The 144,179-nt window shown below is 43.1% G+C and overlaps 3 protein-coding genes across 3 annotated transcripts in view; all 3 read left to right on the top strand.

Moving 5' to 3' along the window:
* LOC115144540 (ADP-ribosylation factor-like protein 4D) overlaps positions 1–3,597 on the top strand; it is a 4,737-nt gene extending 1,140 nt beyond the window's left edge. Inside the window, exons 1-2 of the mRNA XM_029685585.2 lie at positions 1–1,301; positions 2,314–3,597. The exon at positions 1–1,301 is cut by the window's left edge and continues 1,140 nt beyond it. Coding sequence (XP_029541445.1) covers positions 2,431–3,036 — 606 coding nt within the window. The 5' untranslated portion in view covers positions 1–1,301; positions 2,314–2,430 and the 3' untranslated portion in view covers positions 3,037–3,597. The remainder of the gene's footprint in view (positions 1,302–2,313) is intronic.
* A 32,098-nt stretch (positions 3,598–35,695) lies between these two features.
* On the top strand, positions 35,696–67,724 carry LOC115144385 (dual specificity protein phosphatase 3-like). Its single transcript, XM_029685389.2, has 3 exons — positions 35,696–36,023; positions 52,905–53,137; positions 59,743–67,724. The coding sequence occupies exons 1-3, from the start codon at positions 35,851–35,853 to the stop codon at positions 59,982–59,984; spliced, it is 648 nt and encodes a 215-aa protein (XP_029541249.2). The 5' UTR covers positions 35,696–35,850; the 3' UTR covers positions 59,985–67,724.
* An 18,311-nt stretch (positions 67,725–86,035) lies between these two features.
* Positions 86,036–91,819, top strand: LOC115143975 (sclerostin-like). Its single transcript, XM_029684484.2, has 2 exons — positions 86,036–86,488; positions 89,637–91,819. Exons 1-2 carry the CDS (start codon positions 86,248–86,250, stop codon positions 90,056–90,058), a joined length of 663 nt encoding a protein of 220 aa, XP_029540344.1. The 5' UTR covers positions 86,036–86,247; the 3' UTR covers positions 90,059–91,819.
* Positions 91,820–144,179: the final 52,360 nt, after the last annotated feature.

Below are 144,179 nucleotides of genomic sequence, written 5' to 3'. Positions count from 1 at the left end.
TTGTACCTGCCTGCCTTGACCACGAGCCTGTCTGCCACTCTGTACCTCCTGGACTCTGATCTGGTTTTGACCTTTTTGCCTGTCCACAACCATTCTCTTGTCTACCCCTTTGGATTATTCAACATTGTAAGACTCCAACCATCTGCCTCCTGTGTCTGTGTCTGTGTCTCGCCTTGTGCCTTGATAGTCTTAGTAATTCCAGGGAGTAAGCTATACTCTAAGGCCAAGGGAGAGGGGTGTTGACTGGGTAGGGAGAGTAGGTGTGGAGGCCTCGAGGTCTGTAGTTCCAGGGAGTAAGTTATAAACTCTCAGGCCCAGGGAGAGGGCGGGCAGGGAGTGTAGGCCTAGATGCCAGGAGTCAGAGGTCACCAGGTCAATGGGGGCCTGCCTGGAGGTCAGGAATGCCCCAGGGATAAGGCCCAAGTGAATACATGTAGGTGTGTGAGTAGGAAATGGACAAACAAAAGGGTGTGCAATGTGTAGACCCACTGAGTGTACATTCTGAACCTTGTTTGAGGCCAGTAGGTCACATGACCAAGGAGCTATTGAAATTCGAATGTAAAAAAAAGTTTGTACTTTGTTTATTCTCCCTAACTAATTCAACTAGGAATACAAAATGCTGCTCACATCTCCACGTGTTTATTAGCTTTGCAAAGCAAATGATTGTGCAAATGTTGTGTGCAATGTTTCCAACATCATAACACTTATTTGGAGTCTGTGGCTCAAGTGGTTTGAAAGCTGAATATCCTTCAAACATCCAACCGGAAACTGTCTATACCTCAGTCACGAGTTGTTGGAGCCCCTCTCAGTGGGAATGTCTAAAGAACATACTTACATTTTCTCATGCAATCTAATATGCAGGCATACAATTCAACACTGTTTAGGGATCACTATTTGTCTTTCCAAGCAGTTGTGTACTGTACTACTATAGGAGGGAGAGCACGATTTTAGAAATACTGTAGTTCACATTTGCTCTATCCTGCGACAATAAGGCTGCGTATCCTGACTCCTGCTACATTGTAGCTGCATGCCAGCATCTCACTTTATGCACACGGAACCATTGACCAACTAGACCAGCAGGGGGAGTATATTATTGAGTGACGTCACCTCGGGTTGTTGTTTTAGAGAGGAGGTCTTGTGCATGCTATTCCATTCCACACTGCTGCTCATTGCTCCATCGGTGCGCGGAGCAGACAGACAGATATTAGCACGCAGAGAAGCAATACTTGGATGTATGGATATGTGGATGTATTTTCTGCGCTAGGATGATGCCATTTATGTTAATTCAAGTGGTCTAGAAGGTAAATATATCACAATAGCTTTTTCAGGTTTAAGATTTTGCACAGATAGAAATATGGTATTTTACTGCAATGAAATCTGCGTTGTAATGCTATGCACAAGGCTGGTTATTATAGCAGTGTCATTCCAGTAAAATGTCTCACTCATAGATGGTTATGCATTTTATTTTTGTGCAAATCTGCAGTTTGATCACATATTTAATTCCTCAGAAGGATGCCAGAATTACATTACATAGGCTATATTGTTATATCGGGTGTTCTCATAATTACATAGTTGGGGTGACACTCATCGTTTTTTAACAGCCCATGGGGAAAATATGGGTTGTGTTTATAGTTGTCTTTTAAATTTTTATTTTATTTATTTTTTACAAAAGCCTCACTAAAACAATTGGATTATAATTAATCGCAATCCTATCCTGGGCATAAACTGCATTCAATGCGCAAACGAATAGATATTCTGTCATTTATATTAAACTTGGATCAATGTGCCCCAAGACAGCCATTGGGGTTTAACTGTCCTAAGAGGATTAGAAAAGACTTGGCAAAAGACAACGAGAACAACCAACCACCAATTACATGTTGTCAGGCATACCGCTTCATAAAGATTTAAACCCAAACCATAACTGATCTTATTCAATTCAAAATTGAATTGTGCTGTCTGGACATTTTCTATGACTGACAATTAAATTGCCTCGCCTTAGGCTATGACTGTTATGGTTGTGGATTTATTCCAACAAGGAACAACCAATTGCTCTCAATTGTGGCTTTACTATTTGCAATGCAAGTTCATTAGAAATTGCAGTAATTTATTGATCAGTCTGATTAGTAAAGCAATCGTGTCAGTGTACTAACCGTAGTAGCAATCATTAATGTGTTGTATCAAAGTGTCTGATCACATTTCTTATCTGTGTCATTTGTTTATTATTGTGTAAAAGCACCTCAAGTTGTAGTGATACCTTACAATCTCATTGTCTAGTCTTTAAATAGTACCTCATTGTGTTTGCTTTTTGATAAGGTCCCCAGTCCTGCAACCGTCCAGTCCTCCTTTGAAGAGGGTGCCAATGCACACCTATTAGAAAGGATTACTGAGCATCTGCCACCTCACCCAAGGAGGTGAGAACATCCCATCACCATGGGGAACCAGCTGACCGAGATAGCCCCCAACACCCCGTTCCTGCAAAACTTCCAGTCCTTGCACGTGGTAGTGATTGGCCTGGACGCGGCTGGCAAAACCTCTCTGCTCTACAGATTGAAGCTCAAGGAGTTTGTCAAGACCATTCCAACCAAGGGCTTTAACACGGAGAAGATCAAGGTAGCGGTGGGCAGCTCGCGGGCCATCACCTTCCAGGTGTGGGATGTAGGGGGCCAGGAGAAGCTGCGGCCCCTGTGGAAGTCGTACACGAGGCGGACCGATGGCATGGTGTTCGTGGTGGACTCCACCGAAACCGAACGTATGGAGGAGGCCAAGGTGGAGCTTCACAAGATCACCCGTACCTCGGAGAACCAGGGGGTGCCCGTCCTGGTGCTGGCCAACAAGCAGGACCTGGCCTCGGCTCTGTCTGTGAGCGAGGTGGAGAAGGTCCTGGCCGTCCATGAACTGAATGCCTCCACCTTGCACCACGTACAGAGCTGCAGCGCCGTGGATGGACAAGGCCTACAACCAGGCCTAGAGAAACTCTATGAGATGATCCTGAAGAGGAAGAAGATGGTGAAACACAACAAACATAGAAAGAGATGAGCCAGGGATTGTCCTGATTTAAAGGGCCATTTGTGACTCTTTGAGCGGCGGTCCTGTCCCTTTAAATAAAAGGGAAGGTGTTTTGCCAACAAAGGACCAATTCCAGATGGCACAGGGGTCAGGAGAAATGGATTTGGCCTTTATGTGACATGCAGTATTGATACACCGTCTTTCATACCTTGTATTAGCCACACAGCTGCCCTTTGTATGCAATGAATATGTGATAGCCACGAGAGGCTGTAGCTGCCTATGACATATTTTGTCCCACAAAGTTGGACTCACTTGTTTTACCCTACAACACAGTAGAAATGTGATACCGAACTTTGAACTCCTGTTGGATATGAACAAAGACACACATTTTATATGATATGAAGCTAAATCGTATTGATATCAAATGGAATACCATGGCGATTACAGTATTATTTTGGTCACTTTTGAAAGAACAATTCCAAGTGCATTCCCCTTATGCCACAGAGTTTCAGTTGGATTCGCAGACTGTTTTTACAAGTTGTACAATTTTTGTAACACTGAAGAATGAATAAATCAACCCACTGTATTAAATATGTTGCTTTCTTTTGAGACAATATCAAAGTGTAAAGTTAACACATTGTGCATTTTAAAGGGATCTTAGACATAGAAAGAGTTTAAAGAAGATGTTTTTATAAATTATTATTTGCCTTTCTTTTGCCATCCTTTAACAGCATAAAGTATCCTAATTTGATCCCTCAGCAGGAAATGAAAATTGTAGTGTATTCAAGGTTTTAAAAAGGCTTCTAAAGTTTGCACTTTCCACTTTAAAATGTAAGACTTCATTTATCCTAACAAAAAAATGGACCAACCCACACCAAATGTCCATGAATTAAAATCCACATACTAATTCACATGTCCTGTTACTCAGGATTATTTTCCTGTTGTGGTCAAACTGTTCAAATGAAGACAGCAGATCTGTAGGCCCTAGACATTTGAATGGGTGTCGTACGCTGCGGCAAAGATACCCTTTCAGCCATGAATCTAATTTGATTTATGCACAAAGCAGAGAGCTACAGTGTATGATGGATAGGTTATTCAAAACGCAAATCCTGCCCTGAGGTGATGTACTGAACTTGACTAGCTTTCCCTTCTGTACTATAGATAGACACAACACAGCTTCTGCTAATGAGAGTCTCACTGCCAGTGCCTGGGCAAAAATAATGTCCTACTGCAAATCAGCCACCACTGAAAGAGCAACGTTCACCATAATCCCATAGAAAGATGACCTAGTATTACATAAGATAACAAGAGTTACCGTTGTTTAAGTTGACCTATGCTTTCAAAGAAGACAATTAAAAACAACATGTACAGATAGTACTGAATATTAGCCCAGTGTTTGAGTGATGAAACAACCTACATGTGCTAGCTGTACAGAGCAGGTCTGGATGTGATACATTCATGTGGAATGGCAGCGCTCTCCAGTACGTTCGTCACATTTAGCGTTATATTCATAGTACCTCTTCCACTCTATTCATGGCTGAGTCAGCACATTGGCTATGGAGAGCAGCCTCGCCCCCCAGCCACCAAATCCATGTACTTTGATTTCCACCTCAGCTAGGCTGCCAGCTTGCTTGCAATTGTAAGTCAATCAATTAGTAGTGTGGTTGTGGGCAGAAACAAACATCTTCGGGGGAATAATAAAGATGGGATAGCCGTGGGCTTTGGTGACAATGGCAGAGCTACTTTAAGACACCTCTTGAGTCAGTAATGAATGTGATTGGTCATTCTATAGATCTGGCTCACCAATATGCATAGTAGGCAAGATTGCATACTTCAAGTATCGAATATTCAACGATTTGATCAGACATAAGGTGTTCACTTTAGCACCAGGAATATACATGATATTACTAGTGCTAAAGTGTACACTATTGTGAAACATTTGGATTTTGTGTATTCTCAATTATAAACAGAATAGTGAAAATGAATTATTGGGAGGACTTTAAGGATGATATGAGACAAAGCCATGTTGCTGTAGCAGTCCAGACAGGGATGGCATTTAGGTAGACTGAAACTGACCAGCTACTTGAATGTTTTCTCATAGTGGATAAGACCCAAGCCCCCTGTTTGAGAAGTCCAATTAAGAAGAGAAACTACTGTCCCTAAGACCTAGAGCAAACAAACATAAACACTCTTTCCCTTACTATACAGTGGAGATTGTAGTAGGTACAGATACATACTGACTGCCAAATAAATATGCTTTATTTTGAATCCAACTACAATTTTGGAATTAGTCCTTGATGAAAAAACAACTACAACATTTCATATTATTCAGTCCTCACTGTTGTGAAGTTGTTTTGTTGTGAGTGCGGTCGACTACAGAGAAATGTATATGGTTGAAGCTGTTGATTTCACAGAAGGTATTCTCAAGATAGAGATCAATAGAGGGAAATCCAGCAAACTCAACGATACTCCCATTTGAAAACTTCTGCTATTTTGGGACTTTTCTATCACCGTCCTCTCCTAAATTTACACTTAATTTTTTTTTTTTTTTTTTATCCATTTGTGTTTAAAAAAAAAATCCAGATACTAAGTTATGCAGTGACTAGAGCGTCCCATTGCGGCAGTTATGTGTTCCAGCTTCTATAGAACACTGTACATTAGTCTCTAATGAGATGACTGATAAGGTGTTCCATTTTGAACCATCCATTGATATACAGTAGGATACAACAACCTTGTAACAACCTTAGCTGATCATGTTTTGCGACGCAAAGGGACACGCCATTTGGCTGCCAAACAGTCCGGGCCTCTTCACGTTGACACAAACCATAACTGTAACCGGCATGATCTTACACACCAAGTTATTCACCACAATCTGTTCATGAAACATTCTGAGAGGTATTTGTGGATTCCTGACACAGCAGCTGGTAACTGGAATTCATTAGCCTATCCTCGGAAAGGAAGTTGCTAAACTGACATAACAGTATATTCCTTGTCTATGGGAACTTCAATGACTTCAAATGGCAAATATTTCAACGTTGAATGCATAGACATGAACAGCAGAAATGGAGAAATAGGAGAAATGCATGCCTCTTCAAAAAGGTAGCATCATGAGATGATGTCCTCATTGTTTGCATGTGTCTGTAAGTTGTTGTTTGTATGTATAAATTTGGTTTTGGACTGTAAACAATTTGGATATTTTTTCTATATATATATATATTTCTATATATATAGTACCAGTCAAAAGTTTGGACACATCAACTCATTCAAGGGTTTTTATTTATTTTTACTATTTGCAGATTTTTTATTTTTTTATTTCACCTTTATTTAACCAGGTAGGCTAGTTGAGAACAAGTTCTCATTTGCAACTGCGACCTGGCCAAGATAAAGCATAGCAGTGTGAACAGACAACACAGAGTTACACATGGAGTAAACAATTAACAAGTCAATAACACAGTAGAAAAAAAAATGGGCAGTCTATATACAATGTGTGCAAAAGGCATGAGGAGGTAGGCGAATAATACAATTTTGCAGATTAACACTGGAGTGATAAATGATCAGATGGTCATGTACAGGTAGAGATATTGGTGTGCAAAAGAGCAGAAAAGTAAATAAATAAAAAAAACAGTATAAAAACAGTATGGGAATGAGGTAGGTGAAAATGGGTGGGCTATTTACCAATAGACTATGTACAGCAAAACTATGAAATAACACATATGGAATCATGTAGTAACCATAAAAGTGTTAAACAAGTCAAAATGTATTTTAGATGTTAGATTCTTCAAAGTAGCCATCCTTTGCCTTGGTGACAGCTTTGCACACTCTTGGCATTCTTTCAACCAGCTTCACCTGGAATGCTTTTCCAACAGTCTTGAAGGTGTTCCCACATATGCTGAACACTTGTTGGCTGATTTTTCCTTCACTCTGCGGTCCAACTCAATTGGGTTGAGGTCGGGTGATTGTGGAGGCCAGATCATCTGATGCAGCACTCCATCACTCTCCTTCTTGATCAAATAGCCCTTACACAGCCTGGAGGTGTGTTGTGTCATTGTCCTGTTGAAAAACAATTAAGTGCAAACCAGATGGGATGGCATATCGCTGCAGAATGCTGTGGTAGCCATGCTGGTTAAGTGTGCCTTGATTTCCAAATAAATCACAGACAGTGTCACCAGCAAAGTACCCCCACACCATCACACATCCTCCTCCATGCTTCACGGTGGGAACCACACATGCCACACATGCCACACATGCAGAGATGCAGAGATGATGATTTGATTTGATTTGATTTGATCCATTCTTCTACTCTGCGTCTCACAAAGACATAATGGTTGGAACCAAATATCTCACATTTGGACTCATCAGACCAAAGGACAGATTTCCACTGGTCTAATATCCATTGTGCATGTTTCTTGGCCCAAGCAAGTCTCTTCTTCTTACTGATGTCCTTTGGTAGTGGTTTCTTTGCAGCAATTCAACTATGAAGGCCTGATTCACACAGTTGATTTTGAGATGTGTCTGTTACTTGAACACTGTGAAGCATTTATTTGGGCTGGTAACTCTAATGAACTTATCCTCTGCAGCAGAGGTAACTGGGCCTTCCTTTCCTGTGGCGGTCCTCATGAGAGCCAGTTTCCTCATAGCACTTAATAGTTTTTGCGACTGCACTTGAAGAAACCTTTTGAAATTTTCCGGATTAACTGACCATCATGTCTTAATGTAATGATGGACTGTCATTTCTCTTTGCTTATTTGAGCTGTTATTTTACCAAAATAGGGCTATCTTCTGTATTCCACCACTACCTTGTCACAACACAACTGATTGACTCAAACACATTAAAAAGGAAAGAAGTTCCACAAATTAACAAGGCACACCTGTTAATTGAAATGCTTTCTAGGTGACTGCCTCATGAAGCCAGTTGAGAGAATGCCAAGAGTGTGCAAAGCTGTCATCAATGCAAAGTGTTGCTACTTTGAAGAATCTCAAAAATATTTTGATTTGTTTAACACTTTTTTAGTTACCACATGAATTCATATGTGTTATTTCATAGTTTTGATGTCTTCACTGTTATTCTACAGTGTAGAAAATTAAGAAAAACCCTTGAATGAGTAGGTGTGTCCAAACCTTTGACTGGTACTATATTCATAAAGTAGTATCATTTCAATATTATACGCTTGGTTGGCTTAGTTAACGACAGTCGTGATGCCTCTAATGAGAAAGGGATCCTGCGCTGGATATAAATATGTTTTCTATCCTTCTACCTTCGTTCGCCAATGCTGGTTCGTTGACAGGAGAAACACAAGAGCGGGAGTTTGCGGGATTATGGGAGATTAAGCAGGGGCATCCTAAACTGACAGGTGCATCCCTGAAATCATGTCACGCGCTTCGAAGACCGGCTTATCCAATAACCAGAGGGTTCCCCGTGGTATTCCCCTTTTATCGCCCACCTCGGCTTTACTGTAGTCTCCCCTCGGGTTCCCTCGTCATTGTATTGTATTTGATACTGCATATGGACAGGGTTGTAGAAGTATCAGTATCTCAATGGGACTCCCCTGCGTAAATAACGAATAAACAAATATATTTTCAGGCACAAGGATATGCAGAGTTACTCAGCGCAACAAGTCCTGCTTCTAAGTGCAGTTTCCAGACAGCAGTATGTGTTTGGAGACAATATCACGTAAGCTTGAGCACCTCAATGGTATGCAGTATATTATTCAGGGTGTTGTATCAGACAAAGACTGCTGAAGTGCAGAGGAGCCCCTCTTTGGAATGGCAAGAAACTCCAACTGGCCCAGACGTAAGTATTTATCACCACGGCAACCGTGAGGTACTTACCAATTGATCGGTGACCTGAGAGGGCAGAGGCGGGGGTTTAAATTGCTTTTGTGGTTGGAAGTCCAAATTGTCAATTTCGGCTGTGGTTACCAAGGGGCCAACAGGATTTCAAAGAAGCTCCAATCAATACTTTAGACCCCTACTCCTTCAGCTTGGGATAACATTGCCTTAAATACCTCAGATTTCACTGATGTTGTGATTTAGAGAAAGCAAGCTGTCTTTGCAATGTGTCCAGGGTCAAGCTATCGAGAACTGGTGGTAAGACGACGGGGTCTTGCTTGTGTGTAGTGAAGGTATTTTCAGGGTTGAGAGGGGGACGCTCTCACTTATGGCTGACGTTAGAAGGCTGGATTAGTCCATCTATCCCCCCCCAAATACCTATAAAAGTGTCACCCTGGACTCAATGAGAGTAGAGACTAAAGCCAGTAGACTATTGTGAGTTTGGAAGGAGTGATAATAAAACAAAATAAAGTCCCAAAGGCGAATAGGATCTTGGGTCATAAATTCACTTTGAGTGTATTCACTATACGTTCTGTGTGGCTTGTTTTGCCTCAGTGTCTATAGAGGAAGGCAAGAGAAAGCAACCAAGCCCATATTTCTTGGTCTTGAAAAGGGAGCTTTAACACGGGACTGGAATTTCAATGTTTCACGAGAGATTTGATGTGTTTGCATCAAACCATTGCCTTTGCCTGCGGCAGAAGAAAATAGGTGACCCAGAGCCACAACATATGGATTAAATTGTCTCTTTCTCCATGTCCTTGGCCACAGGCTACAGACACTAATTATTTTCATATGAATAACTGATATTATTACTGGGAGTCAAAGCACAGATATTCATATTCATAAATACAACGTGCTTCTCTGCAGACTGTTGGCTGGGTGTGATGCATCGCTCAGGGGAGGTTTGAGGGATAATTGCTGGCATATTTACAGTCATTTAAACATTCACGCCCAAAGTTTTCCCATATTTCATATTTCAGCTACAGAGGGACTTAACATTATTTAATTAATAATGTTTACATGCAGAACCCTGCCAAATGGAGTCCAGTGGAAGGATTCAATCAGCATGCCACTGAGACGAGGCTCCACTTCACTTCTCTAAAACAAGCAGGGTAGACTTTGTGATCAATGCAAACGCATTAGATCACTAACAAGACTATTTAGGAGTAAAAATATATATATCCTACGTTCTAGAAATACAGTATATGATTTGAATCATGGTGGAACGTTCCCCTTCACTGTAATAATGAGCCCTTCTCATTTAGCTTTCTTACTCAGACAATGTTAACGTGGGTCTTATTTTTGTCTGGGTGAGGCTGCCCAGATTAAGGTTTTTGGGAGGTTTTGGGGGTTTATGATGTTTTTCAGCTTTGATTGCAATTAATCCATATCCAGCTGAGACCCACCAGAGGTCTCTTTATCTCCCCACGGCTGTATTACCCACAAACCCATCTGGAGCGTGCCCATCTGCCCTGCCTGGAAGAGCTGTAGGTTCTGATCCACAAGCTGATTGCTCTGGAATGCATGTGATCTGTTGCTATTTTTAGCTTGTTGTTGTTGGCATGGAAAGGTTTGGAAGTGTGCTGAATATGAGAGAAACAGATTATTTCATGCATTTAATGCAGCCCATGTCATATCTTACATAATGTATGTAGTTGCATGATATACACCTAAAATATGATATAAATTATAAATGAGTTGAGTCACATCATAGATTAATGTAGAATGTAGTTTACATGTAGTATACATACTGTACATATACTATATTATATTATACTCATGTAATATACTATTTCAGTGTACTGTATGAGCATTAAACTGATGAATTAAGTCAGTCACATGATGACATTGCAGCGAGACAAATGAATGTACTGTAATCCACTGCAGACTGCACCTGCCTTGGACTGCCCAGTGTCTGTCCATGTGGTGTTTGATTTCACTGCTCTCTGTACGAGAGTTCAGGCTCACCACAGCATCACGTGTTAGATCCCTCCCTTCCTCCGACTGTATTGTGTCTACCGTTCCAGACTAAAGGAATATGTGACCATTCCTCTCCCCTGGGAGCCTGTCACTCCAACTAGTGCTATAGCCTTGCTAGCTATGCAGACTGTAGTACTAGCTCACACGCCGCCTCTGCATGCTCCACCAGCCGTGAAAACCTCGTTGAGGTAGGGAGCGCACATGTGAAGGAGCGACCACGTGAGCCGAGGAGCTCGCGGGGCAACTCTGGCTGTCAGCAACTTTTCCCTGGGTAGAGTAAAGATATACTCAAACCTCCTACGGCCCAGGGCAAGATATATTTCTGACCTTCACTCTCCTCCAGCTGTGCTAAATGCACTACTAGCTGTAGAGCTTGGGGGCGTGTTAATTTTTTGCTCTTGTTATGAACAAATCAAATACAAAAACAGAAATATACAAACAAGAGTACATAAACCTAACAGACAGGGAGGAGTATTACATATCGAGATACATTTTTAATATGTCGAAAAGTTTTATGGTAGGTATTGCTTTTTTGTTTTTACACTTACTGAAACTAGTGGCTGTTCCAAGCTGTATGGGAAATCATTGGGCAGTGACATAGGGGATACTAGCCGTACGCATATGTTGCGATTTACTCAAATAGATCCAAGTGCAAACAGGAGATGGTGCAGAACTTTTGGTAGAAGCTTGTTAGAATTATTAACACTTTTTTAAACATCCCGATAGGCCAACAATAATGTCATCCTGTTTTATCCTCTTTGAAATGAGCTTTTCATCATTTGACACCAACACTGCTCATCAACATCCCCGAGTAACTCTTGAGTGTTTGAGTCAGGTGACGAACCAACCGTTCAGGTACAGTAGCTCTACATCGTGGGAGTGTAGCGTGTCAGGACTGGATTGGACTTTGGGAGAAAGAGCCAGGGTTCCTGGCCCAGACTGTAAAGGGGAATCCACGTGGAGAAGATCTGCTATCTAGGCCCTTGAAGAGACATCTACGGTGCTTATTTGGTTCATCACAATTAAGTTAAGTCTTTTATAGGCCATTACACTCTGTTTTGTCCCTCTTTTTGATTGTTCAATAAATAGTTGGCTTTTGGATCAGACTGCCAGGTCTGTCAGGCGAGCTGGTTCGGTTCAGAGACTGGACATCACGTTTTACCCCTAGACCGGAGAAGGACCGAACTCTTCTGTTTTTCAGGCTCCTGTTGAACGTGACCCATGCCAATGGAGTTCAATGGTTGGACCACGGAGTTAGCTTAGCACAGCTATTCCTAGACACTGCCGCTTCGGTGAACACCAACTCCAGAACAAACCAAACCATCAGTATGGATATAACACAAATGATGATCAACCAAACTCATTGTCTAATTATTCTGAAGAAAGGCCAGGCACAAATAAAATAGCGGAGGCAGATCCCACGACCTAATCGTCTGGCTGGGACACTTGATAATGAAAACGTAGACTGTGTACATCTTCAATTATTTTGAGTTGACTCCATTTGACATTGTGTCAGAGCCACTGCTGGTGCAGTGCTTTGACTGTGGCTTGCTAACCATGTAGTCCACTACATGTAAGAACATAAGTAAGGCTAAAATTCTAATATAATATAAGCCCATAAGAACACAGGCCAAAGGTATCATACAAACACATAAAGATAGGCCAAAGGAGACATGGACTCTGTAAATGTATGATTTGCCAAATGTATTATAAAAATCTCCCATTAGGCTATTACTATGGTCTCCTTTGTCTAGTCGTTACATGGTTACACTACACATTAAGCATTCTGAGTATGATTGGCATTTGACCTCTGTGTCCATGTGTGACATGTCCAAAGCACTCTCATCCGCCTTTATCCCTGTTATACTACACAGAGGAGTGTTGCCAGGCATCACTGATGTAAGAGCAGAGAGTCAAGGGTAAAAAATTATCATGAATCAGACATGGGCGCCAATAGATTGTGACCTCTCTAAGACTGTGCCAGGCAGTCCAAAGCTCTGGCCAAGATCAGAAAGATACTGTAGTACAAGACAAATGGGATCCAATTTCATGGGTGTATTTGTTGTTGGTATTGAATGATGCAGGAACAGCCATTTGTAGACATTAATCATATTGTAGTAAATTCAAATAGTAGACCCAACTGGGACTTGAAGCCCAATCCAACAATTGTCAACAGTGTTGCTAGGTGTCGGGTTAAGATCACTACAAATATGCAATTTCCTGAGAAGAAATGCACCATCATATTGTCTACTGCAGCCATTTCCCTATTACAGGATAGGAAAGAAAAATGACCAGAAACCATCTGGACATTCTGAGTAAATGATCCGAACATGTCCTTCTGCACACTTCTAAATGACCTCACGTGTAAAGGCCCAATGATCTGTCACCGTTAATGACAAGGTCAGTCTGAACTTTTCCCTTCTCTTTCTCATTAGGAGCTCATTACAGACCTGGGTGGAATATATCAAATAAATCAAATAGTCCCCAATCGCAACCATTGAAAGTCAGTGAGTACCCAGGCACACTGTCAAGGGCAGACCGCAGCTGTGTAAATCACTGGTGTGGAGTGTTCTGAAATACATGGCCTGCTTTGCCATGACAAGAACACATTTTTGCTACATTCAACGTAGCAGGAATAATAGCACTGTGGCAATAGCTTAAATAGGGTCTACACTGTACCTTTCACCATGATAACAGAGGAAAAAAACATGACTTGAAAAAACATTGAAATCACCCGAAAATTGCCTCTACTACAATCATACGCAGCAGCTGGATGGCTGAACAACAAAACACAAAGCAAGACTCTCTTTTCTCTTCTCGACTGTGGCCAGTACTGCTCACAATTCAGTTCAGTACGTGCCAGGGGAGCACTGCTCAAAATGTGAAGTCAAAGGACAAAGGACAGAGTGTATGATATTACTGTGGCTAGGGCAGAGCTGACAGGCAGAGGCCACAGATACCGGTGGCACTTACGCACACTTGACAGCTCCATACTCCACACTGCAACGCAGAGGAAGTGGACCACGCTATCACAGGTAACGAATTGATACAGAACCCCTACTGTTGGAGCATCTTAATGTAGCCTACAGTGAGCTCCAAAAGTATTGGGACAGTGACACATTTGTTGTTTTGGCTCTGTACTCCGAAGCACAAATATTACACCCCCAGGACATTCTAACCTCTTACCATTACAATAACAGGGGAGTTTTTTTTGTGGGGGGGGGGGGGGTATGAGATTTATGCCTCTGTCTCACTCATCATTATTCCACGATTCATTCAGGACTATCCGTAATCATGGTAGCATCCACATTAACGTAGAAGTGTTTAGAAACACATTCAAACCTTTTTTTGAATAAGTGAATCCAAAATGACACAATACATTATTTACCATTCAATTCATTTCAAAATCATCTGAAACACAACTAAAACAAACAGCAAATGCATCCAACACGTTTGTAGAGTCACAAGCTTGATGTAATAATTGTGTGCTAGGAATATGGGACCAAATATTAAACTTTAATCAGTGGTGGAAAAAGTACTCAATTTTCATACTTGAGTAAAAGTAAAGATACCTTAATAGAAAATGGCTCAAGTAAAAGTGAAAGTCACCAAGTAAAATACTACTTGAGTATTTGGTTTTAAATATCCTTAAGTATCAAAAGTGAAATTAAAAGTATACATAATTTCAAATTCCTTATATTAAACAAACCTGATAGCACCATTTTCTTATATATATATTTTATTTATTTCTGGATAGCCAGGGGCACACTCCAACACTCAGACATCATTACATACGAAGCATGTGTGTTTAGTGAGCCCTCCAGATCAGAGACAGTAGAGATAACAAGTGCGTGAATTGGACCATTGTTACGTCCGTCGTCGGAATGAGACCAAAGCGCAGCGTGGAAAGTGTACATCTTTCTTTATTTAAAATGAACACAAAAAAAAAAAAAAAAAGATATACAAACGTAAAGTTCTGCAGGGCTATACAGCTACTGTGCAAAAACAAGAACCCACAAACTCAGGTGGAAAACAGGCTGCCTAAGTATGATTCCCAATCAGAGACAACAATAGACAGCTGCCTCTGATTGGGAACCATACCCGGCCAACAAAGAAATAGAAAACTAGAATGCCCACCCAAATCACACCCTGACCTAACCAAATAGAGAAATAAACAGGCTCTCTAAGGTCAGGGCGTGACAGCACTTCCGTGGAACCGGACCGTGGATCGTCGCCGCAGGAACAGGAACGTGGATCGTCGCCAGAGGCTCCGGACCGTGGATTGTCGCCAGAGGCTCTGGACCGCCGACCGTTGCCGGAGGCTCTGGACTGCCGATGGACTGCACGCCGGAAGCTCTGGACTGTGGAAGCGCACTGGAGGCCTGATGCGTGAGACCGGTATAGGTGGCACCGGGCTGATGACATGCACCACAGGGCGAGTGCGGGGAGGAGGAACAGGACGTACTGGACTGTGGAGGCGCACTGGAGGCCTGGAGCGTAGAGCTGGCACAACCCGTCCTTGCTGGATGCTCACTTTAGCTGGTACAGGACGCACTGGGTGGAGACACGGTGCGTAGAACCGCATAACATGGTGCCTGAACGGTGACACACACCCCATGGAAAGTGCGTGGAGGAGACACAGGACGCACCGGACTGGGGAGGCGCACCGAAGGCCAGATGCGTGAATGACACGGACTGGTGTCATGCTCCTCAGCACACCCGCTCTGCAGCGCTCTCGATGCCAGCACCTCTCTCCGGAATCTTGCATCGAGCTCCTCACTCGACTCCCTGACTGGTTCTGGTTCACCCCTCGGCTCTGCCGCCCACTCCGTGTGCCCACCCCCCAAAAATATTTTTGGGGGCTGCCTCTCGTGCTTGCATTGTTGACTTAACTCCTCGTATTGTCGCCGTTCCTCTCTCGTTGCCTCCATCTGCTCCCTTGAACGGTGATACTCTCCGGCCTGCGTCCAGGGTCCTTCTCCATCCAGGATGTCCTCCCATGCCCACTCCTCCTGGCCACGCTACTTGGTCCATTTTTGGTGGGATCTTGTGTTATGTCCATCGTCGGAATGAGACGGAGATTCCTCAAAAATGAGATACCTCAAAAAATGACTTAAGTAAGCACTTTTTACTAAAGTACTTTACACCACTGTAAAGTACCATTTGTCCCCATACCTTTGGTCCCCTTAAAATGGGGGGGGGGCTATGTACAAAAAGTGCTATTGATAGAAATACCCTCATATTAAAGCTGACAGTCTGCACTTTAAAACCTCATAGTCATTGCGTCATTTCAAAATCCAAAGTGCTGGATTACAGAGCCAAAACAACAAGAATGTGTCACTGTCCCAATACTTTTGGAGCTCACTTTATATCGTCAAAACGAAAATAACCCTGCAGCGACAGCATTTGAAAATGTTGTCCATGTCATTTGATCGGTGGTTAAGCTATTAGCTGGCCAAAAGTAGGCTACATGAAAAGTGCAACACTGTTATATAACCGTGTGTCAGTGTGGGTTTTCAGTGAATTTATGTCAATCACCATGCTCAGCTGCATTTCATGTGGTGCAGGAAGAATTCTCAACAATAAATGAAGATCCTACATCTGTATCGCATTCTTTCCTGTGAGCTCTGATAGACAATTCTACACCTACATACATGACTGAAACGTAAAAGGTCCCAACAGTGAAAATCATGTTTTCCTTCAAATTGGATGATATTTGGATGAAACCATTTCAATGTAGAATGATCCAATTATGACAAATAACTGTAGCTGGTACATTGATAAAGTTTGATCATAAAGTTACTGGTCCTCCCCCCCTGTGTAAAACACTTGGATTCAGGGAGCAGGCATTACCAAGGATTTACTTCTGCCTTTAGTGTAGTTTTATCAGCTGAACTAATTTAAATATGTACCGCCTAAAACTATCCTGACATGTTTATAAACCGTAAACTAGCTAGCTCAAGCAGAACATACGACCAAAGATACTGGTAAACTTTCATCAGTGGTGTGACTGTTGGCTAACAGGCGACTTAGCAGCATGCCGGCAAAAGCACATTGTGTTGTGACGAGATGCCATCAAGTACATTTAACGGTACACTATTTTACGTAGAATGAAAAGCTTGACAGCAGTGGCTGCTTTTCATTTTGGGTGGACAGGCTGCACCGAAAATAATGATCATGTCACACGTGTGCAGTATCACATTTCGAGCAAAGTAGCTCTATCTACTCAGGAGAGCATGCGAAGGTTCTTGTCAGGATGCTAATCCTGAATACGGATGCTGTGCCAACATTGACAATGGATCTCGCAAGCGATGACCTTAATGTAAGTATCAGAAGTTTGGTAGCCAACATTTTTTGGAGGATCGGGGGGGCTAATGTTAGATAATGCAACTGTGGCTGCTTTGACTTGTGAACGGTTTATTTTCTGTAACACACCTGATAGTCACTATATAGTTTTTGATCTTCCATCCAAGCCCCCTACATTGGGTGGCAGCACACCAACAAGGTAGATTGGGTGTCAATGTAAGCTCCCATTATCAACAAATGATGTTGCAAAACCAGTCAGTATTATCAACAAATGATGTTGCTTACCAGTCAGTATTATCAACAAATGATGTTGCTTACCAGTCAGTATTATCAACAAATGTTGTTGCTTACCAGTCAGTATTATCAACAAATGTTGTTGCTTACCAGTCAGTATTACCAACAAATGTTGTTGCTTACCAGTCAGTATTACCAACAAATGTTGTTGCTTACCAGTCAGTATTACCAACAAATGTTGTTGCTTACCAGTCAGTATTACCATGTTGTTGCTTACAAATTACCAACAAATGTTGTTGCTTACCAGTCAGTATTACCAACAAATGTTGTTGCTTACCAGTCAGTATTACCAACAAATGTTGTTGCTTACCAGTCAGTATTACCAACAAATGATGTTACTTACCAGTCAGTCTTACCAACAAATGTTGTTGCTTACCAGTCAGTATTACCAACAAATGATGTTACTTACCAGTCAGTATTACCAACAAATGTTGTTGCTTACCAGTCAGTCTTACCAACAAATGATGTTACTTACCAGTCAGTCTTACCAACAAATGTTGTTGCTTACCAGTCAGTATTACCAACAAATGATGTTACTTACCAGTCAGTATTACCAACAAATGTTGTTGCCTACCAGTCAGTATTACCAACAAATGATGTTACTTACCAGTCAGTATTACCAACAAATGTTGTTGCTTACCAGTCAGTATTACCAACAAATGATGTTACTTACCAGTCAGTCTTACCAACAAATGTTGTTGCTTACCAGTCAGTATTACCAACAAATGATGTTACTTACCAGTCAGTCTTACCAACAAATGATGTTGCTTACCAGTCAGTCTTACCAACAAATGTTGTTGCTTACCAGTCAGTCTTACCAACAAATGTTGTTGCTTACCAGTCAGTATTACCAACAAATGTTGTTGCTTACCAGTCAGTATTACCAACAAATGTTGTTGCTTACCAGTCAGTCTTACCAACAAATGTTGTTACTTACCAGTCATTATTACCAACAAATGATGTTACTTACCAGTCAGTATTACAGACAAATTATGTTGCTTACCAGTCAGTATTACAGACAAATTATGTTGCTTACCAGTCAGTATTACAGACAAATTATGTTGCTTACCAGTCAATATTACCAACAAATGATGTTGCTTACCAGTGAGTATTACCAACAAATGATGTTGCTTGCCAGACAAATCCTCCCCATAGGAATATGAGAACTACCAGCACACAGCTGGCACGGAGTAATGTTGTCCCCAAAAGGAGTCGCTGTGTGTAAGTATTTGTAATTTACCCCTGAAAATCACATTTTGCCATTCCATTGTGAGGGTTGTTGTCTTACAGTTGATGTAGCTTGTGTCATTGGGGTTAATCATCATGATTAGGGGGGGGTATTACTTTTTCAGATGTTTCTCTTTTGTCTTTCCACTATCGTCAAGCTGTAATGATAGACATTTTTGAAAATTCAACATTTACTCTGTCTGCACAGCTTCCCAGGCAACCACATCCACCAAAACTGTTGGTGTCGGCACCACCATGCTCGAGTCACCTGTCAAAGACAGAACATCCCAGCCTGCACCTGCAAAACGGTCACGGATGGCGTCCTGTTTGGATGAAAGTGACACTGCAAACACATGCCCTGAGGATGAATATGAGGACCCCTCACACCATCCATTTACATTACATTTAAGTCATTTAGCAGACGCTCTTATCCAGAGCGACTTACAAATTGGTGCTTTCACCTTATGACATCCAGTGGAACAGCCACTTTACAATAGTGCATCTAGGTCTTTTAAGGGGGGGGGAGGGGGGGAGAAGGATTACTTTATCCTATCCTAGGTATTCCTTAAAGAGGTGGGGTTTCAGGTGTCTCCGGAAGGTGGTGATTGACTCCGCTGTCCTGGCGTCGTGAGGGAGTTTGTTCCACCATTGGGGGGCCAGAGCAGCGAACAGTTTTGACTGGGCTGAGCGGGAACTGTACTTCCTCAGTGGTAGGGAGGCGAGCAGGCCAGAGGTGGATGAACGCAGTGCCCTTGTTTGGGTGTAGGGCCTGATCAGAGCCTGGAGGTACTGAGGTGCCGTTCCCCTCACAGCTCCGTAGGCAAGCACCATGGTCTTGTAGCGGATGCGAGCTTCAACTGGAAGCCAGTGGAGAGAGCGGAGGAGCGGGGTGACGTGAGAGAACTTGGGAAGGTTGAACACCAGACGGGCACATCCAAGTGTCTCAGGCTTGGATTAATCTCCAATCAAACTGTAAGCTACTCTAGATCTTTATGGATCTATAGATCTTCTCCATTATACTCTACCATGGCCTTGGTATTAGAAGGTGAACTGCCAGTCCCAATCCCTCCCCTTCCCCTTGTCCCTAACACTTCAATGTTTACAGATGTCAATAGTGTGTATAGTTATAAGTACTAGTGGAGCTTCTATCAACTTGTTAAGTGCTAAGTGGAAGTGTTAGGGAGTGAATTGGGACTGGTTGTGACACTGCTCTGAATGTCTCTACACCTCACTTCACTAGATATAAAATACATACTTACTCTCATCCATGTGTCCTCAACTCCTCATCTCAATATCATTGCTCCTTGGAGGAGGAGATCTAAGTGGATAGATTTGATCCTCTCCCCCATCATGCTTGGAGAGGTTGTCCATAAAAGGGACCACAGTGATGGGAGAGAGTTACTCTAATCATTTCTGATATGACCTTTGATCCTCTCCTCCATCATGCTTGGACCACCACAGTGATGGGAGAGAGTTACTCTAATCATTTCTGATATGACCTTTGATCCTCTCCTCCATCATGCTTGGAGAGGTTGTCCATAAAAGGGACCACAGTGACGGGAGAGAGTTACTCTAATCATTTCTGATATGACCTTTTTCTGCGGGGCTGTTTTCTGCACTCATACTGTCAGAATGTAGATTCATCCACAGAACATTATTTCCGTGATTGATAACTGGGATAAAGTAGCCTAAATATGATCATCATTTGAAATGGATTTTGAGTCTGGATACTTTTTGAGTGTTGGGAGATTTATTGAGTCATAGCATCCCAGCAGGAAACTTCCACCTCTCTGCTGCCATATACCTCACTGGGTCATCTTTTATCCAGACAAAGAAGGCAAGTTAAAGGCACATACTGTTCAATTGCCATTCCGGTTCCAAACCATGTTCTCAACCATAATGTCTTTACAGAAGCTGACAGCTGTGGGCGTGAGGATGATTTGCAGCTACCATCATTTGTATTTATCACACAGAGCAGGCATAGCTGATTCGCTCCATGCCACAGAGGGAGGGAGGAGTTGCCACTGAAGTAGACATGAGGGCGGAATCCCTAGTCCTCTCGGGTAGGGTATGCATAACCCCAAGATTGCTCTTCGTCTTATGGTGATTTACTGTGGCTAGCAATGTTTCAACTAGTAGGTGTGTCTGGTGGTGGTTGTGAAAACATGACCAAAGTTTGGGTCATACTCTGTGATGGACCTTGAAACTTCCAAGATTGTGGATGTCCAGCTTGTACAAGTTAGTCTTTATCATGTGTTGATGATCGGTTTGATAATTTGTCTGGTGGCTGATGGTCTGGAACAAATGCCTTGCGTTGACAACACCCATCCTAATATAGTGAAGTTGCCCACCCCTGTCACAGGTATTTGTTATCTGACCAGGTGTTCTTTATCACAAACACTCACTTGAATTTCCCTTTTAAAAAGAGCAATAAGATTGTCCAATGGGAGAATCGCATCTATGATCACGGATCGGTATCCCCAGATCCATAAATTCCTCAGAAAGGTGTACCCTGGGATCATCCACTTCTATGATCCCTTGTATGCAACAGAAGGTAAGAAGTCATATAAAAGATTGGTTTAGCTAGACTGGTACAATGGCAATCATTCCAAAAGTGCCAAGTCTGCTCACCCATCGAACTCAAGCAAGCCTACCCCAAAAACATAAAAGAAACATGATTTTATATTTGATCAAATCAATACTTCCTTTGTATTTTTATTGTGAATTCTACATTATCAGGTAGCTCAGGGAAAGTGGAGGTCGTAGCCAAGGACAAGGAATGTCTGAAGGTGGAAAAAATGGGTGCAGAGCATCACCAACCACCTCTACTGGTCGGCGAGTCCTGGAGCAAGTGAGGAAGAGAGGTTGGCCAGGTGGACATCGCTTTTCAGTCACCTGCAGAATGTCCACACACGTGACAATCCTCTCTTCCCGGAGTGCCTCCAGGCTCCAGAAGAACCAACAAATGGCTGATACAGTATGTACCGTAATATAAGAAAAGATCATCAACTCTGCGTGACTTTTTCAGATATTTAATACTTCTCACTTCTATTCTAGCAACCAAACCAGTGTACAAGCTGGGGAAGCAGCTGCTCAACAAGCATTTACTGAAGGATGTTGCCAAACGGAGCCCTGTACACCAGACTTCTGCCCTGGAAAGTTTTTTTTATTTTTTCCTGCGTTGGAATGCTGTGCAGGTATATTACGTCGCAAAAAACGTGTTTTTCATCATCTGTATTGCGCAGTGACTACAGTAGTATCATTTCCCCTAAACAAACCCTTATAATTTTAGGCTACACCTAGCATCTATGCGTTTCAACGAGAACACCAACCGCAGGCAAGCAACCACCGCAGCGGGAATGCGGCGATACAAAATGAGCTTACCCAAGGTTGTGAAGCCAGACCCAACATAATGGAAGTCATAGTTATTCATTTCAAATATGCATCAAGTGAGCATTTCAAGGACACAAAAATGTCAAGTACCAACATTGAGGAGTTTCACATACAAACAAGTACACAACCAAATATTGCATATTTCAAATTGAGTACTTATGAAACACCAGAAAAACACATTGTAGATCACTAAGAATTGTTAGCATCATAACTCAGAACAGTAAATAAAATGAAATAAAATGTTCCACCCCTTTAACAAACATTTCCCGTTTCAAAAACATTACATGCTACGTAGACAGGGTCCTGGATCTCCTCTTCAACGAGGTCCCCCTTGAGCCACGGCTGTATGTGGGGAAGCTGTGTGTGCGGTCCTTCCCAGGACCCGTGTCTGCCCGGTGTGAGAGGCCTGACAAGGAGGAGGCCATAGCTGGATTTGTCTCCCACTTCAATCTTGGAGATGACTGAAGCCAAGTGGGTGACTGAAGCCTACTTGATTGAACCGGGTTACACGGGTCCCGCTCCTCTCTCGCTCCCCTCGCCATCAATCTTTGTAGTTGGTTGCATTTCCTAAAGCCTAAGCAATTCACTTTTATGTGATATGATATTACATTTTGTTACTTTGTATCGTTTTATTCAAGCATTCGGATGGGAGATGAGTGCTACAAATTGTACGAATCAGTGGGTCCTAGACTAGGCTTATGGATCTAATTATTATGCCAAATGATGTCTCCCCATTATTTCTCACCTTTATTTAACATGAATGTTCATGTTGATCGATACATCAAATTCAGATCATACTGTTATTTACAATGCTAATGCAGAGGCACCATTACATTGTCCAGTACACTTATTGCATGCTGTTTTCATGTACATTCCCTTATAGGGCGGCATACAATTGGCCCAGTGACGTCCGGGTTAGGGTATGGCCGGGTTAGGCCTTCATTGTAAATAGGAATTTGTTCTTAACTGACTTGCCTAGTTAAATAAAGGTTCAATAAAATAAATGTCTAAGCTTCCAAGGTAACTCAGGCTTTACTAATTCGCTACATATTCGTCACCAGACCCACTGGCTCCAGGTCATCTACAAGTCCATGCTAGGTAAAGCTCCGCCTTATCTCAGTTCATTGGTCACGATGGCAACACCCACCTGTAGCACGCGCTCCAGCAGGTGTATCTCACTGATCATCCCTAAAGCCAACACCTCATTTGGCTGCCTTTCGTTCCAGTTCTTTGCTGCCTGTGACTGGAACGAATTGCAAAAATCGCTGAAGTTGGAGACTTTTGTCTCCCTCACCAATTTCAAACATCTGCTATCTTGAGCAGCTAACCGATCGCTGCAGCTGTACATAGTCTATCGGTAAATAGCCCACCCAATTTTACCTACCTCATCCCCATACTGTTTTTATTTATTTACTTTTCTGCTCTTTTGCACACCAATATCTCTACCTGTACATGACCATCTGATCATTTATCACTCCAGTGTTAATCTGCAAAATTGTAATTATTTGCCTACCTCCTCATGCCTTTTGTACACAATGTATATAGACTCTCTTTTTTTTCTACTGTGTTATTGTTAATTGTGTTATTGTTAATTGTTTACTCCATGTGTAACTCTGTGTTGTCTGTTCACACTGCTATGCTTTATCTTGGCCAGGTCGCAGTTGCAAATGAGAACTTGTTCTCAACTAGCCTACCTGGTTAAATAAAGGTGAAATAAAAAAATAAAAAATAAAATAAAAATAATTAGTGTGAAGTGTGTCAGTGACCTGTATTCTGTAATTAGTTGCAAAACAATAGATATTCAATTGTGTATTGCTGCTGTTCCAACAGTCCATGATCAGCTCTGTTGACCATGAGAGCATTTTGCTGACAAAATGGGTTGAGGCACACTATTTAGGATTGGAATGACATGGCCCATTGTTTACCTTGTTACCTGGCAATCCCCACAAGGGCGTTTCAAAGAGCTGTCAGTCAAGGCGAGCTCATGAATATAAGCTCCCCGCCCACTTAGCCTGTTCTTTTAGGCTTCCTGATAGTTAGAGATGAGAGAAAAGGGAACATTTCTTCAAGTCTGAGCATTTTAATAGTGTAAAAATACCACGAGGGATGTTTTGGTCATTCGATGGCTATTTTTACTTGGGAAATCGGGTGACTGTGCGGGACCTTTAAACAAGGGACTAAATAGTTATTGGGTCATTCTCACATCAGGAATGGATATCGTGCTTTGCTCTTTGTGACTACTTATATCCAAATGGATGTCAAAGTCTATACATTACATGAAAAAAAAAGTTATGTAGCTCAGGGGAATGTCATGCTACCCACTGGGGAAAAAATGGTTGAATCAACGTTGCTTCCACATCATTTCAATTGAATTTGCAAAATGTCATCAATGTAGGGGAATTTATAACCTAAATCCAATGACATGGTGAATGTTTTAGTTGATTTCATGTTGAATTCACATTAGTTGACAATTCAACAGAATGTAAATAAAAAATAGATGTTGAACTGACATCTGTGCCCAGTGGGTAAACTCATTCTGTAACACACATTCTGATAACCATCTGAAATACTGTACTTACTGTATATCATACAGTCAGGTCTGAACCGAGAAAGGGGGACATGGGAAATTAATCAGCTTACCCATATACAGATGCTGTATCGTAATTTGAATCAGCTTGCTACAGCAGGAACATAATCCTGCAGCAACAGGAAATATGAATTGTTATGTGGATTATAATTCATGAACATTTTGTTTTAGTTAGGGCAAATCAAGACAGACATTTTGAAGTTAAAATGACCAACTTTAGAAGCTTTAAAAAAAACTTTGAGCACACTACATGTTTGGATTTCATGCCGTGCAGGAGTGATCAAATTAAGATTGTACATCTGCACCTCAGATTCTTCTTGCAGAGACCTCAATAGATGCCTGAAAGGAAGCCACTTAGGTGCAGCCTACCAATGATAAGGCTTCATGGCATCTGACCTAACATTGTAACCCTGGCTCTGTTACACCTCTCTCTAAAACGTGGCTGGGGTGCACGACCCGGTTATACCCTCAATCCCCCGTTGGTACACCTGCACAGACGTATTACACAGATCAATATGAGTGAGCAAGCTATTCATGGACTAGACGAGGGTAAAAAATGTTCTTCAAAGACCTTGATTCAACTTGTCTTGCATACAAGAACCAATGGAATAGTCACAAAAGGGCAAAGTAACCATGTCACCCACAGTGAGCCAGTAAGCTAAATCACAGGCATTATTCTAGTCTATGTTTAGTTACAGCAAATATATTCAGGCTGTAGGATAAAGCTCTTGCAGGCAATCCCTTTGGCATCACACAGCATACTATCAGCCAGAAGATATAGAGGTCCCAGCATTCTGCATTCCACACCCTCACCACTGCTCGTGTGAAACAAATGTATTCAGCATGTGCAGAGCCAGTGGATACTTCAGTGTACAGTATATCCTCTGCCCAGGCCTGACAGATGCCGGCTGGCAGGAATCAAGGCCAGCGAGTGCGAGTGACGTTTATTTCACTCTGCATCAAAAACAAACATGTGGCACGTGTTTTCCCACATAAGTGTTTTTTTTTCTGCTAATCTGCCCGGTAACAGTTCAGTCTTGTTTGCAGTGAGTGAGTGATGTGGGCTAAAGGGAGAAGAGATGGAGCAGGAGGAGTAGAGGAGGAAGAGGCCAGTAGAAAACCATCTACAAAAGCTAAAGATAGCACATGCGCTCCCGGACACTCCGAGCATGTGTTCTCTCAAGGTTACAGTATGCACACACGCACACACATGCACACACACACACACACATACATGCACGCACACACATGCACACACACACGCACACTCACATGCACATACGCACACACAAACACACATACATGCACGCACACACATGCACACACACACGTACACACAGGCACAGAGGCACAAAGGCACAGAGGGAGAGGAGCAGGTACCTGAGCAAACAGAACAGAGTTTCTACAGAACGAGGGCCCTCATTGAATGGCTGGTGTAGAACTACTGCTGGGCTGAGAGTAGGCTTCACATAATGAATGTACATGGTTGACTGATATTGGCTATGAGGAATATTACATAATCGAGTATAGAAGTATGCATTCATCATTTGTTCTATGCAGTGAAGGACAGCTTCTTTGGTTAATTGGTTATTTTCTCTCAACTAAGAATAGGCTACATTGCACGTCTTGTAGTAATTTACTTTGTACTTTACTACTTTGCAGTGGCTACAACCCTCCAGGAAATGACAGGCCCTGAGACTTCGTCTCCTGATCTTTCCCTGGTAAACAGAATTGAATCTGAACTGAGCCTTAATCTCAAGACACCAAATCCTCAGTCCAATTTTTTGTTGCGTATTTTCTTCCAATTGCCTAGGATGAGAGGGTTTATATGAATATTTTCGCCAATCCGCCAAAAGTGTGACCCATTCATGTCGCTTCTGGCCCAAGAGCGGCTGTTAGCATTGAATATGTGTCACCACACCAGAGCCCTACTTCAGATAGACCTACTGATAGTTATGGTCAGACTTGGCACATCAGCCCCATCGCACAGTGTTATGGACGGAATTAGCAGGAAATCACACCAGGCTCAGTGATCCACTTTCTGTTCAGGCTCCCATTTTGATCTTGCCAATCCTGCTTGTGATTAACTTGCTGAGCTATAGATAGAACTGGCACTGAACCATTCCAAAATAGGGCTATGGTAGTAAACCTCCTTGAGTCGGTCTGAGACGCCTGCCTGGCCCTGGGGCTGCTGTTGATGATGTGGGTGCTTCTGAGGTGTGTGGTGGTGTGGTGTTTTGGCCAGGTAGCCTAATCTTTCTTTAAAACCATTAAGCCACACGCACTCAGAACCCTTGTCTGAGCTAGCTGTCTAGCTGTCTCTCTTTCCCTTTGACCCACTCCAGTCTTATTCTTAGTCACAGCGATGGTGTGATGGCCTATATTTAACACACCCAATCCTACTGCATAGACCAGAGGGTACTGTGAAATGAATGCCTAGAGGTCACAGATGGAGATCACGAATGAAAAAGGGAAACAAAACAACGTATTGCAGCTTTGCTCCTAGTCGGTCCAGTGTTCAAATGTGAGTCCAGTGGATCATAGAACTTTGCAACATGACCGGCTTATTTTCAGAATGACTGACAATCGCAATGGAACTTACATGGAAAGAGTGAAAACGTCATTAAACCCTATGAATTATTTTGGATGTGACAATCACTTTGTCCAAGATAAAATGCTTATGGGAGTTAGAAAAGCTAGGGGGACACCATGCAATGCCTTTTACACCACTCTGTTGCACAAGTAGACATACAACAAATAGAACAACAAGCATTAGGCTCGTATAAAAGCAAAGGAAAATGTTAATGGAAAGGAAAAAGAGGATACCTAGTCAGTTGTACAACTGAATGCCTTAAATTTAAATGTGTCTTTCATATTTAACCCAACCCCTCTCAATCAATGGACAGCTGAGGATAAATTCATTCGAGTCAACTGAACCTCAGATTACAGTCCAAATAGATGCTTCACAGAGTTCAAGTAACAGACACATCTCAAAAGAAACCACTACTAAAGGACACCAATAATACGAAGAGACTTGCTTGGGCCAAGAAGCACAAGCAATGGACATTCATTTGGTGGAATTATGTTCTTTGTTCTGATGAGTCCAAATTTGAGACCATCGTGTCTTTGTAAGACGCAGAATAGGTGAATTGATGATCTCCCCATGTGTGGTTCTCACCGTGAAGCATGGAGGAGGAGGTGTGATGTGTGAGGGTGCTTTGCTGGTGACACTGTCTGTGATTTATATAGAATTCAAGGAACACTTAACCAGCATGGCTACCATAGCATTCTGCTGTGATACGCCATCCCATTTGGTTTGCGCTTAGTGGGACTATCATTTGTTTTTCTACAGGACAATGACCCAACACACCTCCAGGCTGTGTAAGGGCTATTTGACCAAGAAGGAGAGTGATGGAGTGCTGCATCAGATGACCTGGCCTCCACAATCACCCGACCTCAACCCAATTGAGATGGTTTGGGATGAGTTGGACCGCAGAGTGAAGTAAAAGCAACTAACAAGTGCTCAGCATATGTGGGAACTCCTTCAAGACTGTTGGAAAAGCATTCCAGGTGAAGATGGTTGAGAGACTGCCAAGAGTGTGAAAAGCTGTCATCAAGGCAAAGGGTGGCTACTTTGAAGAATCTAAAATCAAATTTGGATTTGTTTAACACTTTTATGGTTACTACATGATTCCATATGTGTTATTTCATAGTTTTGATGTCTTCATTATTATTCTACAATGTAGAAAATAGTAAAAATAAAGAAAAACCCTTGAATGAATGTGTGTCCAAACTTTTGACTGTATGCCTGCATGACATTATTTAAATCCACTCCCCTATCCTAGGAGTTGACAGCAACCCATTGTCAGCTTAGATAAAGAGTTTGCCTTGTTACTACCCACACTCCGACATACACTTTTGCTGGGGTCAATATTTGATTACTCACAAACAGAGACTACTTGGCAACACTGGGCTGCTGTGATAATCACCTGATGGTTGAAATAACATTAGAACTAGTCAGGGGTGGAAAACAGGGCCATTGTTCAGCCACGTTGACAAAGGGGTAGTAAATCGCATTGCAGAAAATGCTAGAAACCCTTTCCACAAACAAGCCGGTTTGCTGATGCCATTTATGTACTTTGTTGCCTAGCGAACGCTGTAACTCCATCCAAATGTCAATGTCAAATGCCACAAAAACCGTGTTCCATATTATAAAACAATGAAAATCTACCCTATAAAAGAGAAGCAGTTAACTCAATATGCGATGTCTGACTAATATAGATGGTATTAAATAAAAACATGTTTTGCCTGGACTTGTAATGTTAATAATTTAGCTTTAGTGCAGGGAATAAGGCTAGGAGCAATATGATCCTCATTCGACTCTCAGTCGTGTGGGTGGACATTAACAACCAGAACAATTCCTCTCTTATAGAAACAAAAGTCAATAACTGGAGGCCAATATTCCTCCTGCGTATGTAGTACAACACACCATTGATTACTCTTTATGATTCTAGGAGCCACTTGTGGTGAACTGATATGAACCACTGGCAAAGGCACGAGCAGGTCCCAGCAGGTTTCTGCATGCGACATTTTGAATGGTCTGAATAATAGTAGACCGTCATCTCCCGTTGCTGTGACGTCACTCTCTGATCGTCCCCACCCTATTTACACGATACGCATGCTGTGTTGATTCAACCGTTTTCCCCCTCTTTTTCTATTTTTGTGGGCCGTTATATAAGGCTGTCACGTTCTGACCTTAGTTCCTTTGTTTTGTCTTTGTTTTAGTATGGTCAGAGCGTGAGTTGGGTGGGTTGTCTATGTTAGTTTTTCTAGGATTTTCTATTTCTGTGTTTGGCCTGGTATGGTTCTCAATCAGAGGCAGCTGTCAATCGTTGTCCCTGATTGAGAACCATATTTAGGTAGCCTGTTTTCAATTGTGTTTTGTGGGTGGTTGTTTTCAGTCTTTGTGTGTTTGCACCAGACAGAACTGTTTCGGTTGTTTCTTTGTTGTTCAGTTTGAGTATTATTAAAATCCATGAACACTTACCACGCTGCACCTTGGTCCTCACCTTCTTCCACCGACGACAGCCGTTACAAAGGCTTATAATGAAGGAACCACTTTTTCTTTTGAAATGACTGGTGGCCTATCTGTAAAAGTCTTTGATATGTCTTGGAACAATAAAAAGACAATTGAAAGAGTAAACCAATCTTTGACCGAATAAAAAAAACGTACACCTGTGTCTGAACAAGAAAAGGTCCATCGTTTTTTGCCACCTAACCAACAGACAACAGACACAATGGGTCTGTTGGTCAGGGGGCAGAAAACAAAATGGTGAGCAGACCCTTCAAACAGAGTAGCACACACACACACAGGAGGGGTACTTTCATCATGCATTTTACACATGCTTTGCAAAATGTGTACTATTATACATAACCTTACATAGTTTCAAAGCATTCATAGCAGTAAGCTAATTCTATAGTCATGTGTGATCAAGGTGCCTATACAGGCTGATGGTTGTATATTAATCATGGATCACCATTATTGGGCCTTCCCTTTGGAATTGGGTATTGTTGAGAAGCAAGATGAAATGATGGACCACTGTGACGAAGAGAAAGGCAATGGTTTCTTATTCATTGGGATGCACTGATTTTGATATGAATGGGGGATAGGCAAAACAATCACCCCATACTTATATATGCATGACAACCGGATAAACATATAAAGAGGATGCATATAATGATAGAGTACAGCACTGAGCGTCTGGATGATTGTACAATATCTATGGTCTCCAGAATGAAGTGGTACTGTAGTTTGGGTTGTTGTTTTTGTTCTTTTGCATAGGGGAGAGTGACCCCTACTGGTTCGTCAATGTCTGGGCCTGAAGTGATGAGAATTTAGTTTGGAGTGTACACAAAAACAGTTTTAGACTCACCTGTACCACATTTACTATATGCCTTACAACAGATACTCTTGTATCTCAGAGGGTGGTGAATACAGCCCAGTACATCACTGGGGCCGAGCTCCCTGCCACCTCTATACCAGGGCCGTGTTAGAGGAAGGCCCAAAAAAGTGTCAAAGTCTCCATCCACCCAAGCCATACCCACTGGGCACACACCTTTATTCCAATCAAACCAAATTTTATTAGTCACATGTGCCGAATACAACAGGTGAATCCAACAATGCAGTTAAAAAACAAAAAATACAGATAAGAATAAGAGATAAAAGTAACAAGTAATTAAAGAGTAGTAGTGAAATAACAATAGTGAGACTATATACAGGGGGGTACCGATACAGAGTCAATGTGCGGGGACACCGGTTATTTGAGGTAGTATGTACGTACAGTTGAAGTCGGAAGTTTACATACACTTAGGTCAGAGTCATTAAAACTAGTTTTTCAACCACTCCACAAATGTATTGTAAAACAAACTATAGTTTTGGCAAGTCGGTTAGGACATCTACTTTGTGCATGACACAAGTAATTTTCCCAACAATTGTTTACAGACAGATTATTTAACGTATAATTAATTGTATCACAATTCCAGTGGGTCAGAAGTTTACATACCCTAAGTTGACAGCTTGGAACATTTCAGAAGATTATGTCATGGCTTTAGAAACTTCTGATAGGCTAATTGACATAATTTGAGTCAATTGGAGGTGTACCTGTGGATATATTTCATTGCCTACCTTCAAACTCAGTGCCTCTTTGCTTGACATCATGGGAAAATCAAAAGAAATTAACCAAGACCTCAGAAAAGATGGTTTATCCTTGGGAGCAAATTCCAAACGCCTGAAGGCACCATGTTCATCTGTACAAACAATAGTACGCAAGTATAAACACTATGGGACCACACAGCCGCCATACAGCTCAGGAAGGAGACGTGTTCTGTCTCCTACAGATGAACGTGCTTTGGTGCGAAAAGTGTAAATCAATCCCAGAACAACAGCAAAGGACTTATTATCTATATCCACAGTAAAACGATTCCTATATCGACATAACCTGAAATGCAAGGAAGAAGCCACTGCTCCAAAACCGCCATAAAAAAGCCAGACTACGGTTTCTAACTGCACATGGGGACAAAGATCGGACTTTTTGGAGATATGTCCTCTGGTCTGATGAAACAAAAATAGAACTGTTTGGCCATAATGACCATTTTTATGTTTGGAGGAAAAAGGGGGATGCTTTGCAAGCCGAAGAACACCATCTCAACCGTGAAGCACAGGGGTGGCAAGCATCATGTTGTGGGAGTGCTTTGCTGCAGGAGGGACTGGGGCACTTCACAAAATAGAAAATGATGTGGATATATTGAAGCAACATCTCAAGACATCAGTCAGGACGTTAAAGCTTGGTCGCAAATGGGTCTTCCAAATGGACAATGACCCCAAGCATACTTCCAAAGTTGTGGCAAAATGGCTTAAGCACAACAAAGTCAAGGTATTGGAATGGCCATCACAAAGCCCTGACCTCAATCCCATAGAAAACTTGTTGGCAGAACTGAAAAGCGTGTGCGAGCAAGGATGCCTACAAACCTGAATCAGTTACACCAGCTCTGTCAGGAGGATTGGGAATGTGATGAAAGAAATAAAAGCTGAAATAAATCCTTCTCTCTACTATTATTCTGACATTTCACATTCTTAAAATAAAGTTGTGATCCTAATTGACCTACAACAGGGAATTTTTACTCAATGTCAGGAATTGAGACAAACTGAGTTTAAATGTATTTGGCAAAGCTGTATGTAAACTTCCGACTTCAACTGTAGGTAGAGTTATTAAAGTGACTATGCATAGATGACAACAGAGAGTACCAGTGGTGTAAAAAGGGGGTGAGAGGGGGTGTTAGGGAGGTCACTGCAAATGGTGTGGGTAGCCATTTGACTAGATGTTCAGGAGTCTTATGGCTTGGGGGTAGAAGCTGTTTAGAAGCCTCTTGGACCTAGACTTGGCACTCCGGTACCGCTTGCTGTGTGGTAGCAGAGTGAACAGTCTATGACTAGGGTGGCTGGACTCTTTGACAATTTTTAGGTCTTCCTCTGACACCGCCTTGTATAGCGGTCCTGGATGCTTGGCCCCAGTGATGTATTGGGCCATTTGCACTACCATCTGTAGTGCTGGAGGCCGAGCAGTTGCCATACCAGGCGGTGATGCAACCAGCCATTTGATAATCTATTTAGCAGTCTTGTTTAGAAGTCTTGGGGGTAGAAGCTGTTCAGGGTCCTTTTGGTTCCAGACTTGATGCACTGGTACCGCTTGCTGTGCGGTAGCAGAGACAACAGTCTACCCACTGGGCACACACTGGTTGAATCAAAATTGTTTCCACATCCTTTCAATTAGAAACACAGGGGCCCCTCAGGGGGGCGTGCTCAGTCACCTTCTGTACTCCCTGTTCACTTATGACTGCACGGCCAGGCATGACTCCAACACCATCATTAAATTTGCCGAATACACAACAGTGGTAGGCCTGGTCACCGACAACGATGATACAGCCTATAGGGAGGAGGTCAGAGACCAAGCACGCCCTCATTCTCATCGACGGGGCTGCAGTGGAGCAGGTTGAGAGCTTCAAGTGCCTTGGTGTCCACATCACCAACAAACTAACATGGTCGAAGCACACCAAGACAGTAGTGAAGAGGGCACGACAAAACCTAATTCCCCTCAGGAGACTGAAAAGATTTGGCATGGGTCCCCAGATCCTCAAGAAGTTCTACAGCTGCACCATCGAGAGCATCCTGATGGGTTGCATCACCGCCTGGTATGGCAACTGCTTGGCATCTGGCCGTAAGGCACTACAGAGGGTAATGTGTATGGCCCAGTACATCACTGGGGCCAAGCTACCTGTCATCCAGGACCTCTATACTAGGTGGTGTCAGAGGAAGGCACAAAAGAATTGTCAAAGACTCTAGTCACCCAAGTCATACTGTTCTCTCTGCTACCGCACGGCAAGTGGTACCGGAGCGACAAGTCTAGGTCCAAAAGGCTCCTTAACAGCCTCTACCCCCAAGCCATAAGTCTGCTGAACAATTAATCAAATGGCCACCTGGACTATTTACATTGACACTACCTCCCTTTGTTTTTACACTGCTGCTACTCGCTGCTTATTATCTATGCATAATCAATAGTTACCTCGACTAACCTGTACCCCCGCACATTGACTCGGTACCGGTACCCCCTGTATATAGCCTTGTTATTGTCATGTAATTTTCTTGTGTTACTTTATTTTTATATTTATTTAGTAAATATTTTCTCAACTTCTTGAATGGGAATTGTTGGTTAAGGGCTTGAATAAGTAAGCAATCAAGGTCTACACCTGTTATATTTTGCGCAAGTGACAAATACAATTTTATTTGTATAACTAACCTTGTGGGGACACTAAATCCATTCCAAATCCTATTTTCCTTAACCTAACCCTTACCCCAAAACTTAACCACAGCTCCTAACCCTAACCCTAATACTAATTCTAACCTTAACCCTAATCCTCCTAGAAATAGCATTTGACCATGAAGTGACTAACAAAATGTCCCCAGTTGGTCAAATGTTGGTTTGTTTACTATTCTTGTGGGGACAAGTATAGTTAAACATGGTCACACACACACCACATGTATAGAGCCCTGCACAGGCAATAATGTTAAGCCCAAGCCCTACCCATGCCCATGCCGTTCAGGCCCTACCCAGGCCCATGACGTTCAGGCCCTACCCATGCTCATGCCGTTCAGGCCCTACCCATGCCCATGACGTTCAGGCCCTACCCAGGCCCATGACGTTCAGGGCCCTACCCAGGCCCATGACGTTCAGGCCCTACCCAGGCCCATGACGTTCAGGCCCTACCCATGCCCATGACGTTCAGGCCCTACCCAGGCCCATGACGTTCAGGCCCTACCCAGGCCCATGACGTTCAGGCCCTACCCATGCCCATGACGTTCAGGCCCTACCCATGCCCATGACGTTCAGACCCTACCCATGCCCATGACGTTCAGGCCCTACCCATGCCCATGACGTTCAGGCCCTACCCAGGCCCATGACGTTCAGGCCCTACCCATGCCCATGACGTTCAGGCCCTACCCAGGCCCATGACGTTCAGGCCCTACCCATGCCCATGACGTTCAGGCCCTACCCAGGCCCATGACGTTCAGGCCCTACCCATACCCATGACGTTCAGGCCCTACCCATGCCCATGACATTCAGGCCCTACCCAGGCCCATGACGTTCAGGCCCTACCCATGCCCATGACGTTCAGGCCCTACCCATGCCCATGCCGTTCAGGCCCTACCCATGCCCATGACGTTCAGGCCCTACCCATGCCCATGACGTTCAGGCCCTACCCATGCCCACGACGTTCAGGCCCTACCCAGGCCTGATTATTTCTGCCAAATATAAGTTCCTTCCCTACCCGAAATAACTTCCTCGGTTAGTAAATCCATTAGCTGCTCCTCTCTGGATACATATAGAACTTCAACAGAATCAGGCCCATATGTGAAAGTGTGTGTGCGCTCAATGCACACATGCTTGCGAGAAAGAGAGGGATGACGGCATTTGATGGAATGATAACATTGCAACTCCAATATGCATAAAGTGGCCAAAAGCCACAACTACAGCCAGATCCAGAACAGTCTGGAAGCCATGATATCGAACACACAAAGTATTTTGAGGGACCTGCTGTCACGATCGTCGTAGTGAGGAGACCAAAGCGCCTACATTTTAGAGACATGTCTTCCACTCTTTGATTAGTACAAGCTATGATGTAATATGAGTTGGTATGGAGTGTTTAAATGTTTTTTAAGAAAAAAAGAAAGAAAAAAGGTTTTTAAGATGCTTTAGACATATTTGCATATTTCATTATAGTCAATGGCAAGTGATGACTTGCCAAAATGTGACATACCAATTTTCTCTGTAATTAAACTAAATATATATATATATAAAAAAATATTTGGCGGGGAATCAACTAGCACAGAAAGAAGGAAAATAAGGCCACATGTAAAAATGGGTTTACTTTCCCTTTAATGGTGCCCTCTCTGCCTTATTTTCCGGTAGCCACTCTTGTGTTGTCAACCAATTCCTAACCCGCGGTGGGCGAGTTGGGGTGTGTCTGCGAACGAAGAGAGCGTACGTTTCAGACACCGTGTAGGTTACACAACATAACTTAACGGAGAATACAATTCTGCAAAATCATAAATTGACACGACTTAAGAGTCTGACACGTGTTTGCTCGCCAGTTCGGAGAGAGAGCCTGGAACCATGAAAAAATCGAGCCCGGCAAAGCAGCAACTACCACCAGCTGAAGTCGCGGTGCCAGGGGACGAGGTTACCGTGCAACAACTAAACGAGCTTTTGTCAAACAGCAGCGGATTTTACAGTTTACCAACACAGCATTTCAACGAGGTCTTCCCTAGAATATACGTTGGTAACGCGTAAGTTATTTTTATTTGACCGAATTCTGAGGAATGTGTGCGTTAGTTGTGCCGAACATGTAATGTATAACAATTGTATAGAACAGGACTCTCCAACCCTGTTCCTGGTGAGCTACATTTGGTGTAGGTTTGGGCTCCAACCCGAGGTTGTAATTTAAATTATTGTTAACGAGCTAATTATTAGAATTAGGTGCGCTATATTAGGTTTGGAGTGAACCTACAGAACAGTAACTATCCAGGAACTGGGTTGGAAAGCCCTAGTATAGAATTTCATCACCAATAATTAAAACCCTAATTGTAAACGAATATTTTCCAAATCAAACCATTCCAAAAACATCGTCAAGACAAGGTGTCTCCGGATTCAATTGCCTTGAACTAACCTTGTCAAGTAATGTATTTTATGCCTTAGGCGAATGCAATCTCTTCATAATATTTGCCACGAGCATGGGAGGAGGTAGCCCAATATTGGGTTAAAGGAGTCTAAAGTTACTCCTTAGTCCAAGAATCTTACATGTTGTTTTTAAAGGTGCAATATGCAGAAATCACTGCCATTTCCTGGTTGCAAAAATTCTAAGTTAGCCTAATTTCAGTTTGTGACAGAACAAGCAACCATTGCAGAATCATTGTACCATCTAAACCGCAGTGTAATATCTTTTCCATAACCCAAAGTATTGTATTTACAGCTGTGTGAATCTGGTGTACAAAGCCTAAAGTAAACAAAAGGTAAGAATGGGAAGCATAGAAATGGTGCACAGAACAGATCTGCTGCTTAGACTTGCTTACAATGAGTGACAGATCAATAACACACATTTCTATGTGAATTTGGTCAGTTGCCCAAAAAGTTACTTATTGCAGCTTTTTAAGGGTGAATTGGCTCAAAGCCAAAACAGCCAAATACTCCATCCAAATGTGACCCGGTTGCGGTACGGTTCTAGAAACATAAATCCCAGTACTTTAATCACATCACTGATAATTTGACCAGTAAAATGTCTTTCATTTCAGAGAAGCAGATAGAGTGAACTACTTGTGCTTATTAGCTGTCTTTCCCCTGATTTCCTTAAATGCTGTAACATGGCCGTGTGGGAACCCTAACCCTATAAAGGTGTATCAATTGAACCTTTTTTTGTTTTTTGAAAATAATTTCTTGCAGGTATGAAAAAGTCCTTGTGCTTTCAAAACCGTACCTCAAGCGATGTGTTTAAAGTTCAGACCGAGCATTGCGGCTCTTAACAATTACTTCCCCCTACAGAAGACGGCTTCGTCCGATGACTCTTATATGTAATGGAACTGAGTCAGGATCTAGGGAGGAGGTTGCTCTCTTGTTCTGAAGGAAATTGTGAATTTTCTACAGACTCATGCACACTCTTGAACGTTCGTGTTTGTATTTCAAGGGCGATACGAAGCCCTATTTTTATTAAATTAAACAATTCCATATTGTTTGACGATATTGAGACACTTTTTCATTGGCATCACCCCCTTACTCACCTCCCTTTGTCTCACTTACCTTTTACACACACACACACACACACACACACACAAAGGGGGATGGAGGGTTAGACCAGTCTGTCATGGTATTTCGCAGGCTTTAAATCCATTGTGGTTGGTTGACTGGGTACTTAAGGCGATGTATGTGCCGACTCCCTACAATTGATAGCCTGCCATTCCACTTAGGTCAGTTCTTAGGCATCCTTTATGCTGATTGTGTGTGCAGGAGGTGTGGGGGTCCCAATGTAAATGCAAAGTCCAGCTCACAAACACAGCATATACCTAGTCTATACACAGAGTAAGGTGTGAAAAAAAATATATATATATTATAATTCTCAAAGCATATAAGGTATGTTTACATGTATTGGGTGAAAAAAATCCACATTGAGTACATGTGCATTAACAAAAAATGTAAATGTTATTATATAGAATACGTCAATCTAGTAGATTGTATAACTTTACTTTCCCTTTACCCATATAAAGGGCCATGTACAGGGCCATGTACAGGAAGCCCATGCTGTAGAATAAGTCTCTATTGCACAGTCGTGGCCAAAAATTGAGAATGACACAAATATTAATTTTCACAAAGTTTGCTGCTTCAGTGTCTTCAGATATTTTTGACAGATGTAATTATACTTCAGTATTCCATAGTAACACTGATGTATAATTACAAGCATTTCATAAGTGTCAAAGGCTTTTATTGACAATTACATGAAGTTGATGCAGAGAGTCACTATTTGCAGTGTTGACCCTTTTTCAAGACCTCTGCAATCCGCCCTGGCATGCTGTTAATTAACTTCTGGGCCAGATCCTGACTGATGGCAGCCCATTCTTGCATAATCGATGCTTGGAGTTTGTCAGAATTTGTGGGTTTTTGTTTGTCCACCTGCCTCTCGATGATTGACCACAAGTTCTCAATGGGATTAAGGTCTGGGGAGATTCCTGGCCATGGACCCAAAATATCGATGTTTTGTTCCCTGAGCCACTTAGTTATCACTTTTGCCTTATGGCAAGGTGCTCCATCATGCTGGAAAAGGCATTGTTCATCACCAAACTGTTCCTGGATGGTTGGGGGAAGTTGCTCTCTGAGGATGTGTTGGTACCATTCTTCATTCATGGCTGTGTTCTTAGGCAAAATTGTGAGTGAGCCCACTCCCTTGGCTGAGAAGCAGCCCCACACATGAATGGTCTCAGGATGCTTTACTGTTGGCATGACACAGGACTGATGGTAGCGCTCACCTTGTCTTCTCCGGACAAGCTTTTTTCCAGATGCCCCAAACAATCGGAAAGGGGATTCATCAGAGGAAATGACTTTACCCCAGTCCTCAGCAGTCCAATCCCTGTACCTTTTGCAGAATATCAGTCTGTCCCTGATGTTTTTCCTGGAAAGAAGTGTCTTTGCTGCCACCAGGCCATCCTCCAAAAGTCTTTGCCTCACTGTGCGTGCAGATGCACTCACACCTGCCTGCTTCCATTCCTGAGCAAGCTCTGTACTGGTGGTGCCCCGATCCCGCAGCTGAGTCAACTTAAGGAGACGGTCCTGGCGCTTGCTGGACTTTCTTGGGCACCCTGAAGCCTTCACAACAATTGAACTGCTCTCCTTGAAATTCTTGATGATCCGATAAATGGTTGATTTAGGTGCAATCTTACTGGCAGCAATATCCTTGCCTGTGAAGCCCTTTATGTACAAAGCAATGATGATGCCATGTGTTTCCTTGCAGGTAACCATGGTTGACAGAGGAAGAACAAGGATTTCAAGCACCACCCTCCTTTTGAAGCTTCCAGTCTGTTATTCAAACTCAATCAGCATGACAGAGTGATCTCCAGCCTTGTCTTCGTCAACACTCACACCTGTGTTAACGAGAGAATCACTGACATGTCAGCTGGTCCTTTTGTGGCAGGGCTGAAATGCAGTGGAAATGTTTTTTGGGGTTTCAGTTCATTTGTATGGCAAAGAGGGACTTTGCAATTAATTGCAATTCATCTGAACACTCTTCATAACATTCTGGAGTATATGCAAATTGCCATCATACAAACTGAGGCAGTAGACTTTGTGAAAATTAATACTTGTGTCATTCTCATCTTTTGGCCACGACCTGTATAATGATATCATCACTTGGCTCCAGTCATTGCCTAGAGAGCAGCAAGAGGGTGAGTAGGACAGAAAGCAAGCACATTCCCTCTGTTACAACAAAATCATTTTGAATATGCCTCCAGGGCCAAGAGCCAGCTAACACGTTGACGAGACGTCTTGACTATTGTATAAACTTAGAGGAAGACATTTTTTTAATTTTTTTAATTTCACCTTTATTTAACCAGGTAAGCAAGTTGAGAACAAGTTCTCATTTACAATTGCGACCTGGCCAAGATAAAGCAAAGCAGTTCGACACATACAACGACACAGAGTTACACATGGAGTAAAACAAACATACAGTCAATAATACAGTAAAAAAAAACAAGTCTATATACAATGTGAGCAAATTAGGTGAGAAGGGAGGTAAAGGCAAAAAAGGCCATGGTGGCAAAGTAAATACAATATAGCAAGTAAAACACTGGAATGGTAGTTTTGCAATGGAAGAATGTGCAAAGTAGAAATAAAAATAATGGGGTGCAAAGGAGCAAAATAAATAAATAAATTAAATACAGTTGGGAAAGAGGTAGTTGTTTGGGCTAAATTATAGGTGGGCTATGTACAGGATCAGTAATCTGTAAGATGCTCTGACAGTTGGTGCTTAAAGCTAGTGAGGGAGATAAGTGTTTCCAATTTAAGAGATTTTTGTAGTTCGTTCCAGTCATTGGCAGCAGAGAACTGGAAGGAGAGGCGGCCAAAGAAAGAATTGGTTTTGGGGGTGACTAGAGAGATATACCTGCTGGAGCGTGTGCTACAGGTGGGAGATGCTATGGTGACCAGCGAGCTGAGATAAGGGGGGACTTTACCTAGCAGGGTCTTGTAGATGACATGGAGCCAGTGGGTTTGGCGACGAGTATGAAGCGAGGGCCAGCCAACGAGAGCGTACAGGTCGCAATGGTGGGTAGTATATGGGGCTTTGGTGACAAAACGGATTGCACTGTGATAGACTGCATCCAATTTGTTGAGTAGGGTATTGGAGGCTATTTTGTAAATGACATCGCCAAAGTCGAGGATTGGTAGGATGGTCAATTTTACAAGGGTATGTTTGGCAGCATGAGTGAAGGATGCTTTGTTGCGAAATAGGAAGCCAATTCTAGATTTAACTTTGGATTGGAGATGTTTGATATGGGTCTGGAAGGAGAGTTTACAGTCTAACCAGACACCTAAGTATTTGTAGTTGTCCACGTATTCTAAGTCAGAGCCGTCCAGAGTAGTGATGTTGGACAGGCGGGTAGGTGCAGGTAGCGATCGGTTGAAGAGCATTCATTTAGTTTTACTTGTATTTAAGAGCAATTGGAGGCCACGGAAGGAGAGTTGTATGGCATTGAAGCTTGCCTGGAGGGTTGTTAACACAGTGTCCAAGAAGGGCCGGAAGTATACAGAATGGTGTCGTCTGCGTAGAGGTGGATCAGAGACTCACCAGCAGCAAGAGCGACCTCATTGATGTATACAGAGAAGAGAGTCGGTCCAAGAATTGAACCCTGTGGCACCCCCATAGAGACTGCCAGAGGTCCGGACAGCAGACCCTCCGATTTGACACACTGAACTCTATCAGAGAAGTAGTTGGTGAACCAGGCGAGGCAATCATTTGAGAAACCAAGGCTGTCGAGTCTGCCGATGAGGATGTGGTGGTTGACAGAGTCGAAAGCCTTGGCCAGATCAATGAATACGGCTGCACAGTAATGTTTCTTATCGATGGCGGTTAAGATATCGTTTAGGACCTTGAGCGTGGCTGAGGTGCACCCATGACCAGCTCTGAAACCAGATTGCATAGCAGAGAAGGTATGGTGAGATTCGAAATGGTCGGTAATCTGTTTGTTGACTTGGCTTTCGAAGACCTTAGAAAGGCATGGTAGGATAGATATAGGTCTGTAGCAGTTTGGGTCAAGAGTGTCCCCCCTTTGAAGAGGGGATGACCGCAGCTGCTTTCCAATCTTTGGGAATCTCAGATGACACGAAAGAGAGGTTGAACAGGCTAGTAATAGGGGTGGCAACAATTTCGGCAGATAATTTTAGAAAGAAAGGGTCCAGATTGTCTAGCCCGGCTGATTTGTAGGGGTCAGATTTTCAGCTCTTTCAGAACTTCAGCTGAATGGATTTGGGAGAAGGAGAAATGGGGAAGGCTTGGGCGAGTTGCTGTTGGGGGTGCAGTGCTGTTGACCGGGGTAGGAGTTGCCAGGTGGAAAGCATGGCCAGCCGTAGAAAAATGCTTATTGAAATTCTCAATTATGGTGGATTTATCAGTGGTGACAGTGTTTCCTATCTTCAGTGCAGTGGGCAGCTGGGAGGAGGTGTTCTTATTCTCCATGGACTTTACAGTGTCCCAGAACTTTTTAGAGTTAGTGTTGCAGGAAGCAAATTTCTGCTTGAAAAAGCTAGCCTTGGCTTTTCTAACTGCCTGTGTATAACGGTTTCTAGCTTCCCTGAACAGCTGCATATCACGGGGGCTGTTCGATGCTAATGCAGAACGCCATAGGATGTTTTTGTGTTGGTTAAGGGCAGTCAGGTCTGGGGAGAACCAAGGGCTATATCTGTTCCTGGTTCTAATTTTCTTGAATGGGGCATGTTTATTTAAGATTGTTAGGAAGGCATTTAAAAAAAATATCCAGGCATCCTCTACTGACGGGATGAGATCAATATCCTTCCAGGACACCCCGGCCAGGTCGATTAGAAAGGCCTGCTCGCTGAAGTGTTTCAGGGAGCGTTTTACAGTGATGAGTGGAGGTCGTTTGACCGCTGACCCATTACGGATGCAGGCAATGAGGCAGTGATCGCTGAGATCTTGGTTGAAGACAGCAGAGGTGTATTTAGAGGGGAAGTTGGTTAGGATGATATCTATGAGGGTGCCCGTGTTTAAGGCTTTGGGGGGGTACCTGGTAGGTTCATTGATAATTTGTGTGAGATTGAGGGCATCAAGTTTAGATTGTAGGATGGCTGGGGTGTTAAGCATGTTCCAGTTTAGGTCGCCTAGCAGCACGAGCTCTGAAGATAGATGAGTGGCTGCTGCCAACACACTGTCATTGACACTGACCCAACTCCAGGCACTTTAATAATGGGAATTGATGGGAAATGATGTAAATATATCACTAGCCACTTTAAACAATGCTACCTTATATAATGTTACTTACCCTACATTATTCATCTCATATGCATATGTATATACTGTACTCTAGATCATCGACTGCATTCTTATGTCACTAGCCACTTTAACTATGCCACTTTGTTTACTTTGTCTACATACTCATCTCATATGTATATACTGTACTCGATACCATCTACTGTATGCTGCTCTGTACCATCACTCATTCATATATCCTTATGTACATATTCCTTATCCCCTTACACTGTGTATCAGACAGTAGTTTTGGAATTGTTAGTTAGATTACTTGTTGGTTATCACTGCATTGTCGGAACTAGAAGCACAAGCATTTCGCTACACTCGCATTAACATCTGCTAACCATGTGTATGTGACAAATAAAATTTGATTTGATTTTAGATGGGGGGCAATCAGTTCACATATGGTGTCCAGAGCACAGCTGGGGGCAGAGGGTGGTCTATAGCAGGTGGCAACGGTGAGAGACTTGTTTTTAGAGAGGTGGATTTTTAAAAGTAGAAGTTCAAATTGTTTGGGTACAGACCTGGATAGTAGGACAGAACTCTGCAGGCTATCTTTGCAGTAGATTGCAACACCGCCCCCTTTGGCAGTTCTATCTTGTCTGAAAATGTTGTAGTTTGGAATTAAAATTTCTGAATTTTTGGTGGTCTTCCTAAGCCAGGATTCAGACACAGCTAGAACATCCGGGTTGGCAGAGTGTGCTAAAGCAGTGAAAAGAACAAACTTAGGGAGGAGGCTTCTAATGTTAACATGCATGAAACCAAGGCTATTACGGTTACAGAAGTCATCAAAAGAGAGCGCCTGGGGAATAGGAGTGGAGCTAGGCACTGCAGGGCCTGGATTCACCTCTACATCGCCAGAGGAACATAGGAGGAGAAGAATAAGGGTACGGCTAAAAGCAATAAGAATTGGTCGTCTAGAACGTCTGGAACAGAGAGTAAAAGGAGGTTTCTGGGGGCGATAAAATAGCATCAAGGTATAATGTACAGACAAAGGTATGGTAGGATGTGAATACAGTGGAGGTAAACCTAGGTATTGAGTGATGAAGAGAGATATTGTCTCTAGAAACATCATTGAAACCAGGAGATGTCATTGCATGTGTGGGTGATGGAACTAATAAGTTGGATAAGGTATAGTGAGCAGGACTAGAGGCTCTACAGTGAAATAAGCCAATAAACACTAACCAGAACCGCAATGGACAAGACATATTGACATTAAGGAGAGGCATCCTTAGTCGAGTGATCAAAAGGGTCCAGGGAGTGGAGAGGTTGGTTTGGGGGTCACGGCGATTTAGACAGCTAGCCAGGACATCGGTAGCAAGCTAGCATAGGATGGAGGTCTGTTGTTAGCCACCTCTTGCGTTCCGTCAGTAGATTAGTGGAGTTCCGTGTTGTAGAGGGGATTAGTCCAAATCACACAACAACAAAAAAATAAAAACAATAGATATAGTTATAGAGGCCCAAGAAGAAACATAATAATAATAAAAATAAATAAATTGTCCGATTGTCTATTCTGAGAGCAGCCGGTAAGACAGCTAACGGTTAGCAGGCCGCAGATGGGCGTTCAGGTAACGTCGCGACGGAGGAGCCAGCCGGATCTCCTTCGGGTAGATAACGTCGGCAGTCCAGTTGTGAAGGCCCGGTGGGGCTCCGCGTAAGGCAGTAAAACGGGTCCGGATAGGTGACTGCAGCCCAGGAGTGATTGACGGAGCTCAGGAGTGATTGACGGAGCTGGCTAGCTCCGGAGTAATTGATGTTTGCTCCGGAATCGACGAAAGCAGATAGACACACGGATAGCAGCCAGCTAGCTGTGAGATCCGGGAGTGAATGTCCAGAGAGCAGTTGAAATCCAGGGACACGGAGAGAAAAATCGGTCTGGTATGTTCCGTTCCGAGCCGCGCTGCGCCGTACAAAACTGGCGATAGATTTTCGAGTTAAAGGATAGCTGATGACCACAAACCGTGGTTCGCTGAATACTAACGAGTTGCCAGTAAAGAAGCTAACTAGCTTCTGATTAGCTTCTGGCTAGCTTCTTGGAGTTTCTGGCTAGCTTCTGGCTAGCTTCTTGGAGGATTGCAGATTTGAGGTAAATAATACGTATTTATACATATCAATTGGTGAGGCAGGTTGCAGGAGAGTGTATTGAAGATGAGTTGATGGAAAATAAAAATAAAATGTATGTGAAAAAAGTTGTAAATATATATATATATACACGACACGACAAGACGAGGACAAAAGACGTCTGAACTGCTATGCCATCTCGGGCAAGCTATAACAATGCTCTAGGGCACGTGTCAAACTCGTTCCAGGGATGGCCAAGTGTCTGCTGGTTTTCGATCCTCCCTTTTTCTTGATTCTGGTCGCTAATTAGTAATTAACTCCCGACACCTGGTTGGCTAGGGCTTAATTGAAAGGGAAAAACCTGCTGACACTGATTTTGACACCCCTGGGTTAAGGGGGTGAGATGTCTGTGCAAAAGGCTGTTTTTGCCTTGTTTTTAAAATGTGTAAAGTAGGCCCGTTAGATATTTGAGACGGCACAGTATATATGTGCAAGTAGGTGAACCGGTCGCATCCGCGCTTCGGTCTGCAGGCTGTATAACTTTTTCATTACATTTCATTATAGTACAACGGTCTGATTTGTCTAATCTTAGCAATTTCTTCTTAGCTAGCTACATAGTCGTCGTTGTATCAAAGATAATTGCGTAATTATCGTATTTCGTCGTCTCCTATCTGCCCAACACGTTCACCGTCTACCGTAGCACTGTAGTAACTATCACACTCAACTGAACGACTTGATTAGTGTAGTATTAGCTAGCTACATAGTTGTCTTTGCTGTCTTCGTATCCAAGATAATTGTGTAGTTTAGAGTGTGTAGTCTTAGAGTGATTATCTTAATTCACCGAGGTTAGCTAGCCAGCTATTTTGTCGTCCTTAACGTAGGAGACACTCCTAGCTAGCCAATAGCCAGCCAACGTCTACTGAATAGAACTTTCGCATTCCGGTCGCATTCCGCTTCGCTCCACAGGTAGTATCACATTTTCATTTCATTTCATTACAGTCCCAACGGTGTGATTTGTTTGATCGTAGCTAGCTACATAGCTAGCTACATAGCCGTCTTTGTTTCAAAGATAATTGTGTAGTCTAGAGCGATTTTCTAGGTTAGCTAGCCAGCTATTGTCGTTCTCCTAACGCAACGTAACGTAACCAACACTGCTAGCTAGCCAGCTAGCTCCCGAAAAGCAGCATTGTAGAAACTTCACACTCAACGGTACGACTTGATTAGGGTAGTGTCAACAACGCAGCTAGCCTACCCCAGCAGTACTGTATCATTTTAATCATTTTAGTCAATTAGATTCTTGCTACGTAAGCTTAACTTTCTGAACATTCGAGACGTGTAGTCCACTTGTCATTCAATCTCCTCTGCATTAGCGTAGCCTCTTCTCTAGCCTGTCAACTATGTGTCTGTCTATCCCTGTTCTCTCCTCTCTGCACAGACCATACAAACGCTCCCACACCGCATGGCCGCGGCCACCCTAATCTGGTGGTCCCAGCGCGCACGACCCACGTGGAGTTCCAGGTCTCCGGTAGCCTCTGGAACTGCCGATCTGCGGCCAACAAGGCAGAGTTCATCTCAGCCTATGCCTCCCTCCAGTCCCTCGACTTCTTGGCTCTGACGGAAACATGGATCACCACAGACAACACCGCTACTCCTACTGCTCTCTCTTCGTCCGCCCACGTGCTCTCGCACACCCCGAGAGCTTCTGGTCAGCGGGGTGGTGGCACCGGGATCCTCATCTCTCCCAAGTGGTCATTCTCTCTTTCTCCCCTTACCCATCTGTCTATCGCCTCCTTTGAATTCCATGCTGTCACAGTTACCAGCCCTTTCAAGCTTAACATCCTTATCATTTATCGCCCTCCAGGTTCCCTCGGAGAGTTCATCAATGAGCTTGATGCCTTGATAAGCTCCTTTCCTGAGGACGGCTCACCTCTCACAGTTCTGGGCGACTTTAACCTCCCCACGTCTACCTTTGACTCATTCCTCTCTGCCTCCTTCTTTCCACTCCTCTCCTCTTTTGACCTCACCCTCTCACCTTCCCCCCCTACTCACAAGGCAGGCAATACGCTCGACCTCATCTTTACTAGATGCTGTTCCTCCACTAACCTCATTGCAACTCCCCTCCAAGTCTCCGACCACTACCTTGTATCCTTTTCCCTCTCGCTCTCATCCAACACTTCCCACACTGCCCCTACTCGGATGGTATCGCGCCGTCCCAACCTTCGCTCTCTCTCCCCCGCTACTCTCTCCTCTTCCATCCTATCATCTCTTCCCTCTGCTCAAACCTTCTCCAACCTATCTCCTGATTCTGCCTCCTCAACCCTCCTCTCCTCCCTTTCTGCATCCTTTGACTCTCTATGTGCCCTATCCTCCAGGCCGGCTCGGTCCTCCCCTCCCGCTCCGTGGCTCGACGACTCATTGCGAGCTCACAGAACAGGGCTCCGGGCAGCCGAGCGGAAATGGAGGAAAACTCGCCTCCCTGCGGACCTGGCATCCTTTCACTCCCTCCTCTCTACATTTTCCTCCTCTGTCTCTGCTGCTAAAGCCACTTTCTACCACTCTAAATTCCAAGCATCTGCCTCTAACCCTAGGAAGCTCTTTGCCACCTTCTCCTCCCTCTTGAATCCTCCTCCCCCCCCCCTCCTCCCTCTCTGCAGATGACTTCGTCAACCATTTTGAAAAGAAGGTCGACGACATCCGATCCTCGTTTGCTAAGTCAAACGACACCGCTGGTTCTGCTCACACTGCCCTACCCTGTGCTCTGACCTCTTTCTCCCCTCTCTCTCCAGATGACATCTCGCGTCTTGTGACGGCCGGCCGCCCAACAACCTGCCCGCTTGACCCTATCCCCTCCTCTCTTCTCCAGACCATCTCCGGTGACCTTCTCCCTTACCTCACCTCGCTCATCAACTCATCCCTGACCGCTGGCTACGTCCCTCCCGTCTTCAAGAGAGCGAGAGTTGCACCCCTTCTGAAAAAACCTACACTCGATCCCTCCGATGTCAACAACTACAGACCAGTATCCCTTCTTTCTTTTCTCTCCAAAACTCTTGAACGTGCCGTCCTTGGCCAGCTCTCCCGCTATCTCTCTCAGAATGACCTTCTTGATCCAAATAAGTCAGGTTTCAAGACTAGTCATTCAACTGAGACTGCTCTTCTCTGTATCACGGAGGCGCTCCGCACTGCTAAAGCTAACTCTCTCTCCTCTGCTCTCATCCTTCTAGACCTATCGGCTGCCTTCGATACTGTGAACCATCAGATCCTCCTCTCCACCCTCTCCGAGTTGGGCATCTCCCGCGCGGCCCACGCTTGGATTGCGTCCTACCTGACAGGTCGCTCCTACCAGGTGGCGTGGCGAGAATCCGTCTCCTCACCACGTGCTCTCACCACTGGTGTCCCCCAGGGCTCTGTTCTAGGCCCTCTCCTATTCTCGCTATACACCAAGTCACTTGGCTCTGTCATAACCTCACATGGTCTCTCCTATCATTGCTATGCAGACGACACACAATTAATCTTCTCCTTTCCCCTTCTGACGACCAGGTGGCGAATCGCATCTCTGCATGTCTGGCAGACATATCAGTGTGGATGACGGATCATCACCTCAAGCTGAACCTCGGCAAGACGGAGCTGCTCTTCCTCCCGGGAAGGACTGCCCGTTCCATGATCTCGCCATCACGGTTGACAACTCCATTGTGTCCTCGTCCCAGAGCGCTAAGAACCTTGGCGTGATCCTGGACAACACCCTGTCGTTCTCAAATAACATCAAGGCGGTGGCCCGTTCCTGTAGGTTCATGCTCTACAACATCCGCAGAGTACGACCCTGCCTCACACAGGAAGCGGCGCAGGTCCTAATCCAGGCACTTGTCATCTCCCGTCTGGATTACTGCAACTCGCTGTTGGCTGGGCTCCCTGCCTGTGCCATTAAACCCCTACAACTCATCCAGAACGCCGCAGCCCGTCTGGTGTTCAACCTTCCCAAGTTCTCTCACGTCACCCCGCTCCTCCGCTCTCTCCACTGGCTTCCAGTTGAAGCTCGCATCCGCTACAAGGCCATGGTGCCTTTACCAAGATTAGAAACCTCTGTACTCTTTCCAAGACGTTTGGAGTGGACAGGTAGTTGTTGATGCAGAGAGAAGAATAAGATCGAGGTTGAGGGATATCTGGGACAGAAGACCTAGAAGTGGTGGACCTAAAAAAAAAATGTAAAGAAATGAGGGACACGAAGATGACTATTGGGAGACAACTCATGCACTTTTTGGGTGGGGGAATTGTCATCTTGTCGTCTTTCTTTCATCCAGGTGATCCTGTTTTTTGGTCCCCCACCTGTTCCTTTTGTAATACAATAGTTTCAAACCTCCTGCTCTACTATCTTCAGCTAGGCTTTAGGAAGTGCTATTACTTCCCTGATGAATAGTAATGATCTGTTTCTTTTAATAACTGTAGGGGAGATTAATATAATTATTCTTACAGAAATGAGGGCAGTATGCGTCAGACATGTCTAAACTTACTGTATGTTTGTCCTGGCTGCTATCATGGTGGAACACTCCCTGAATGATACGTTCACCGCGCATCTCAGTGACTGGATTCAAGACAAGCTCATTACACAAACTTGAGGCGTGAGTCGCTCTCAAACGACACCATCCATGGAGCCAAAAGTCAATGGAAGGTGCACTAAAATGCTTTTATCGACACCCGCTCAGTCTTTAATATAAAAGTGCTGGGCAGCCCCTGGTTGACGGCACACTATGGTTCTTTGTAAGGGCTTGTTTTAATAATGCATGGTCTGGGGCTGCACAGAGGAGTACTGAGTGGAGGACAGGGCAGGTAAATGGAGGGCGTGAAGGCGTTAGCCATGCACTGAGTTCAGCCTGTGCATGCACCTATATGCGCGCACACATACAAAAATAAGCGGGTATGCATACACTTGGGTAGGCACTGGTGTACGACACATTCAGACGCGTAGATGCTTTATTTGTACACTTCGGTGCTTACAGGCACATCCTCTGAAACATGTACTGTACACATGCTCAAAGTTACACATTCATCCTCACCCTTTTACACATAGGCTTTGTCTTTATAAGAGAAATGTTACTGGATTCGTGAGAATAGACTGAGCCTCCGAGGGAATAGTGAGAGAGCAAAGTAGATGGCAGTGAGATGGAGAAGGGTAGACACAGGAGAGAAAGGAAGGAGCGCGAAGGGTAGCTATATCGGGTTATGTGAGCAGATCTGAGCGGCTGAGCCTCATGTACTCAAGCCATCGCTCCATCACCTCAGAGTAGCCTTGGCCTGCAAACAGGCCAGACAGATGGGCAACTTCATCCCCTAGTCATAAACTAAGATGGTGGCAGACTGGCTCTTTATTAGTTAGCCCTGCAGTGGGAGGCAGTGCAGGCATGTTCACCCTCTGTCCCAGGGGAACCATCCAGGGTCACTCAGCCTCTCCACACCTCCGCCTGGAGCCTGATGATATGCTCATCCAACTGCAGAGCACTATGGGATGGGATAAAGCCCCCAGATCATATTAAATACAGTAAACGGGACCTGCATTCAATGAAAGAGCTCCGAGACAGGATTAGTCGAGGCACAGATCTGGGGAAGGGTACCAAAAAATGTCTGCAGCGCTGAAGGTCCCCAAGAACACATTGGCCTCCAACATTCTTAAGTGGAAAAAGTTTGGAACCACCAAGACTCCTTCTAGAGCTGGCCGCCTGGCCAAACTGAGCAATCTGGGGAGAAGGGTCTTGGTTAGTGAGGTGACCAATAACCCGATGGTCACTCTGACAGAGCTCCAGAGTTCCTCTGTGGAGATGGGAGAACCTTCCAGAAGTACAACCATATCTGCAGCACTCTACCAATCAGACCTTTTATGGTAGTGACCAAATGGAAGCCACTCCTCAGTAAAGAGCACATGATGGCCCGCTTGGAGTTTGCCAACAGGCACCTGAATGATTTTCAGACCATGAGAAACTAGATTCTCTGGTCTGATGACCAAGATTGAACTCTTTGGCCTGAAAGGCAAGTGTCATGTCTGGAGGAAACCTGGCACCATCCCTATGGTGATGCATGGTGGTGGCAGCATCATGCTTTTGAAAACCTGCTCCAGAGCGCTCAGGACCTCAGACTGGGGCAAAGATTCACCTTCCAACAGGATGACGCAGGAGTGGCTTCGGGACAAGAGCCTGGACTTGAACCCGATCGAACATCTCTGGAGAAACCTGAAAATAGCTGTGCAACTATGCTCCCCATTCAGCCTGACAGTGCTTGACAGGATCTGCAGAGAATAATGGGAGAAATTCCCCAAATACAGGTGTGCCAAGCTCGTAGCATCATAACCAATAAGACTTGAGGCTGTAATCATTGTCAATGGTGCTTCAACAAAGCAGTGAGTAAAGGATCTGAATACTTCAGTAAATGTGATATTTCATATTTATTTTAAGTACATTTGCTGAAACTTCTGAATATGTTTTTGCTTTGTCATCATGGGGGTATTGTTTGCAGATTAGGGGGGGGGGAGACTATTGAATCCTGTTGTGGAATTATTGTAATCAAAGAACTTAAAAAAAAAAAATGTGTTTCTTCAAAACAAGTGAACTTTTTTTTAATACCTGCAGTAATGAAGCTTGTCAACGAGCCCCCCGTAGGTGATTTGTTGAGCACACCGACAAAAGATACCATGGCCTTATAGCAAAGATACTTTCTTCAGTGTACATGACAAACAATTTCCAAACTATGTTTCCTGCTATTTAAAAAAAATAAAAAAATAATATTGTGATATTCCTGGCTAGGCCTCTACTTTTCGCTGACAGTTGCAACTCAGCAAGTATCTATTTTGTATTTGCAGCGTGCTCTGCCTTTCCGAATGTAGGCAATACAATAAAAATATATATTTCTAAAGGCTAGGGAAGCTAATCAACTTCTGGCCAAATCATGCTTTAGCTGCCTATTTTGAATGATATTATTTCTGTGTAGGCTAATTAGGCCATCTAATTTTGGCAATAGAATTCAAGCCTTATGGACGCTCTGAGCCAATCTACTATCCCCCATAGTAAAGTTTGGTGGAGCCACTTTCAGACAGTGGATATGTCTGCCTATGTTAGTGGTCCCCCAGGGGACGGGAGTGTTCAGAGCCCAGTGCCATGCAGACCAGCGTTTCCATTAGTCTGTAATAGCGTGCTTTTGGCCATCATTTCTGTTGTTGAAAAGCTAATTAAATAAATTTGCCACCGGCCAATTGTCAGGCAGAAGAAAAGGATTCATTGCTATAAAAAAATATATATATATGTATGTAGCCTATTCGTATGAAATTACCTGTTGGGCTCTATCGTCCCAGAGTCTGGGCTATTTCTTTCTCAACAAGCTGACATTTCCACTTCACAATAACAGCACTAATAGTTCACCGGGGCAACTCTGTTAGCGCAGAAATTTGACATACTGACTTGTTGGCAAGGTGGCATCCTATGACGGTGCCACGTTGAAAGTCACGGAGCTCTTCAGTAAGGCCATTTTACTGCCAATATTTGTCTATGGAAATTGCATGGCTGTGTGCTTGATTACGGGTGTGGCTGAAATGGGCGTCACCTCTAATTTGAAGGGCTGTCCACATACTTTTGTGTATATACAGTGTAGGTTTAAGACTGGGCAAGATGGAGTAGCCTAGGTTTGATGCGATAATCGACAAGCAGGAAGTGCATCCAACACATCACATTTTCACAATGATGCTCTGAGAGTGCATTGGCTACTCAGAACATTTAGGGTGACCAGCAGGAGAGGCTTTGAGACGGTGTTATGACAATGGCTTGAATAGCATGTCTGGGACAACTTTGTCAGAACTGCTAGAACCTGGTATTGTTGAACCATGTACAGTGTGTTTTTACTTTGGCAGCCACTGTAAAGTAGGTCTAGCATTTGCTTATTTGCTGTATCTACCCCTTGAGTAGCAACTCAACAAAGCTGATAAGAGTGATTATGGAAGTCTTCAATATAACTTTATTGAAGTGTTCCAAAGCAATGCACTCGGGTCTGCCCCGTGCCTAATCAATGTCTGACGTCTACCTCATAAACCATAGAATTATCTACTTCTATCGCACAGGTTCGTGGGCCAGAATCTGATGCGTCTGCAGAAGCTGGGCGTGACCCACATCCTGAATGCGGCGGAAGGCAACTCCTTTATGCACGTCAACACCAATGCAGATTTTTACGCTGGCTCGGGCATCACCTACCATGGCATCCAGGCCAATGACAAGCCGCAGTTCAACCTCAGTAACTTTTTTGAGGAGGGGGCGGACTTTATTGAGAAGGCTCTGGCACACAACAATGGCAAAGGTGAGTCTGCCTGAATTCAGGCTGTATTAAATACATCTCACCCATCTACACACAGTACCCCATAATGACAAATCGGGAACATGTTTTATGTTTTTTTTTGCAAATGTATTGAAAGTTAAATACAGATCTAATTTACATAAGTGTTCAATACTGTATAATAACTAGTGATGCACCGATATGACATTTTTGGCTGATACCGATATTTTCCTTGCCAAAAAAAAACCAATACCGATAACTGATATTTACCATTTTTGCGACCTTCTAAGCATTCTAGTACAGTTAAATAGTTAACACCCATACGGACGCAGTGGTCTAATAAACTGCATCTCTGTTTGCTGACTTTTTTTGTACAGTGCTACTGTATCTTTTATGACACGCAAAGACCCAAACGGCGTTCCATAGTACGTATGTTGTGAAGCTGATCGCAGTGGCGCTATTACTGTGTAACTCTGGTAGGGCTACATCTGAAAAATAGCGCACCGGTGCCCGACCAGTCGGCAAAAGCCAAAATCACCCATGACAAGCGGATGATTGTCAAGGGCGATGAGTTCTATCTTGGCTTTAATGGATTTCACCTTTGAGTTGTCTCGCTGAAATGTTCTTACTCTTTCAAATGACTGCTTGACTTGTTGACTGCTCGATCCACACAGCAGACATTGTGGGCTAGGTTAGGAATTCTGTGTTACACGTGTAGCGTAACATTTTACGTGGCGTCATTACGTCGTGTACCTATGTTTATATAGGTAGCTTTGACATCGTTTCTCCCCAATTTCGTGGTATCCAATTGTTTTTAGTAGCTACTATTTTGTCTCATCGTTACAACTCCCATACGGGCTCAGGAGAGACTAAGGTTGAAAGTCATGCGTCCTCCGATACACAACCCAACCAAGCCGCACTGCTTCTTAACCTCTTACCTCTACCTGGGACGCTTGCGTCCCAACTAGAGCTCTGGAAATGCAAATGTGCTACGCTAAATGCTAATAGTATTAGTTAAAACTCAAAAGTTCATTAAAATACACACGCAGGGTATCAAATTAAAGCTACACTCGTTGTGAATCCAGGCAACAAGTCAGATTTTTAAAATGCTTTTCGGCGACAGCATGAGAAGCTATTATCTGATAGCATGCACCAATACACTACAACAGAAAAGCACAGCAGGGGACGTAAACAAAATAATTAGCATTTCGGCGTTACACAAACCGCACAATAAAATAGAAAACAGTCATTACCTTTCACCATCTTCTTTGTTGGCACTCCTAGATGTCCCATAAACACTATTGGGTCTTTATTTCGATTAAATCGGGCCATATAAAGCCAAGATATCGTTATATGTAGACTGTGTGATAAACGAAAAAAACAGCGATTTCACAACGTAACGTCATTTTTTAAAATTCAAAAAGTAGACGATAAACTTTCACAAAACACTTCGAAATACGTTTGTAATGCTACTTTAGGTATTAGTAAACGTTAATAAGCGATAAAATTCATCCGTAGGCGATGTACATATCATTAGCTGTCGTCTTGGAAAAAATTTCAGGAGAGAGCTCTTCCGGAATGATCTGGGCGGAGACCGGAGGTACGTCGTGCCCCTCTTTCGGTTCAACCAAGAATCAAAGAGGATTAAATTCACAAGATACTCGACTACATGGGGATGCTGTGGGAGTTGAATGCTCGGTCTTATCTAATTCGGCTCACTGTTAACAATTGCTGGAAGTGGCGCAAGGATATTTATTTCCATTTTCTGTGATCAGGTTTTCCTGCGCTGTCCGATGTAACGCACGTTATGTAATAGCCACAGTCGTGATTTAACCAGTTTTAAAAACGTCCGAGGGTTTCCTATACACACATTCTAACCATATGAACGTACTATATTCCTGGCATGAGTAGCAGGGCGCTGAAATGTTGCGCGATTTTTAACAAAATGTTCAAAAAAGTAGAGGGTAGGAGCAAGAAGTTAACACAGCGCGCATCCAACCCGGAAGCCAGCCGCACCAATGTGTTGGAGGAAACACCGTGCACCTGGCAACCTTGGTTAGCGCGCACTGTGCCCGGCCCGCCACAGGAGTCGCTGGTGAGACAAGGACATCCCTACCGGCCAAGCCCTCCCTAACCCGGACGACGCTAGGCCAATTGTGCGTCGCCCCACGGACCTCCCGGTCGCGGCCGGTTACGACAGAGCCTGGCGCTGCAGTACAGCGCCCTTAACCACTGCGCCACCCGGGAGGCCCGACATCGGTTTTTAACATCGGCGTTAAACTAGACGTCTGGCCGATACCGATGTTGGCATTGTTAGCTAATATCAGCCGATTCCGATTATATCGTGCATCCCTAATAATAACCTTTTGCAGTGATTGCAGCTGTGAGTCTTTCTGGGTAAGTCTAAGAGCTTTGCACACCTGGATTACACAATATTTTCAAAATTCCAAGTTTGTTGTTGATCATTGTTAGACAAACATTTTCATGTCTTTTTGGTAATCAACTTCAATGTAGATTTGGCCTTGTGTGTTCTGTTATTAGTCTGCTTTTCACCAGACGCTGGGAGATTAAGGCAGGTTTTCCTCAAGGATTTTGTGTGGAAAATTTCCCCAGTCCTTAATGATTACAAGCATACCCATAACATGATGCAACCACTATGCTTTGAAAAACTGGATAGTGGTACTCCGTAAGTGGCATCTAGTGGGCAAAGCTTGGTACTTTCTCACAAATGTTATGGTAAATAATGCATGTGACTTCAAATGGCAAATTTCTCTGAACAGAGGAAAAAAACATCACCAGATTCACAGGAAATGCATTACAAAGGATGAAGCTGCAATACTCCATGCAGCAGCTCCATACTACTTGTCAAACATGGAGAACTGGTACTGGTTGGTTGAGGGGTTCGTGAGTGGCTTTTGACCATTTTATTGGATTCCTCATCTGAGATGATGGGTGTCAGTCCTCTTTCTTGTGCTTTTTGAGGTTGTAATATCCTCTGCTATCAATAGTTTGTTCCCCTTGGTAAAAAACTGTAAACAGACCTTTGTTTCTCCAAGTCCAAGTTATGAGAAGAGGAGTAACAGCAACTGTCCTTCAGGGCACAGGATCTAACACGTTTAATGATGGAATAGACACGGCGTATACAAAATGTCACTGGTTACAGGATGTTTAAGCCTCGACAATTGAGACATGGATTGTGTTGTGTGCCATTCATAGGGTGAATGGGCAAGAAAAAGATTTGAAGTGCTTTTGACCGGGGTATGGTGGTAGTTGCGAGGCGTGCCGGTTTGTGTCTATAACTGCCACGGTGCTGGGTTTTTCATTCTCAACAGTTTCCCGTGAGTGTCAAGAATGGTCCACCACCCAAAAGACATCCAGCCAATTTTGACAACTCTGGGAAGTATTGCAGTCAACATGGACCAGCATCCCTGTGGAACGCCTTTGACACCTCGTAGAGTCCATGCCCAGACAAATTGAGTCTGTTCCGAGGGTAATGGGGAGTGCACATCAATATTAGGAAGGTGTTCCTAATGTTTTGTTTAATCTGTGTACGTCATCAGTCCTCCGGCGTAACAAAGTGGAGATGGATACACCTGTAAACTGTTTCTCAGACTAGTCCTATTCCACATTTCTGTATCAGCTGATGTTTCGGTCAGTTACATTTGAACATTCTTCTGTTGTACCAAACCCCACACATTTTTCCATAGAGAGTAAACAGACACCACTTTGCCACAAGTTATTTTTCCTTTCCTCTGTGTTCCAAAGGTAAAAAATGCTTACAAGATGCTACTTAAAGAGGACCATTTGTTGTACAGTACCAGGACAGTGAGACGCATTGCGTTGAACAGCACATTGATTTGCGTTTGGTAGTACTTTAAGACGTACTCTTTGAAATATGTCAGATTTGTATCCGAGCACCAACACAAAACAAATGGAAATCTATCAAGGAAGCAAACAAGAAGAGATCAAAGGAGTCCCATCACTTCAACCAAAACTCTCTAATTCATAACAGCCATCTGTAGACGGAAAGAACAAGAACAGCCATCTATCGCTGACCACACCTCTGGCTCCTTTCTCCTCTCCCAAATGTTACTGGTGTGTTGACATACCCTGGGGGCCCATTTCATTGGAGCCCTGAACACTGTTTTGTGGCGTGGATTTAATGGAAGCCCTGACACAGCGGCACAATTATAACTCATCTTAATTCTCAGCCAATTAGGCGGCAGCTGCGTCGACACCCCAGTAAATCAGTGTACGACAGTAGAGGAGGTTGAAGAGAAAGAGGTGGTGGACACATCTTTCCAACGAGACACACGATGCCGTAACACCAGCCCCTTCCTGATGGGTAAAGTGTCCTGATGTAACCCACCGAGGCTTGATCAGTGACATTTTGTGACCACCGTGCAGAGCTGTGGAAATGTCAGCGTTGGAGCATGTGACTCGTCAGCCGGGCTGCTCAAGTGGAAGAGTGTGTGTTGCCAGCCAGGTTGCATGTTCTATTGACTGAGCGTGTGTTTTTATATATATATATATATATATATATATATATATACACACACACAGTGGGGCAAAAAAGTATTTAGTCAGCCACCAATTGTGCAAGTTCTCCCACTTAAAAAGATGAGAGAGGCCTGTGATTTTCACCATAGGTACACTACAACTATGACAGACAAAATGAGGGGGAAAAAATCCAGAAAATCACATTGTAGGATTTTTTATTTATTTGCAAATTATGGTGGAAAATAAGTATTTGGTCAATAACAAAAGTTTATCTCAATACTTTGTTATATTCCCTTTGTTGGCAATGACAGAGGTCAAACGTTTTCTGTAAGTCTTCACAAGGTTTTCACACACTGTTGCTGGTATTTTGGCCCATTCCTCCATGCAGATCTCCTCTAGAGCAGTGATGTTTTGGGGCTGTTGCTGGGCAACACGGACTTTCAACTCCCTCCAAAGATTTTCTATGGGGTTGAGATCTGGAGACTGGCTAGGCCACTCCAGGACCTTGAAATGCTTCTTACGAAGCCACTCCTTCATTGCCCGGGCGGTGTGTTTGGGATCATTGTCATTCTGAAAGACCCAGCCACGTTTCATCTTCAATGCCTTTGCCGATGGAGGTTTTCACTCAAAATCTCATGATACATGGCCCCATTCATTCTTTCCTTTACACGGATCAGTCGTCCTGGTCTCTTTGCAGAAAAACAGCCCCAAAGCATGATGTTTCCACCCCCATGCTTCACAGTAGGTATGGTGTTCTTTGGATGCAACTCAGCATTCTTTGTCCTCCAAACACGACGAGTTGAGTTTTTACCAAAATGTTCTATTTTGGTTTCATCTGACCATATGACATTCTCCCAATCATCTTCTTCTGGATAATCCAAATGCTCTCTAGCAAACTTCAGACGGGCCTGGACATGTACTGGCTTAAGCAGGGGGACGCATCTGGCACTGCAGGATTTGAGTCCTGGTGGCGTAGTGTGTTACTGATGGTAGGCTTTGTTACTTTGGTCCCAGCTCTCTGCAGGTCATTCACTAGGTCCCCCCGTGTGGTTCTGGGATTTTTGCTCACCGTTCTTGTGATCATTTTGACCCCACGGGGTGAGATCTTGCGTGGCGCCCCAGATCGAGGGAGGTCTTGTATGTCTTCCATTTCCTAATAATTGCTCCCACAGTTGATTTCTTCAAACCAAGCTGCTTCCCAGTCTGGTGCAGGTCAACAATTTTGTTTCTGGTGTCCTTTGACAGCTCTTTGGTCTTGGCCATAGTGGAGTTTGGAGTGTGACTGTTTGAGGTTGTGTACAGGTGTCTTTTATACTGATAACAAGTTCAAACAGGTGCCATTAATAAAGGTAACGAGTGAAGGACAGAGGAGCCTCTTAAAGAAGAAGTTACAGGTCTGTGAGAGCCAGAAATCTTGCTTGTTTGTAGGTGACCAAATTATTATTTTCCACCATAATTTGCAAATTCATTAAAAATCCTACAATGTGATTTTCTGGATTTTTTTTCTTCTCATCTTGTCTGTCATAGTTGAAGTGTACCTATAATGATAAATTACAGGCCTCTCATATTTTTAAGTGGGATAACTTGCACAATTGGTGGCTGACTAAATACTTTTTTGCCCCACTATATATATATATATATGATGCAAATCTAGGGCCTGACCTCTGCGGCAGACAAGTCAATGTCAACCATCTTCACTGCACCTAACCACTTCCCATAGCCTCATCAGATCAGTGTGCGCACCTGGATATGTAGGCTATGCGTATCATCCTCAACACACACGAACGTGTGGGTCAGGCCCTAGATTCGCATCTCCCTGGCTGAGATGCTTCGCCAGGCAAGGTTATATTTGGAGCATCTGTTCCCTCACCTCCTGTCATCACTGTACCTCAGTCTTCCCTCTCTTTCCTTTTACTTCAGTCGCCGTCTTCGTCAGAATCCTAATGCCTTAAACGCTCTCCTTTTTTTGTTTGTATTCCTTTTAAGACCACAGATCTGACAGGATTTGATGGTTGCGAGCAGTATAGTGAAACCCTATCCAGTCCTCTCAACTGTCAGTGTTCATGAAGGAAAGGAGTTGCTTAAAGAGAATTGGGACGTAGCCCTAAGTGTCTGTCTCTGTCCATCAGGGAAGGTGTATGTCCACTGCCGAGAGGGCTACAGCCGCTCGCCCACCATTGTGATCGCTTACCTCATGCTGCGCCACAAGCTGGACGTCCGGGTGGCGGTCGCCACAGTGAGGCTCAAGAGAGCGATCGGCCCCAATGACGGCTTTCTGCGCCAGCTGTGTCAACTCAACGAGACGCTGGCGAAAGAGGGCAAGTTGAATGAGGTGATGCCAGTCAAGGTGGCCAAGTTGAAGACCAAATAAGAGAGCGTGACTTAACGCCTTTGAAAGGCCTGTGCTTCCCTAAGAGCCAACCGGACTCAATCCACCCCGGTCAGCAACACATCATTCAGACACACATGCACACACGTACATCCACAACCTGTAACATGCATGCATATACATATAGTGCTGTGAAAGTATTTGCCCCCTTTCTAATTTTCTCAACTTTTGTTTATTTTATTTTTTTATACGGAATGTTAGCAGAGCTTCAACCTAAGATTAGATAAAGGGAACCGGAGTGAACAAAGTTATACAACACCCAATGCCCCTGTTTGGGGGGAAAAGTAATTGCCCCCTTTCCGCCTAGGACTTACCCTCTGCAGGTACTGCCTGCTCGGGCTTACCTTCCGTGACTTACCAAATATCCTAAATCTACGATCGGTCGTGATACAATGAGACTACTGAATAAGCTCAGGCTTTCTAGGTCCGACTCCTATAATTGGTTCAGCCTATGACTCATCTCCACAAGATGTCAGAATGAGTGACAACGGGTATAGGAACTGTGCCTACCTTGTTTTTGGTGCCGGCTCCTGATTCACTGATTTCACGGACTCTCTATTTAGACTGTACATTAAGGTTGACCCTGCTTGCAGCGCCAGCTGTTAGGCTCTACAATAGAGTAAAGCTCACAGATGACTAGTAAAGCTCAAACCAAGTTTATTCACCCACTGGGTCACACAGCTGCATAAGACGGTAGTGTTTCCTCCAGCACAAGTATTTCTATCCTCCCCTTTAGGACGGAGTCTCCTTTTCCCTAAACATCGTTGTTGGGCGGGAAAGTAAGTGATCTGGGTAATAAACGGTTCCTTCTCACTTCATGTGACCTGACCTTGGCCCCCATTTTCCCTCTAATCCACAGCTAGCCACCCTTATCAGTGACCGCAACTATGCGATTGCCTTTTCCCTCACTTAGTAACATTCCAAGCTCCTGGCTCTTATCCAACCTCCATTGACCCTACCATGTCCATTCCTCCTACATATACCCATTAACTTCTGGCGTAGCTTTAACAGACGGATGACCTGACGTTCTCCTGTAGAACCTCATGCCAACGGGTGAAGCGTGGCGGTGGTAATGTGATGGTTTAGGGATGCTTTGCTGCCTCAGGACCTGGACGACTTGCCTTTTTTTTTTTTAAATAGAGGGAACCATGATTTCTACTTGAATGTCAGGCCAGCCGGTCTGTAAGCTGAAGCACAGCTGGGTCAAGCAACAAGACCATGATCCAAAACGCACAAAGTGTCTAAAAAGCGGCATCTAAACTTTAGGAATGAATGGCCTAGCCAACGTCCACACCTAATCCCAATTTGAGACGACGTGACAGGACTTGAAATGAGCAATTCATGCTTGAACTCCCAAATGTCTCTGAGTTAAGGCAGTTCTGCATGCAAGAGTGGGTCAAAATTCCTCCACAGCGATATGAGAGACTGATCAACAACTACAGGAAGCATTTGGTTGCGCACATACGCTATAGGTGGCACAATCAGTTATTGAGTGTAAGGGAATTTTTTTTTTTTTAACATTTAAAAAAAAAAATTGTATAATTTATTAGTATACTCACGTATTAGGTTTTGAAGATCTGATAACGTTCTGTATCAAAAATAGGCAAACGTTTTGAAAATCAAAAAGGGGTTTTCACGGCACTACATGCATGCATGTTGACAGTCACACACACTAACTCTCTCTCTGACACAAACTGTATCTGTCACGCTTCTGTCCTCTCTGCCGGTATCCTTGGGTACATCTGTCCCAACAGCGGGGGAGTTATGTTAGGCAGAGGAGAGATGGAAGCCTTCTAACCATGGCTCAGTGATTTAACGTATATTCTGCTAGTACATACAGCCCCAAAGTTCTCCTAGTGTGAGGTTTTGACCTGACCAATGAAGCATTCCCTAGACCATAGGTTTAGAACACTGGACAGCTCTCCCTGTGTGCCACTTTTGGAGCTCTGAGGTACAAATAATAGATTATAGCACAATATTTTCATAGTATCCCACTGCCAGGGCTGTCTGACTACAATGATGTCATGACACCAACAAAATGATCCCTGACCAGTCTGGAATGTTTTGACATTTGGTCTAGTCCAGTGGTTCACAAACCTTTTATAGTCCCGTACCCCTTCAAATGTTCAACCTCCAGCTGCGTACCCCCTCTAGCACCAGGGTCAGCGCACTCTCAAATGTAGTTTTTTTGTTGTTGCCATCATTGTAAGCCTGCCACACACTATACGATTTATTAAACACAAGAATGAGTGAGTTTTTGTCACAACTCGACTCGTGGGAAGTGACAAAGCTCTTAAAGGACCAGGGCAATAATAATAATTAATAATAATAATTTTGCTCTTTAACATCTTACATATAAAACCATTTTTTATTGTATTTATTTATTTTAATGTTACCCCTTTTTCTCCCCATTTCGTGGTATCCAATTGTTTAGAATCTACTATCTATTATAAAACCATATTTGTTCATTGAAAATTGTGAATAACTCACCACAGGTTAATGAGAAGGGTGTGCTTGAAAGGATGCACTTAACTCTGCAATGTTGGGTTGTATTGGAGAGAGTCTGTCTTAAATCCTTTTCCACACAGTCTGTATTTAGTTTTCATGCTAGTAAGGGCTGAGAATACACTCTCACATAGGTACGTGGTTGCATAGGGCATCAGTGTCTTAACAGTGTGATTTGCCAAGGCAGGATACTCTGAGCGCAGCCCAATCTAGAAATCTGGCAGTGGCTTCTGATTTTAAATTACATTTTCACAACCACTTGTTGCAATTTTGAGGCTCTCTTGTTCAGATATCTGTAAGTGGACTGGAGGCAGGGCATGAAAGGGATAAACTGGATTCGATATCAGTTTCGGGAAAGTACCTGCGTAAATGAGCACCCAACTGAGGTGCTTTGCTATATCACATTTGACATTGTCCGTAGCTTGAGTTCATTTGCACACAGAAAATCATACAATGATGTAAAGACCTGTGTGTTGTCCTTGTTAATGCAGACAGAGAAGAGCTCCAACTTCTTAATCATGGCCTTGATTTTTGTCCCACACATTGAATAAAGTTGCGGAGTGTCCCTGTAATCCTAGATTGAGGCGAGGGGGTGGGGGAATCGTCCAGATAGGCCAGTCTTGAGAAACTTGTCATCATGCAAGCGGTCAGACAAGTGAAAATTATGGTCAGTTAATTTTAAGCTCTTCTCTCAATTTAAAAAAAAATGTGTCAATACTTTGCCCCTGATAACCAGCACACTTCTGTATGTTGTAAAAGTGTAACATGGTCGCTACCCATATCATTGCATAGTGCAGAAAATACACGAGAGTTCAGGGTCCTTGCTTTAACAAAGTTAGCCATTTTCACTGTAGTGTCCAAAACGTCTTTCAAGATGTCAGGCATTCCTTTAGCAGCAAGAGCCTCTTGGTGGATGCTGCAGTGAACCCAAGTGGCGTCAGGAGCAACTGCTTGCACACGCGTTACCACTCCACTATGTCTCCCTGTCTTGGTTTTTGCGCCATCCGTACAGATACCAACACATCTTTACCACACGTCCATTTGATGTAACAAAACTGTCCAGTACTTAAAAAATATCCTCTCCTGTTGTCCTGGTTTCCAGTGGTTTGCAGAAGAGGATGTCTTCTTTAATTGACCCCCCCCCCCCCATAAATGTAACAGACTTATACCAGGAGCTGTGCCAGGCCTGCCACATCTGACTCATCCAGCTGTAACTCACAGAATTTACTGGCTTGTATGCGAAGCAGCAATTGTTTCAAAACATCTCCTGCCATGTCACTGATGCGTCGTGAAACAGTGTTTGATGAAGGCATTGACTGTATAGTTCTTTGGGGGGGCCTTTTCCCCAGCATTATCCCAGCCATATCCGTGGCAGCAGGAAGAATTAAGTCCTCCACAATAGTATGGGGCTTGCCTGTCCCAGCCACTCAGTAGCTCACCATATAGGACGCTTCTAGCCCCTTCTTATTAATGGTATATGTTGCTTTTTATACATGTCTTACTACTCAAGTCATCTTAATTCTTGCTCCAAAAACTCCTGTAGCTTACTTTTAAAATTGGCATGTTTTTTTTGTTTCTAAATGTCTGCGCAAGAGTAAAGGTTTCATTGAGTTGTGAGAGTACTTTTGCACATATAACACACTGTCTGAGGAAAGGCACTACTCCCAATATTAGTGAACCCCAAATCAATGTAGTTCTCATCGATGGTCCAACATCCCTGTCTGTTCGGTGCTTTCCCGGAGAAGGGGGCAGTAGCTCTTCGGCTGCATCAGAATTACAACTGTCAGTGTCCATGCTAGCTGGACTACAACATGTAGAATTATTGATGCTAGCTTTGGATTTGCTCGTGGAAGCAGAACAACTTGTGTTGTCGACAGGTGCAGGTGTAGTACTGCTGGAAGTAGCAGTACTACCAGTAGAGCTGGTATGTGTCTCTATGGACACTGGTCTTTACATTTATTTTTTTACCCCCTTTTCTCCCCAATTTCGTGGTATCCAATTGTTAGTAGTTACTATATTGTCTCATTGCTACAACTCCCGTACGGGCTCGGGAGAGAATTGGAATTCCCTCAACGGTTAATTATTTGACTAGGCTACCTGTATTTGACTTTGTTATTTCGGTGGTTTAATTAGATTTTTATGGCTGCGTTGGAAAATATAAATATACTTTTTTAATGTGAATCACATTTTTATTTGGCGTACCCTCGACGGCATTACGCGTACGTACCTCTGGGGGTACATGTACCCCAGTTTGGGAATACCTGGTCTAGACTTCCTGATTGCACAAAAAAAAAAAAAATCTGAATGGTGACATTTGCGCGAAAGGTTTTCTATCGCTCATTTGCATGTCACGTCAATGATATCATGTCACGGTGTGGGACTGTGGGTCAATTAACCTTATCGGAGTGGGCGCCCTCATGCTAGTTTGTGAGCTAGGCAGGCTACAGCCTGGGAAGGTCTCCCACTCAGAAGTACGAGTTGGGGCGAGGTAGGTTGACCTTAGGTCTCTCCACTGGAAGCCTGAGGTAGGGCGAGCGGGGGAATCTATCAAATAGCGCACCTCTAACTTTGTACAGTACTAATGCAATTAGTTGTGCAATTTAGTTTGTGTTTCTTGTTTGAAGTGCAATAGTGTAATAATCAGGTTATCTTCTTTATAAGTGTGTTATTCTATTTGTGTGATACAGGATTTGTGCAATTTAGTTTTATTTGTGTTTTTTGTTAGCAAAACACCTGAAACCCCACCTCCTTTAAGGAATACCTAGGATAGGATAAAGTAATCCTTCTCACCCCCCCCCCCCCCCTTAAAAGATTTAGATGCACTATTGTAAAGTGGCTGCTCCACTGGATGTCATAAGGTGAACGCACCAATTTGTAAGTCGCTCTGGATAAGAGCGTCTGCTAAATGACTTAAATGTAAATGTAAATGATTGGGTGTGACAGCGAAGCACCTTGCCATCACACCAGGAAGGGACAAATTTAGTGTTGGTTGATATTTGGTATATCAACAAATCATTCCATAGAGACCTGAATGGTCTGGTATCAGACCATGGTATCAGCTAAAGGAATACGCACTTACTGTGCCAGAGTTACCGCCTATTAATTCCATAGTACACATCCGTTCTGTCCGTCCCATAGATCTACATTTCCGCTGTCGATCAACGTCACTCACAGAAATTCCAATTGGCCCTTACATGTTCACTGCCTTGCACCAAAATATGTGTATGCTAATGTTATGCCTCTTTTGGCTTAAATATCTCAATGCCCTACCATCCTATTAAAGTATATTGTATGATCGAATCCAAGATATAAACGTCACCCCTCAGATATCCGGTGTTGCCTTTTGACTTGACGTCATCTTAAAAAGTGAAAGACAGACATTGGATCAAGACATCGAGTCCTAATGACCAGCATCACTCCATTTTGGACATGATGCACTAAAGAGGGTTCTAGAACCGTTTTGTTCACCCTGTTCGTCCCATATGTCAAATCGGATAACGCTCACCATAGAGGGCTACTGACTTATTGGTGCGTCCACGGATGGAAGGAATAGAAGTGGGATTAGTTCTAGGTTGCGTCATCTCACACAGCACTATCTATTCCTCCTTTTTTTAATATAAATATGAATCATGTATATACATATTTAAGCAATGTGTCTATAATGTGTAGGTATCATTTAGTACATGTGTTTAATTGTTATACTGTATCATTACTGTAGCTCTATAAATGAATTTCCCCATAAATTCAACATTTACACACTTAGTTTCTGTCCAATGTTGGATCACTCAATCCTCCCACCACTAACTCCTCTACATTTCCCTTATATTCCAATATCTGTATTTTAAGATGCTTTCGTGCGATTTTCTATCTGTTTTGTTGAGGATATAAAGATGGAGTGATTTTGTAGATCTATTTTGATTAGTATCGATTCTGTGACTCCCATGGTGCTAACTAATAGGATGTTCTCTAACTCTGATGCTCTGACCCCAAGTTGCCTCGTAACACCAACCATCATTCACGCATCACACACTACCATTCATAACCACCATCACGCCAACACCACAAACTTTTTGTTTTTCCCTAATGAATCCATTTTAAAACAAAGTGATAGTCCAGACATGTCTAACATTCCTGTATGATCTGAAGACCTAGGATTTATACAACCTAACCTACTGTAGTTACTGAGACCCTTTTTGCCATCAACACAAACATACAGTGTGCCAAGATGTTCTGTTCCAAGCAACCTACAGAAGCTGGTTACAATGTAAATGACTGGCTTGGTAACGTGAAAGGAGTGTTGTCTATCTTGTTCTAATAGGCCTCTTTCTATCAGGTCCATACGTCTGTTTTCCTACTGAACAACGATGGGCACTACAATGGACACATCTAATAGTGTCTATTGTAGAGCCTACCATTTTTTTCCCAAACCGTATTGATTACCATTTTTAAAGGTTCAGTTATTCAACCCATTGGGAGAATTTCTGGCTATTGGTCTAAGATGAGGGTAAAAAAAAAAAAAAAAAAATCAGCATTAACTGCCTGCCTACAGTTTACAGATTGAGTACCCATTTTTACCACAAATTAGGTAAAATGGTTAACTTTATAACAAACAAGGGGTTGTAAAAATACATTGAACCAGCTCCAAAGGTCAGCATCAAACACACCCTTCTGTTAGTGTTGAAGGATAAACACTGCCCCCTGCTGTTTAAAATGATTCCAGTGTTTTTTTGCACAATTTATTCAGTTATTGAATGCCATTAAGCTGACACTTTTTTATTTATTTGCAAATTATCATTAGTCCTGGTTTTCTGTCTATTATACAGTTGTACATGTTGTGAAACATGGACTGACCTGGGAGTATTTTTCTTGTCTGTTTTGAATAACGTGTGCCATTAAATGTAATTTATGTGCTGTATATTCACTCTTGAATATAATATACAATTGAAAGATTAATGTAACATCTCTGTGCTTATGGTTTTGCTATGTGATGTGTTAAGAATGTGATATTACTCTACTGTATTTTACGATATGAGAGAGATCTAAGTTACAGTAATTGCGCTCTGGCTATTGTGAGTCACTGTATTTTACAATCACAAAAGGTATTTAATCAGCCCTATAGTAATATATCATTGTGTACCAGTATGCTGTTTCTAGTTATTTCTCTGTACTAATAAATGCTGCTGTTTTTATTATTCTTAAACACTTCATATTCCAGCACCCAGCCTCCCTAAGTCATCCTTAACTTTCACTGAAGGTCTTTTATGTTTCCAGCCCAAACTGATTTACCTTGGGTTTAAGACAGACCTAAATGTCACTTGACTTTTTCCTACTCCATGTTGCCATCGGTGACATCCGTGCCCCCTCCATTCCTTTCAGGGATTATGGAGTAGTTGGAGATTTGGCACAAATAACCCCCACACTGCCTGGCTTCCACACCCCAGTTATCCTCTCACGTTCTCACAACGTCACATTCGTGTAGTATTGGTTTGTTGGGTTAATTTTCTTTTCATACTAGCGGTTAGCGGGCACTGCCTGTAGAAGGAACAGGAAATTCATCACAGGAATTGTATCATGACGGTAATGACACCGACTCCCACCCAAAAGCCTTACACTGAAGATGTGCTTTCTTCACACCGTTTGGAAGGACAGCACCTTTGCAGATGGAGATCTTAAAGTGTGTTTTCTGCAAGTTATTAAGAATATGATTTAACAACCATGACTACAGAATTCACAATGGATTTAAGAAACTTTAAAAACCAAAGGAAAGGTGGGTTTTTGACACTGTCCATAATTAGCCTTAAAATAAAGTGATCTATGTCACATGTAAATATATGGGTCATGACAGTGTTATGACCATATTATGACCTGTTTGTCAGCTGTTCTGACACTAGGTGTCAAGTAGTGTTACCATATTGTTTTCTCCAAACTAATCTCCGTCATTTAGCTTGATCTGTGACAGTTACAGCGCATATTTAGATATTCCATGTCTCATGTTTTGCTCTGTTGTGTTTGACATTGGCCCCATCAATTACACTGTAAACATGGTAGAACATCATTGGGAAAATACTCTCATAATTCCACGATTTCCTGGTAAAGCGCATCCAAGTAGATCCATGCATGAGAAGGACACATGTTTTATGTGGAGTGGTGTTGCTCGCATGACAAGATTCTATTACTATCTTATGCTGCAAGCTATCCCTTCCCTTGTCTTGATGGGCCGTTGATTACCACAGAGGAGAAGAATGCATTTAGGAAAAACCGGCACACAATAGTCCCAAATCACGAGTACACAGAAGAGAAGGCCATTGACCATCCACGGTCAAAGGCCTGCCTGGCCTGAACAGAGACTTCAAGCAATACAAACTTGAAGGCCATGTGAAAATACTGTTCAAATCAAGTGATACGAGATTTTGGAGGACATGAGAGAATGTTGAAAGAAGTGCTTACCTGAGAGCTACTTCAGAATATTTTATGTCTTTAGCCTTAAAACAGAAAGCGGATTCTTTCCGCTGGGCAGCACACTGTCTTGTCTCATAGATAAAAAGCCACAAGTTGAATTTCCAATGTGGTTTCACTATGCATTCAACCATCTTAAAGCACAACCAAATTCCAATAGAAAAACAAAGTCACATTTTTGGTTTAGTTGTCACCCAAATGTATATCACTAAGCTTTCAACCATTTAAAAGTACAGCCAAGTTCAAATGGGAATAGAATGTCCGATATTTAGAATAATATGTTATCACTGTGCTGTGTTAACATCTAAAAGCAGAACCAAATGACCATGGATTGCAGTTGAGATTACATTAAAAGTACATGGTGCAAATTATCAATGCCGTTCGAGATTCTGCACCTTTGCTAGAGTGAGTAAAACAGTCAGTGAGGTGTTCACTCATTTGTGTCTTGAAGTAGCTAGCAAGCTAGCCAACTTTAGCCAGTTAGCTTGAGTGCTTGACTGCTGTTGTGGGGTCAGAACGCTTGGATCAACCCTACACCCTCCGCCAGACGTCCAGTCTGCGCTCTGAACGCTCAGAGAGAGCGAAGCGCTGTCCATTTACGAACGGACCATCTGAATTTGCGAAACACCCATAGCGCACTCTGGCAATCCAGTTTGACTGTATGAACACATCCTATAAGTCAGTGGCACAGTTGGAACTATCCAAGCAGAAGATGCATCTCCTTAAAATGTTTATATTTGCTTGCGTTGACAACCAAACACAATTCAATATCACTAAATATCATTACATTTGAAATCAACCAGAGCTTGAAACCCTAGGCCTATTTGTAGTGTCTCTATTATTGGATTCTGGCTTGAATTGAAACAATAGCCATTGATGACTTTGCACATTCTATATAGGCCTGAGTGATAAACTAGGGTCACATTTCATTTGTTCTGTTAAACCTACCATTTGGAATGACTTTGATAGCAACAGTGGATCTATTTCGTATTTAAGTGGAGATATCATAGCTGGGCTTGGTAAAAAACCTGGATGGGAGACTAAATGAAAGCTATAGATAGATCCATTTCTCCAGTAGGAGTTGCTGCCCAACCTATTTACATTTTTGGGGGATAGTGGACACGTGCTGTCATATCAAAGGTACAAATTCAACATATTTTTTTGAAAAGGTTTGTCAATGTTGAAATTTGGTTTCCATGATGACATAATCCTTGTGGTCGAAATTTCACCCTCAAAACAACAGTTGATTACTTTTTTCAAATCCAATCTATTTTCTACTTCTACAATACGTTGACAAAATACATTGACCAAATATGTTGAAAAAAAAACATTGATTCAGCCAGTTTGTGCCCGGTGGGCTCACTCTAAACCTGTCTATATCTGCAGTAATGTAGTGATACTTATCAGCCTTCTATCTCTGACACATTTGACAGGAGGAATACTACCATAATGCATTACTGTACTCGCTCAGTCTGCACTCCACGCTTCAGCACAATGAACTTTTGACTGGCATTGAAAACAATTGGGCTATATTTCACCGTTGCAACAGCTGCGATACAGATTTCTATTGGGGAGTCCTTTTGTGATCATCTCCCTGTCAATCAAATCCTCAAAGGTGACACAAACACAGCTCCCCACATTGGTCACGTCAGATTTACCTGGCTACCCCCCTCCACATCGCTCCGGCCAACTGATGTTTCTTTTCCACGATGAGTCTGGATTCTCCTCCCTCCCCGACGATTTCTAGAATGAGAACTCATTCTGACAGTTCTGATTGGTCCCAGAAACAGATGGGTTGAGCCAGAGCCAGCCTTCATGATGACGTTGTCATCTTTGATATTCTGATTGGTTAGATTTGTTAATTAGACAATCCAACCGCTGATGAATTTGTTTTGTACAATGCCCCTTATTTTGAGGTCATGCAAACGACTTCTAGGATGGAATTTTCAGACTGAATGTATGTAGCAATCAATAGAGCAGTGGAATGAAATTCATGGTGAGTCGTCAGGCAAGCGTCAGATAAGGCTGGTGGGTGAGGTGACACCATAGAGATGGATAGAGATCTTTACTTGGAAAAAACATTTTTTTTGCGTGGACAGTGCAATTGAGACTTTCCACCATTCAACTGGGTGGGACTTCGGATGGGTTAAGGAAGGATGGAGATGGCCTCAATGACACTGCCCGTGCTCTCAAAGACGCCACAATGGGACAAATACAAAGATTAGTCGTCTAACTAAGTCTATGGGTGACACTAATCCAATGTCACATCCTCTCTGTATTCTATCTCCTGAATGGCATTGTATCACCTGACCATTAGATGGAGACAAACTCCTCTGGAGAGCCCTGTTGAAATCTATCTCTTGCTCTCTCTCTCTCTCTCTCTCTCATTTTCACACATCGAACCAGCAGCCACGTCTCCCTGATTTGATCGAAATGCTCTTTTAGGTTTTACAACTTTGAAGTGGCACACACCTGGCTCGGGGATGGACCCTCTCAAACAGCATGTGTCCACGAGGACTATTGGAAAGGCCCGATACTGATTCTGCATTGACTCCCCGCTCTCACCACGGCCCCTTGCACTTTGCAATTACTGTAGCCCAGCTGTAACGCTCCCCAGGGGCACCCGAGATCCAGGGGTCTCCTCCCTGCTTTGTCATATCCAGGGCCCCTGCCGGAGAAGTGGGCGGGGGAGCAGAGGTAAAGTGGAAGGATTATGTGTTGGATGTAGCAGGCTATGGGTCCCTAGATCTCTGCGGCTCAGTGTTAATCCAGGATCGCTGTATCCGGAATCTCATCAATAATCGAGCTAGGCTTAGCATGATGACGTGTAATTTACTTCAGCTATCTGCAGCTAGTGGGATTCTCCGATAGGAAGTGTCTATGCTGTGTTGTGGGGATGGCAGAGGATTCAAGGCGGACGTCTTGCAAAGGGATATGTAGCACAGTTGGAAGTGAGAATGGCCTCATTCCTTCGCTATATTAGGGAAACAGTCAGATACTCTGAGGATGTGTCAGAATGCTGGAAGAGAGAGACTTGTCTTCCTGTAATCTGTGATGTCAACAGAACCATTCTCTCTTACAGAGCTGTAATTACATCAGCGACAACACAGTGCATAATCCAGCATGTGTTGAAACTAGCACTCAAATTTTATGTGAATATTTATTAGCTTTGGAAGGAGATGCTTCAGTGGTGTAGTGTACTAGTCATATGTAAAGCAGATATTATCGGTTTAATAATGCTAGTCGACTAATTTATCCCTTTTCCCTCAGGGTTTATAATGTCAAAATACCAGAAGGCAAATTTTTTAATTCAAAATTAACTCTGCGTTCTGGGTGAAATCAATATGTTTGGGTTCATCCAACATCGAGCGGCTCGGATCTGAATTCCATCTCTGCAGCGATATTGTAGGTTATTTTGCAATTCTTTACATGTCTTTTTAATGTAGGCCTTTCCGCTTTCATCTTTGTCCTCTTTTTAATGACTTTATCAAATTAAAAGCACATGATGCTCCCCTTAACTCCTTGTCCTAATACTCCACCGCGCTCATTTCACAAAAAAAAAAAAAAAACAGGGCGGTGAGGTGGAATAGAGGGAGGGAAGAGGGGGAACATCTGTGGCGCAGCGCTAATTATTGGGAAATATCAGATAGAATGGGGTTTGGAATGGATGGCCCTCAGATCCTCTTCCAAGCGCCTGTGCCCGTGGTGGTGTTGCTCTTTTCATCTCCTCCTGCTCTGTTGTTTTACAGTGCTGTGGAGCCGAGCCAAGCACGCATTTCTGATGTTTATTAAGGAGAAAGAAGAAACTGTCATGTCATGCTTGACACAAGATGGCCGCCAAGCTCTTTAGAACTACCCATCCCTTTAAGAGTTGGCGGTGAGAGCATAACATATTTAATGCCCCCCCCCACCACGCACAAAAAAAAAGAACAAAAAAAAAACATTTTCATTTTTCTGACCTTTGAGGGAAAGCGATGGGGAGTGTATAACTCCAGCTTGCCTGCTGTGGAATGTCTGTTATTCTTTCCGAAGGTTTTCATTTGAGTTGGGAAACATGCAGAATAATAGTAATAATAGTGTCAGACAGTAATAATGATGGATTTATTTAATAAGGGACCAGTTCATCATTGGTTTTATCCTCATCCTGTATCGCAGATATTTTATCTCCCTTTATCTCCCTCACTATAGGACAGCCTGAGATCCTCTGCCTGGGCACTGTTTGCCAATCCAAAGTGTAGGTTGAAAACAAAAGGAGACCGGGCATTTGCCATTAGGGCCCCTAGACTTTGAAATGATCTGCCAGATGAGATCAGACTTGCAGATTCAGTGCCTCTTTTTAAATCCCCGCTGAACACACTTTGAAAAAATATACTATTAATGTATGATTTCAATGTATAATTAGCTATCTTTTTTTTCTTTCTCCATCCTCCTGTCTTTGTTTATTTGTTTATACTTTAATTGTATTATTTTGTGATGTGAATCACCTTGTTACCTGTAGGGGAGGGTGTGGTAAGTTGTTCCAAATGGGTAAGTCGAGCCAAGGTAGCGCGTCTGGTGAACAGGTCAGGTTCCCTAGCTGAAACTGGAGCAGCAGCACGACCAGGTGGACTGGGGACAGGCAGGAGTCATCAGGCCACATAGTCCTAAAGCATGATTGTAGGGCTCGGGGAGGGGAGGGAGGGAGAATTAGAGGGAGCATACTTAGATTCACACAAGGACACCAGATAAGACAGACTGACCCTAGCCTCCCTAGAATAGATACTGGAAACTGTCGGGGGGGGTCTCTGTAAACTTCAATATGATGTCCTAAACCTAGCAGGAAAGTGCATTCTTGTACTGTAGGTGTAATGCAAGGTATTTTCGCTGGGATATGAGGTAACAGCAGGGCTTGGACTTTGTTAAAATTGTTTAATAAAGTACAAAGTGTTTGTGAGGTGTTAAGCCTTAAAAGATGCATACAATTACAGATATTTGTCGGTGGCTTAACTTACCCTGTCCAGCGGCTCCAGTTACCCCATACCAGCGGTAAGTTGTGCCACTTTTTCTGGACTATGTTTTCAAAACTGTAATGTTTACTTGAATTCTGATATGTTTCAGGATGTTGTGTATCCCTGGAAATAATGTTGATATCTTTATTAGAAAGAAAACTATATTTCCCTTGACTGAGTGATGTTGAATGTAAAAAATAATAATCTCAATTTACCCCACTCTCCCCAATTGAAAAGCATTATTATTATTATTATTAATATTGCGGAATGTGAAACATAATGTGGTCAAATTATCCACAGGCCTAACATCCGCATGAAACGCTTGCTAAGGTATAGTAATAACAAGTCATAACAGAGGAAACTGGGGTGATATTGGTGACGCTCCACATAGGGCTTATATGTCCTCCTGCCAAGGTTAGCCTTAAATAGCATGTGTTTTGGATATCAATTGTGCAACGTGATATTGAGTGCTACTTACTTTCATTTACTCTGGATGGCTTTGTGTGACAGTGTACCACCCACATAACAACCTGGATTCAAAGGTACTGTAGCTTGACAGGAACATTTTGTTAGCGCCATACACAGTACATCTGAAAGAAAATGACCAAATATACTTCAGGGTATATAAAATAAATATGGCCTGTATATGCACCCTATTATTGCCACTGGCTGTGGAAAACGACCACCCAGAACTACATGGCAACAGGCAAAATTCTTGCAAGAAATACAGTATCAATATTCATAGCATGAACAGGGAGACATTTTTATTTATTTATACATGTACTATTTTACCATGACCATATCTATCTTATCAATCTCTTATCACATAGCCAACCCATGAACGCCCACATTGCTGAATGAAAACCCCCAAGTGTGGAGGTAAACACAGGGATATACCATCTAACTTAGGAATTTAGGGTTCATCTGTTTCTCTCCGCAACAGGTTTGTTTTCACACTACTGTCAGCAATGGATAGGCAGTGTTCGAGTTTTGGGAGATGGGTAGTGTTTTCTGGAAGCTAGCAGGCTGGGTGGCCAAAGGGAATGGCTACTTATCTGCGACGCTCAACAGCTACCTTTATGAGACAATCTCTGCTTATAATTGGTCTTTATTGCATTAGATGCCAGAGCTGGAGATTATTTTCACGTTTCGTACCTTGTTTTGTTAGTCCTGAACGGCTCTAAGAATGTTTTTACACCCTGTGTGTGGATGTCAATTCTTGTCTGTTCAGCAGCTGAAGGTTGTTTATACTTTCATGGCTAATTAGAACACCTCACTCGGTATTCTGGGAGATTATCACACTCCATTGGAATGTGTTGCCTTTCTCTGGGTTCTCATTCATCAATATGGTTCAAGCTTCCTATAGTTTAGATTTGGGTGGGCCATGCTGCTAGTACTTATGTTTTCTCAAGTTGGGTTTGGGCGTGTTTCCTGACAGGTTGACGCGGGCAAGGAATATCAAAAGCTTTAAAAAACACAGTCAGGGAATATTTGGTAGGATAAGAAATACCCAGGATATACCACTACATCATACATTGGACCAGGTTCCATATCAAAATGCCCTGAATCGTGTTAGTGTAGAAATGCAGGATCTCTGTTCATGTATGTGGTGTGAGTGTGACCTCCACAGCCATACCACTATATGGACACACACACAGAGACAGCGAGAGAGGGCTCCATTAACAAACCATATGGCCACAATCCCACAAGCAGACCTCTCCTCCTGGCCCAATCGGGTTTCACATGCAGGCAGCCCCGTTGGAGCTTCCCCATTCTAAGAGGTTAAATAAACGCTGTGCACATAATTTATGGCCAATGTATAATACAGTCTTGTAAACCTACAAGGTTTCCAATCGAATGAATAGCATCGACATTGAACATCAAATGGCAAACCTAGGTCACAGAGAAGACTGACAATGCCAAACCAATTAAGAGGTCATTTTAAGGTATGGGAAAAATGCTCTGTTGAATCTCTGTTGGCAATCCTGGCCCCCATTTGATAAAAGCATTTCAAAAGTAGCAATCTGGATTATAACAAAGTGGAGCAGCGACCAAAGACAATCAGGAGAAACATGCCGGCCTGCAGAGAAAAGAAAGGGAGGGTGGACAGACAGTTGATATTGGATGTTTTTTGGGAAAAGGACCATAACGTTTGGTTTTCATAACCACTAATGTTGTGTGCAAAACCCCCTGCTCTCCTCCAAAATATCCCATCAGAGATTTCTCCTTCTGGCGTCAGCCATGTGTATTTGGTGAGAGGTCAGTCAAGGAGAGGAGAAAGAAGCTAGAATTTTGTTCCCTTGCCTCGTAATCTACCGCTATGTTAGAGCTTCTTGTAAAACGCTCCAGAGAAAGCCTTCACGTTGGCAGTGAATAATTTGATTTGTAGGGTAATTACTTTGGCAGCTAAGAATAGCACCTGCGGCAGGCGGCATGGTGAGCGGCATGCTGGGTAGCGCAACTGGTTAGCACATGGTTCAGGCTCCCCAGTCAAGCCGCAGTCGAGGTTCCCACAGTTCCCACCACATGGCTCATGCCTGCTTTGGTGTACGAAGCAGATTTAGATGAAGGCTCAGTTTGGAAAGCATTGGGACAAGAGATAAAGAATGTTATGTGGTCCTGCTGGTGTCCACTTAGCCTTGTTTGCCAGGGCATAGAATGAGACTACCGTCTACCTACGAGAATATGCAGCATTAGGTTTTAGGCCTAGTAGAGGATAGAGCTGAGAGATACACAACACACGTGTGTGTGTGTTTGCTAAGGTGTGGAGAATCAGAGCAGGTGGTCTGTCCAGTTAAAGTGTTGAACAGTCTAATGCTTGTAAATAGAAACTGTCTTTGAACCTGTTGTTATCCGACCTAATGCTCCGATACAAACTGCCCCACAGTAAGGGAGTGAACACTTCGTGGCTAGGGTGTGTGGGCACCTTGATGATGCTGCAGGCCTTCCACAGGCAACATTTTGAGTAAATGTCCTGGATGGATGGGAGCATGGTCCCAGTGATGTACTGGTCCATCTTCACCACCCACTGGAGGGCCTTGCAGTCATCGACGAAGCAATTCCCATACCAGGCCGTGATGCAACCGGTAAGGGCGCTCTCGATGGTGCTGCGGTATTATTTGGAAAGGACCCGGGGTGGCATGCCAGGTAACATCAGCCACCTTAGGAAGTAGAGTCGGTGATGCACCCTCTTGATAAGAGTGGTGTTGATGTTCGACCATGTCAAGTCCTCTGTGATATGGACGCCAAGGAACATAAAACTGCTGACTCTCTACTCTAGTCCCGTTGATGTGGATCGGGCCATGTTCCCTCCTCTGCTTCCTGAAGTCAACAACCAACTCTTTTGTTTTGCTGATGTTGAGGGAGAGGTAAGTGAACTGGCACCACAATGCCAGTTCACTTACCACCTCCCTATAGGCTGGCTCGTCGTTGTTGGTTATCAGGCCTACAACCGTGGTTTTGTCTGCAAACTTTATGGTGGAGCTGGTGTCGTGCAAAGCCATGCAGTCATTGGTGAACAGGGAGTACAGCAGAGGCCTGAGGACACACCCCTGTGTCAAGAGTCACTGTGGAGGGGGTGTTGTTGCCAATCCTAATAGCCTGTGGTCTGCCAGTCAGGAAGTCCAGGATCCAGTTGCAGAGGGTGGTGTCCAGACACAGGCCTCTGAGCTTGATGGGAACAATAGTGTTGAATGCTGCTGTAGTCAATGAACAGGATTCTCACAGGTGTTCCTCTTGTCTAGATGTGTTACGTCTGTGTGAATAGCGATGAAAATGGGATCTTCTGTGGATCTGTTGGTCCACAGTGGTAGGCAAATTGGAGTGGGTCCAGTGTGCCTGGCATGCTGGCCTTGATTCCCAAACCAGAAACCGTGGATTGATGGCAGCATTCGCGTGAAACTGAAAGCGCGAACCACTGCTTTTAATCAGGGCAAGGTGTCTGGTAATATGTCCGAATATAAACAATGCAGCTATTCCCTCCGCAAGGCTATTAAACAAGCTAAGCGTCAGTACAGAGACAAAGTGGAATCTCAATTCAATGGCTCAGACACAAGAGGCATGTGGCAGGGTCTACAGTCAATCACGGACTACAAGAAGAAACCCAGCCCAGTCACGGACCAGGATGTCTTGCTCCCAGGCAGACTAAATCACTTTTTTGCCCGCTTTGAGGACAATACAGTGCCACTGACACTGCCTGCAACGAAAACATGCAGTCTCTCCTTCACTGCAGCCGAGGTGAGTAAGACATTTAAACGTGTTAACCCTCGCAAGGCTGCAGGCCCAGACGGCATCCCCAGCCGCGCCCTCAGAGCATGCGCAGACCAGCTGGCCGGTGTGTTTACGGACATATTCAATCAATCCCTATACCAGTCTGCTGTTCCCACATGCTTCAAGAGGGCCACCATTGTTCCTGTTCCCAAGAAAGCTAAGGTAACTGAGCTAAACGACTACCGCCCCGTAGCACTCACTTCCGTCATCATGAAGTGCTTTGAGAGACTAGTCAAGGACCATATCACCTCCACCCTACCTGACACCCTAGACCCACTCCAATTTGCTTACCGCCCAAATAGGTCCACAGACGATGCAATCTCAACCACACTGCACACTGCCCTAACCCACCTGGACAAGAGGAATACCTATGTGAGAATGCTGTTCATCGACTACAGCTCGGCATTCAATACCATAGTACCCTCCAAGCTCGTCATCAAGCTCGAGACCCTGGGTCTCGACCCCGCCCTGTGCAACTGGGTACTGGACTTCCTGACGGGCCGCCCACAGGTGGTGAGGGTAGGCAACAACATCTCCTCCCCGCTGATCCTCAGGGGGCCCCACAAGGTGCGTTCTGAGCCCTCTCCTGTACTCCCTGTTCACCCACGACTGCGTGGCCATGCACGCCTCCAACTCAATCATCAAGTTTGCGGACGACACAACAGTGGTAGGCTTGATTACCAACAACGACGAGACGGCCTACAGGGAGGAGGTGAGGGCCCTCGGAGTGTGGTGTCAGGAAAATAACCTCACACTCAACGTCAACAAAACTAAGGAGATGATTGTGGACTTCAGGAAACAGCAGAGGGAACACCCCTATCCACATCGATGGATCAGTAGTGGAGAGGGTAGCAAGTTTTAAGTTCCTCGGCATACACATCACAGACAAACTGAATTGGTCCACTCACACTGACAGCGTCGTGAAGAAGGCGCAGCAGCGCCTCTTCAACCTCAGGAGGCTGAAGAAATTCGGCTTGTCACCAAAAGCACTCACAAACTTCTACAGATGCACATCGGAGCATCCTGGCGGGCTGTATCACCGCCTGGTACGGCAACTGCTCCGCCCTCAACCGTAAGGCTCTCCAGAGGGTAGTGAGGTCTGCACAACGCATCACCGGGGCAAACTACCTGCCTCCAGGACACCTACACCACCCGATGTTACAGGAGGCCATAAAGATCATCAAGGACATCAACCACCCAAACCACTGCCTGTTCACCCCGCTATCATCCAGAAGGCGAGGTCAGTACAGGTGCATCAAAGCTGGGACCGAGAGACTGAAAAACAGCTTCTATCTCAAGGCCATCAGACTGTTAAACAGCAATCACTAACATTGAGTGGCTGCTGCCAACACACTGTCATTGACACTGACCCAACTCCAGCCACTTTAATAATGGGAATTGATGGGAAATGATGTAAATATATCACTAGCCACTTTAAACAATGCTACCTTATATAATGTTACTTACCCTACACTATTCATCTCATATGCATATGTATATACTGTACTCTAGATCATCGACTGCATTCTTATGTCACTAGCCACTTTAACTATGCCACTTTGTTTACTTTGTCTACATACTCATCTCATATGTATATACTGTACTCGATACCATCTACTGTATGCTGCTCTGTACCATCACTCATTCATATATCCTTATGTACATATTCCTTATCCCCTTACACTGTGTATAAGACAGTAGTTTTGGAATTGTTAGTTAGATTACTTGTTGGTTATCACTGCATTGTCGGAACTAGAAGCACAAGCATTTCGCTACACTCGCATTAACATCTGCTAACCATGTGTATGTGACAAATAAAATTTGATAAAAATTTGATTTGATGTAGACCACAACCAGCCTCTCTTAGCACTTTATGATGACCAAGGTGAGTTTGATGGGGCGATAGTCATTTGGGCACCTTGGTTTTCTTGGGCAATGGGATGATGGTGGTCTCCTTGAAGCAAGTGGGGACTACAGCCTGGGACAGGATGAAGATGTCTGAAGACACCCGACAGCTGGTCAGCATACACTCTGAGGACGCAGCCAGGGATGCCATCTGGGCCAGCGGCTTTTGAGAGTTTTCCTCACGTCAGCCTAGGAGAGCGAAAGCACCTAGTCGCCCAGAGCAGAGAGAGTCTTCCTGGATGGCTTGGTATTGTCTGCCTCGAGGTGAGCATAGAATGTGTTAAACTCGTCTGGGAGGGAGGCTTCGGTGGGAACCACACAGCTGGATTTGCCTTGTAGTCCTTGATAGTCTATTAGTCCTTGTCACATGCGTCATGCGTCGCGAGTAAATGGGAGATGGGTGGCGTAAAGCTCAACAATTCCTGTCATGACAAATGGTTGATATTCTAGCTTCGCCGTTGAAATAGCAGAGGATTTTCACACAGTTAGTTTAGCTTCAGCTATAGAGGCAGGGTGAAAATGTATATCATAAAGCATTTCCTAGATAGAAAATGTCCTGTGTTCTGTTTTGTGGAGAGTGCAACATTATAATGTATGTTGATCAATCTTTATCATTGTGTGACAATGTGCAGAAGCAGTTTAGACTGAATTGTGTTTATATGAATGGATAATAAATCAAGTGCCTGGACTGTTTGAAAGCAAAGCAAAGCATTCCTGCCCTGTAAAATATACACTGTGATACAGTGCAGAACACCTGCCAATAATGCATTGCTTTTAAACATGCAGGGATTGATAATCTTTCCCCAAGTAGCTTAGCTAATACACATTGTTAAATGTTTCCATGTATCCAATATCTCCTCTCCAAAGCAACTGAAAAAAATATTTCACTCGGCAAGTCAGTTAAGAACAAATTCTCATTGTCAATGACGGCCTATACCGGCCAAACCCGGACAACGCTGAGCCAATAGCACGCCGCCCTATGGGACTCCTAATCACAGCTGTTTGTGATACAGCCTGGATTCGAACCAGGGTGTCTGTAGTGATGCCTCTAGCACTGAGATGCAGTGCCTTAGACCGCTGCACCACTCAGGAGTCCCCAACTATAGACAGATTCCTACAATATCTCTTTCAATTTGTGGTTATCAGGGTCCCTCCATTAAATTGAGTAGATTTAGTGCACTCTTCTTGTCTTTTGAGTTGCTTGGACACTCCCGTCCTCAAGTACAGTCCTATGCAGTTGTCATATTATGTGAACAGAGGGACATGAATGCATGGTGATACAGTATACAGTATATTGTTCCATCAACATGTTTGCCTGCATTTTATGTCCTTTCCATTTTGCACTCTATATGACCCTCTCCAATGGAAACTATTAAGATAGATATCACGCCAGCAGGGTGTATTTAGGGGAAGATGCCAGATATGAGAGGTTTTGTTGATACTCTGCAGAACTACAGACTGACTTAAACAATGACGAAAAATGTAAACAATTAAGAATTTGGGCAAAATGAATTGCAAAACAGACATTTACGATTTCACGCACCATTTACAACTATTTTCACCCATTATACTGCATCTGAAATAAACATCTTTTTCAAACATGTGTGGTCAAGTAGTCAGCATCTTGAATCACTGTTTCCCAACACCCAGTCCTCCAGTCCTGGCTGCTGCAACCTGGTTTCATAGCATTTCGTATTAATCTGTATCCAAATCCGAGACACTACGTTTCATATGGTATGCATTCATTTGTGGATGTCCATCACCCATTTCGTATGGTATGTTACGAATGACAATTCATATTATATGTTGCGAATTTGCAAATGTACTATATGTTACGAATTTCAGCTAGGTGGCTAACATTAGCTATGTGGCTAACGTTAGTTAGGGTTAAGATTAGGAGTTAACTCCTAAACTTAACCCTTTAATTTAAGTTAAAGGGTTAAAGTTAAGGTTAGCTAAAAGGGTTAAGGTTAGGGTTAGAGGAAGGGTTGAGTAACATGCTAAGTAGTTGAAAAGTAGCTGAAAATTAGTAAATAGTTGAAAAGTTGCTAATTAGCTAAAATGCTAAAGTTGTCTGTAATGAGATTCGAACTCGCAACCTTATACGTCCACCCCGACCAACCACCCTACTTTCGTTTTTTTGTCTTAAGTAACCTTCTGTCTTATGTAACCATACCAAACATAGCATACTAATTTGAGTGTCCTGGATTTACGTTTACTATGTTATGTCTAGTCTATGAGACCAGGTTGAGTCCTGAGCAGCTAAATGTTTTCTTTATGTGGCTCAGACATGGTTTGTTCGTCTCCTATAAAATAAAATATCCACCCATCCTTTCTCGCTGCTGGCAGCCCACAATCTGGAGAGCATCTGATTGTTATTCAGGTCCTCGGCTGCTATCGATAAACCAGTAAAAAAGCACTGGAGCCCGGGTGTTCTATTCAGAAAGCCAGAAAGATCTAAATGAGGACTGTGAGCGGCAGGGACGGAGGCAAGGTAGTAATCAGAGTTGGCTCTGGGGTGAACACGGGACCATTCTTCGCCAGCGTGACGACAGAAGGGAAGGCATGGAAACACATGGACAGAGTCTTCTGGAGAGTGGTGTCCAGTCCACTAAATCACTGTGCCAAAGTTAGAAGTTCATCAACAACGATAATGATCTCTCTTTTTGACAGGTTTTAGGCTGTTTGTTTGTTGTGGCCCCTGAAAGGAGCATTTCAACAATAATGAATCATCTTCATCCTTGATCGTTATTGGCATGGTTTTGAAGCCGGTTGGATGGCTCCCTTTATTCCAACCCTGATTTAGGGTTTCAATAGGCCTGAAGCTAGAAGGAAACCATCAAACATCTCATTATGACCATTGCTCAGTTCCCAAAATGAGTAAGAGAGGAGACAATGTGTCATGAACAGTACTATTTTATGAATGTGTGTAAAAGTATAATTTTTCATGCAACACACCCTGGTTGGCCTGTCTGTGCATGTCTGCTGTGTTCTTAAAATGACTCCAATAGGAGAACATTTCAGTTTGATCAGAGGGCAGTCATAATCCTATCTGCTTCCTCTGAACAGTTTATTTGTTTATTGTCCCTCAAGAGGGCAGTATTTGTACAATTGAGCCTCCGACTCCAATCAGGGTCGTCATGCACCCATTATTCTGCCTTAGGAGTTTAGTACAACTGCCACATATAGTATAACCCAAGAATTAAAGCAATTTTAGTACTTTCGAAAGCAGGCATGCCAGCTAAGATAGTAAGACAAACTACACCAGCTTGATTGATAGCCTGAAATGTCTTGGTAGCGAGTTATGAGGTTGGGAGATTGGGAACTGATCTAGCTGGCTAGCTAAAGCCAACTTAACAAAAATTGCCAGGTGGCTAGTATTATAACCTATAAGTCTCTAAGCATTTTATATTATTCTATACATACTGTAAATCCGAGACACTCCATTTAGTATGATATGTTACGTTTGGTATGGTTACATAAGACAGATGGTTAATTGGTCAGGGTGGATGGGTGGGCATATAACGCAATAGTCTAGCAACCCAAAGGTTACGAGTTTGAATCTCATCATAGACAACTTGAGCATTTTAACTCATTCGCAACTTTTCAACTACTTACTACATTTGAGCTACATTACAACTACTTAGCATGTTAGCTAACCCTTCAACTAACCCTAATCTCAACCCTTTTAGCTAACCCATCCCCTAACCTTAACCCTTTAACCTGACTCATAAATTGAAACCTACTTTAACCATAACCCCTAGCCTAGCTAACGTTAGCCAGCTAGCTAACGTTAGCCACCTAGCTACCCAGCTAGAATTCGTAACATATATGTTTTTGCAAATTTGTAATATATTGTACACTTTTCAAATTTGTAACATTTTGTACATTTAAAGAATGTGTAACATATAATACAATTGTAATTCGTAACATATCATACGAAATGGGTGATGGACATCCACAAATTGATAGATACCATACCAAACGTGTCTCGAATGTACATATTAAATAATACATAATGCTCTGAGACCAGGTTGAGTATTACAGAAAAACAACAAAACATTTTTGCTGTATTTATTCTTAAAGAAGGAATTAGTAGGCTACATACACTATACATGTGGACAAGCATGTGGACAGCCCTTCAAATGACCCATTGCTGACAGGTGTATAAAATCGAGCACAAAGCCATGCAATCTCCATAGACAAACATTGGCAGTAGAATGGTCTTACTGATGACTTTTAACTTGGTACTGTCATAAGATACCACATTCCAAAAAGTCAGTTTGTCAAATTTCTGCCCTGCTAGAGCTGCCCCAGTCAACTGTATGTGCTGTTATTGTGAAGTGGAAACGTCTAGGAGCAACAATGGCTCAGTCGCAAAGTGGTAGCCCACACAAGCTCGCAGAACGGTACCGGTGAGTGCTGAAGTGCGTAATGTGGAAAAATTGTCCGTCCTCGGTTGCAACACTCACTACCGAGTTCCAAACTGCCTCTGGAAGCAACATCAGCACAAGAACTGTTCGTCTGGAGCTTCTTGAAATGGGTTTCTATGGCCGAGCAGCCGCACACAAGCCTAAGATCACCATACGCAATACCTAGCGTCGGCTGGAGTAAAGCTTGCTGCCAGTGAAAACGCATTCTCTAGAGTGATGAATCACGCTTTACCATCTGGCAGTCCTACGGACAAATCTGGGTTTGGCAGATGCCAGGAGAACGCTACCTGCCCCAATGCATAGTGCCAACTGTAAAGTTTGGTGGAGGCTGTTATAGCAGCAAAAGGGGGAGCAACTCCATATTAATACCCAAGATGTTGGAATGAGAAGTTCGACGAGCAGGTGTCCATATACTTTTGGTCATGTAATGTAGCTTGATCAAATTAATTTACAAGCATTGAGTCTTGCCTATCACCCGCAGCTAACATCAAATCAAATGCTGTGTGTGTGTGTGTCACTCTCTCCGCAAGCATTAGAGTGTCCTCCTTAACATATCTTTGCTCCATGGTGCATCTTGGAAAGAACCATTTACTAGGGAGAATAGGGGGTTACTCTTTGCCTGGTCCAGGTAGTGTGCCCCCTCTGCAAAACACCACTGACAGATCTTTTATTATATATATAAATCATTATGATAAAATGTGGTCTTAAAAATGAAGTTAAGTAAATAATTTAACATCTGAAAAATGTATTTAAAAAAATAAAAATAAATAAATACAGGCTATATATTATTTTTAATTACATAAACAAACAAAATATCAAGCAGCAGGTGCCCTTGTGCCCCATATGGGCATGACACCTCTGCAAATCCAAAGGCTGTGATTTTCAAGGATGCCAAGAATTTTCTGGGTCCATTTTTTTCCATCCTAATGATCTTATTGAAACCAGGATGGGACTCCATGTGTCATTCTCAGTTAATAAAAAAAATAGTGAAAATGAATTAATGAGATTGTTTGATGATGAATGGTGTTACATTTCTATAGATACTTTTTCAGTGGTCTATGACTGTAATAAATGTTTGAAGTTAGTCAATAGTCGAACTCAAAAGCAGATACACGAGCATACAATAAACGACAATTAAAATAAATACTTTAAAACAAACAAGTAATATTGCAAATAGACTGCTGCGATCTGTCAACGTGTACGAATTTCACAATTTTGCATATTTCTTTTACAACACAAAATTGCGCCAGCTATCAAACACATTGTCTATGATGGAGAAGGAACCAGCCTTGCCATGAAACATCACTCAATGGTCATCGAGACTGCGCCCTGTATCACTCCAAACAAAACCACATCAAAACAAATGGCATATTTTAGAGACACGTACATATTGCATGAATCACGAAGGAAAAATGTGGCAATACTGGAACTAGATGCGCTGTCTCCCTCAAACCAACGAACCCCAAACCCGCACGCACCTCACTTGGCGCGCACACATGCACCTCTCCAGTTTCAATGAATTTGCCTGGGGCAGGACCCCTCCCACTTCGTGTAAGCACTTAATTGTCAGTTTTGACGAACGCTGGGGTACTTAAATAGCGTCAAAGTTTCTTGTATGGGTGGAATTGGTCAACTTGCCACAGAGCGCATGTTAACCATAGTTTATTCCAGCTCCGCAGATCGATAAGCATGCAGGTGTCTCTCGCGCTCCTTGTCTCCAGCACCGTGCTGCTGCTGCTACAGGGATGTTGTACCTTCGTGCAAGGATGGAGGGTGCTAAAAAACGATGCTACAGAGATCGTACCAGAATATACTGAAAACATACAGCCTCCCGAGGAACCAATACCACTGGCTTCTAATAATAACAATAATACAATGAATCGACCAAAACACGGGGGAAGGAGATCATCAGCAAACACAGCCTCCTATAGTGAGTATTTATTTTTACGTTATCTGGTAGCCGACATAGCTAGAAGGAATATAGGATGTCCATATTCAAGGCGCATTATGAATACTTGTAATAATGACTTGCTTTATTTGTGAAACACTCGTAGCCTACAATGTGAGATTGGTATAGAGAAACGATTTATCTGTATGGATCATCTTTCATCAATTTAATTGAATACGTTGGGATATTGCTTAATCAATCTAACAAATATTTCCTTCGATTTTTACTCTAACACATAGTTAGATGTAAACGTAGGATACTTATATCAAATCGAGGAGTTTAAAATAAACTGCGTGGAATAGTGCTAATATCTCATTGACATGAATGCACAATATGCTCTCGTGCATAATGTGCGCAGTCACCTAGTGAAAAAAATGAGTTTTCAATTTGTGGTAAACGTTTCGACAATATCTAAGAATCTGTAATGTTACGCATGTGAGATAGATAAGGCATTATTTCTCAAGCAATGAACTTCTTGACCGTCGGCACTGTTCAACTTGGCGCGAACTGCTCATTTCCCCACACACATATTTCCCAGCATAGCGTCTCATCCTTTAGGCACGGGTTAATTTGTTTCTGTCAATGTGCAAGACCACACACGTCCTTTTAATCATAAAAAAATGCGCAAGGTGTCGATTAAAATATCAATGTAGCCTATAGTCTCTGGAGAATAATGAAACCTCACCTGTGTGGTTTATGTAAATCATTAAGGCAAGAAACCCTCCAAAGACCACCCAGAATATCCAATAATGTTTCATTTATGAACGTGCCGATAAGTGCTACTTTCTGTATGTAGAATAGTTAATAGCAATATCATGAGTAATGCCTCAACCTTCAGTGGCTGTTTTAAATTGCAGCTTTCCCTGCTGATGCATTAGACTGGAACAGCTGTACTGTTCAATGGTGCAAGCCGGATTGCGGTTAGATGAATGCTATGCCAAGGCTGATAGGGCAATATGTCACAGACACATAATATGCCCGTGGTTTCATCCTCACACGATCTGAAGAGCTGCACTTATGAGAGATCAGGGGTTTTCACTCTGTCCTTGGTGCTATTTCCCTCTCTTTTATACAACAAATTAGTTCAGGTCTGCCTATGCCATAACTATTTAATTGCAACATCATGTGTCCAAATAGAAAATAGAGTTTCTGCTCTTAGGGGATTTCTTCAAGGTATTTGGAAATTGCAACACTGTGATAGATAAGTGAGTCCCACCTGTGGCCAGTACAGGTTATGCTGTAGTCATGCAGATTTTTTACAGAGGAAATATCTCTGATTGCCTTGTCTCATGGATTCAAGATGCACAATGTCGTTCTTTCCAAGTTTACCCCGAATCTAATCATGTCATTTCAAATCTAAAAGAGTTGTACATAGAGTACAAATGACAAATGTTGTGATTAGGATATAAAATACTGTAATGATGGATGAGATACATTTAACATAATACTTGAAATCGATAAACAACAGATACATCTGCAGGATATTAATTAGAGACCGTTTGCTACAGAAGGGAAATGAACATGCACCAACAGGAAATGCCATTTATTATGTAGATTATAATTCATTAACATTTTTGATATATTCTTCGTAAGGGGAAGTCAAGTCAGAAATGTCAAAGTGGAAATGATAAACTTCAGAATGCTTTTTAAACCTCAAATACACCGTACATATAACATTTCTTTGCACCAGGGCAATCAGATTAAGATCCTACACCTGTAGCTTTGCGGTGGGGGTTGGAAGAACACGCGTCTTTTTAAATCTCCTCTTATACCGATCAACATCCATCAACCGAGAGAGAGAAATAATCATCTATTGGGTCATATCATATGCGATAGTGGTCTTTCTCATAGGCCTATCTGCCTTCCTCTGGGAGTACCATATCTTCCCATGATTCTTCCCATGGTCCCAGTGGGGTCATTGAGGCAGAGAGGGTGACCTCTGTCTGGCTCTCCTCCATGACAGTCCATCCCTGGTCCCTAGGCCCAGCAGTCAGCACACTGGGAGAGACCTGAGAACAGGGGAGAGATCTTATGCTGTGGCCGCCCGACCAGCCGAGCCACAAAATAACACCAGATCAGGTTCTCTGAGGGGAGAAAAAAGTCATCCTTCCATGAATCCTTTTTTATTGCCTTTTTGCAATAGAAAAGCCACAGAAGAAAACAGATGCATCTCAGAGTGTATAATTTCTTAAACCGACATGTCCTCTGCCATTCTACACGCCACATGTAAAAAAGAAAAAAGAGGACAATAACTCTTGCATAGGGCTGTTAAAAAGGCCATGGCCAACATATTGAATGACCAATTATGCACTGAATATGCTTTCTCAAATCGTTTGGTTCATTCGTCTCATTTCCAATTGTCAAATGTTGTATTTAGGAATGACAACAAGCATTTAGAGAAAGTTTCCAATCTTCACATCCTTTTTCCGGAGGGCCTGTTTTGTGTATGCCAGCTTTTGTTTCCGATTTAAATCTCCATTATGTTTGATTGAGCTGTTTAATAGCATTCTGGTCTGGATTTACTATCAGCTGATTGCTGCCAGCTGGAATTCCACATCCAACCTCATTGTCAGGCAACAGTCATTATCAGATCATGCATCAACGTTAGTGTTCAGTTGCAACTTATTTCCCCCCCTTATACTGAGCCCTTAACCAAACATGGGGACAACATTGGTTTTGAATTGGATTTGTATATCAACATTGCATTTATTTAATTACCATTACATTTTTTTAATAAAAGTACTCTCTGCGTTAAGAAATTCAAAATGTTATGTTTTTCTGAATGGTGAAACGGAAGGAAGAGTTTATGAACATTTCCGATTAATTAAATTGAGACTCATAATTCCATTTCCCAGCCCAGCTCCACGCATGCAATTAAACCAAGTTCTTAGAATAAACAAATAACATTATACGCACAGTGGGAATCGTACTTTTGACACTGACACACACATACTTTTGTCATTGACATATTCAGCACGTCTCGAGTCTCGAGACACAGCTCTCAAGCTCTCTGCTCTTGAACAGTTAAATGGAAGATTGTTTCCCTCGAGTCGGTCCGACTTCAAAGTGTTTGGTTTTTTGGAGGGATGCCACAGATTGTGTAACCTTGATATCCTCCTCTTCACCCCAGGTGCCTCGGAGCTGAGCTGCAGAGAGCTGCGCTCCACCCGTTACATCACTGATGGCTCCTGCCGCAGTGCCAAGCCCGTCAAGGAGCTGGTGTGCTCGGGTCAGTGCATGCCCGCCCACCTCCTACCCAACTCTATCGTGCGCGGCAAATGGTGGCGGAGCAGCGCTTCCGACTACCGCTGCATCCCGGCCCACTCCCGAACCCAGCGGGTGCAGCTGCAGTGCCCCAACGGCAACAGCCGGACTTACAAAATCCGCGTGGTCACCTCCTGCAAGTGCAAGCGCTATAGCCGCCACCACAACCAGTCAGAGGCCAAGGAGGCCTCCTCTTTGCCCGCGCCCCGACGCAACAAGAAACGCACCCGGCCTCCCGGGAGTCAGAGCAAGAGCAACACCCCGACGCTGGTCAGCAACTCCTACTGAGGATTCCTTTCCTTCTTCCGTACAAATGCAGAGACCAAAGTAGCACGCTCACTCATACACACGCACATGTTACACACAACCCAACATGGCTCCTTCATTGGAAGAGGGAGAGGAAGAGACATTTCAACAAAAAGGGATTTGTTAAGCTGTTTGTTGGACTGGCTTGACATGCGTTTTTCTCACCAGACAGGCACTATAGATTTTGCAGCCTATTTTCAAACATATTTCAGAACCTTTGATTTGCATGACCAAATGAGTCAACAGACTATGCCAGGGAAGGCCATGTGACTGGTCAGGAAAGTTGGAACACTGCTCGGATTGGAGTGTAGATTATCATTACACACTCCAGTTCATAGATAACGGCCTCTGACTCAGGCACAAGTAGAATCTACCTTAGCCACAGCAAGAGGTGCACCTAAACTCAAAATCCACCTGTGAAAACATCCAGCGGGCAGGCTACACTGCTTGATAGGCCTATAGGGTTGAAAGGTGTCTCTATGCTGTAACTGGTTCTAATCCATCTTTTCCATGGCTGTGTGTACTGTACCGTAGCAGCACCTGGTAGCCCTGGGGCTTCAGGCTCTGGAAGTGGGCTGCTGACAGGCCTGAGAGGCCCTGGCCTTGACCCCAGACCACGCAGTCACATGACAGCCCGGGCAGCACCTCACTCACCAGGAGTCTCCCAGGGCTCTCGCTCCGTAGCAGCCTTACAGGAGCTGTCAGTTAGGGCCCATGGCCCAGTGGCCCTAGAGCCCCTGTGAGAGAGGCAGAGGGAGAGTGAGAGAGGGGAAATGGCTGTGTCAGCAGTCCAAGACCAGGGTCCCTTCGGTCAAACAGGCAACTAGGCATTCCTGTGACTCATCTTAATGACTAAATGAGCCCATTCCTGTGTTTAGAATTTCCGCTAGACATGGCTGGTTCCTGTTTGCAGGAATCACACACACACAAAAGGTCCACGTGTGGAGGCGGCTCCAGTAATTGTGCCTGTTGTTACCCTCTGGCACAACATTCTCCACTAAACCCACACTGACTGGAACTATTTTGTTAGCAGCAAATAACATTGGCGACCAACTAGTCACGTCCCTATTCTATTCATTGAGAACCTAGAGTGACTCATTCTCTGAATAGCACTGACAGGAAAGATAGATAAAAACCTGAATCTCAATCTGAATGGTTTGATATTGGCTGTTGATATCCTGCAGGATGCTGACGGACAGAAATAGACAGAAAGACAGACAGGAAAAGGTTGTGGATGCCCAGTCTGCCCATGCTGACAACCCATTCCCTTTTTTCAACCCTTTCAGTACTACGGCCTGTATTTCATGAAGAATACTCATAACGTTTCCACTTATTGTCCACATTCCATTGTTCCATTCTCTCATATCGCTTCCTGATTTTCAGTTTTCTAAACTGTACTGACAGTGTTTCCTTCTTGTTCAATTGTGTGTTTGAAATAGCAACTGGAAAGGATTTTGTCATATAAGTAGAGTTGTCATGTATAGCTTGATTGTACATATTGTTCCTGTCTGGTCTTTTGGCTAAAAGCAGTTGGGGAGGAAAAAAAACCTTGCAGACTCAAAGAAATGAACTGCATATTTATTTTTTATTTCCACATGTAAATTATTTATGCAACTTTTTGTAGTAAATGATAGCCATTATTGTCATTTAGAATAATAGTGACTGTCAGATAATAATGAAATGCTGTACAGTACACGAATCAAGTAAAGGCAGATATATTTGAAAGAACTGTGTGTTTGTTATCATTCTTCTCTGAATGGGCTTGCTTTGTCAAGGTAATTCTCTCCTTTATCTGTACCTGCACGCTAAGCGTACCTCTCAATGTGTCTCATGAAAACACATATCGGTAATTAGGAAGTTGAGGTTTTGTAGCTCTTTGGAATGTCTGGCCCGGCTCACAAAAGGAGAGGAAGAAGAATTTGCACAAAGGAATTCACACATGAGACGTTAGAGGCTCAGTCACAACAGCAACATTGCTTTGTTCATAGAGGTGGATACGAGCCATAGAACCCGTCATTCAGCCTGTTTTCTCGCCTCCCTCAAGGTCCTAATTTATTCACTGAAAACTTGGACTCTCAGACAACTACCAACACCTACTGGATCCAGGCACTCCAAAGTACCAAATTAGGTGTTTATGATGAGTTTTATGGACCAACGTAATTCTGAATGATAAAACTGGCACCTATTATACTACAGCACTTTAGAAGACCAAATCATGTTAAACTGTAGTAAATACAAAACAGAGAACCGAGTGGAAGCTATTTGTAAGTGGGTGCTTGTCATTACCCTTGCCAATGACTAACAATTGATATTCGGCCATAATCAAGCCCTATCCAAGAGAGCAGATATGCCATGCTTTTTAGCTCAAACTACTGGCACCCGACTAAGTTTCCCAGTAATTCAAGAACAGGTACTTAAGTGCAGTACATGAGTGGTACCTTAATAGATTGATGCTGACAAAAGCATCTGCCCGTGTTACTGCGTTTATACAGACCATTATTCCACAATTACCTAGCGTCGACCTCGGTAGGCCTAGGGAACACGAGGGTGTACTTCAGGTCAGACACGATCAGTTTCCCTTGGGCACGTCATATGTCTACTCTAAAGCAACTTAACTACGCCCTATACGAGGGCCGCCGTTGAGGTTCTCAGCACCAGGTGCAGAAAGTCTATGAGGGCCTTGGCTATTAAAAGAGAGAGTGCAAAAGCCTCAGATTTGGTCCCCACAAATCAACTTTATTGGATTCACAGACGGTTCCTGATCGTTTCATGGCATGTACTGGTATGGTGAATATTTATAGAACTGACAGGTTTTTATAACCATTGATTCCCACCTCCCAAACTTAGCGAAATAACTGATATATATACATAGAAACGTAGAAATGTTGTATAATTCAAATGAACTTTTAACGATTCCTCTGACGAGATGTTGCATTAAGCCCTTCTTTCAGCTGCCAATTTCTCAGGCTAATCACTTTTTGTTAGGCTATGTTGCTGAACAAAAGTGCTTTCTGGACTTGTGCTCTAAACACACTACTACGCTCATCAGCTAAAATATAAAATACAAACTCAACCATTTCAAAGATTTTACTGAATTACAGTTCATATAAGGAAATCAGTCAATTGAAATAATCTATGTATTTCACATGACTGGGAATACAGCTATGCATATTTTGGTCACAGATGCCTTAAAAAAAAGGTAGGGGCGTGGATCAGAAAACCAGTCAGTATCTGGTGTGACCACCATTTGCCTCATGCAGTGTGACACCTCTCCTTCACATAGAGTTGATCAAGCTGTTGGTTGTGGCCTGTGGAATGTTGTCCCACTCCTCATCAATGGCTATGCAAAGTTGCTGGATATTGGCGGGACCTGGAACACGCTGTCGTACATGTCGATCCAGAGCATCCCAAACATGCTCAATGGGTGACATGTCTGGTGAGTATGCAAGCCATGGAAGAGCTGGGACATTTTCAGCTTACAAGAATTGTTTGCAGATCCTTGCCACATGGGGCCGTGCATTATCATGCTGAAACATGAGGAGATGGCGGCGGATAAATGGCACAACAATCGGTCTCATTTGATCTCGTCATAGATAAAATGCAATTGTCTTCTTTGTCTGTAGTTTATGGCTGCCCATACCATAACCCCACCACCACCATGGGCACTCATTTGCCCAATGAAGTCGATTATGATGCCAAACTGGAGTCAGATCTAGACCCTGGTAAGGACAACGAGCACACAGATGAGTTTTACTGAGACTGTTTCTGACATAGTTTCATCAACTGTCCGGATGGCTGGTCTCAGACAATCCCACAACTGAAGAAGCCGGATGTGGAGGTCCTGGGCTGGCGTGGATATACGTTGTGAGACATCTTTGGCATTGTGTTGTGTGACAAAACTGCACATTTTAGAATGGCCTTTTATTGTCCCTAGCACAAGGTACACCTGTGTAATGATCATCCTGTTTAATCAGCTTCTTGATATGCCACACCTTTCAATTGGTTGGATTATCTTGGCAAAGTAGAAATGCTCACAAACACCGATGTAAACAAATTTCTGCAGAACACTTGAGAGAAATAAGCTTTTTGTGCGTATGGAACATTTCTGGGATATTTTATTTCAGCTCATGAAACACTTTACATGTTGTGTTTATATTTTTGTTAAGTGTATAATGGAATGGTAAAATATCCCATTTCAACAGTTGTGCACAGCATTATTGTTCAGCTTGTGCCAGAATGTTTTTTAAAGATTGGTAACCACTTGAATGGCTTAACAACTGCCAACACAGACTAAACTGATGTCTTGCCAGAGAGCAAATTAAGTAGATTGCATTTCACCATATAAAGATGTTTGACTAATACGCATGTCTGCCAGTGTTGTCTGTATTACAAGAGTAAACGACTCTCTTCTGCTGAACTAGTAATACATGAACGGAAATTAAGTTGAGGAGACCTAGCATGTGAACCTAGCATGTGAACAATGTTGGCTTATTCAAATCAAGCTAAGGGCAAGCAATCCTCAAAAACAATCTTTGGCATATTACAATTCCCCTGGTCGGCTTCCTGCGCAATAGCCTAACAACCTCGCGGCCTTCCAAGTAATTTCCCAAAAAGGGATATATTTACTGAGCAGAGAACATTACTAATGCAATACATGATATTCTGACCGTTTTCAAGGATTATATAAACGTATGATACTATTATGCCCCAGTAATTTCACATCTGTGTCCCAAGTCAAAGTGCTCCAGGAGCAGATATTATTCCCCAAGTCAAAGTGCTCCAGGAGCAGATATTATTCCCCAAGTCAAAGTGCTCCAGGAACAGATATTATTCCCCAAGTCAAAGTGCTCCAGGAACAGATATTATTCCCCAAGTCAAAGTGCTCCAGGAACAGATATTATTCCCCAAGTCAAAGTGCTCCAGGAACAGATATTATTCCCCAAGTCAAAGTGCTCCAGGAACAGATATTATTCCCCAAGTCAAAGTGCTCCAGGAGCAGATATTATTCCCCAAGTCAAAGTGCTCCAGGAACAGATATTATTCCCCAAGTCAAAGTGCTCCAGGAACAGATATTATTCCCCAAGTCAAAGTGCTCCAGGAACAGATATTATTCCCCAAGTCAAAGTGCTCCAGGAACAGATATTATTCCCCAAGTCAAAGTGCTCCAGGAGCAGATATTATTCCCCAAGTCAAAGTGCTCCAGGAGCAGATATTATTCCCCAAGTCAAAGTGCTCCAGGAGCAGATATTATTCCCCAAGTCAAAGTGCTCCAGGAACAGATATTATTCCCAAGTCAGACACATATGGAATATGACAGATGTATTTAGAGAGGGATGTTTGTGTTCAACTGACCACACCCTTCTCAGGTCATGAGTGCTAATAGCTTAAAAGAAATCGAAACCAGAGGAGCAGCTTGGCACAGATCTGGAACGTGGAAAGCAACCAGTCTGACGCATTTTTTTGTATCCTCCTTAGCCAGTTGCTGGAGAAGGAGGATAGGGTTTCAGAAGAGGGCTGAGAGACTAATGTTCAGCGGGGAAGGGGAAGCCAGGGTCAGGGGAGAGGAGAGCAGAGGCGAGCCGGGAGATGTCCTCCCACATTAGCGTCAACATGCTAACATACAGTTGAAGTCGGTAGTTTACATACACTTAGGTGGGCGTCATTAAAACTCATTTTTCAACCACTCCACAAAATTCTTGTTAACAAACTATAGTTTTGGCAAATCGGTTAGGACATCTACTTTGTGCATGACACAAGTCATTTGTCCAACAATTGTTTACCGACAGATTATTTCTCTTATAATTCACCGTATCACAATTCCAGTGGGTCAGAAGTTTACATACACTAAGTTGACTGTGCCTTTAAACAGCTTGGAAAATTCCAGAAAAGGATGTCATGGCTTTAGAAGCTTCTGAATGGCTAATTGACATAATTTGAGTCAATTGGAGGTGTAACTGTGGATGTAATTCAAGGCCTACCTTCAAACTCAGTGCCTCTTTGCTTGACATCATGGGGAAATCAGCCAAGACCTCAGAAAAAAATGTGTAGACCTCCACAAGTCTGGTTCGTCCTTGGGAGCAATTTCCAAATGCCTGAATGTACCACGTTCATCTGTACAAACAATAGTACGCAAGTATAAACACCATGGGACCACGCAGCTGTCATACCGCTCAGGAAGGAGACGCGTTCTGTCTCCTAGAGATATGTATATCCACAGTATAACGAGTCCTATATCGACATAACCTGAAAGGACGCTCAGCAAGAAAGAAGCCATTGCTCCAAAACCGCCATAAAAATGCCAGTCTACGGTTTGCAACTGCACATGGGGACAAAGATCGTACTATTTGGAGAAATATCCTCTGGTCTGATGAAACAAAAATAGAACTGTTTGGCCATAATGACCATCATTATGTTTGGAGGAAAAAGGGGGAGGCTTGCAAGCCGAAGAACACCATCCCAACCGCTAAGCACGGGGGTGGCAGCATCATGTTGTGGGGGTGCTTTGCTGCAGGAGGGACAATTATGTGGATATATTGAAGCAACATCTCAAGACATCAGTCAGGAAGTTAAAGCTTAGTCGCAAATGGCTCTTCCAAATGGACAATGACCCCAAGCATACTTCCAAAGTTGTGGCAAACTGCCTTAAGAACAACAAAGTCAAGGTTATGGAGTGGCCATTTTACAAGGATTAAATGTCTGGAATGATGAAAAACTGAGTTTAAATGTATTTGGCTAAGGTGTATGTACACTTCCGACTTCAATTGTATGTAAGCGTCTCTACCCGGGCATGGGACTGGTAGGAGCCAGGATGAGGGTAGGGCTACACATGCCTTCCCTCCACCAGGGCTGAGGAGAGGAGAATGGGGAAGATTGACACACATCTTCTGCGATGGACGGTAGCACAATATGGGTCACAGGCCCGCAATTAGCCATGTAAGCCTCGGCCAGCAGGCAAGAATAAGGAGTGAGGCCGGGGCCGACCATATGTGAGGAGAGGATAACAGGAGGTAGAGAAGGGAAGGAAACAGAGCGGCCAATAAACATTTCCAAACAACCACAGCAACAAAGGCACTGGGAGAACGCTCTTGGGAGAGCGTTTCTCCGCTTGACTGTGGCTAATTGGACTCGGAATCGAAGCCGAGAAAGCCAAATGAAAATATGATTTTGTTTGGGCAGGCGTTCTGAGCTGGGTGTTGGGTCCTGGCCCCTGGCGCGCTTTGTTTTTGTTAAAAATTACAACGTGTCCAAGTCAAAAAGGCACCCCTCACACTCAATCTCTGTTCTATACCAACAAACACATGCCAGAGAAGTGGAGCGCATGTGTTGAGTCTCATATATAAATATGTGGTGGGGGGGCAGGTAAGGGCCACCGAAACATGTGTGAGGTGTGATGTCACAACCTTTGAGTTATCGCTATGTGTGATGTCATCCTAGGATTTCAAGGAGGTACGTGTGTGTGTGTGTTTCAAATGTCAAGTTTTTATGTCACATCCACAAGTACAGTTCTTGCATGCTCTAACCCCAACAATGCACCAATCAATAACAATGTGATACTAAAAATAACACGGTAGAAGTAAAACAAATGAAATATAAAACAATAAAAACACGATAAAGTAAGTGAGCATACTAGTTCCAGTACAATATTTACAATGTGCAGGGATACTGGATCGATCGAGGTAGATATGTATAGGGGTAATGTGACTAGGTATCAGGATATATGATAAACACAGTAGTAGCAGAGTATATAATGATTGTGTATGAGTGGGTGTGTGTAGAGTCAGTATAAATGTAAAAATCAAATCACATTTTATTGGTCACAAACAGGTCTTTAGCAGATGTTATTGCAGGGTGTAGCGAAATGCTTGTGTTTCCAGCACCAACAGTGCAGTAATATCTAACAATTTCGACAACAATACACACAAATCTATAGGAAAGGAATGGAATTAAGAATGTATAAACATTTAGACAAGCAATGTCAGAGCATAGCCTAAGATACAATAGTATAAAATAGAATACAGTATATACATATGAGATGAGTAATGCAAACATTAGTAAAGTGACTAGTGTTTCATTATTAAAGTGGCCAGTGATTTCAAGTCTATGTATATAGGGCAGCAGTCTCTAATGTGCTAGTGATGGATATTTAACAGTCTGATGGCCTTGAGATAGAAGCTGTTTTTCAGTCTCCCTGTCCCAGATTTAATGCACCTGTACTGACCTCGCCTTCTGGATGATAGCGGAAGTGAACAGGCAGTGGCTCCGGTGGTTGTTGTCCTTGATTATCTTTTTGTCCTTCCTGTGATATTGGGTGCTGTAGGTGTCCTGGAGGGCAGATCGTTTGCCCCCCGGTGATGCGTTAGACAGACTGCACCACCCTCTGGAGAGCCCTGGGGTTGCGGGTGGTGCAGTTGCCGTACCAGACGGTGATACAGCTCGACAGAATGCTCTCAATTGTGCTTCTGTATAAGTTTTTGGTGCCAAGCCAAGTATGTGCATATTATGTGTGTGTGAGTAAATGATGGAGTGAGTGTTTGTATGTGTGTTGGAGTATCAGTGTGTGTACTAAATAGAGCCCTGTGAGTTTGCATAGAGACAGAGCAAAAATCTGAATAAAATACAAAGGTCAACTCAGATAATCCGTATATCCATTTTGTTAGCCATATAGTTAGCTATTTAGCAGTCTTATGTCATGTGGATAGAAGCTGTTCAGGAGCCGGTTGGTGTCAGACTTATTGCACCGGTATCGCTTGCCGTATGGAAGGAGAACAGTCTATGGCTTGGGTGGTTGGAGTCTTTAGCGATTTTCTGGACCTTCCTTTCACACCGCCTGACATAGAGGTCCGGGATGGCATAGAGCTCAGCCCCAGTGATGTACTGGGCTGTCCACACCACCCTCTGTAGCGCCATGCGATCGAGGGCAGTGCTATTGCCATACCAAGCAATGATGCAGCCAGTCAAGATGCTGTCAATGGTACATACGGTACAGTTGTGGAACATTTTGAGGATTTGAGGGCCCATGCCAAACCTTTTTAACCCCCTGAGGGGGAGGTGAGTGTGAGTTAGTGTGAGCGTGTGTGTGTGCGTGTGTGTGAGCGTGTGTGTGTGTGTGTGTGTGTGTGTGTGTGTGTGTGTGTGTGTGTGTGTGTGTGTGTGTGTGTGTGTGTGTGTGTGTGTTTGTGTATTTGTGTGTATTTGAGTGGTGGGGTAGTTAGGTGGGGTTATTAAGAATATAAACAGTTGGAAGTGGTTGTTTGTATGTGCTCAACACATTTTGCCCCTGTGGCAACCCCGGGGGCCTGCAGGGAGCTACAATGGTAAGAGCAGATTTTGGTCAGCTCCAGAGGGCTAGAGAGGTGAGCCCCTTCAGGAGGCCATCACACAACTTAGCCAAGCCACGGTTCGGCCGGACCGAAAGACGGAACCAGGCAAAGGTCCTCACCAAGCTAACTTGGAAGCGTATCTAGAGGTTTTTGAGCGCATCACAGAGAGCGAGAGAGATTGACCCCCTTTCTGACTGGAGAAGCCTAGAGGGACTTGGCAGTGGCGGGCATCGACGACTACGCTGCTCTGAAAACGGCCTTCTTGGCCCATTATGGGCACAACCTACCAACCCGTGCCCAACGGTTCCACTCCTGGGCCTATGATGGCTAAGACCTCAAATAGCCGAGCTGGTTAGATTAACTAGAAGTTGGCTTACCACTGGGGACAAGCCATCAGCAATAGATCAACTGGTAATGGACATATGTATCCGGAGCTTCCTTACCGACGCAAAGTGCCTGGTCACTTTATTAGAAAATCACCAGGTTAGAGCCCAGTAGTGCTGAATTCAAGGCAGAACTAACGCGTGGTACAAAGCGAGATGGCTATTTGAACCCGGCTTCAAGACAGCCTCCTATTACTGAACCCAGGTCACCCTCGAGGCGGCGACCGTAGTTAGCGTGGACCAGAGAAGGTGTTACCCTTGTGGCCAAGAAGGACACCTGGCCTGGAGCTGCCCGGGAAATGAGAAGTCCATGCCGACGGCCAGTCCCGCAGAGAAGACCACCAGAACCTTATGGAAATGGTGTAGGATACCCAGCTAGCTCATAACGCTCTCAGAACCATATTGGGTGGGAATTTCAGTATTTCAGCATAATATTCCCTACAGGTATTCTCATGGTTCTATTAAAAGTAATGTTCTCAAAATGTTCTGAGAACATTAAGAAACAATGTTCTGCTGTGGGATTTTCAGTACTTCAACATGTTTTCCACAGGTTCAATTTAAAGTCATGTTCACAGAACATTATGAAAATTTTCCATAAAAATAAGAAAACATTAACGTTCATTCCATTTTCACTGTCAAAAAAACTCTCTCTATCCTCTATCTTCTGTTTTCAGGTGTGTTGGCTGCGCCCGCTAATTGGCCACACCTGATCTTATTGAGTGCTTGTTTCCTTTGAAATGGGGTATGTTTGAATGAACAAAAATTTGTATGAGACCTTGTATGAGCAACAAAAAAAAACATGGCATGCTAGCTCCATCCTGGTGGCACAGTGGACTGATTCCATGGAGGACAGACGATCATAGGTTGAAATCTTACTGATGCTGTGCCACAATAAAAAATAAATGTGCGATGTCACAAAGTATTTATACAGAAATCCAGCATAAAACCCCCAAAAAGAAAGCAATGTGACCCATATTGTGTTACCGTCCATCTCAGAAGATGTGTGTCAATCTTCCCCATTCTCCTCTCCTCAGCCCTGGTGGAGGGAAGGCATGTGTAGCCCTACCCTCATCCTGGCTCCTACCAGTCCCATGCCCGGGTAGAGACGCTTACATACAATTGAAGTCTGAAGTGTACATACACCTTAGCCAAATACATTTAAACTCAGTTTTTCATCATTCCAGACATTTAATCCTTGTAAAATCCCATTTTATATGGGATTGAGGTCAGGGCTTTGGGATGGCCACTCCATAACCTTGACTTTGTTGTTCTTAAGGCAGTTTGCCACAACTTTGGAAGTATGCTTGGTGTCATTGTCCATTTGGAAGAGCCATTTGCGACTAAGCTTTAACTTCCTGACTGATGTCTTGAGATGTTGCTTCAATATATCCACATAATAGTTGGCTAGGAAAAACTCACTTGAAATGGCAGGAACCTAGGAAGAAACCTAGAGAGGAACCAGGCTCTGAGGGGTGGCCAGTCCTGTTACGGTGGTGATTATAAGAGTACATGGCCATTTAGGCTAGATTGTTCTTCAAGATGTTGAAATGTTCATATTATGACCAGCAGGGTCAAATAATAATCACAGTGGTTGTAGAGGGTGCAACAGGTATATTGCACCTTAGGAGTAAATGTCAATTGGCTTTTCATAGCCGAGCATTCAGAGGTCAAGACAGCAGTTGCGGTAGAGACAGAGATGAATGTTTACATGATTAATGCCTAAGAAAATTAATTTCCATGTGGCCTGTCTGTGATTGGTGTCCAAAACATGTAACCCAAACTAAGCTAGCAGTGTTATTAAAAGTCTTATTGAAACATGTTGTCGAATGTTATTTAATTACCTTCGAATAACCTATCATTTCCATCCTCAAAAAGTCAATAAAACCTCACAAGAAAACTCTCAGGGAACCATAATAAAATGTTTGCAGAAACCTCCCTGCAACCTAAAAATGTACTTTCCCAGAACAGGCGAAATATTGACTTCCGTTCTCAGAACATTTAAATAACTTTTAAATAACAGTTTTACCGGTCAGGAAACGTATGACTTTATTCCCAGAACCAATGGGAAATCAAAAACTTACATTCCCACAACTTCCAAGGAAACAAATGTGCTAGTTGGGTAAATATAAAGATGGAATATCATCCATGTGGAAGAAAAGAGGACAAGTTTTCTTAGCTTATACCAGGGTTAAGCACGACATAAGACCAACCCCACCCCTCCCAGGCCAGAGGGAAGGGATGGCTTAGAAATAATTGCCTGCTTTCATAATCTCCAAAATATGTCTGTCTCACTCAATGACATTCAGAGGTTCCTATCAACCGCTGTGTCATGTCCAGATGGTGCTTGAATGAACCTGACTGTTTTTACTTATTGAGTCATGGACAGAGTTACTATCATTGCAATTTTGACATCGATGACCACACGTGTGACACACACTATAAGACACACATGTACAAGTACCCACATGCGTGAGTGAGAACACACACACACAGTGGTCATCGAGTGCATGCAGGTTTTCAGTAAGCCAGTTAGAATTAGCATAAGTAGTAAATAATCAAACAGGAGGAGTGATTGTTAATGCTTGCTTCATTTAAAGCACACAGAACAATTCATTTTAGTGGGACGTTTTGAAACAGGAGCAAAGTATTTGAGTGTTTGGTCGTCATGGTATGTTAGGGATTATATCTCCCATGAGGAAAAACATTTACTGCCCTCAGTAGGCAGACATTTTCCAACAAACAAATTCCCTCATAGTTCTACTTCTCAGAGAAGCAGTTAACAGTATGAATCAAGTGATTTCCCTCAAAGTCCTCTCTGAGCCCCACTGTGTTGGCGATGGATTTATGGCCTGGCACCATCCATGGCGCTCCCTCCCACTTCTCATCACTTTTATGGGCATGTCAGCTGATTTTGAACATGACAGAAATCTGTTGGATTGGAGCGAGCATATGACGACACATGTTGTGTCCATGACTTTAATAAGTCTCTGTAGCATTACCTCAGCTCTCAACACATACTGTAGGTTTAGCCTGGTTCCCCAGTTCCCTTGTTCCCCCGCGTTTCAGAAACGTGCCAGTCTATTTACTCCAAGGCTGACTTTGTGCCAGTCTATTGGTTGGGGTCCAAGGTTAGCTAACCTCAAGAGTGGTATCTCCAGAAACCACAAACACAACTAAACACCAGTTCAGTCCACTGACATTGCACAACAATCTTGTGACTCCAGTTCAACGAGGTCAACTGTGATCTTTTTTTAAGCATTTATTCCGCCATAACAATAATGCCATAAAAAACTGTTGTCCACTTTTATGTCCGGTAACATAGACAAGCCGGTGCCTTTGTTTACTTCATCCTTCAATGAGGGGTGGGTGGGTGGGGGGGGGGTCAATATATTAACCAGTCCTCTCTTTCTCTCAACATAGTATTATTTTATTTCAATCACACACTAAACACTTCTCTGATTGTGTACCATGTGGAAGCTGTTTTAATGCTGTTAGTTATTCTGATTAGACTCGTTCTTGACCCCACTTCGAGGAACACGAGGCAATCAGTAAAACTGCAGTGGAAATTGCTTCCTAGCCGTGTGGCCCAGGAGAGACTGGGCTCCAGATATCTTCAGGATCTGCTGGACTTAGGAGAGTTTAAGATCAGGATCAATTCAGCTCTCCAGCTCCTTATCAGATGACAGACAGCCTCTGGAATTGTATAAGTAATTCACTTAAGTCTTGTTCCAAGCCCTGCTGTAATGGCAACGACGGAATGGGTTTGGGCAGTTGAGGAGTTGTACCACACGGTTTTTCCAAAATCTAATCTGGATGAAATTCATAAACTCCTCCCTGTTTTGTTGAGTGAAATGCATCATTCTGATTGGGCCCGTCAGGCCTTACGGTGCCATGAAACGAATATTTGCTTTTCAAAGCTAAGTGTTTCCATGTTCTTCTGAAAAGCTCAGTGATGTGTATTCAGCTCGTTTCTTCGGGCAACATTCTGCTCGACAGACGATGGTATGATGGATGTATGGGTACACGTTGCCAAGGTCTCCCCTTTCCTCTTTTCTCACATAGGCATTCATGGCGGGGATGAGAGCAGCGCCAGGCAAGTTGAGGGAAGCTGGGCCTGGGTGCGGTGGATTACTACAGTAGTGTTTTGACAGCTACGGCTAATTGTTCATAAAATGGCTCTGTGAGCGAGAGGGCTCCGTGTCATGACTCACAGTCTACCATTTAACTGAGAAGAGAATTTTTCCATTCTGTCAATGAGCAGCCTAATTCTTCACCATCTTTATTGTGAAATCCTCTCCATCTCTCCCCATCCCCGTCCTCCCATCCTTCCCTTTTTCCCTAAGCCCGCTCCACACTCCATTCTTTCACAGGCGCTCAGAGGGTGTAAGGGAGGCCTCAGATCATCTGGTGTTGTTGCCGTGGCATGTTGCGATTACTCCCCTAGTACGCATATCTGACCCAGAGGAAGGAACAGGGGGCAAACTGACCATTTCATACCTCCACCGAGGAGAGAGAGAGAGAGAGAGAGAGAGAGAGAGAGAGAGAGAGCTGATCCTGCAAACAGATGTCTGTGGATCCGTCCCTGGCCGAGAGCATGGCTAATTAACTGTGTTAGCAACCCACACAAGGCTACTGTGCGTAGTCTTAGTTCTAGTCTAGAAGGTCAATAGGTTTCTCATATAGAAATGCTAGCCTGTCATTGACTTGTGCAGGAAATAACATAAGCTCATGACACAGCTAGCTTGAATTGTCTCAGATGGAGCAATCTAATGAAATATTTTTTGATAGCTTTGGTATGTTGTCAAGGAGTGCGGTCACATGTGTCTGCGAGCAGAGGATCACTGGTTCGAGCCTGGTATGGGTACAGGGACAGTGGAGGAAAATACAATGTGCTGATAGCAGCACACTTCCCAGCAACCACATTTGGTTCCTTAGAAGTTGTGGGAACGCCTGTTTTTGGTTTCACATTCGTGCTGGGGAACAAAGCAATAGGTTTCCTGACCGGTAAAAGCGGAGGTGAAAATGTTGCCTGTTCTGGGAATGTTCATTTTTAGGTTGTTGGGATGTTCAGAGAATGTTTTATTAGGGTTACCTGAAAGTTTTCCTGGGTTTTATTAAAGTTCTGAGAATGGAAATGATTGGTTATTCGAAGTTAATCAAATAACGTTCTGTGAACATTCTCTAAATGTTGTGAATTTTTTCAATTAAATGCTATGGTTATCAGGAGTTTTTTTGGATAACTTCCTTAAATCATTCACTAACATTTTTAATAACACCGCTAGCTTAAGTTAACTGTTTTGAACAGATAGTACACATGGGAATTAAAATGCAAACACATTTTTTTTTTATTGTGGCATGTTGCCAAAATAAAAATACAACATTTTTAAAAAGCACTCATTAAGATCAGGTTTGGCCAATTAGAGAGCGAGGCCAACACACCTGAACACAAGTAACAAGATAGAGAATATAGAGAGTTGTTCGACGCTGAGAACAGAATGTACTGCACATGTTTTTAAATAACATTCTGAGAATGTTCTTTGAACGTTACAAATTTCATGCTATTATGGAAAGTTTTCTTACTGTTTTGAGAACATGACTATAAATAGAACCACCAGGTTACCTGCAGAAAAAGTTATGCTGAGGTACTGAAATTCCCACAGAAGAACATTGTTTCTTACCGTTCTCTCAACATTCTGAGAACATTAATTTAAATAGAATCGTGAAGAAACCTGCAGAAAACATTATAGATGCGGTAAAGATGTCTATGCAGCTCGACCAAAACAATGGAAATGCCATGGAAACGTGTGGGGGAAAGATGCCTTGGGGGAATGATCCCAAAATGCTCCTCTTTGCCCGCAAGCGGAATTATATTTAGTCTATGTGTATTTCACATTATGTTGAGGTAAAAATCAGAGTATAATGCCTGTATGGATGTCAACCCCAATACATGTTCATGTCATCGTCACCAATCAACGGTATTGTCACGACTTCCGCCGAAGTCGGCTCCTCTCCTCTCCGGCTTTCTAGTCATCGCTGCTCCATTTTCATATGTCCATTTGTTTGTCTTGTTCCATACACACCTGATTTTCATTCCCCAATCAATATACATGTATTTAGTCCTCTGTTCCCCATCATGTCTTTGTGTGTAATTGTTCATTGTTAAATGGTGTATGTTCATGCGCAATACTTTTATAGTTTATGTTCCGTGTTTTTGGGCACTTATGTCATTTTTGTGCCTATTGTTGAACAGAATAAAAGTGTGCCTGTTTACTCTACTCTGCTCTCCTGCACCTGACTTCGCCTCCCTTACACAGTCTTAACAGATATTGCAGTTAAACACAATTTTGACTACCACCACCAATTTCTGTATGCTAGCTATGCTACCAGCTTATACGAATGGGAGTTAGCATTTAGCAGTCACTTCTTCTAAACCTGAAAAGGAACTACTTCTAATTGTTATGCAGTGAAAACAGCCAAATATATCCATGCTGAAGTGCTGAAATTCCCACAGAAGAACTTTGTTCTTAATGTTCTCTGAACTATTTGAGAACAGTTACCAATGTCAAACCAGTTAGAAAACATTCCTAGAACATTACCAAAAATTACATTAAATGTAACCATGTTTGAACTTTTAGTAAATGTTATTTTAAACTAATCATATACCAAGAAAAACATTTTTTTTGTTCCTTTTTGTTCCTTTTTTTGTTCCACTTAAGATCCTTAAATGTGCTGAGAATGTTCCAAAGCCAAGCATCTATCCTGCACCATTCCCAGGAAGTTGTGGGAAGGTTGTATGCAAAATTACAATAGGACAACCACATTCTCACCAAGCTCTAAGAAACATATGGTTCTCAGAATGTTATGTGCTAGCTGGTTGACATCCGTTTCACTGGTGCCATGACCCCGGATTGCCAGTTGGGCTCAGCTGCCAGCGTCGCTCGCTGTCTAGCGAGTTTAGAAGGGTACCATAAGCTCACTCCACAGCTAGCTTGAAATGTCTCCGATGGAGCTATCGAATTAGATCTTTTTTGATAGCTCAAACTGTTGGCATGTTGTCACAGAGGGCAGTCGTGTGTCTGCGAGCAGGGGATTGAGCCAGGTATGGGACAGAGACAGTGAAGGAAGATGTACTGTTAGCAATACACTGATGTCCGTATCACTCGGAACAACCTCACTGGCTAAAATCTCTTTTAAACCAATGTGAATAATGTAGCCTTTGTAAACGGCAAGGACATTTTCCTTGCCAAATAAATAACATCCTTTGAGGGACAGGTCTTTCAAGACAAATATCTATTTTGCCTGCAGTACAAGTTTTTATTATACACTTGGATCATATTTTACAGTTTGGTCAAAGCAGAGTAGTTTTAGAAATATATTCTTCCAATCTAACCTGATTTTGTTTTGTCAACTCTGATAACGTGATTGAATACAGACGAAAGCAGCAAGGGAAATGTGACTTTTTACATTTCCATTCTTCCATAAAATGTTTTGCCATTTTCTCCAGCCTACATAAACCTTGTACCAAAAGGTTCAACAAACTCCTGCTGTACTGTATCAATGCCAAGAGTGGTAAAACACTTGTTGTGCATGATCCCACAATAATACGAGCCCATCGACACACCCTGCTGAGCCAAACCATCCTGAACCATACAGTGCGTGATTCCAGTTGCTCATGTCACGGTTAGAAACTCCAAAGACCCACCCAGGAGCAAACCAACTTTCACCCCATCCTAATGAATACAGGTCGTCATTACTGCCTGGGTACCCAGACAGAGATACAGAGAAGTTGGACAACTATACAACACTTACAAGGCTTTGTATCTGTATCCACGGACGAACAACATGATCCAAAGACCAGACTGAAAAATGAAATAGGGTCTGGTGGTCGGCATTACCTCAAGCTCTGGAATGTCCATATTACAAACAGCTATCACTCCCCATTTCCAGCATAACTGTTACATGTAGTTCATTTCAATGTCAGATGTTTTTTTTTCTACCCTTCCTGTGTAATGACATTCACTGTTCCATGTGTAGCTTTCTGGTCCCATAAATAAGACGGAGGTAGGGCTAGCCTGCCTGTTTCATCCATCATGGCCGCCGGTCTGGCTGAGCTGTGTTTGTGGAGCAGGAAAGAGCATGGAGGCCGGATCCATCCATGTTCCTAAAAGCAGTCATTTCCTGTGGGAACGTCCCTCGACCTTTAAACACCTTACGGCAGGTCAGTCTGATTGGACCAGCAGAGAGAGAGAAAACTACAGAAAGAGGACCACAAGTCTCCATAGGTCTCTTCTGGTCCGTGGGAACTAGGGTTGAATAGCAGGAACTCTGTTACTGGGATTTACCACCCAAAACCACTCCCGTTTCCCGGGATAAATAACTGTGAGAAACCGGTAAATTCGAATAAATGATTGATATGATCAGCATGGCGTGAAATGGAACTGTTAAATGATATGCGATGAATGATGAATGATGCATGACGAATCAACGCTCAGGGTGGGGACAGACTGCCCATCTCAGTATGGAGCACAGTTCACAAAGCATGTAGACCTATCATCTCATCATGGTTACTTTTTGTCTTGTGACAGGCAGGCCTACATTTGCTGCAGCATAGCCTAAGCTACAGTAATATAAAGACCAGATCACTCCAATATCTTTGCTTTGAATCAGTGCTAATCAAGCACTCTCTCAAAGTCTTTCTTTGTCTCCATCAACTCCATTCAAATTGCATCCAAAATATAGAATCATGTTCTAGATTGATATATAGCCCTATATATAGATGTCCTAGCCTACCTCTTTCAGGTAATACATTCAATGTAGTATTAGCCTGGTTTTTAGCGAATAAAAAATGAGTTATGCATAATAAGCTTCTAACTTATAGCGTCTGTCTCTTACACAATACGCACCTGTGGCCTCTCCATAAAAACACGCTCCCTAACTCTTGGAGTCCCATGCAGGAAAAGCTAGACTCGAAAAGCTTGTTGGATATCATTTGTTTTGCACTTCTTATACAAATAGACTATTCGAAGAGGGACACAAGCTCTTTTTTTCTGAAGGTTAAAGACAGCAGCCAATAGAACTCACAGGTAGTTTGAAAGAAGAGTGAACACGTGATGGCTGTAGCGGTTATTCATTCAGACCCATAACCATTCAATCCTCGTGAAGAGAAGTGAAAGCCTTCTGCATCTAATTCTAGTCTTATATTATTCAAGGATGTCATTAGAAGGATGAAGATAAGGACAACGAAACTTATTTCATTTAACTGTTGAAAGCGAGGGAGGAATGAAGCAACAATAGAGCGAGAAAGAGGAGATAGGCTAATATATATAAAATGAAGTCGGAAGTTGACATTCACTTAGGTTGGAGTCGTTAAAACTCGCTTTTCAACCATTCCACAAATTTCTTGTGAACAAACTATAGTTTTGGTAAGCTGGTTAGGACATCTACTTTGTGCATGACACAAGTAATTTGTCCAACAATTGTTTACAGACAGATTATTTCACTTATAATTAACTGTATCACAATTCCAGTGGGTCAGAAGTTTACATACAGTAAGTTGACTGTGCCTTTAAACAGCTTGGAAAATTCCAGAAAATGATGTCATGGCTGTAGAAGCTTCTGATAGGCTAATTGACATAATTTGAGTCAATTGGAGGTGTACCTGTGGATATATTTCAAGGCCTACCTTCAAACTCAGTGCCTCTTTGCTTGACATCATGGGGAAATCAAAAGAAATCAGCCAAGACCTCAGCAAAAAAAATGTAGACCTCCAAAAGTCTGGTTAATCCCTCGGAGCAATTTCCAAACGCCTGAAGGTACCACGTTCATCTGCACAAATAATAGTATGCAAGTATGTATGTAAGTGTATGTAAGTATGTAAGCGTTCTGTTTCCTAGAGATGAACGTACTTTGGTGCGAAAAGTGCAAATCAATCCCAGAACAACAGCAAAGGACCTTGTGAAGATGATGGAGGAAACAGGTTGAAAAGTATCTATATCCACAGTAAAATGATTCCTATATCGACATAACCTGAAAGGCCGCTAAGTAAGGAAGAAGCCACTGCTCCAAAACCGCCATAAAAAAGCCAGACTACGGTTTGCAATAGCACATGGGGACAAAGATCGTACTTTTTGGAAAAACGTCCTCTGGTCTGAAGAAACAAAAATATAACTGTTTGGCCATAATGACTATCATTATGTTTGGAGGAAAAAGGGGGAGGCTTGCAAGCCGAAGAACACCATCCCAACCGTGAGGCACAGGGGTGGCAGCATCATGTTGTGGGGGTGCTTTGCTGCAGGAGGGACTGGTGCACTTCACAAAAAAGAGAGCATCATGAGGAAGAAAATGATGTGGAAATATTGAAGCAACATCTCAAGACATCAGTCAGGAAGTTAAAGCTTGGTCGCAAATGGCTCTTCCAAATGGACAATGACCCCAAGCATACTTCCAAAGTTGTGGCAAAATGGCTTAAGGACAACAAAGTCAAGGTATTGGAGTGGCCATCCCAAAGCCCTGACCTCAATCCTATAGAAAATTTGTTGGCAGAACTGAAAAAGCGTGTGCGAGGAAGGAGGCCTACAAACCTGACTCAGTTACACCAGCTCTGTCAGGAGGAATGGGCCAAAATCACCCAATTTATTTTGGAAGCTTGTGGTAGGCTACCTGAAATGTTTGACCCAAGTTAAACAATTTATAGGCAATGCTACCAAATACTAATTGAGTGTATGTAAACTTCTGACCCACTGGGAATGTAATGAAAGAAATAAAAGCTTAAATAAATTATTCTCTCTACTATTATTCTGACATTTCACATTCTCAAAATAAAGTGGTGGTCCTAACTGACCTAAGACAGGGAATTCTTACTAGGATATAATGTCAGGAATTGTGACATTTCCGACTTCAACTGTATGCGCCAGCCTACTAATTACACAATAATGCCCTATTATATTTCAAAATTAAAATCAAATTCACTAACCTATTTTTGTAACTTTGTAGGCCGCATGTGTTGCTCCAGAATCGCGTGTGTCTTCTGCTTTATCATGGTTTGAACGATGTGCGTAATTTCAGTCCATATGATACAGTATAATACAATACAGTACAGCAATACAGTTCATATTTAATGTTAATGCAAAGTCAAACATGTTAAAGGAAATACTGTTATGAAGGCAGGCGTGAGCCAGAGAGGTCCACACGCATTTCACCAGTCCAAAGAGCTAACAACACGTGTTCACTATTATTCTGCATTTATTCCTGTTTACAATTTCAAATTCTTACAAAATATGTCATCAATTTTCCCTAGATAATCTCGCTGGGCTGCAGTAATAAAGTACTTTTTTTAAACATTTTATGGTTGCTCATTGCACCTTACTTCAAATGTCCCGCAATGCTTAGGCCCACACACTAATTACTGAAGAAATAAGTGAACTGCTTATTGATATAGCATTACGTAATCACAAGAAGCCTGTCGTATTAAATAAAACGACCTCAGCTTACATATTATTCTACAGCTTCCTGACAGTCATCTTGAGGTCATCTCAAGAATCCTTGGAAAACCATGACAACGGCGATCCCTAGATAAACACGGACAAATATTGAATGTCAGCAGCGAGTCAGAGAAACCTGGAGCCCCAGTCTATGGGGACGTGATAGAGCCTAATATGCCATTAAGTCATTCCAGGGAATGAGGCATACATACTGGTTTTTATGGGGGAGTGTAGCGCAGGTGTTGAAATTCACAGAGCATGTTGTTGATTCTCAAACTTCAATGCTATGCATCTGGCTAATAAACCCCATTAACCATTAACAAAGAAAAGGCTTAACCCTGATAGACGTGCCAGTGGTTCTCATCACTTATCACTTTATAAAGAATTCAACGAGAAAACACAATAACAATTCTTGGTAACACAACCCTATAGCAAAACTGCTGTTGATCACAAACAAATAGTGTAGGGACAAAAATGAAGTACCAAGAAGTACCCTAATATCACAGTAATGGCCACCCAGATCAGCCCCTTCCGAAGTAGGAGAACAATCCTGTTTGATCTCACCACGCCCTCATTAAAGAAGAATGCCATGAAGTTGGAGTCTTCATGGTTTTGAGGCGGTAATCCCACCTAGGGCGGAGTTGGCCTTTTCAGAGAGGCATTGGATTGTGTTCAGTAATGACTGAAGAGGTGACCGCTCCCAACACACTTCTTAAAGGGATACTGCGAGATTTCAACATTAAGGATACCATTTTTATGTCTCTGCGTGCAGTTTGGAGATTGGTCATTTATAGTTTTACGAAGCTATACGTACTGTAGTAAGGGAGCGGTCGAAATGTAAATAATTGTTACCTTGAGGAAAATGGGGGAGGGTCATGCTTTTTAAAATTCAGTCAGGGGGAGGTTTTCATATATTTTTATTTAGTCCAGGGGAGGGTCATGTAATTTGTTATTGATTAAATGTCAGATTGATCAGGGTTTGAGAGTTAGTTGCTTATTATAAACTGGATGATTCAAGGCCTGAATGCTGGCTGAAAGCCGTGGTATATTAGACTGTATGCCACGGGTATGAAAAAACATGTAATTGTAATGCTCTAATTACCTTGGTAACCAGTTTATAACAGTAATAAGGCACCTCTGGGGCTTGTGATATATTGCCAACATTGCATTATTGCTTGATTACACCGTGCAGTGTATAGGCATTCTTAATCACGAGCCCCGGCCTGTACTGCTCTTGCTGATTTAACCTCTAATGACTCCCCATCCCGCATGAGGGAGCGTAATCATCGCCTGACACTAATTAGCATAACGCAGCGGACATAAATATTCCTAGAAAATATTCCTATTCATGAAAATCACAAATGAAATTAATCACCCTGTCATCTCAGATTTTCAAAATACGCTTTACAGGCATTTGTGTAAGTTTGTCGATAGCCTAGCATAGCATTTTGTCCAGCTAGCAGCAGGTAACTTGGTCACGGAAATCAGAAAAGCAATCAAATTAAATTGTTTACCTTTGATGAGCTTCGGATGTTTTCACTCACGAGACTCCCAGTTAGATAGCAAATGTTCCTTTTTTCCCAAAATATAATTTTTGTAGGCGAAATAGCTCTGTTTGTTCTTCACGTTTGGCTGAGAAATCGCGCGGAAATTGCAGTCACGAAAACTGCGAAAAATATTCCAAATTAGCTCCATAATATCAACAGAAACATGGCAAACGTTGTTTATAATCAATCCTCAAGGTGTTTTTCAAATATCTATTCGATAATATATCCATCGGGACAATTCATTTTTCAGTAGGACCGATTGGAGTAATGGCTACCTCTGTATTTTACGCGAGAATCTCTCTGGGAGCATCAGGTGACCACTTGTGCAATGTAGCCGCTTACGGGTATTCTTCAACATAAATGCGTAAAACTACGTCACAATGCTGTAGACACCTTCGGGAATACGGAGAAAGAGTAATCTGGTTGATAGCCCATTCACTGCTCAATAGGGACGCATAGAAACGCAGCGCTTTCAAAACATGAGGCACTTCCAGATTGGATTTTTCTCAGGCTTTCGAATGCAACATCAGTTCTGATATACTCACAGACAATATTTTTTCAGTTTTGGAAACATTAGAGTGTTTTCTATCCTAAGCTGTCAATTATATGCATATTCTAGCATCTTGTCCTTACAAAATATCCCGTTTACTACGGGAACGTTTTTTTCCCAAAAATGAAAATACTGCCCCCTAGTCACAATAGGTTTTAAACCCTTTCTTGCTGCCTAACCAATGACTGTGTTGTGTATGCTGGCACGTCAGGAGGCTTCTTCCGAAAATACTTTTTTTTTTAATCCCAAAAATGCACTGTTTGCATGTGGACTAGGCCTACTGATGTCTGTTGAGTTTGAGAGGGGAGTGCGAAGATGAGAAGGAGGACCGGAGGTAAGCTTGCTAATGCAATCATTTATTTGAATAAGAACAATATTTTTTGTTGCCCATAATGAAGCTATTTATCACCGTTATTGACCTCACAATAAGCCATATTCGAGTAATTTACAACTTACATTACAAAGAAGCAGCAGCCGCGGAGATGGACAGCGCACGGGTGCTGACAGTAGACTAATTTGATTAATTTAAAGAGTCTTGATTTTAATTCGACTGTAGGCTACTAACAACAAGAGGGCTTTGTGTTGGAGCCTGTTTCTTCCTATTCATGAGATAAGAGGTCTATTATCCATAGATTTTGTCAGCCAATTCCTTCAGTCACCATGCACTCTTTAAATATCTCAGTGTCAGTGAAGACCATGGTGTGCTAAATTAAAACTAGGGCTCGAATTGAGCAGGTATGTGAGGATATTGTGGCTTTTGTTAAAGAAAATGGCTAAAAGCATAGGTCTACCCCTTGTTAGTTTACATCTCTATGCTTTGATGCATAGAGATGTATAGAGATTGCAGCGTTGTGTCTGTCCCATTATGGCGTCTATGAGTGCACGGGCAGAGCCATTGAGACAGATACAACATTGCGCTCTCTATACATCTCTATGCATCTCAATGCAACAACGGGACAGAGAATGAGGAAGTGGACAGGATTTTAGGACTATCAGTAAAAGTTACACATTTCTAAAATATTGATGACTATGTATGGCTTTGTAAGACTATAAATGACTAGCCACACAGCTTTGGAGTAGTTAGAAGGTGTATTTCCCTGTTTTTGAGAGGAGCTGGCTACTGCAGGGGAAACAAGGGTTGGTTATTCACAGATTGTTCGTCACAGTGTTTATTGCTCAAAATCAAGGATGGGGGGGGGTTGTGTAATTAATTTCTTTATACTGTACTGTATTCTACTGTGCTCTGCTTTACTGTATTGATTACAGGGGCAGCAGGTAGCCTAGTGGTTAGAGCATTGGACTAGTAACCGAAAGGTTGCAAGATCGAATCCCAGAGCTGACAAGGTAAAAAATCTGTCTTTCTGCCCCTGAACAAAGCAGTTAAATCCCCCTTCCGCATTGTCCCCTAGGCTGACATTGAAAATAAGAATTTGTTCCTAACTTGCCAGGTAAAATGGAAGAAAAAAATACACTCTGCTGTGCTCTCCAAACTGTGATTGGTTCAGATTTGGTCGTCAACATTCACACACGCATACACACACCTGATCCTGTTTGAATTGTGTGTTTTTTTTACAGCTTTACTTTTTCACTTGATCAAAATATTACATTTTTATCTAAATATCAGATGGTTACTTGTTATATTAAGCATTGATGTGACAATTTGAGTGGAGTAAGAATGACAATGTCAAAGCAAATATTCAACTGCTTTACTTTTTCTTCAACTTTAGACAATTGGTTCAATTGTTGCTGGAAAACAAATGGCAAACACTGTGACAACCAACCACACACATGCTGTGTGGCAACCAACCCCAGAATGGGGCTGGTTGTCAAAAGTGGACAGAGTGTGTTTAATGGCTTATAACATTGGTCTTTCTCCTAATATTGAAACTGTTATTGTAAGATATACTGGTGCTGAGAAATCCATTAATTACTAAAAAGTGTGACAACCAACCCCAGTCTCCCCTACCGCGAGACTTCCAGCAATTGCACTTGCAATCATCTCCACACTGCACGCAGAGACATAAGAATGGTTTCCAGTTCGTCTGACTCTGGATAAGTAGAAAAACAACTTAAATCTCAATATCTCCCAGTATCCCTTTAACCACCACAGTCTACATTCCACGGATTCCTGCTGACCATACAACTGGGCGAGCACAATTGCCTGACTCAGCAAATGCAAAATGCCGTGTTTGGTTTGTTATAGGATTTCATAATCTCGAAGTTAACCATACTATATCCAATGTCCAGCATCCCATTAATGACATTGAGTTCTATGACAAGAGGAGGCACAATGCTGAAGCTAATTGAACAGGACAGGTTACTGCTAGCCTGGATGTTAGTGCTAACAAAACCTGGAGCATTTTTCCCCCTTCTTTCTAATAGTTGGTGCGCTTGATTTATCTTGCCTGATGTGCAGAGTCTGCACTTTTGAAACCATTGGTTCCGTTGTGTCTTTACAGAAGTGTATAAGTATTCAACCCAAAAACTGGCTAATGTAGGTTAATGCTAGCTAGCTGTTTTGAGAGGAGACGTGGAGTCTGAAGAGGAGAGGGTGACCTGGCGCTGCTCGGAGACGTGGAGGCACTGCAGGTTGTCTGTGAGATGGACAGCCTCATTACCAGGCTTCTTTCTGGGACCTGTCACCCTGTCAGAGAGTAAGGACATGGCCCTGGTCCCTGTGACAGCACCCATAAGTCCTGAGCCAGACCCCGCAGCTTCTGGACTCTATGCAGGTGTCCCCTGTTGCTGCCTTCCGCAGCCCACGCCAACCATACATGGACTTTTCTAATCCCCTCCAACCCAGCCTGAGCGTTGTTTAATATCCACAGACGTGGGTTGACGCCATGCTCTGCTTCTGTTAGTAGTGAGAGCACTATCAGGTATCACAATATTACACATCAGACAGAGTGTGTAGATAGGAAAGACTACACACATCATTCACTCCCCATCAAAAGACTTGGGAGGCTAACCTTAAGTTCCCTCTGACAGGCCAGGTCTAAAATGTAGGTCTACTAAATTTCGCGTCTGATATCTCTGTCTGACAAGTGCACTTTGCACTTTGGCCACCTGGGAAATGGAGGAACCTCTATGCTGGGACATTGGGTTAATATCATTATTATAGAATAAGCCTGGTCCAAGTCATGAATTCAGAATTTCACTCAGTGTTCTCAAGAAGAACTTTTTTTTTCTTCTTCGAAAGAGCCAGACACAATTAGACTTGCATCACTCAAACTCAAAAACAAGCTGCGCATTTCGTGACGTTCCAACATTGCACACACATTTCTTTCATATAAATTCTGGCGTTGCACACGTTTCTGCAGCCAAAAGGCCCTCGGATGTAAAACGAATGATGTCCAATCTTCATCCAATAGGAATCCCCAATAGCTAATCCGTAAAAAGACGGCTAAATGCAGTTTTTGATTGTTGTGTTCTCCAAGTTAAAGATTTTGACAATTCTGGAAAAACGTAGCAAAAGAGGTCACGGGTGGCTTCGGGTGGATACATGTAGTTCACTTGAGCAATGCAACCGATGTTGTTGACTTTAAATTGACAAATGCTATTCCCTTCTGGGAGGCATTTCTGGGAGGCATTTCTTTCATGTTACAAATCTTGTGGTGGCCAACATGGACAAGTCTTAACTCTGGGCAGTTCTAACGGTATGGCTCCTTCACAGAGTATTCCACAGAAAATGTATGCCTTATGGACACTGCCACCTGAGTGGTGTTGGCACAGAGAGAACATGCCACTTGTTGCCATAGCACCAACTTTATCCTTTAGCTCATAGGGTCCAGTAATTTCCTAGTTGAGTTTCCCCAATGGATAGCTCTTGTTTAAAAAAATCCTCCTATAAAACATGTCCAGAAATGATCCAGGAGGCTGAGGGAATATCTTTGATAACCACATTGCTCGCTTTGCTAAAGGAATGTGGTCTCACATCCGGAACTACCAATTCGCTACAGGTATAGATTTGAATTTGAAGGTGGTACTGACTACATACAGCACAAAACGGTTAATGTCGACTTTTAACCAAAGCGTTTTAGAAATTATATAGGGTTGACTTCAGGTTTGTGAAGTTCAGAGAGCGAGGGAGAGAAATCTCACAGGACAGAGGAATTCACTGATCTGTGTGCCATTAAAAACAGCTTCCTTCAAGAGAATCAACACACCACTGTCCAAATGGGCAGGAGCCCTGGAATCATAGTGCACCGCAGGGAGAAGAAGACAACCGTACCAGCTAATCCCTTCCCTTTGAGTAAACTATCAGGTAATGTATGTATGCAGAATGTGATGTCACGTCCTGTTTCTGAAGATAAGTCATCTTTCTGCCAAGAGTGAAGCTTAGGTTTGTATGTGCTTTTTGCTGATTGTGAATGGAAGCACTATAATTGAAAGGTGCTACAATATCCATTAGAAGTGAAGGCAGTCCAGACAAACAGTGCTGGGTGTCTCCAAGGTATTGAGCAGACAGATGGTACATAAATTATGATGAAAAGACATTAGCAGGTTCGACCCTCTCCATCTTTTCTAAATCTACAGCTAAGGGAGACTTTCTTTTCTTTGAAAGACAAGAAGAAAAGTCCAAGGGAATGATTCCACTAAAGCTTTGGCTGGCAGGCAAGCTTGATCTTGGAGTGGTTCTGCATCTGTTGCTATATTTTCCAACCAGACATTTCTGTTTTTCCTAAATAATTTATTGAACCATGTGAAATCACTTAACCTTTTATCTTAGTTGGAAGGAAAGATTGTTTTATTTTGAAAATTACTCTCATTTTACAGACTCAATCTAGTCAATAAAACTAAGGACACCAGACAGTGAACAGACACCATATGTTCAGACTGATAAAACTGATGATTTCATATTGAAGGGGTCAATTAATTTGCAGTATAATTGGGCAATATCTTTATACACACATTAAATAAGGTAATTGGCCTGTAATTTGCGCTCAACATTGAATAAAGTAAATGGTCTGCAATTTGTGCATATGATTAACTCTCCTGTCCTGTGTTGTAACATTAACTAATGGTGACAAGTGCCTACAATTATCATTACAACTAAGATTCAGTTAATCTCTCTCTCTCTCTCTCTCTCTCTCTCTCTCTCTCTCTCTCTCTCTCTCTCTCTCTCTCTCTCTCTCACACACACACACTCTCTCTCTCTATACTCTTGAGTCAGTGTTTCTCAAAACTATTTCTAAATTATGAATGAATTCATTTCAATTGACTGATTTCCTTTTATGAATTGTAACTCAGTAAAATTGTCAAAATTGTTGCGTGTTATATTTATATTTTTGGTCAGTGTACATATTGAAAGCACATTCCAAAACCTGTTCAGGCCCTCCTCTGTGAAACTGCTGGGGGTTAAGGGCTGTGGTCCTAACCTCGGTCCATATGACTCCGTGAAGCCATGCACCTGCGCCTGTACAGGGTGCCTTGGGGAGAGTCCCTGTTAAAACCATGCATGGGGCCTCCCTGTCGCGCCTGATGTATGTTACAGTATCCTGGGGTCCTTTTCGTATGTGTGGGTCTCTCTCCAGAGGCCCGATTAGAACAGTCTGCACTCTCAGCTGCTTTTGCTGCTTGTCACAGGCCCTGTTTTATGGCCTTCATTAGTGGGGGGGGGGGGGGGGGGTTACGGGCTGTCTGTTAAGTCCAGAGATTACAACTTGTCCACTCACTAAATCATCAAGGGTTTTCACTCACTGATGAATTTCAGGAATACACCTACGGGCCAGATAAGGCTGTGTTTGTGAGCGTGAAAGCAGGAGAAAGGAGGAAGGAGTACCATGTACCGTATCCACCACATTTCCATTCCTATTCAGAGTCAGGAAGAACCATGAGTTCGATGACAGTGGTAGAGGATGTGTAATCAATCAATGCCCACTGTTGTATGAGGGAGCTGCCCTTTGGGGTGTTCTGGATTTACACACTGGAGAATGACTCACTAATCACTCCAATCTGAACATTTTGTGTGATGCTCAGCCAGTAGCTCTCTGGTAAGCTAATGTCATGTGAGCTACTTGCAGGGCAAGTAGCTAGGAAGGTACACAAAAAGCACCAAAGTGCGGCATACTTTAACTGTGTGCGTGCACACATTTTTCCATCGGTTTCATTTGCTTATGCTGACATCAGGCATGACTTAGCCATCCATGACCTAATTCATTTGTTTGCATTTCTTTGTTTATTTTGTGTACCAAACTTGAATTTACAAACTGCTTCATATTCCTAGGATGGAAGTTGAATGTGGCATCATAATCTACTGGTTTTTGTTCATATGGAGCTCATTAAAGAAAGGCAAGTCACAGTGCCACTTGTTTAATACTATGGACTAGCAGTGGAGGACTCTGCACCCCATACAAGAAATAGCTCTTAATTCTCTCAGACGTAAGTGCACCGCGTGCCAATGAGTGACTATATACGGGATAAAAGTGTTCAGTTTCAGGGGGATTTGCTTAGAGGTAACCCTATATTTTTCAAAGGCTTACTTGTGGGGTTTGCAGAGGGAGGGGTTAGGGTGATGGGTAATGGAAGCCTAGTCTGTTATACCTCATGGGGCCTCGCTATTGGCTGTGACTGACAGGGTTTCCATCTTACTTCACACCCAACATGGTCTACTCAACTTTTTTATGTACTGGAAAATAATGGTGCTTAGAGTATTGCATTCCAAAGGCAGAAAAAAACCTTGGTCTGCAGTAGTTAGGACAGCTACTTTTTCAAAAAAATATTTCATTTTAATGATGAAATCAAGGTTTATTTATACAGCACAATTCAGACATACAGCGCAATATGCTTTACAGGGGGAAAAAAATAATAAAAAACGATGAAAATAAAAGTTGAAATAATTACTACACAATAAGAAAAAAAATTAAAGCTAAAAAAATGTGTTTTAAGATCTCTTTTATATACAGTATGTCCATAGTTTCGGCCCCTCTCAGGTTCTCTGGCAGACCAACTAAAGGCTGCCTCTCCCTGCCTCTTGGTCATAGGCTTTGGAAGAGTTAAAAGGCCAGTACCCGAGGACCTGAGGGACCTACTGGGTACATCCAGGTAACTTAAAAGCATGTATGACATGTATTGGGGTGCTCAATCGTGGATTGTTTTAAAACCCAATAGAATCATCTTCAAATGTATTCTAAAACTCACAGGCAGCCAGTGCAGAGACTTTAAAACCCAATAGAATCATCTTCAAATGTATTCTAAAACTCACAGGCAGCCAGTGCAGAGACTTTAAAACCCAATAGAATCATCTTCAAATGTATTCTAAAACTCACAGGCAGCCAGTGCAGAGACTTTAAAACCCAATAGAATCATCTTCAAATGTATTCTAAAACTCACAGGCAGCCAGTGCAGAGACTTTAAAACATCTTCAATAGAATCATCTTCAAATGTATTCTAAAACTCACAGGCAGCCAGTGCAGAGACTTTAAAACCCAATAGAATCATCTTCAAATGTATTCTAAAACTCACAGGCAGCCAGTGCAGAGACTTTAAAACCCAATAGAATCATCTTCAAATGTATTCTAAAACTCACAGGCAGCCAGTGCAGAGACTTTAAAACCCAATAGAATCATCTTCAAATGTATTCTAAAACTCACAGGCAGCCAGTGCAGAGACTTTAAAACCCAATAGAATCATCTTCAAATGTATTCTAAAACTCACAGGCAGCCAGTGCAGAGACTTTAAAACCCAATAGAATCATCTTCAAATGTATTCTAAAACTCACAGGCAGCCAGTGCAGAGACTTTAAAACCCAATAGAATCATCTTCAAATGTATTCTAAAACTCACAGGCAGCCAGTGCAGAGACTTTAAAACCCAATAGAATCATCTTCAAATGTATTCTAAAACTCACAGGCAGCCAGTGCAGAGACTTTAAAACCCAATAGAATCATCTTCAAATGTATTCTAAAACTCACAGGCAGCCAGTGCAGAGACTTTAAAACCCAATAGAATCATCTTCAAATGTATTCTAAAACTCACAGGCAGCCAGTGCAGAGACTTTAAAACCCAATAGAATCATCTTCAAATGTATTCTAAAACTCAAACAGGCAAAACCAGTGCAGAGACTTTAAAATTCCCAATTTAGAATCATCTTCAAATGTATTCTAAAACTCACAGGCAGCCAGTGCAGAGACTTTAAAACCCAATAGAATCATCTTCAAATGTATTCTAAAACTCACAGGCAGCCAGTGCAGAGACTTTAAAACCCAATAGAATCATCTTCAAATGTATTCTAAAACTCACAGGCAGCCAGTGCAGAGACTTTAAAACCCAATAGAATCATCTTCAAATGTATTCTAAAACTCACAGGCAGCCAGTGCAGAGACTTTAAAACCCAATAGAATCATCTTCAAATGTATTCTAAAACTCACAGGCAGCCAGTGCAGAGACTTTAAAACCCAATAGAATCATCTTCAAATGTATTCTAAAACTCACAGGCAGCCAGTGCAGAGACTTTAAAACCCAATAGAATCATCTTCAAATGTATTCTAAAACTCACAGGCAGCCAGTGCAGAGACTTTAAAACCCAATAGAATCATCTTCAAATGTATTCTAAAACTCAGAGACTTTAAAACCCAATAGAATCATCTTCAAATGTATTCACAGGCAGCAGTGCAGAGACTTTAAAACCCAATAGAATCATCTTCAAATGTATTCTAAAACTCACAGGCAGCCAGTGCAGAGACTTTAAAACCCAATAGAATCATCTTCAAATGTATTCTAAAACTCACAGGCAGCCAGTGCAGAGACTTTAAAACCCAATAGAATCATCTTCAAATGTATTCTAAAACTCACAGGCAGCCAGTGCAGAGACTTTAAAACCCAATAGAATCATCTTCAAATGTATTCTAAAACTCACAGGCAGCCAGTGCAGAGACTTTAAAACCCAATAGAATCATCTTCAAATGTATTCTAAAACTCACAGGCAGCCAGTGCAGAGACTTTAAAACCCAATAGAATCATCTTCAAATGTATTCTAAAACTCACAGGCAGCCAGTGCAGAGACTTTAAAACCCAATAGAATCATCTTCAAATGTATTCTAAAACTCACAGGCAGCCAGTGCAGAGACTTTAAAACCCAATAGAATCATCTTCAAATGTATTCTAAAACTCACAGGCAGCCAGTGCAGAGACTTTAAAACCCAAATGTATTCTAAAACTCACAGGCAGCCAGTGCAGAGACTTTAAAAAACCCAATAGATCATCTTCAAATGTATTCTAAAACTCACAGGCAGCCAGTGCAGAGACTTTAAAACCCAATAGAATCATCTTCAAATGTATTCTAAAACTCACAGGCAGCCAGTGCAGAGACTTTAAAACCCAATAGAATCATCTTCAAATGTATTCTAAAACTCACAGGCAGCCAGTGCAGAGACTTTAAAACCCAATAGAATCATCTTCAAATGTATTCTAAAACTCACAGGCAGCCAGTGCAGAGACTTTAAAACCCAATAGAATCATCTTCAAATGTATTCTAAAACTCACAGGCAGCCAGTGCAGAGACTTTAAAACCCAATATAATCATCTTCAAATGTATTCTAAAACTCACAGGCAGCCAGTGCAGAGACTTTAAAACCCAATAGAATAATCTTCAAATGTATTCTAAAACTCACAGGCAGCCAGTGCAGAGACTTTAAAACCCAATAGAATAATCTTCAAATGTATTCTAAAACTCACAGGCAGCCAGTGCAGAGACTTTAAAACCCAATAGAATAATCTTCAAATGTATTCTAAAACTCACAGGCAGCCAGTGCAGAGACTTTAAAACCGGTGTAATGTGTGCTCTCCGTCTGGTCTTGGTCAGTACCCGTGCTGCAGCATTCTGTATATTTTGCAGTTGACCAATGGCTTTCTTGGGTAGACCAGACAGGAGAGCATTACAGTAGTCAAGCCTGCTTGTAATCAAAGCATGGATGATGGCGGGTTATATAGGACTTTCCCTTTAGTTTACTTCTTTTTTTTACAAGTAATGTTATTTTATACTATCATACCCGTCCACGGCTGTGTTGGACCTTGACTTTGATGCCCATTGGTTTTCCTCAGACTTTGTGGTTGAATATTGTGAAATGTATGACTTTGTGTCATAGTGAGTGCCTAACTTTACCTATACAGTGCATTCGGACCCCTTCCCTTTTTCCACATTTTGTTACATTACAGCCTTATTTTAAAATGGATTAAAACGTAAAACATAAACCCCATAATGACAATACAAAACAGGTTTATAGAAACTTTTGCACATTTATAAAAAAACAAAAACTGAAATATCACATTTACAAAAGCATTCAGACCCTTTACTCAGTGCTTTTTGAAGCACCTTTGGCAGTGATTACAGCCTTGAGTCTTCTTGGGTATGACATGACAAGCTTGGCACACCTGTATTTGGGGACCTTGTCCCGTTCTTCTCTGCAGATCCTCTCAAGGTTTGTCCGGTTGGATGGGGAGTGTCGCTGCACAGCTATTTTCAGGTCTCTCCAGAGATGTTCAATTGGGTTCAAGTCCAGGCTCTGGCTGGGCCACTCAAGGACATTCAGAGACTTGTCCCGAAGCCACTCCTGCATTGTCTTGGCTGTGCTTAGGGTCATTATCCTGTTGGAAGGTGAACCTTTGCCCCAGTCTGAGGTCCTGAGCGCTCTGGAGCAAGTTTTCATCAACGATCTCTCTGTACATCTTTCCCTGGATCCGACTCCCACAGCATGATATCTTCTCCAAACGATTCGAGGGAGTCCGCACATGCAGCTATTTTGTGTTGAGTGGTTAACAAAGAAATAGGTTTTCCTATATGCTTAATTTAGAGTTATTAATGTAACTTTAGTTGTTCTACAAATGTTGGGCTATATGTTTTGATTTTTAATACATTATAAGGCCGCATGATGAGACTCTAATGATGATTTGAAAAAAGTTGCTTGAAAGGCATGAGCTCTGCTTTGTTTTTTTTGTGCAGGCTGCACACACTACATCATTCACTCATTCACAGTTTGACAAGCACTTGATAATGCCTAGAATTTCACGGCAGCATCACCTTTGTGTGTCTGTAATGTACCCTAAAAAAATCCATGCCTTTCTCGGCCATTGGCCGTTGTGCCCTTCACCCTCAGTGCTGTGAGCTACATCACGTGATCGGGTCTTTCTCACAGGCTACAAGTGAAGACAGACACATCGGGGACGCAACTTATCCAATTTCGAGGTGCACATTGAAGATATTGAAAGAACTGTCCATATTTACTTTTCGTCAGCCTATAAGATGAGTAGGCCTAACGAACACCATTAGCGGAAAACACCATTAATCAAAGTGACCGCAAATTCAATAATGCATGTAATGCTTTTATTAGAAAGGTGCATTTTTATGGTGAAAATTATCTTTCCCACACTTGGAACTCACTAGCTGCTTATGTTTTCCAGTTAGGCTCTACACTCCTTGTAAAGCGGATTAATGTGCTTAATTTTAAAAAGTTTAAAAAGTTATTGGCCACTTTAGTTGTGATACAAACCTTATCAAAACATATAGGCCTATGGTCTAGGCTAAATGAGGTGTGCAACAATGATTCGAAAAAGTCGCAAAAAATGCTGGGCATCATTCACAAGTGATGATATATAATTCAGAAGTGATAGGCTAATATTGTCATCCATCAGACTACTCTTGATTTAATCTTGTCTTTACATATACCAAATAATATAACATGCACCTGTATCGAAACAGGGGCAGCAGGAAAAAAAAAATGTAATCTATGCACTTAAATAGCGAATGGAGGACGATTTCCCCATGGTTTATTTTCATGCCAACCAGTTAGGCTATACTCCTGTTGTAAATATAAGCAATGTGCTTCATATTAGGAAAGTAGAGAAATAAATATAGTAGGCCTAGTCTATAGAAAGCTGATGGGATCCTCCTCTTTTTATTAGCGGCCATCACTCTGTTTTCTCCCACAATTGCACAGCCTATAGAAATGTTGCGCAACAAGAGCTCATGGGCACCAATGAAGTGTTTGAATAGATTTTAGAATACATTTGCATTGATGGCAGGGTGATTAGAGGGACAATAGAGTGCTGAGTACCAGGCAGTTAGCACGCTTGGTAGGCTACTAATGACCAGCAGCAACATCAGAGCTTGGAGAAGCCTAATTACCATGACTAAGTGGTCATGACCGCCGGTGTGGCGGTGATACGGTCACCCCATCAGCCCTCTGAATACTTTCCGAATGCACTGTATACTGTAGGAGCTCTGTCTCCATTGGGTTTTCCATGGTTTTCAGGCTGGCATTTGCCTGGCAACCTCACCCCTCATCTGGCAACCTTCCTCCTGCTCTGGTGGTCTCCCCCTACTGCGACAAACACCTAAGTCGTCCAAGTGTTCATCAACACCCTGGCAGGGCCATACAAAGTGACCAAACGTTTCAGAGAGGACTAAGCAGGAAACAATTTGAAGCGGTCAGGATTTTAAATTGAAACAGCTCCCACTTGGGTTCCCAAATAAAACACTGTGGGTTCTCAAAGCGCAGATGAATCGGGTTGAATAATTAATTGCAGCATAGACGAAGTGTCCTCATGCATCAGTTCTATAAAAAAATATCCCATAACATCATCACACTCTGCTCCGAGCTCAGCCCAAGTCACCTGGGAAAGTTAGCTATACCCTAAAAGCGAATGACTCAATGAATGTTCTGCAAGCATGGTTTATTTGATGTTTGTTGACTATAAAGTGGAGAAAGATAAGTATTTCAAAAGTGGAAGCTAGGAGACATACTGTAGGCCTCTGTTACATAATATTCTCATGTATATCAATGTTCGCAAAAGCTCATAATTCGAACAGAGGATACAGCATTTATATTGTCTTAGACAGCCCTTTCCTTTTCAAATGTGGCTATTTTTAGTCAATCTGTTTTTAATACCGTATAGTTTATTCAAATAAAACTGGTCACTCTTTTCCATGGCATTTGATTTATTACTACGGATAGGCTATGTATGATCATATTTGAAACCAGATTCAATATGAAAAACAACAATCCCGTGATACTACTGTATGTAAGAGGGGGAGGCAACAGACAAACTTCTCCAAACCCAACATGGAGAGAATGGCCCGCGTCAGGAATAAAGAGATGGACTGTGTGTTTCTGTTTCCTGAAATGAATGTGGCTTGGGTCGGCTTCCAAAATGGTCTGCCTAGTGCCTGCTTGTTCTGGCTGATTTGTTTCTCTTGGCAGCGTCACGTTAACAGTTTTCCACCCCTCTCTTTCATGTGCTTCCAAAGTCAAGTCGAACAAATTCACTTAACAGAGTTAGCTCTCCTGGGAGACAGATAGGGTGACAGCTGACAGGGATGAATACACGTTTCAAGGGAACAACAAATGATAAAGGATGAGAGGGCTGCTGGGAGGGAAAAGGGAGAGAAAAGGGGGGGGGGGGGGATTGATAACTCATCCAACATGACAACATAATTATGTTCATGCAAGGTGTACAGTTAGTTCGAGCTTCGATTTCATTGAGTCTCATCACTGGTTGTTGGGGGGAAAGAAATTAAACAATGTCAACATGACACTTCCTGGCTCAGAGCCAGAACTACCCTTCTGGTGCAGTGATGTTCTCCCAATAGAGGATATTAACAGTGACCCTCCTTGGATACACTTCCCCGACAACCACTCGGCTGTACATTGACTGCATTCCAGCCTGGTTACATGTGCCATACCCTGTTTATTGGAGTTATACTGTATGGTTAGGATTATATTAACCACTTAAAGTTAGTAAATCATATGCTTTGAATTAAACCTATAGCTTGTGACACCTTGGATGGCATAGACTTAGATGTGTTTGTATTTTGTGTTTATTAAGGATCCCCATTGGCTGCTGCCAAGGCATGACATTATATTTTACAACGCTTTTCACAACACATTAAGTGTGCGCCCTCAGGCCACTTCTCTACTATCACATATCTACAATGCAAAATTCATGTCTACGTGTGTGTAGAGTTTCTTATCATGTGTATGTGTGTCTCTTCACAGTCCCCGCTGTTCCATAAGGTGTATTTTTATGTTTAAAAAAAATCTGATTCTACTGCTTGCATCAGTTACCGGATGTGCAATAGAGTTCAATGTAGCCATGGTGCTATGTACTATAGTACTGTGTGCCTCCCATAGTCTGTTCTTAACTTGGGGATTGTGAAGAGACCTTTGGTGGCATGTCTTGTGGGGTATGCATGGGTGTCCGAGCTGTGTGCTAGTAATTTAAACAGACACCTCGGTGCATTCAGTATGTCAACAGTTCTTTCAAAATAACTAGTGATGAAGTCAGTCTCTCCTCCGCTTTGAGCCATGGGAGATCTACAAGCATATTATTATGCTTGTAGAACAGTCGCGCTGCTCTGTTCTGAGGTCCCTCTTTGTGGCATCTCACCACATGACTAAACAGTAGTCCAGACGAGACAAAACTAGGGCCTGAGCAGTGCTTATATTGGACAGACTTCTCCCCATCTTAGCTACTGTTGTATCAACATGTTTTGACCATGACAGTTTACAGTTCAGGGTTACTCCAAGCAGTAGAGTCACCTCAACTTGCTCAATTTCCACATGATTTATTACAAGATTTAGTTGAGTTTTAGGGTTTAGTGAATGATTTGTCCCAAATACAATGCTTTAAGTTTTTTAAAGTATTTAGGACTAACTTATTCCTTGCCACCCATTCTGAAACTAACTGCAACTCAAAGCCAGTGACATGTCATTAGTAACAATTGAGAAAAGCAAGGGATCTAGACAGCTGTCCTGGGGAATTCCTGATTCTACCAGGATTATGTTGGAGAGGCTTCCATTAAAGAACACCCTCTGTGTTCTGTTAGACTGGTAACTCTTTATCCACAATATGTGACCAACCAGCTCAAATTGGTCTTATGTACTGTAGCAAAATTTGAAATCGTTTTTTTTTATACATTGGATAAAAGTAGAGACTCAGAGCTACACAATTGTATATCATACACTGCATTTGAGGAACATTTGGGAAAGTAATTTTGCTTTGAAAGTTGATAACCTTATAAACTCACTTTTGAGAAAATGGCCTTTGAATGTTTTGGTACAACTACTGAAGAGCCCTTCTTTGTCTACACCCATTCAGCATTGTTCACACCCTCTTAAGCTTTAGCCCCACCCATCTCTCTAAGGGTTGATCTGAGTGTTATGTACTAACAACAGCAGTCAAGCACCCTGTAAAGACCTTTAATTAAACACAGATTCAAAATAGCTATTGATAACAAATGTGTATTTTGTGGATGTGACCCAGAGACTCTAGACAATATATTTTGGGACTGTCAGAATATTTTGGAGTGAGTTAGATTTTATTTTAAAATAAACTACTATTGATGTTAATTTGAAAGTCTCTGATATTAAGTTGAATTTTGATCCAAATTATATGGACCCTGATTTAACTATCATTGTTGAATTGTTAATTTTTCATGGCAGATTCTTTATCCATAAAATGAAGAACACGGAGAACAAACCCCTCTTCACATTGTTTAAGCTAGCATTGAAATATTTTTTTTAAAATTATCAGTAAGTGTAAAAACAAAAAAGCAATATGTACCATGTATCTCAATATGTAATACCCCTGTCTGGGGGTGTAAAGCCATAACACATATGTCTTTCCATCAGCAAAAGCCGCACTGAAGTCTAACAAAACAGCCCCCACAATCTTTTTTTAATCATAAACTCATAAATCTCACAAGTCACTAGTCTTACTAACGGAGAGCAAAACAGAGAACATTATGGTAGTATTTACTATAATTAGGACAATTTGGCTTAAATGTACATGATAATTACTGTGATATGAAAATACATAAATAGAAATGCACATATTGCATGACATGCAGTGCATGACATTTCCTCACCCATCACTATAGTATACAAACAAGGGGGGGGGGGTAAAGTGGTGTGAAAAGGGCTTTTAACAAGCATATATAAAATAGTGTAATGTTACAGCCTGTTGTGCGCTGAACTAAACCTCTCTGATGTTTTGGAGACAGCTGTCTTATTTAACGATCTATGTTAACAGCCTTCCCCCAGGTCAGGAGAAAACCACAGTACGCCATTGCTGAGCTTTGATACGCAAAGAAGCTCCATGCCCCAAGGCAGATATGAACAAAAGTGGTTAAATATGATATCTACCATTTCATTACCACGCACGGGTGAATTAAAATACAGTGAAGATGTAAAGCAGTGCGTGACACCTGTAGATGTTCTTCAAGTGGTGAAACTAAAACAACTGCTAGGATAGTGGGCTATGCAAATTATGATAATGGTTAGATAATGACAACCATATTTATCTTCAAAACAGTCATTTGTGGGTGGAAAGATGAATAAGGAAATGGACTCAGACTGTTTGAACGCATACTGTATATCTAAGTGAGCAAGGATTGTTGGTTTCAATAACACACTGACTGATACTCATTCACAGACACATGCCCTGGCTACAGGATGTCCGTGTGTTCATATGGCCCAGGCCTCTTAGCAGATGGGATCTACACTCTTATAAAAAGGGGTTCCAAAAAAGGTTCTGCGGTTGTCCCCATAGGAGCACTCTTTTTGGTTACAGGTAGAACACTAATTGGTTCCCGCTTAGAACCCTTTTTGGGTTCCTTGTAGAACCTTCTGTGGAAAAGGTTCTACATGGAACCCAGAGAGGTTCTGCTTGGAACCAAAAGGGCTTCTTCAAAGGGTTCTCCTATGGGGACAGCCGAAGAACCCTTTTAGGGTCTAGATAGCACCTTTTTCCCCCTAAGAGTTTAGCCTCCCTTTGTTCTAGCCAAACCCTGATTAGGAACATAGACTGGAACATAATTTCCTAACGGGACTGTCCTAACCACTTTCATCTGCTGTATGCTGGGTGAGCAAGTACTGACTTAATCTAATAGCCATGAACCTGGGTCTGGGTCTAGCTGAGCTGACACGAGTTGAAAGGTGATGTTGCACTTGGGTCAGCCTTTTCCATACACAATGGAAGAACTGAGTTAGACCTGTACACGGCAGCATCCTTCCTGTGGATGGATCCACTGGTCTATCGGGATGGAGGCACTGTGCTTACGACCACCTGTGAAGATTTCCTAAGCTTGTCATGAAGGGTCATTAGGGTGACATAGGGGGGAGTGTAAGATCTTTCACGGCAGTTCAACTGAAAACAATAATGACACAACCCTGTGGATGAGTTGGAAGGATAATGTTAGAGGGAACATAATGACACAACCCTGTGGATGAGTTGGAAGGATAATGTTAGAGGGAACATAATGGCACAACCCTGTGGATGAGTTGGAAGGATAATGTTAGAGGGAACATAATGACACAACCCTGTGGATGAGTTGGAAGGATAATGTTAGAGGGAACATAATGACACAACCCTGTGGATGAGTTGGAAGGATAATGTTAGAGGGAACATAATGACACAACCCTGTGGATGAGTTGGAAGGATAATGTTAGAGGGAACATAATGACACAACCCTGTGGATGAGTTGGAAGGATAATGTTAGAGGGAACATAATGACACAACCCTGTGGATGAGTTGGAAGGATAATGTTAGAGGGAACATAATGACAAGAAAAGGGGATACTGGGATGTTAGGTCCTGACAAGTTAAACTGCATGACCTACTACCTACAGTGTATGGACAACTCCCAAAAATGGTGGGCACTTACTTGGCAAACATGTTCAGTATTTTGGTTTGATTTGACAGGGCAGCAGGTAGCCTAGCAGTTAAGAGTGTTGGGTCAGTAACCAAAAGGTCTCTGGTTCAAATACCGAGCCAATAAGGTAAAAATCTGGTGATGTGCCCTTGAGCAAGGCACTTAACCCTAACTTGCTCCAGGGGTGCCGTACTACTATGGCTGACCCTGTAAAACAACACATTTCACTGCACCTATCTGGTGTACAGTATGTGACGAATTACCATGTTTTAGTCAGTGTACAAAGTTCTCAGAAGTTCTCATGCAAATCAGTGAAGAGATGTTTCTATATGACGTCTTGATAAATCAAGGCAGCTATAAATAAACGTAAATCATCAACCCTAAGAAGCCTATAGACTCTGTAACCTCTGTAAAATGATCCAAATACAAAAAAGGGTTCCAAAAGGGCTTTGGCTGTCCCAATAGGAGAACCTTTTTTGGCTCCAGGTTGAACCTTTTTGGGTTCCATGTAGAAACCTCTGTGGAAAGGGTTCTACATGAAACTGAAAAGGCTTCTACCAGGAACCAAAAAGGGTTATTCAAAGGATTCTCTTATGGGGACAGCTGAAGAAACCTTTTAGGTTCTAGATAGCACCTTTATTTCCAAGAGTGTGGAGACTAACCACCAGATATAGAAGTGTACATGATTGAGTCATGTCACCCTGGGCCGAAGTCTCTGAAAGGCATGTTATGTATTCATTGGGATAGCGGGACCCCTTAGACTTGTGTGTGTGCGTGCATGTGCGCTCATGTAAGCATGCACCTGTGCACATACATGTGTGTGCCTGCAATTGAGCAAATCTCTGGATATACTGGTGGCATGCAGCCTGTATGGATGGTGGCAGTACTGGTGGCAGTATGTCAGTATGACACCAATGCCCTGCTACCCCACTGTCGGCTCCACAGGACGTGGGTGGGAGAGTAATACTGGCCTTATCTCGGAGCTCCATCTCTGGGTTCAGTTCCTCTGACCTTTCCCGGGGCTCTCAGGACCCGGGAACTGCTGGGGTCAAGGACGAACCAATAAACCCTCCCTGTTTCCCTGTCCCACATCACCCCCCCCTTCTCCCCTCCCCTTTAACACACTCATACACTCCCTCTCTAAATAAGGGCATGTTGAGTCTATTGGTGTTCAGGAATATTCAGCCCTCCTCGTAAATCAGGTTAGGGAAGGGGAAAGTATTCTTGGCAACACTGATACAAGGGAGTGTAACTGAAATTCCTTAATGACTTGTTTTCCAAGCAAGATTACCAGTGCCAGCACAAACGGAGATCTGGGGAAGGCCCATAAGTCACTGCCTGCCTGGGCTTTAGTCGGCTGCTGCCAGACCATGAAGTTTCATCTTACGTGGGCTCTTCTATTTGTCTGGGGGTTGTTTTCAAACATACCCCTTCTCCTACTCCTCCTACACCCCCCACTCTGGTTTCCTGCAGTTGTTCTTGGGGTCGAGCCTGTCCAATGTGTAATTAATAAAGTGGAGAAAGAGAGAGTAAAGAAACTTTTGGGGTTCTCTCTTTCATGGCTTATCAATATCAGGAAGAGGGGGGGGGACAATGGCATTCATCAATCTCCCAACATACCTTTGTGAGGGCCGTTGGTCAAGAGGGCGGTGGGGCTCTCGATGAGTGATGGATGGAGGGAGGGGGACTAACTGACCAGTCCCACGGCCACTTCCCCCCCTCTTGTCCCCCAAATTCCTCACCCACCGCTCCAAACTGGCATGGTAGCAACCAGTGAACTAATCTTCTGCTTGGAGCACACATACACATACATCTACCTATACAATATACAGAGGTAGGTACAGTATAAACATTTAGTGCTGCTGTCACACTGGTCATTGGTGTTTGTGTGTAGCTACAGGGTTTATGTGTATGAAGATTAGTTCAGTCTGACAGTAGGGCTTTTAGCAGAGTTCTGGAGGTGCCTTAGGTTAATCAATCAGGCCGGACCCCCCTCCACATGCCCGTGTCCCCTTAACTCACAACCGGAACCCTGAGAAGAAACAAAAACTCTTCATGTTTAACGTTCAAATAATTCTAACGGTTGTGCTTAATGTTCGAAAGCGGTTGTTTTGCGGATTAATGGGAGTAAACGGTGTAAATGCCTCATCCAAATGAGAACCAGGGCTTGTTGTCAATGTGCATTGCATGTCACGGCTCCGGTTCAGCTCTCCCTTTGGTTCTATCACAATTGCCTAAGGGGTGAATTCCGAACCGAGGTAAGCGGCACCAGCACAAGCAGTCCCTGAACTTAAGCACGATAATAGCATGCCATTCGCCCACTATTCGTTTGGGGTGGAGATTAAATAAATGAATGTGTGGCGGAGGTGTGTCTACAGATACACTGTATTCTGATCTTGACTAATAATTACACCACCTTTATGCACAAGAACCATAAATAAGGTCTAGTCCAAGTGGAAAAAGCATTTACTTGTTTTTTTCCTACAGTGGGGAAAAAAGTATTTAGTCAGCCACCAATTGGGCAAGTTCTCCCACTTAAAAAGATGAGAGAGGCCTGTAATTTTCATCATAGGTACACTTCTACACTTCTACTATGACAGACAAAATGAGAAAAAAATTCCAGAAAATCACATTGTAGGATTTTTTATGAATTTATTTGCAAATTATGGTGAAAAATAAGTATTTGGTCACCTACAAACAAGCAAGATTTCTGGCTCTCACAGACCTGTCACTTCTTCTTTAAGAGGCTCCTCTGTCCTCCACTCGTTACTTGTATTAATGGCACCTGTTTGAACTTGTTATCAGTATAAAAGACACCTGTCCACAACCTCAAACAGTCACACTCCAAACTCCACTATGGCCAAGACCAAAGAGCTTTCAAAGGACACCAGAAACAAAATTGTAGACCTGCACCAGGCTGGGAAGACTGAATCTGCAATACTTAAGCAGCTTGGTTTGAAGAAATCAACTGTGGGAGCAATTGTTAGGAAATGGAAGACATACAAGACCACTGATAAACCAGAAAATTATGTCATGGCTTTAGAAGCTTCTGATAGGCTAATTGACATAATTTTAGTCAATTGGGGGTGTACCCGTGGATGTATTTCAAGGCCTACCTTCAAACTCAGTGCCTCTTTGCTTGACATCATGGAAAAATCAAAAGAAATCAGCCAAGAAAAATTGTAGAAGTCTGGTTCATCCTTGGGAGCAATTTCCAAATGCCTGAAGGTACCACAGTACACAAGTATAAACACCAGGGGACCACGCTGCCGTCATACCGCTCAGGAAGGAGATGTGTTCTGTCTCCTAGAGATTAACGTACTTTGGTGTGAAAAGTGAAAATCAATCACAGAAGAACAGCAAAGGACCTTGTGAAGATGCTGGAGGAAACAGGTACAAAAGTATCTATATCCACAGTAAAAGGAGTCCTATATCAAAATAACCTGAAAGGCCGCTCAGCAAGGGAGACGCCACTGCTCCAAAACCGACATAAAAAGTCAGACTACGGTTTGCAACTGCACATGGGGACAAAGATCGCACTTTTTGGAGAAATGTCCTCTGGTCTGATGAAACAAAAATAGAACTGTTTGGCCATAATGACCATCGTTATGTTTGGAGGAAAAAGGGGGAGGCTTGCAAGCCGAAGAACACTATCCCAATCTTGAAGCACGTTGGTGGCAGCATCATGATGTGGGGGTGATTTGCTGCAGAAGGGACTGGTGCACTTCACAAAAAAGATGGCATCATGAGGTAGAAAATTATGTGGATATATTGAAGCAACATCTCAAGACATCAGTCAGGAACTTGAAGCTTGGTCGCAAATGGGTCTTCCAAATGGACAATGACCCCAAGCATAGTTGTTGCAAAATGGCTTAAGGACAACAGAGGCAAGGTATTTGAGTGGCCATCACAAAGCCCTGACCTCAATCCTATAGGACTTTTGAAGGCAGATCTGAAAACGCATGTGTGAGCGAGGAGGCCTACAAACCTGACTCAGGTACACCAGCTCTGTCAGGAGGAATTGGCTAAAATTCACCCAACTTATTTTGGGAAGCTTGTGGAAGCTTGTGGAAGGCTGCCAGAAACGTTTGTGTATGTAAACGTCTGACCCACTGGGAATGTGATGAAAGAAAGAAAATCTGAAATAAATCATTCTCTCCACTATTATTCTGACATTTCACATTCTTAAAATATAGTGGTGATCCTAACTGACCTAAGACAGGGAATTTTTACTAGGATTAAATGTCAGGAATTGTGAAAAACTGAGTTTAAACGTATTTGGCTAAGGTGTATGTAAACTTCCGACTTCAACTGCATGCCCAGGCTTTTCTCAGCTGTATTTTTAACAATTTGTATCATCGTAAATTGAAACACTATCGGGAGCCACTGTCAGTAACACCCACATACATTTATAACCGTCACTTTTGTGTCAGTTTACTTCAATTTGTAGCCTACATTTTGTATCATTCCATTACCATTTCTTTTACCTTTCTTTCCTCTGTCACGTCTGTGTATTTGTTCCTGAGAGTCTCTAGCAATAGTGGGTCGTATTAGGCTAACGTTGTGCAATGACGTCGAACATGTAGCTTATCTCAATCATCATGGAACTAAGAGCAGACGTAGCAGTTTAAACCGGGATCCTGTTCACCATTGAACAGTTGTCATTAGGCTACAGTTTCATGACTAGTGAGGAATAGGGTATTTATAGGACTATTGTGAAAGCGGTTCTCTCTCATTATATTCTAGTGAGTCTGTGGAAAATATTCAAACCAAAAAGGGACACCGTGTGTAAAAAGGGATGGCTTGAGATAAATGTACCGAAAAGCCCATTGAATGAAAACTCCACGAGAAAATATGTTGGCCAGCAAGTGGGAGGGGTTTTCAGCGGTTGAAGGTAGCCACACCTGCAGAGCGTGTGAGGCGACTGAATAAGGTAACACTGAATAACACATTACTGTGTACCTTTCAGCTTGAATATTGTCGACGGACTATTTATTTAATACTGAGTAGTGTGTAGGAAGAGTGTGGTGTAGGAAAGGCGTACATTTCCTAAGTCTGATTGGCCCCAAAGTGTTTGCATTCAAGGCATTACTGGTCAGCCCCATCAATTACTATTCTTGGCACTCGTCTGAAATGGAGCTGAATTTATTTAGGGTGGTGCCCAAGTCAAGATACTCGGGACAGCTTTGTGGGCTTTGTAAAGATTTCAAGATACTGTGGGGGGGGCGGACACTTTGAGCTGGCCCTGTTTTCATCTCAGCTTAACATTTATTTGAATACCGCAGACATAAATTGTTATAGATAGTGTGTCCGGACAGACTGCGACATTGACATCTTAGAATGATTACTGGGCTAAAGAGTGCTGTTAATATTGGAAACGGGCCTCCCGGGAACAAGGAAAGTGGCACCCCACTGCATAACGTTACTGTTAAAGTCTGGCGATTGGGCTTCCTCATGCGCTGCGTTCATTTGTTTAATCTGAGGGGGTGGGTGGGGGGGCTATAGAAGGCCAGCGTTTACAGACAGTTGATGTCAGAGCACGCAACACTGCACATAAACAATGTCTCTTTACACCCTCACCCCCTCGCCGCCGAAGAACATAACAGCTCCTCTGGCTCCCCGACAGCTTTTGTTAATTAGTATTAAATGCCTGGTGCCAACCGGTTGGGTACATGAGACAGGGAGGCACTGACACTTTGGCGGCTTGGGCAGCAGCTCACTGAATCTCAATGGGCCGCCGACTACCGTGTTTCAGACGTGATGACCTGAGACTTGAATGGTGATCCTATGGCTCTAAGGTCTTTGTCTTGCCTTTCCACTGTTAGCCGTTCCCAAACAACACCCAGGATGTTTCTTTCGCACTCATTGTGTTTGGAGTGTTTCTCTCCGTTTCTATGCCTCCATGATGCCTGCATAATAGCTTTGGCTCTCCAGACACCTGAAGCACATTTTCCTCTCCTCTTAAAGCTGTGTTTATTCGTCACTGGGGCGAGTCGGAGAGAACAAACAGTCTACTGTCCTGGGTTGTGTCTCCTCTCCTTCCCTCTGTGACTTCCTCCCCCTCAATGTGTGTTTGCTCTTGTGACTGTCAATGCGGAGTGTATTTGGAGAGCAGAGCATGCCCTATCCTGTAACCTGGCTGGGAGCTTTATCTCACACTGCCCCCCTCTTCCCCCTAGCCGTGGATCCCTGGCTGACACTAAGGGGACAACAACACTGACCCACATTCACTCCAGAAGATGCTGAAATGTACTGGGAGCATGACACAACCTGAAGGGCATGTGATTGAATTCAAACAAGCCAAAAGGGATGCAAAATGGTGTCTTGGCCTTGTCCTTTTGGTGTGTGTGTGAGTGCGTGTGTGCGTGCACGTATGTGTGTGAGAGTGGAGACCCCTGTGCTACAAAGCAAGTCTTTTCAGAGACAACTAGCTATGAACATCAGACAAAACATAGCCCATGTGCAGAACACACACTGGAAGCCGATTTAGTCAAGCAACTGTGATCGCTTTTTCATCGAGGCAGTGTGTGCTTTGGGTCACCTCCAACTTCCTCTAATTGAAGGAACTGCAAGATGCTTTTCAGTTCATCTCCCTGTTCAATCCCTCAGCGGATCCCCGGTGGTGCTTCCTCCTCGGCTCATTTGAGTTGTTGGATGGGAGGGTTACTAGGATGCGTCTCTAATGGCACCATATTCCCTATGCACCTTTGATCAGGGTCCATTAGACTCTGGTCAAATGTAGCGCACTATATAAGGAATAAGGTGCTATTTGGGACGTGGCTTAGGACTGTATCCCCTCTCCACCTTTACAAGAAATATCTCCCTCCGCACCTGCGGCTTCACCTCTTGACTGAACCGCTGAGTGAACATTCCCAGACGTTCCATTTTCCTAAAAGCCAAGAATAACCTGCTGAGGTTTCTACGTGAATGATCTCAAAGTGATTTTGAATGATTATTCAGGGGTCCCTGTGGTCATTTACGCAAGCAAATTAGCTCAATGATGCAATAATAGTTACACACTCTAACCGGAGGAGGTTTTAGGAGCAAATCGTCCCTGAACTATTTATAAATAACTTTAGGAACTATACAGCAGAGGGAAGTGCAACGCATGGCTGATCTCGGGAGAGCAGATCTGTTCTGCTACTTCGTAGAGATTGTTTCTGTTTGCGCCCAAAAGTTCATCCAGGGTCGACCTCCACAACATCTTCATTGAATTGTGTGTCTCCTGGAAGCTCTGAAATGTCAAGTCGTTGTGCCCCTGTTAAAACAAGATTAAAGGAAAGAGCCTGGCCTCCTTCCATTGTGTTTATTATCCAAACAAACTACACGGCTTAAGTCGGCTCACTCTGTTTTCCAATACAGCAGCAAATTAAGGGATTCCTGTTATTAATGATTGAACAACATGGAAGCCTTGTGATATACGGCCTCCTATCGGAGGTCGATCGGCTTGTAAATATTTACACTGCTGTGGCAAAGATGGAGTTGTCTTCCAGCACTTTTACACACGTGCGCGCACACACACACACACACACACTTAGAGTATACATAATAGTATATACACATAGAGTATACATACTCGCACATACTTAGGCAGTAGACAAACAAATCCTTGTGCAAAAACACACACTGCAGAGACATGTACTCTCTCTCTCACACACACACACACACACACACACACACACACACACACACACACACACACACACACACACACACACACACACACACACACACACACACACACACACACACACACACACACACACACACACACACACACACACACACCGCTGTGGGAACAGAATGGCCTTATCCCAAAGCGCCTTCTCCCCAATTTTGGTCCCGGCAGGAGGAATGTGATTTGTTTAATTACATGCCCCTGAGTGGCCCCATGGGAAGAATACTTTTTAATTTCTCAGCCTCTAGCGGTCTCCCTCAGCCTGGCTGTCTACCTCACTGGCTGGTCTGGGGTCAGTGTAGTGGGGGCTGAATCGCTGAGTGCCTGCCAGGGGTTACCGGGGCCCACTGATTCTCAGACTAGCGGAATGCCATGCAGGGCTACCCCCCACACACACACACACAAAACCCCTCATAACCCTCTCTTACCCTTCTTACCAGGACTCTTATCAAATGGCTCTATGGCTCTATACCCACACCGAGCTGCCCCTTTGTCCCTCTGCCCACCAGGCATGACAAGCGAGGGCGCTGGGAATAGGTGAGACGGGATTAGAGGCGTTCCATACTGATCATATGTTGTGTCAATCAACCTGTCAACCACACCCACATTGTACTAATGAACCAGCAGAAAATCATGCACAATTGTCTCTGAATTGTTCTGCCCCTGAACATGGCAGTTAACCCACTGTTTCCCGGTAGGCCGCCATTGTAAATCAAAATGTGTTCTTATTAACTGACTTGCCTAGTTAAATAAAAAGTGAATAAAAGAATGTGACAGACCTAGCTCTCAACACTCTCGATCTCATGAACACTTACACTCACAAACAACAAACTCCATGCCTCTGATACTGTTGATGAGGCACAAGACAATAGCGCATGGCAATGCGACAATAGAGAACTGTCAGAGCATAAGGTATGTGTACCGTTTATCCTGTTTGTTTGTGAGGTAAAGGAGGCATAGAGATGGGGGAAGACTGGAGTCTGAGTTACAGACAAACGTGCTCCCTCCCTCAGGGCCAGATATGAGACACTGAGGAAGAAGAGGGAGAAAGAGAGGTAGTGAGGGAGGAATGAAAGGCTGCCTCTCTCCGTATCCGACACAGACAGACACAGCAAGGACGGTCTGTTCCGAAGAGCCATTGACCTTCTGCGAGAAAAGCCCCCACCCACAAAACAAGACATCAATAACCTGAAAAGCGATACAGTGCGAGCGGAACTCACCGTGGTGCATGGAAGAAGAGTACCTGAATGGTCTTGTTTAAACAGCCATAGCCTCGATACAGTCAAGGACGGGATGTGCTGCGGCATTGTGTGGGCCAACAATAGCAGACTGTAAACTCTGGGTCATAAAAGGGCCCCACCAAACTATGGATATACCTCTCCTATGAACAAACATATTGTTCCGGCTCAGAAAACACTGTTTTGTGGCTGAGGGCCAGAGTGTGTCAGGTAACAGGTTGTTTGTGGAGACTGAGATCCATGGGCACAGGGGAGGGAGGGAGGGGGAGAGAGAGAGAGAGAGGGAGGGAGGGAGGGAGGGAGGGAGAGAGAGAGAGAGAGAGAGAGAGAGAGAGGGAGGGAGGGAGGGAGGGAGGGAGGGGGAGGGGGAGGGAGGGAGGGAGGGAGAGAGAGAGAGAGAGAGAGAGAGAGGGGGGGAGAGAGAGAGAGAGGGAGGGAGGGGGAGGGAGGGAGAGGAGGGAGAGAGAGAGAGGAGAGAGAGAGAGAGAGAGAGAGAGAGAGAGAGAGAGAGGAGGGAGGGAGGGAGGGAGGGAGGGAGGGAGGGAGGGAGGGAGGGAGCTGGAGTCGACTGAGACAAGTTTATTTTTTCTTTAATTTTGATCGCTTTCCTTGGGCGGTGGGAGCAGAGGGCTTAATAATCCATTGCTATGCCTGACAATGGAGCTGTCAGAGCGGTATGACGCCTTTATAGATAGAGCTGCAATGGAGCTGTCAGAGCGGTATGACGCCTCTATAGATAGAGCTGCAATGGAGCTGTCAGAGCGGTATGACGCCTCTATAGATAGAGCTGCAATGGAGCTGTCAGAGCGGTATGACGCCTCTATAGATAGAGCTGCAATGGAGCTGTCAGAGCGGTATGACGCCTCTATAGATAGAGCTGCAATGGAGCTGTCAGAGCGGTATGACGCCTCTATAGATAGAGCTGCAATGGAGCTGTCAGAGCGGTATGACGCCTCTATAGATAGAGCTGCAATGGAGCATTCAGGGCCCTGTAATCAATCCCTACCACCACCTAGAAACCACACCGCAGCACGGGCTTTGCGCTAACCCCGCTGCTCCCTCCTTCAGAGCTCTCATCCCCCCTTCCCTCCCTGCCTCCTGCTACAGAGTGGTACAGATGAGCCAGCCAGCCTGGAGCAATGTGGGAGCCTTCACCAAACCACCTGGCCCATTGGAGAGCTCTCATCCTGGGCCAAGCCAGAGTCAGAGATTGGGCTGGAGTTGTGGGTATCACGCAGTACAGTCCGGCCTTGCACAACAATGATGTGTTTAATACTGAAGGAGCAGTCCATTCTTACAACACCCTATCTGTCAATACAGTCTGGTTTGTTGAGATCCAAGAGGGTATGGTCCAAGGGATGCCCAAGAGGAAAGGAGGTCAGTTATAGCAGTTCCGCAGTAGCTATAGAGGATGGAAGTCTTGTTCCTCCAATAGGCTACATTGTTATTGGACTAGTCATCCCAGTCATCCTTCAGAACATGATCTAGCATTTTTAACATTCGGATGTGACTCATATAACTCATCTAATCACCTCGACTTTGAACACCCACGTCCGACTCACCCCCGATCCCACCAGCCAAAGATCTCGCACTCGGAGGAGAAGGACCTGAGGACCTCCACATCTGTCCTGTCAAAGACTTTGCCGAGGTTCAGTTAGCCCAGAGTGCTCCGCTTCCGACTCACCAGAGTCTGTCCAGCATCCAGGGAACAGGTTCATAGAGGAGAGGGGAAGTGAAAGGGCTGCGTCCCAAACGACACTCTATTCCCTATCTAGTGTGCCACTTTTGACCAAGGACCACAGGGAAACCCATAGGGCTCTGGTCAAACGTAGTGCACTATGTAGAGATTAGGGTGCCATTTGGGACGGAGCCAGAGACGGTTGCGGAGGATGAAAGTACAGCACAATGTTCCTCTCCCAACCATGACATATTTTTCTTCTTCTACGCTTCTCTTCCCCCAGTCTCCACCAACTAAACTCTGGGTCCAGGCAAGGCAGCATATGGCCATGAGGAAGGAAGACAATCGAAGCAGATGATGTTTGTTTTCATCATAACCACAGAGATGGGGAAATGGTTCCAAACGACATGGGGATAGGCGTGTTATCACATCAAAACTGAGATTTAAAAAAACAAAACCGCATTTCCTGTTGTTGTGATTTACGAGTGTTGCTTTTCCAAATGATGTCAACAGACATGATGTGTTTGTGTACACTACAGGGCAAAAGTTTCTACGTTGTAGAATGATAGTGAAGACATCAAAACTATGAAATAACACATATGGAATCATGTAGTAACCAATTTTTATTTTTAAATAAATCAGAATATATTTTATATTTGAGATTCTTCAAATAGCCAACCTTTGCCTTGATGACAGCGTTACACACTCTTGGCATTCTCTCAACCATCTTCATGAGGTAGTCACCTGGAATGCATTTCAATTAACAGTTGTGCCTTGTTAAAAGTTCATTTGTGGAATTTCTTTCCTTCTTAATGCATTTGAGCCAATCAGTTGTGTTGTGACAAGGTAGGGGCGGTATACAGAAGATAGCCCTATTTGGTAAAAGACTAAGTCCACATTATGGAAAGAACAGCTCAAATAAGCAAAGAGAAACGACAGTCCATCATTACTTTAAGACATGAAGGTCCGTCAATACAGAAAATTTCAAGAACATTTCTTCAAGTGCAGTCGCAAAAACCATCAAGCGCTATGATGAAACTGGCTCTCATGAGGACCACCACTGCTGCAGAGGATAAGCTCATTAGAGTTAACTGCACCTCAGAAATTGCAGCCCAAATAAATGCTTCACAGAGTTCAAGTAACAGACACATCTCAACATCAACTGTTCAGAGGAGACTGTGTGAATCAGGCCTTTATGGTCAAATTGCTGCAAAGAAACCAATACTAAAGGACACCAATAAGAAGAAGAGACTTGCAAGGGTCAAACACGAGCAATGGACATTATACCGGTGGAAATGTGTCCTTTGGTCTGGACTCCAAATTGGAGATTTTTGGTTCCAACCGCCAAGTTTTTGTGAGACACGGTGTGGGTGAACGAATGATCTCCGCATGTGTATTCCCCACCGTAAAGCATGGAGGAGGAGGTGTTATGGTGTGGGTGAACGAATGATCTCCGCATGTGTATTCCCCACCGTAAAGCATGGAGGAGGAGGTGTTATGGTGTGGGTGAACGAATGATCTCCGCATGTGTATTCCCCACCGTAAAGCATGGAGGAGGAGGTGTTATGGTGTGGGTGAACGAATGATCTCCGCATGTGTATTCCCCACCGTAAAGCATGGAGGAGGAGGTGTTATGGTGTGGGTGAACGAATGATCTCCGCATGTGTATTCCCCACCGTAAAGCATGGAGGAGGAGGTGTTATGGTGTGGGTGAACCAATGATCTCCGCATGTGTATTCCCCACCGTAAAGCATGGAGGAGGAGGTGTTATGGTGTGGGTGAACCAATGATCTCCGCATGTGTATTCCCCACCGTAAAGCATGGAGGAGGAGTTGTTATGGTGTGGGTGAACGAATGATCTCCGCATGTGTATTCCCCACCGTAAAGCATGGAGGAGGAGGTGTTATGGTGTGGGTGAACCAATGATCTCCGCATGTGTATTCCCCACCGTAAAGCATGGAGGAGTAAGCGTTATGGTGTGGGGGGGCTTTACTGGTGACACTGTCTGTGATTTATTTAGAATTCAAGGCACACTTAACCAGCATGGCTACCTCAGCATTCTGCAGCGATTCCATCTGCTTTGGTCTTAGTGGGATTATCATTTGTTTTTCAACAGGACAATGACCCAACACACCTCCAAGCTATGTAAGGGCTATTTGACCAAGAAGGAGAGTGATGGAGTGCTGCATCAGATGACCTGGACTCCACAATCCCCCGACCTCAACCCAATTGAGATGGTTTGGGATGAGTTGGACCGCAGAGTGAAGGACAAGCAGCCAACATGCTCAGTATATGTGGGCACTCCTTCAAGACGGTTGGAAAAGCATTCCAGGTGAAGCTGGTTGAGAGATTGCCAAGAGTGTGCAAAGCTGTCATCAAGCCAAAGGGTGGCTATTTGAAGAATCTCAAATGTAAAATATATTTACACTTTTGTGGATACTACATGATTCCATATGTGTTATTTTATAGTTTTGCTGTCTTTGCTATTAAAAATTAAAAAACGAAAAACCTTGAATGAGTAGGTGTTCTAAAACTTTCGGCCGGTAGCGTACGTCTAAGTGAGTTGAAGTACAGTAGAGTGACT

The sequence above is a fragment of the Oncorhynchus nerka genome, linkage group LG16, assembly GCF_034236695.1.
Source record: "Oncorhynchus nerka isolate Pitt River linkage group LG16, Oner_Uvic_2.0, whole genome shotgun sequence".
Taxonomy (NCBI): domain Eukaryota; kingdom Metazoa; phylum Chordata; class Actinopteri; order Salmoniformes; family Salmonidae; genus Oncorhynchus; species Oncorhynchus nerka.
Note: the sequence above shows the minus strand (reverse complement) of the source record. Positions and strands in the feature narration are given on the sequence as shown.

Excerpts from the sequence above, each read along its gene's own strand:
- LOC115144385 (XM_029685389.2), top strand. The coding sequence starts at position 35,851 with ATGAAAAAATCGAGCCCGGCAAAGCAGCAACTACCACCAGCTGAAGTC. Across the intron at positions 36,024-52,904 it reads AGAATATACGTTGGTAACGC|GTTCGTGGGCCAGAATCTGA; the intron begins GTAAGTTATTTT and ends TCTATCGCACAG. Across the intron at positions 53,138-59,742 it reads GGCACACAACAATGGCAAAG|GGAAGGTGTATGTCCACTGC; the intron begins GTGAGTCTGCCT and ends TCTGTCCATCAG.
- LOC115143975 (XM_029684484.2), top strand. The coding sequence starts at position 86,248 with ATGCAGGTGTCTCTCGCGCTCCTTGTCTCCAGCACCGTGCTGCTGCTG. Across the intron at positions 86,489-89,636 it reads AGCAAACACAGCCTCCTATA|GTGCCTCGGAGCTGAGCTGC; the intron begins GTGAGTATTTAT and ends TCTTCACCCCAG.